Source organism: Oncorhynchus tshawytscha, linkage group LG01, assembly GCF_018296145.1.
Source record: "Oncorhynchus tshawytscha isolate Ot180627B linkage group LG01, Otsh_v2.0, whole genome shotgun sequence".
In the NCBI taxonomy this organism is placed as follows: Eukaryota; Metazoa; Chordata; class Actinopteri; order Salmoniformes; family Salmonidae; genus Oncorhynchus; species Oncorhynchus tshawytscha.
This window is the reverse complement of record NC_056429.1, coordinates 9,073,780-9,215,567: the sequence shown is the minus strand read 5'-3', so window position 1 is coordinate 9,215,567 and position 141,788 is coordinate 9,073,780. Positions and strand designations below refer to the sequence as shown.

At 43.1% G+C, this 141,788-nt stretch overlaps 6 protein-coding genes and 1 long non-coding RNA gene across 11 annotated transcripts in view; 6 read left to right on the top strand and 1 right to left on the bottom strand.

Moving 5' to 3' along the window:
• Window positions 1–23,955: 23,955 nt before the first annotated feature.
• LOC112222193 (protein disulfide-isomerase A3) lies at window positions 23,956–31,796 on the top strand. Its single transcript, XM_042326773.1, has 13 exons — window positions 23,956–24,275; window positions 25,699–25,777; window positions 25,960–26,077; window positions 26,183–26,290; window positions 26,421–26,550; window positions 28,326–28,442; window positions 28,738–28,863; window positions 29,152–29,334; window positions 29,817–29,925; window positions 30,171–30,299; window positions 30,382–30,461; window positions 30,577–30,634; window positions 31,312–31,796. Exons 1-13 carry the CDS (start codon window positions 24,142–24,144, stop codon window positions 31,420–31,422), a joined length of 1,482 nt encoding a protein of 493 aa, XP_042182707.1. The 5' UTR covers window positions 23,956–24,141; the 3' UTR covers window positions 31,423–31,796.
• Window positions 31,797–43,213: 11,417 nt separating this feature from the next.
• On the top strand, window positions 43,214–46,648 carry isg20 (interferon stimulated exonuclease gene). 5 transcript variants are annotated; one of them, XM_024372946.2, is made up of 5 exons: window positions 43,317–43,526; window positions 43,609–43,678; window positions 43,857–44,582; window positions 45,288–45,488; window positions 45,672–46,648. In XM_024372946.2, exons 3-5 carry the CDS (start codon window positions 43,992–43,994, stop codon window positions 45,870–45,872), a joined length of 993 nt encoding a protein of 330 aa, XP_024228714.1. In that variant the 5' UTR covers window positions 43,317–43,526; window positions 43,609–43,678; window positions 43,857–43,991; the 3' UTR covers window positions 45,873–46,648. The 5 variants fall into 5 exon arrangements, with proteins under 5 accessions (XP_024228866.1, XP_024228714.1, XP_042182653.1 ...); XM_042326719.1 differs by having other exon boundaries at window positions 43,837–44,582; XM_024373098.2 differs by lacking the exons at window positions 43,317–43,526; window positions 43,609–43,678 and adding an exon at window positions 43,214–43,310.
• A 6,897-nt stretch (window positions 46,649–53,545) lies between these two features.
• LOC112221457 (retinaldehyde-binding protein 1-like) lies at window positions 53,546–65,833 on the top strand. Its single transcript, XM_024383599.2, has 8 exons — window positions 53,546–53,690; window positions 55,429–55,472; window positions 56,217–56,345; window positions 60,779–60,983; window positions 61,567–61,745; window positions 62,607–62,765; window positions 63,170–63,280; window positions 63,666–65,833. Exons 2-8 carry the CDS (start codon window positions 55,461–55,463, stop codon window positions 63,792–63,794), a joined length of 924 nt encoding a protein of 307 aa, XP_024239367.1. The 5' UTR covers window positions 53,546–53,690; window positions 55,429–55,460; the 3' UTR covers window positions 63,795–65,833.
• A 5,276-nt stretch (window positions 65,834–71,109) lies between these two features.
• On the top strand, window positions 71,110–85,149 carry LOC121847142. Its single transcript, XR_006084040.1, has 3 exons — window positions 71,110–71,325; window positions 84,384–84,506; window positions 85,114–85,149. It is a non-coding gene; the product is annotated as an uncharacterized LOC121847142 (long non-coding RNA).
• Window positions 85,150–85,151: 2 nt separating this feature from the next.
• Window positions 85,152–109,117, top strand: LOC112247891 (EGF-like repeat and discoidin I-like domain-containing protein 3). Its single transcript, XM_042327703.1, has 9 exons — window positions 85,152–85,167; window positions 85,200–85,274; window positions 95,104–95,217; window positions 95,703–95,884; window positions 98,937–99,092; window positions 99,571–99,715; window positions 102,052–102,254; window positions 104,291–104,446; window positions 105,251–109,117. The coding sequence occupies exons 1-9, from the start codon at window positions 85,152–85,154 to the stop codon at window positions 105,392–105,394; spliced, it is 1,191 nt and encodes a 396-aa protein (XP_042183637.1). The 3' UTR covers window positions 105,395–109,117.
• Window positions 109,118–112,692: 3,575 nt separating this feature from the next.
• On the top strand, window positions 112,693–123,745 carry LOC112222190 (hyaluronan and proteoglycan link protein 3). Its single transcript, XM_024384877.2, has 5 exons — window positions 112,693–112,839; window positions 113,771–113,940; window positions 116,342–116,722; window positions 116,950–117,252; window positions 121,422–123,745. Exons 2-5 carry the CDS (start codon window positions 113,814–113,816, stop codon window positions 121,697–121,699), a joined length of 1,089 nt encoding a protein of 362 aa, XP_024240645.1. The 5' UTR covers window positions 112,693–112,839; window positions 113,771–113,813; the 3' UTR covers window positions 121,700–123,745.
• An 11,292-nt stretch (window positions 123,746–135,037) lies between these two features.
• Window positions 135,038–141,788, bottom strand: part of LOC112247919 (aggrecan core protein-like) — a 22,266-nt gene continuing 15,515 nt past the window's right edge. The window contains exons 10-18 of the mRNA XM_042326501.1: window positions 141,447–141,740; window positions 141,042–141,143; window positions 140,314–140,588; window positions 138,750–139,626; window positions 137,498–137,656; window positions 136,798–136,880; window positions 136,446–136,590; window positions 135,686–135,868; window positions 135,038–135,389 (exon numbers count right to left, since the gene is read on the bottom strand). Coding sequence (XP_042182435.1) covers window positions 135,298–135,389; window positions 135,686–135,868; window positions 136,446–136,590; window positions 136,798–136,880; window positions 137,498–137,656; window positions 138,750–139,626; window positions 140,314–140,588; window positions 141,042–141,143; window positions 141,447–141,740 — 2,210 coding nt within the window. The 3' untranslated portion in view covers window positions 135,038–135,297. The remainder of the gene's footprint in view (window positions 135,390–135,685; window positions 135,869–136,445; window positions 136,591–136,797; window positions 136,881–137,497; window positions 137,657–138,749; window positions 139,627–140,313; window positions 140,589–141,041; window positions 141,144–141,446; window positions 141,741–141,788) is intronic.

Below are 141,788 nucleotides of genomic sequence, written 5' to 3'. Positions count from 1 at the left end.
GAGCACTGCCCCTCAGATCTGCCAGCCAGGCTAACATTGGACCAGGCTAACATTGGACCAGGCTAACATTGTAACACAATCAGGCGGTGGAATTGTTTGAAAAGCATTGGAGAAGCATGTTGTTACTGAAATCTGGGTTGTTGTTTTTTTTTTTTAGAGGACAGCGTAGCAAATCGAAAATAAGCTGTTCTTATTGGACCAAGTATTTCCTTGACATTTTAACCTGGTGCCAACGTGTGTCCTGATCTTGTCCACATTCTGATTGTGCCCACATTTTTAGACTGGTGTATACGATTAAATAAGTGATTGTCATGATCTTACTCCAGATGTAGTCGGGGATGTGTTGTACCTGGGTCATCCGGGCCAGAGCACCAACATCACATTAATTAAAATGTAACCAGGGCTATAAATAGACCTTTACTAAAAAAAAAATTGTGCTGGGTAGGGTTGAAAATCAAAAGCTACAATGGGTTTAGAACGGTCAACCTTTGGTGTCGTAACCTGTGTTTAACGCCCTCCAACCTACCTCCTTTACCCTCCAACCACCTCCTGAACCTTCATCCACTTCAAACACCTCCCTAACCCTCGATCCAGCTCCTGGACCCTCGATCCAGCTCCAACCAGCTCCCTGACCCTCCAACCACCTCCCTGACCCTCCAACCACCTCCCTGACCCTCCAACCAGCTCCCTGACCCTCCAACCACCTCCCTGACCCTCCAACCACCTCCCTGACCCTCCAACCACCTCCCTGACCCTCCAACCACCTCCCTGACCCTCCTACCACCTCCCTGACCCTCCAACCACCTCCCTGACCCTCCAACCACCTCCCTGACCCTCCAACCACCTCCCTGACCCTCCAACCACCTCCCTGACCCTCCAACCACCTCCCTGACCCTCGATCCACCTCCCTGACCCTCGATCCACCTCCCTGACCCTCCTAACCACTTCCACCTCCCTGACCCTCTAACCACTTCCACCTCCCTGACCCTCCAACCACTTCCTCCTCCCTGACCCTCTAACCACTTCCTCCTCCCTGACCCTCTAACCACTTCCTCCTCCCTGACCCTCTAACCACTTCCTCCTCCCTGACCCTCTAACCACTTCCACCTCCCTCACCCTCCAACCACTTCCACCTCCCTGAACCTCCAACCACTTCCAGCTCCCTGAACCTCCAACCACTTCCAGCTCCCTGAACCTCCAACCACTTCCAGCTCCCTGAACCTCCAACCACCTCCAGCTCCCGGACCCTCCGATCCAGCTCCCGGACCCTGCAACCATCTCCAATTTACCTTCCTGACCCTCCATCCTCCCTGACCCGCCAACCTACTCTCTACCTTAGTATTCATCCAACCTATCAATCTGTCCCAGACTACCTCCGGAGACAGTCAAATAGGTCTGATCACAATCAGTTATTTTAATATTTGTATGAACATAAGATTAAACAACTGAGACATAAACTGAACAAGTTCCACAGACATGTGACTAACAGAAATGGAATAATGTGTCCCTGAACAAATGGGGGGGGTCAAAATCAAAAGTAACAGTCAGTATCTGGTGTGGCCACCAGCTGCATTAAGTACTGCAGAGTATTTCCTCTTCATGGACTGCACCAGATTTGCCAGTTCTTGCCGTGAGATGTTACCCCACTCTTCTGCCAAGGCACCTGCAAGTTCCCGGATATTTCTGTGAGAAATGGCCCTAGCCTTCACCCTCCAGTTCAACAGGTCCCAGACGTGCTCGAGATCCGGGCTCTTCAGCTGGTGATGGCAGAACTCTGACATTCCTTTCTTTCAGGAAATCACACACAGAAGGAGCAGTATGGCTTGTGGCATTGTCATGCTGGAGGGTCATGTCAGGATGAGCCTGTAGGAAGGATACCACATGAGGGAGGAGGACTTCTTCCCTGTAACGCACAGCGTTGAGATTGCCTGCAATGACAACAAGCTCAGTCCGATGATGCTGTGACACATCGCCCCAGACCATGACGGACCCTCCACCTCCAAATCGATCCGGCTCCAGAGTACAGGCCTCGGTGTAACGCTCATTCCTTCGATGACGAATGCGAGTCCGACCATCATACCTGGTGAGACAAAACTGCGACTCGTCAGTGAAGAGGCATTTTTGCCAGTCTTGTCTGGTCCAGCAACGGTGGGTTGGTGCCCATAGGCAACGTTATTTCTGGTGAGGACCTGCCTTACAACAGGCCTACAAGCCCTCAGTCCTCATGCCTCCTTGCAGCATGCCTAAGGCATGTTCACACAGATGAGCAGGGACCCTGGGCATCTTTCTTTTGGTGTTTTTCAGAGTCAGTAGAAAGGCCTCTTTAGTGTCCTAAGTTTTCATAACTGTTACCTTAATTGCCTACCGTCTGTAAGCTTTTAGTGTCTTAACGACCGTTCCACAGGTGCATGTTCATTCATTGTTTATGGTTCATTGAACAAGCATGGGAAACGGTGTTTAAACCCTTTACAATGCAGATCTGTGAAGTTATTTGGATTTTTACGAATTATCTTTCAAAGACAGTCCTAAAAAAGGGACGTTTGTTTTTTTGCTGAGTTTATAATAAAACATGCCATATACACTTTGGCCAATTTATTAGGTACACCCATCTAGTACTGGGTCAGTCCCCCCTTTGTCTCCAGAACAGCCTGAATTCTTCTGAGCATGGAAACATTGCTCAATTGGTATTAAGAGACCTAACGTGTGCCAGGAAAACATTCCCCACACCATCACACCACTGCCACAAGCCTGTACTGTTGACACCAGGCAGGAAGGGGCCATGGACTCATGCTGTTCACTCCAAAACCTGACTCAGCATGACGCAACAGGAACCGGGATTCGTCAGAGCAGGCAATGTTTTCCACTCCTCAATTATCCAGTGTTGGTGATCGCGTGTCCACTGGAGCCACTTGCTCTTGTTTTTCTCTGATAGGAGTGGGACCCGGTGTGGTCGTCTGTTGCCCAAAACAGTGCCTTCGGAAAGTATTCAGACCTCTTGACCTTTTCCACATTTTGTTACGTTACTGCCTTATTCTAAAATGGATTAAAACTCTAGCCCAGTGTTTAATGTAACTGTAGCCCAGTGTTTAATGTAACTGTAGCCCAGTGTTTAATGTAACTGTAGCCCAGTGTTTAATGTAACTGTAGCCCAGTGTTTAATGTAACTGTAGCCCAGTGTTTAATGTAACTGTAACTGTAGCCCAGTGTTTAATGTAACTGTAGCCCAGTGTTTAATGTAACTGTAGCCCAGTGTTTAATGTAACTGTAGCCCAGTGTTTAATGTAACTGTAGCCCAGTGTTTAGCCCAGTGTTTAATGTAACTGTAGCCCAGTGTTTAATGTAACTGTAGCCCAGTGTTTAATGTAACTGTAGCCCAGTGTTTAATGTAACTGTAGCCCAGTGTTTAATGTAACTGTAGCCCAGTGTTTAATGTAACTGTAGCCCAGTGTTTAATGTAACTGTAGCCCAGTGTTTAATGTAACTGTAGCCCAGTGTTTAATGTAACTGTAGCCCAGTGTTTAATGTAACTGTAGCCCAGTGTTTAATGTAACTGTAGCCCAGTGTTTAATGTAACTGTAGCCCAGTGTTTAATGTAACTGTAACTGTAGCCCAGTGTTTAATGTAACTGTAGCCCAGTGTTTAATGTAACTGTAGCCCAGTGTTTAATGTAACTGTAGCCCAGTGTTTAATGTAACTGTAGCCCAGTGTTTAATGTAACTGTATTCCAGTGTTTAATGTAACTGTAGCCCAGTGTTTAATGTAACTGTAGCCCAGTGTTTAATGTAACTGTAGCCCAGTGTTTAATGTAACTGTAGCCCAGTGTTTAATGTAACTGTAGCCCAGTGTTTAATGTAACTGTAGCCCAGTGTTTTAATGTAACTGTAGCCCAGTGTTTTAATGTAACTGTAGCCCAGTGTTTTAATGTCTAAAAATGGTGGTAGATGTAATCTTTCTTTAGAAACAACCTTTTTATGATAGCAAATTATAAGGACAGGTTGTTTTTTTTACCCATGAGGTTTTTGAAATACTAAGACAACCAGTACCATATTATCCTGTGGCACAAAACCACCGCAGTGCACTACTACAGATGTAAACGGCTGCCAGTACACAGTATTACAGCACTGGAGACAGTCCCACATGAGGATGTAACTCCTACAGACAGGTCTGCAGTGGTCTTTATTATTCTGCAGTAATCTGATTACAATTACAGAGGGTCTGTTTATCTAGCTGCATTAAATGGATTAACAATTTTAAAACGTCTTGCAATGCAAAATGAAAACAAGTGTTTCTTATTGGACAAGGCCAGATAGTGCCCCACTGCTTCAGTCCATTTTCTTCCATTTTGTTCCGAATGAACACGACTCAGAGCTGAAAGAGACGCCTGAACACTACAAGGTAGCCACAGAGTCAGATGGCACTGTATAAGTAGGTCAAGAAGTTATTCCTGTAATGTGCCCTTGTGTGAGGACGTGATTTGATTAAATAAAAGGAACAGTGAACAGTGATGTGATATTCAGGTTGGTTTGACATTGTGTACATTTTAAAGACTACGGCAATCTTACAAAATTCATCAGTCTTTTGACATCAGTGTGACTACACTGGGGAAGAAAAAAAATGTAAGCATAAAATATGACAGCTGCCATCAATGTTATTGCTACAGTACTCCGTAAAGGATTGTCCAGCTGGAGTGGAGTTTTTTCGACATTCAAACGTTCTTCTAAAGCTGATTGTACTTCTGGTCAGGTACTGATTGGTGAGTTGTCCTGCAACCAGACGATGTTATCAACGAAGTCTGACCTGCCGGCATGTGACTGATGTCATTGTTGTGGGTCCTGCTTGCCTGAAGGCCCTCTGGATGGCCCTTGGCTGTTTTGCATCAAACTTCTGTGTGTACAAGACTGATGTTCATCTTTGCAGGGCAGTTTGTATTCTTGGTGACCCCTTGGTTTGGCGTTACACTGAACAAAACTATAAACACAACATGCAACAATTTCTAAGATTCTACTGAGTTCCTGTTCATACAAGGCTCTAATGTATGGATTTCCCATGACTGGGAATACAGATATGCATCTGTTGGTCATCGAATCTCCGAACTGACAAGGTACAACTCTGTCATTCTGCCCCCGATTGTCAATAAGAATTTGTTCTTAACTGACTTGCCTAGTTAAATAAATGATCAATGGAAGCAGGAGGCACCTGAGCTCAATTTCAAGTCTCATAGCATAGAGAATATTTACATCAAAAATAAGGTATTCCTGTTTTTTAATTGTAATACATTTGCATAAAATGTATAAAAACCTGTTTTTGCTTTGTCATTATGGGGTATTATGTGTAGATTGAGGACATTTTTTTTATTTTATCTATTTTAGAATAAAGCTGTAACGTAACAAAATGTGTGTAAAGTCAAGAGGTCTGAATACTTTCTGAATGCACTGTAAATGTGGACATGATAAAACGTGAAAAATATCAGGCATATTAACTTCCCACTATTGGCCAAATTTATAGCATTTGGAGACAATGGCCAGGTAAACAAAACCACAGCATATATTGCTGTCGTACCTTATCCATAGACTAATTACAGGGTAAGGAAACCAATGTAATTCTACCAGACGTTATTTAGGAAATAACAGTGTTCTACCAGGCTGTATTCAGGAAATAATAGAGCCCTACCAGACGGTATTCAGGAAATACTAGAGCCCTACCAGACGGTATTCAGGAAATAATAGAGCCCTACCAGACGGTATTCAGGAAATAATAGAGCCCTACCAGACGGAATTCAGGAAATATTCAGACGAAAAATAATAGAGCCCTACCAGACGGTATTCAGGAAATAATAGAGCCCTACCAGACGGTATTCAGGAAATAATAGAGCCCTACCAGACGGTATTCAGGAAATAATAGAGCCCTACCAGACGGAATTCAGGTATTCAGATGGTAAATAATAGAGCCCTACCAGACGGAATTCAGGAAATAATAGAGCCCTACCAGATGGAATTCAGGAAATAATAGAGCCCTACCAGATGGAAATAATCAGAGCCCTAAATGGAATTCAGAAATAATAGCCCTACCAGACGGAATTCAGGAAATAATAGAGCCCTACCAGACGGTATTCAGGAAATAATAGAGCCCTACCAGACGGAATTCAGGAAATAATAGAGCCCTACCAGACGGAATTCAGGAAATAATAGAGCCCTACCAGATGGAATTCAGGAAATAATAGAGCCCTACCAGACGGAATTCAGGAAATAATAGAGCCCTACCAGATGGAATTCAGGAAATAATAGAGCCCTACCAGACGGAATTCAGGAAATAATAGAAGTTCTACCAGATGGTTGAAAAGCCAAAAGAAGGTCGACACCAGCAATGCTATATTATAATTTCAACAAAATTACAAAAATAACTTTGTCTGCGTCAGTGGCTTTTATATGTAGGTGAAGCATTGTTAAATAAGGACTGATGTCAAATTATGGTAATTTTGTATGTCCAAATATGAATATTCAATTGCTTTTATTTTATTACTATTATAAGCATTATTTTATAGGAGGCCAAATATTGATTATTAATTGACCCCATGGATCATAAAATGTGGTTTAACCAGTGTATGTTGTCTAATATAGTGTGTTGTCAACAGTTAAATCATTTTCACCAAAATAATTGTACTTTTTTAAATTATGTACCCTACACTTAGTCCACCATACTTTGTAATGACATATCAAACCCTAGTTGAGCACATTTTTACAAAATGATTGCTTTTTAGCCTTTTTTGCATGTTAACTATTTATTTTAATATTCCTACTCTTCAAGTTCTCTACTAACAGGAAGGGTACGATACTAATCCCTCACCAAAGGAATTCCTGCCTTTTTATCCTATATCTTTGGTGGCTGATCTTGAGAGTTCTTACATCCCTCTGAGTGGGGCACAAGTGCCACAACACTGAACTGCAGCAACCCAAAAGGATACAAATGTAAATGTAAGTTGATGCAGGAGGACTGAGGGAGTTGTCCAATCAAGTTCAAGAGAAGATTCTTTTGATCCACTTCTAAATCCATTGTCAAAACACCCATTCCCAGCCTGTTAAATGTATTTGGGAACATCTTTCCATTCTAAATGAACTCAAATGGAATCTTAAGAACTCTTTGAATGTTTGTAACCGTTATGATAACATTGTGCCCCCAGTAGGCGTAGTAACACCAATGATGGTAACGCCAATGAAACATTTTAGGTCATTGAGGATTTTCTTAAATGGAGGACGCAGATGCTCAAATCTAAAGTAATCAACCCTGTCTAAAGTGATATGTGATCTGATTAGCTAATTATTTCCTTAAGTGATATGTTACAGTGCCTTGCGAAAGTATTCGGCCCCCTTGAACTTTGCAACCTTTTGCCACATTTCAGGCTTCAAACATAAAGATATAAAACTGTATTTTTTGTGAAGAATCAACAACAAGAGGGACACAATCATGAAGTGGAACGACATTTATTGGATATTTCAATTTTTTTTAACAAATCAAAAACTGAAAAATTGGGCGTGCAAAATTATTCAGCCCCTTTACTTTCAGTGCAGCAAACTCTCTCCAGAAGTTCAGTGAGGATCTCTGAATGATCCAATGTTGACCTAAATGACTAATGATGATAAATACAATCCACCTTTGTGTAATCAAGTTTCTGTATAAACGCACCTGCACTGTGATAGTCTCAGAGGTCCGTTAAAAGCGCAGAGAGCATCATGAAGAACAAGGAACACACCAGGCAGGTCCGAGATACTGTTGTGAAGAAGTTTAAAGCCGGATTTGGATACAAAAAGATTTCCCAAGCTTTAAACATCCCAAGGAGCACTGTGCAAGCGATAATATTGAAATGGAAGGAGTATCAGACCACTGCAAATCTACCAAGACCTGGCCGTCCCTCTAAACTTTCAGCTCATACAAGGAGAAGACTGATCAGAGATGCAGCCAAGAGGCCCATGATCACTCTGGATGAACTGCAGAGATCTACAGCTGAGGTGGGAGACTCTGTCCATAGGACAACAATCAGTCGTATATTGCACAAATCTGGCCTTTATGGAAGAGTGGCAAGAAGAAAGCCATTTCTTAAAGATATCCATAAAAAATGTTGTTTAAAGTTTGCCACAAGCCACCTGGGAGACACACCAAACATGTGGAAGAAGGTGCTCTGGTCAGATGAAACCAAAATTGAACTTTTTGGCAACAATGCAAAACGTTATGTTTGGCGTAAAAGCAACACAGCTCATCACCCTGAACACACCATCCCCACTGTCAAACATGGTGGTGGCAGCATCATGGTTTGGGCCTGCTTTTCTTGAGCAGGGACAGGGAAGATGGTTAAAATTGATGGGAAGATGGATGGAGCCAAATACAGGACCATTCTGGACCTGATGGAGTCTGCAAAAGACCTGAGACTGGGACGGAGATTTGTCTTCCAACAAGACAATGATCCAAAACATAAAGCAAAATCTACAATGGAATGGTTAAAAAATAAACATATCCAGGTGTTAGAATGGCCAAGTCAAAGTCCAGACCTGAATCCAATTGAGAATCTGTGGAAAGAACTGAAAACTGCTGTTCACAAATGCTCTCCATCCAACCTCACTGAGCTCGAGCTGTTTTGCAAGGAGGAATGGGAAAAAATGTCAGTCTCTCGATGTGCAAAACTGATAGAGACATACCCCAAGCGACTTACAGCTGTAAATCGCAGCAAAAGGTGGCGCTACAAAGTATTAATAAGGGGGCTGAATAATTTTGCACGCCCAATTTTTCAGTTTTTGATTTGTTAAAAAAGTTTGAAATATCCAATAAATGTCGTTCCACTTCATGATTGTGTCCCACTTGTTGTTGATTCTTCACAAAAAAAATACAGTTTTATATCTTTATGTTTGAAGCCTGAAATGTGGCAAAAGGTCGCAAAGTTCAAGGGGGCCGAATACTTTTGCAAGGCACTGTATATAACATAAAAGGGTCTGATTAGCTAATCATTTTCTTTAATATAAACCCCTCTGATAAGTTTGCCACTGGAGGGAATGCTCAATGTCGTAGTATATCTTTGTAATGACAGATTGTCAAGACGGTAACAATGACATATAATTTAGGGACATATATTATATTTGTTAAAAAATATATTTTAATATCCTTTTGTTATTATTGATATTTACAATATATGAAATATTTTTGTTTACTTTCTAGCTTTCAAAATAATAGATATCTTTAAATCCCCAAAACATGACACACTACACTACAACTCTACTCATCTCTACAGGGAAAAAACAATTTACCAGCACTTTAAACAATGCATAAACGTTTTGCAATATGAAGGACTTGCATTTTGTTTTTTATCATTGATAAATATTTAAATATGTATGATGTGTAACTATTTGTCAAGTGTTTTTCATGGTTGCAAAGGGATGCAAATGCCAACCCATTGCAAGAATGACCTGGACATTAAATATCCCCGTTCCTACATTTTATGGGCAGAAACTGGGTAATCTTTGGAAACCGTTCAATGAGAAAGTAAAAACATGATTCACCCTGACAACAAATGTTGTCTTTACCAGATGGGCATATCTAAACCCCGTAATATGAGGATTTGATTCCAGGGAATAATCCCAAGGAGAACTGGTGGATATTGTTCATGGCCTACCAGGGGGCTCACTGAAAACTGTGTAAGAGTGCCCCCTATTGAAAATCATGTGGAAGTGTGAGGCCATTCAAGTTTACTATCAATAGGAAGAAATATATTTGACCTCATTGGCCCATCTCATCTCTTTCATTATCACTGATCTGTGCAGATGAAGGAAAGGAGACAAGGAAACAAATGAAGCGACTTATGACTATTGAGATGCAGCCCTAACCTGACCCCAGTCTCTTCCCTGTCTAAATCCGTTCTGGTAGGGGACTACTACTATACATGTGATTCCTTACCTGCCACGTTCTGCAGCCTCTTCCTCTCCTCGTCCAGGATGTTCTGCAGCCTCTTCCTCTCCTCGTCCAGGATGTTCTTCATCCTCTTCCTCTCCTCGTCCAGTCTGTTCTGCAGCCTCTTCCTCTCCTCGTCCAGGATGTTCTTCATCCTCTTCCTCTCCTCGTCCAGTCTGTTCTGCAGCCTCTTCCTCTCCTCGTCCAGGATGTTCTTCATCCTCTTCCTCTCCTCGTCCAGTCTGTTCTGCAGCCTCTTCCTCTCCTCGTCCAGGGTGTTCTGCAGCCTCTTCCTCTCCTCGTCCAGGATGTTCTTCATCCTCTTCCTCTCCTCGTCCAGGATGTTCTGCAGCTTCTTCCTCTCCTCGTCCAGGATGTTCTTCATCCTCTTCCTCTCCTCGTCCAGTCTGTTCTGCAGCCTCTTCCTCTCCTCGTCCAGGATGTTCTTCATCCTCTTCCTCTCCTCGTCCAGGATGTTCTTCATCCTCTTCCTCTCCTCGTCCAGTCTGTTCTGCAGCCTCTTCCTCTCCTCGTCCAGGATGTTCTTCATCCTCTTCCTCTCCTCGTCCAGGATGTTCTTCATCCTCTTCCTCTCCTCGTCCAGTCTGTTCTGCAGCCTCTTCCTCTCCTCGTCCAGGGTGTTCTGCAGCTCAAAGTACCTGAAGAGAGAGTCCCGGGCCAGGGGACTTTCTCGTCCTCCTCTTGCTCCTGCATCACCATCAGGTTGTCCTCCACATACACCTCCCAGTCTAACAGAGGAAACCAGGGGCCCGTTCATTAGGGCATAAAATAGAAAAGGGTTTAAAATGGTTTGCAATGGAAGTCTAGTCTGTTTTATGTTTGCAGCCAGAATATGATGTACAGGCCACAGGTGTCTTGGTCCAGTTCTGGAACTTTGCGGGTGTTGGCGATCAGAGCATATTAGTGATCCGCTATGATGAGAATGATGAAGGAGTTGCAGATATCTCTGGAGACAAGTTGAAAGCTTGTGAAAATGTGTCAAAAACCTTTTGAACTTGTAACATGAATTTGTCAAAACTGCAAGTTTTGTTCCTTAACAGAAATTGATTCTGACTGGTGGGACTCCAACTTTATGTAATATCACACTGGTTGAATCAACATTGTTTCTACATCAATCCAATGATTTTGAACCAACGTTTATTGAACGCTGAATTGACATCTGTGCCCAGTGGGAAGAGATTGCATTTGTTATTTATTTTACCTTTATTTAACTAGGCAAGTCAGTTAAGACGGTGGGTTAACTGCCTGTTCAGGGGCAGAACGACAGATTTGTACCTTGTCAGCTCGGGGGTTTGAACTTGCAACCTTCCGGTTACTAGTCCAACGCTCTAACCACTAGGCTACCCTGCCGCCCCATGCTACTCTTTAAGGCCTTTCAAACTGTAGGAGATTTATGAAATATGTAATTTAGCACGATAAGCTCAATATCAACTGTTTATGACACATTTAAATCCTATTATTTTATCATAACTGAGAATGAGAGAAATACTACTGTTCAATACATCCCCCAAAAATATTTCATAGTAAGAGCAAATATCACACACTTAAAGTTCATATTATAAACCGGACCCTCGACGTTGGAGCGAGTGTAACTCTGGATGACTCTGACCACAGCAAAGATATCAGCAAACACCAGCAGCAGCAACAATATGAAGGTCATGGCTCATAAACACATCCTTAAAGGAAAACTATGTGTTTCATTAGTCCATTGTTGATATAGTCCCAAAATGTTTTTGCATGTCAGCAAAAATATAAACGCAACATGCAACAATTTCAAAGATTTCACTGAGTTACAGTTCATATAAGGAAACAGTCAATTGAAATAAATGCATTAGGCCCTAATCTTTGAATTGGACACTACTGGTAATATAGCGATGCATCTGTTGGTCACAGATACCTTCAAGAAAAGGGCGTGGATCAGTAAACCAGTCAGTACCTGGTGTGACTGCCATGTGCCTCATGCAGCTTATGCCTGCCCATACCATAACCCCACCGCCACCATGGGGCAGTCTGTTCAATTAGTTGACATCAGCAAACAGCTCGCCAATCGCACGCTTCCTCAAAACTTGAGACATCTGTGGCATTGTGTTGTGTGACCAAACTGAACATTTTAGAGTGGCCTTTTATTGTCCTCAGCACAAGGTACACCTGTGTAATGATCATGCTGTTTAATCAGCTTCTTGATATGCCACACCTGTCATGTGGATGGATTATCTTGGCAAAGGATAAATGCTCAATAACAGGGATGTAAACTAATTTGTGCACAACATCTAAGAGAAATAAGCTTTTTGTGCATATGGCAAATTCAGCTCATGAAACATGGGACCAACACTTTAAATGTTGCCTTTATATTTTTGTTCAGTGTGTCATGGCGTTGCCCTCTTTGGGTACAGAGAGCACCCCTCCCTCTGCACCGGCCTTTTCTATGCACCATCCCCCTACCCCCTGTCTCCTACACCCAGGCTGCTGTGGTCAGAGAGAGGTTGTAAATTCCTGGAGGAGATTATCTCCTCATGGCCACAGTATAGAGACAGAGTACATTTTCATAGAGAACAAAGGAATTTCTTCCACCTCACAGAACTTGAGGTCCGAACAACATTTATGTTCTGGAGAAGGTATAAAAGATCGGTGAAGAATCCAGCTACGAACTGGTCCGTTTGGTACACTTTTGGGAAACTCATGGGAGACAATACGGCCACAGTACCATAACGCTGTTTATATAATAGCCTCAGATATGAGGTTTACATCTAATTGCTGTATAAGATGAATGAGTGAGGATGATACGGTTTGTGAAATTGTATAATGTGATTTTGGACTGTTTAATGAAGGAAACTCCAATTCCCTTTGGAGTTTAACTAAATCAGAGGGCCGCCCATGAGCACAGTTGTGGTCGGTCGGGCATCCTGGGACAGGCCCTTTTCTGCAATTCCGAATAAAAACCCCACCTTGAGAATTTCTCAACAGACCATGTTGCTCTCAATTACAAGAGGACAAAGGTTGCAGACCAGCTTACCTCGATAACGAGAGGGCCAAGGTTTGAGACCAGACTGCTGAATCTTTTAACCATCCCATGTGGTTAAACTCTTAGACTATCGATACCGACAGAATAAGAACAAGTCTTTGATATTAATTACTAGTCTGCAGCTAGGAATTCGGTATCATTGAACGCGATGACCGACAACCGCCGAAACATCTACCCATAACAACATGAATGAATGTCACTCTGAACTATCCATTCTAACCACGACAGAGAGGACGGACAAACTCTCCAACAGAAACTAACTTTCAAATCAAATCAAATCAAATGTTATTTGTCACATACACATGGTTAGCAGATCTTAATGCGAGTGTAGTGAAATGCTTGTGCTTCTAGTTCCGACAATGCAGTAATAACCAACAAGTAATCTAACTAACAATTCCAAAACTACTGTCTTATACACAGTGTAAGGGGATAAAGAATATGTACATAAGGATATATGAATGAGTGATGGTACAGAGCAGCATAGGCAAGATACAGTAGATGGTATCGAGTACAGTATATACATATGAGATGAGTATGTAAACAAAGTGGCATAGTTAAAGTGGCTAGTGATACATGTATTACATAAGGATGCAGTCGATGATATAGAGTACAGTATGTACGTATGCATATGAGATGAATAATGTAGGGTAAGTAACATTATATAAGGTAGCATTGTTTAAAGTGGCTAGTGATATATTTACATCATTTCCCATCAATTCCCATTATTAAAGTGGCTGGAGTTGAGTCAGTGTCAGTGTGTTGGCAGCAGCCACTCAATGTTAGTGGTGGCTGTTTAACAGTCTGATGGCCTTGAGATAGAAGCTGTTTTTCAGTCTCTCGGTCCCAGCTTTGATGCACCTGTACTGACCTCGCCTTCTGGATGATAGCGGGGTGAACAGGCAGTGGCTCGGGTGGTTGATGTCCTTGATGATCTTTATTGCCTTCCTGTAACATCGGGTGGTGTAGGTGTCCTGGAGGGCAGGTAGTTTGCCCCCGGTGATGCGTTGTGCAGACCTCACTACCCTCTGGAGAGCCTTACGGTTGTGGGCGGAGCAGTTGCCGTACCAGGCGGTGATACAGCCCGCCAGGATGCTCTCGATTGTGCATCTGTAGAAGTTTGTGAGTGCTTTTGGTGACAAGCCAAATTTCTTCAGCCTCCTGAGGTTGAAGAGGCGCTGCTGCGCCTTCTTCACGATGCTGTCTGTGTGAGTGGACCAATTCAGTTTGTCTGTGATGTGTATGCCGAGGGACTTAAAATTTGCTACCCTCTCCACTACTGTTCCATCGATGTGGATAGGGGGTGTTCCCTCTGCTGTTTCCTGAAGTCCACAATCATCTCCTTAGTTTTGTTGACGTTGAGTGTGAGGTTATTTTCCTGACACCACACTCCGAGGGCCCTCACCTCCTCCCTGTAGGCCGTCTCGTCGTTGTTGGTAATCAAGCCTACCACTGTTGTGTTGTCCGCAAACTTGATGATTGAGTTGGAGGCGTGCATGGCCACGCAGTCGTGGGTGAACAGGGAGTACAGGAGAGGGCTCAGAACGCACCCTTGTGGGGCCCCAGTGTTTCAGCAGAGATCCCGACAACACACTGAGCGTAAATATATATATTGATTGCAATTGTTCCGAATGAGTGAGCGTTCATGTGCAAAGGATTAGCATTTCAATTGTTATAATTATCAACTGTGTGTTGTCTTATCTCAGTCGACCCCCACTTCCCTTTTGGACACCAAGTCGTGATGCCGGTTTATCCCACTACGGAAACTCCGTTATCATTTCCTTGCAACTATCTACTGTTGTTTATGCATTTCTGTGAGTTACTTAGTTAGTAAATAAATTATTTTAAGACAATTGATGTACGGATGACTCATAGTGAAGACAGGGTTCGTGCAGATAACCAACAATTTACGGAGCTTGGAATGAGACTAACGTGAAGTCAAATAAATAAATAATTTATTAAGAAGACTAATTGATCAGATATTAAAATATCCGAAAAGTTGTATTAGGAAAATTATAACTTTGTAATCTGAATATTTTCCTTGGTGCCCCGACTTCCTAGTTAATTACATTTGCCTGATTAGTTAATCACGATATGCTAATTACAGAGAATCTTTGAGAAAAACTAAAAGTCTTGAGTTAATGATTGTAAAGAAACGACAAGTGTATATAACTTTCAAAATACAGAAATACAAAATACAGAAATACAACCCATTTCATTTTTCTAGTCCCAAAATGTTTTGCATTTCAGTGTAACAGTATAGACTTTGCGTCCGTCCCCTCGCCCCGACCTGGGCACGAACCAGGGACGCTCTGCACACGTCAACAGTCACCCTCGAAGCATCGTTACCCATCGCTCCACAAAAACCGCGGCCCTTGCAGAGCAAGGGGAACCACTACTTCAAGGTCTCAGAGCGAGTGACGTCACCGATTGAAACACTATCAGCGCGCACCACCGCTAACTAGCTAGCCATTTCGCATCGGCTACACTAACTAGCTAGCCATTTCGCATCGGCTACACTAGCAATCAAGTTTTCAATACCGGCAGTATTTCTGTATTTTGAAAGTTATATATCTTGAAAATTTGATTGCTGACATGAAAAACATTGAGACTAGAAAAAATAATGGACTAATGAAACAAATACCAAAATATACTTTTTGGGTGGAATTTTCCTTTAAGATCTAGGCCTGCTAATCTGTATTGGCCAATACCTATCGTCTCTGGGTGTTTCAACATTTCTATAATTTCTACCAACTATTTTGTGTCTATCTGTACAGGGGGCTCTCGAGTGGTGTAGCGGTCTAAGGCACTGCATCTCAGAGCTAGAGGCATCACTACAGACCCTGGTTCCATTCCAGGCTGTATCACAACCAGCTATGATAGGAAGTCCCATAGAGCTGTGCACAACTGGCCCAGCGTCGTCCGGGTTAGGATTTGGCCAGGGTAGGCCATCATTGTAAATAAGAATTTGTTCTTAACTGACAATTGAGACATGGATTGTGTATGTGTGTCATTCAGAGGGTGAATGGGCAAGACAAAATATTTAAGGGCCTTTGAACGGGGTATAGTAGTAGGTGCCAGGCACACCGGTTTGTGTCAAGAACTGCAACACTGTTTTTCATGCTCAACAGTTTCCCGTGTGTATCAAGAATGGTCCACCACCCAAAGGAAATCCAGCCAACATGACACAACTGTGGGAAGCATTGAAGTCAACATGGGCCAGCATCCCTGTGGAATGCTTTTGACACCTTGTAGGGTCCATGCCCCGATGAATTGAGACTGTTCTGAGGGAAAAAGCCAGTGCAACTCAATATTAGTGAGGTGTTCCTAATGTTTGGTATACTTACTGTATACAGTGCCTTGCGAAAGTATTCGGCCCCCTTGAACTTTGCGACCTTTTGCCACATTTCAGGCTTCAAACATAAAGATATAAAACTGTATTTTTTTGTGAAGAATCAACAACAAGTGGGACACAATCATGAAGTGGAACGACATTTATTGGATATTTCAAACTTTTTTAACAAATCAAAAACTGAAAAATTGGGCGTGCAATATTATTCAGCCCCTTTACTTTCAGTGCAGCAAACTCTCTCCAGAAGTTCAGTGAGGATCTCTGAATGATCCAATGTTGACCTAAATGACTAATGATGATAAATACAATCCACCTGTGTGTAATCAAGTCTCCGTATAAATGCACCTGCACTGTGATAGTCTCAGAGGTCCGTTAAAAGCGCAGAGAGCATCATGAAGAACAAGGAACACACCAGGCAGGTCCGAGATACTGTTGTGAAGAGGTTTAAAGCCGGATTTGGATACAAAAAGATTTCCCAAGCTTTAAACATCCCAAGGAGCACTGTGCAAGCGATAATATTGAAATGGATGGAGTAACAGACCACTGCAAATCTACCAAGACCTGGCCGTCCCTCTAAACTTTCAGCTCATTCAAGGAGAAGACTGATCAGAGATGCAGCCAAGAGGCCCATGATCACTCTGGATGAACTACAGAGATCTACAGCTGAGGTGGGAGACTCTGTCCATAGGACAACAATCAGTCGTATATTTCACAAATCTGGCCTTTATGGAAGTGTGGCAAGAAGAAAGCCATTTCTTAAAGATATCCATAAAAAGTGTTGTTTAAAGTTTGCCACAAGCCACCTGGGAGACACACCAAACATGTGGAAGAAGGTGCTCTGGTCAGATGAAACCAAAATTGAACTTTTTGGCAACAATGCAAAACGTTATGTTTGGCGTAAAAGCAACACAGCTCATCACCCTGAACACACCATCCACACTGTCAAACATGGTGGTGGCAGCAACATGGTTTGGGCCTGCTTTTCTTCAGCAGGGACAGGGAAGATGGTTAAAATTGATGGGAAGATGGATGGAGCCAAATACAGGACCATTCTGGAAGAAAACCTGATGGAGTCTGCAAAAGACCTGAGACTGGGACGGAGATTTGTCTTCCAACAAGACAATGATCCAAAACATAAAGCAAAATCTACAATGGAATGGTTCAAAAATAAACATATCCAGGTGTTAGAATGGCCAAGTCAAAGTCCAGACCTGAATCCAATCGAGAATCTGTGGAAAGAACTGAAAACTGCTGTTCACAAATGCTCTCCATCCAACCTCACTGAGCTCGAGCTGTTTTGCAAGGAGGAATGGGAAAAAATGTCAGTCTCTCGATGTGCAAAACTGATAGAGACATACCCCAAGCGACTTACAGCTGTAAATCGCAGCAAAAGGTGGCGCTACAAAGTATTAATAAGGGGGCTGAATAATTTTGCACGCCCAATTTTTCAGTTTTTGATTTGTTAAAAAAGTTTGAAATATCCAATAAATGTCGTTCCACTTCATGATTGTGTCCCACTTGTTGTTGATTCTTCACAAAAAATACAGTTTTATATCTTTATGTTTGAAGCCTGAAATGTGGCAAAAGGTCGCAAAGTTCAAGGGGGCCGAATACTTTCGCAAGGCACTGTATCTGTATATATAATAGGCATAATATCTAAACTCAGCAAAAAAATAAATGTTCTCTCACTGTCAACTGCATTTTTTTTCAGCAAACTTAACATGTGTAAATATGTGTATGAACATAACAAGATTCAACAACTGAGACATAAACTGTACAAGTTCCACAGACATGTGGCAAACAGAAATGGAATAATGTGTCCCTGAACAAAGGGGGGGGGGCAATATCAACAGTAACAGTCAGTATCTGTTGTGGCCACCAGCTGCATTAAGTACTGCAGTGCCTGAGGCGGGGCTTTACCTAGCAAAGACTTATAGATGACCTCAATGGGATTGAGATTCGGGCTCTTCGCTGGCCATGGCAGAACACTGACATTCCTGTCTTGCAGGAAATCACGCACAGAACGAGCAGTATGGCTGGTGGCATTGTCATGCTGGAGGGTCATGTCAGGATGAGCCTGCAGGAAGGGTACCACATGAGGGAGGAGGATGTCTTCCCTGAAACACATAGTGTTGAGATTGCCTGCAATGACAACAACCTCAGTCCGATGATGCTGTGACACACCTCAGGCCTCGGTGTAACGCTCATTCCTTCGAAGATAAACGCGAATCCGACCATCACCCCTGGTGAGACAAAACCGCGACTCATCAGTGTCTGGTCCAGCGACGGTGGGTTTGTGCCCATAGGCGACGTTGTTGCAGGTGAAGTCTGGTGAGGACCTGTCTTACAACAGGCCTACAAGCCCTCAGTCCAGCCTCTCTCAGGCTACTGCGGACAGTCAGCACTGACAGAGGGATTGTGCTTTCCTGGTGTAACTCAGGCAGTTGTTGTTGCCATCCTGTACCTGTCCCGCAGATGTGATGTTGGGATGTACCGATCCTGTGCAGGTGTTGTTACACGTGGTCTGCCACTGCGAGGACGATCAGCTGTCCGTCCTGTCTCCCTGTAGTGCTGTCTTAGGCGTCTCACAGTACGGACATTGCAATTTATTGCCCTGGCCACATCTGCAGTCCTCATGCCTCCTTGCAGCATGCATAAGGCACGTTCACGCAGATGAGCAGGGACCATGGGCATCTTTCTTTTGGTGTTTTTCAGAGTCAGTAGAAAGGCCTCTTTAGTGTCCTAAGTTTTCATAACAGTTACCTCAATTGCCTACCATCTGTAAGCTGTAAGTGTCTTATTGACCGTTCCACAGGTGCATGTTCATTAATTGTTTATGGTTCATTGAACAAGCATGGGAAACAGTGTTTAAACCCTTTACAATGCAGATCTGTGAAGTTATTCAGACTTTTACGAATTATCTTTGAATGAAAGGGACGTTTCTTTTTTTGCTGAGTTTATGTGGTTTGTATGTATTTTATTTATGTGTATTCAGTGGTGTAAAGTACTTAAGTACTAAGTCGTTTTTGGGGTATCTTTACTTTACTATTTATATATTTTACAACCTTTACTTCACTATAGTCCTAAAGAAAATAATGTAGTTTTTACTCCATCAATTTTCCGTGACACCCAAAAGTACTCGTTACATTTTGAATGCTTAGGACAGGAATATTGTCCAATTCATAAAACTATTCAAAAGAGAAAATCCCTGGTCATTACTACTGCCTCTGATCTGGTGGACTCATTAAACACACATGCTTCGTTTATAATGGTGGAGGAGTGTGCCCCTGGCTATCCATAAATTTAAAAAAATTATTATTATTATGGCTTAATATAAGGAATTTGAAATGATTTATACATTTACTTTTGATACTTAAGTATATTTAAAACCAAATACTTTGACTTACTAACTTTACTTTAACTCAAGTATGACAATTGGGTACTTTTTCCACCACTGTGTGTATCTACTGTATCTATTTACCTCACATGCAGTTTACAGTACATTCACAGAGAACTCGTTATTTAATTATTTCTTGGTTTGACTCTCAGCAAAAAATCTATAATATTCCAGGTGCTTTTCCAGAAGTATCAGATGTTGTCTACCCATTTCAGGAAGATCTCTACTAAGAAGAGTGCCAGGATGATCCGGTCCAACATGTCCAGAACCAGCTTCTGGATCTCCAGCTTGGGGTCCATGTTGTCAAACACCTCTGGGGCAGAAAGAATAGTCAGGTTGCCAGATCTACTTCTAGTCCAGAGAGCAGAAACCAAGCTAAAGTGAAGACAGATCATCTGCAGACCTGGCAAACAGGCTACTGAAAGTTGTGACAAAATATGTTGTAAAAATGAAACTAATTAAGAGAGTGCGATAAATACAGTAAGAATTTTGAAACGGAGTAGGCATTCAAGCTAGGTTCCATGTAGCTCCGTTGGTATGACATTTGCATCACCAGGGCTGTGGGTTCGATTCCTACAGGGTACCAGCACCATGCGCTCACTACTGTAAGTCGCTCTGGACAAGTGTGTCTACTAAATGTAGTGCAAAAATCTTATGTCATTGAAAATTCCATTTAATGTTCATCTGTTTGTTTTTACAAGAGCTGCAGGTAGACTCGACTGTGGTAATATGCATTACATATTAGTTGAGGGAGACTTTAATATGTTTCACCTGCTTGTTTCTCCAATACAATGGTATTCGGAATGATGACAATGATATTCGTAAATATTTTACCTGAATAATCATTTCAAGGTGCGCGTGCTTGCGTGCACGTTGGCACGTTTCCTGTAATTCTATTGGCTACCATAGTATATGGGTATTTAATATAGTGGGCATGCACCCGGTGATTGTCAGTTAGTAAATTGATCTCTTGATGGCTTAATGACACAGGACTGGGGGCACTGCTCGTTTTGTGCCAAAGCTGAAGCGTCCTTACTAACTCATACTAACTAGCTGCTAGGTACTTGATCACACTGTGCTGTGAGTTATATGTTACTTATGTAATAAACCACATCAACAAGTATTCTTTGTTGTGGCATTAATCATGGTGAACCCACGCATCAGACAGAAGATTAGCCCCACAATAATATTATACAATATACAGTAAACAATACAATAGAAAGGAATATGTGCAAAGCTGAACTACATCTGAAATATTGCTTTAAATTATTTTGAAAAAAAAACACTGATCAACAAACAACAACAAAAAACATTTAATATGAGTCTCAAGTACATCGCCATAGTAAAATCCCCCCGCCATGATATTTCCAGGCACAACTAAAACCCAAGGTTTTAGTTTTCCATTCAAGACTCTGTGGAGAGTTAGTCTCTAGAATCCAGTCGTCCCTGGCGATGGCGGTCCATGGTGATGGTGCTGCCCTACTGGGGGAGATGGGGAGATCTCAAAGCACACCAGCTGGTGTGTGTCTTTCCCCATTAGACTAGTGTACTTCTCCTCGTCTGTCTCTCTCTCTCACACACACACACATACACCCTTGTTTAGCATGCAGTTTATAACAAAAGGTATGAGCTGTTGAGCCTATCAGGTGTAGTGTTTAATCACCTCAAGTATAATAAAAAGCATTGAGCTGGCACACACCTAGAGAAAGTTATTTAGTCTAGAGGTGCTGACTAACAGCGAATAAATTGTAAGCTATGAAAATAAATAAATAAATAAAGAGAGTTGCGCACTCTAGTAAAACACCAACGTTTCGGCATTGCACCCTGAAGAAGGCACAGTGACGCTGAAACATTGGTGTTTTACCCAATAAATTACTGGGATTTTATACATAGAGTGTGCGACTCTCTTTAATCACATCAAGTTAAAATGGCGCCGAAGAGGATGGCTGACGTTTTTGCATTGTTTGTAACTTATATTTTAACTTATTTTGCACATAATGTTGCTGCTACCATCTTTTATGACCGAAAATAACTTCTGGACATCAGAACTGGGATTACTCACCACAAACTGAAAGAAGCTTTTTCCTTTAACAAGTCCGACGAGAAAGATATACTGCTCTCCCGGGAACAGGCCCAGATCCACGTCATTTGCGTGAAGAAAAGACAGAGCAAAAGAGGACGCAGATCGGGATGCCTTTTGAGAATCCGTAGGCAAGCGAGTAAACTCTCACTGCCATCAATTCTACTTGCTAACATGCAGTCATTGGAAAATAAAATTGATGACCTACAATTATCCTACCAACGGGACATTAAGAACTGTAATATCTTATGTTTCACTGAGCCGTGGCTGAACGACTACAAGGATAATATAGAGCTGGAGGGATTTTCAATGCACCGGCAGAACAGAGGACTTTAATGCAGGCTAACTTAAATCAATTTTATCAAATATTTACCAGCATGTCACATGTGCAAGCAGAGGGGAAAAAAACTCTAGACCACCTTTTCTTCACACACAGAGATGCATACAAAGCTCTCCCTCGCCCTCCATTTGGCAGTATACCACCTCAGACATTGGCTTCATCAATAAGTGCATCGACGTCCCCACAGTGATCGTACGTACATATTCCAACCAGAAGCCATGGATTACAGGCAACATCCACATCGAGCTAAAGGCTAGAGCTGCCACTTTCAAGGAGAAGGACACAAAATCCGGACAACTATAAGAAATCCCGCTATGCCCTCAGACGAACCATCAAACAAGCAAAGCGTCAATACAGGATTAAGATTGAATCCTACTACACCAGCTCTGACGCTCATGGATGTGGCAGGGCTTGAAAACTATTACGGACTACAAAGGGAAACCCAGACGCAAGCTGCCGAGTGACGGAAGCCTACCAGACGGTACCCACGTCAATAGCTATATAGCACTCACGTCGATAGCTATGAAGTGCTTTGAAAGGCTGGTCTTTGCTCACATCAACAGCATCCTCCCGGACACCCTAGACCCACTCCAATTCGCATACCGCCCGAACAGATCCACAGATGACACAATCTCAATCGAACTCCACACTGCCCTTTCCCACCTGGACAAAAATAATACCTATGTGAAAATGCTGTTCATTGACTACAGCTCAGCGTTCAACACCACAGTGCCCACGAAACTCATCACTAAGCTAAGGACTCTGGGACTAAACACCTGCAACTGGATCCTGGACTTTCTGACGGGCCGCCCCCGCAGTTGGTAAGGGTAGGCAACAACACGTCTGCCACGTTGATCCTAAACACACTGGGGCCCCTCAGGGGTGTGTTTTTAGTCCCTTCCTGTACTCCCTGTTCACCCACGACTGCATGGCCAAGCATGACTCCAACACCATCATTAAGTTTGCTGACGACACAACAGTGTAAGGCCTGATCACAGACAACGATGAGACAGCCTGTAGGGAGGAGGTCAGAGAACTGGCCGTGTGGTGACAGGACAACAACCTCTCCCTCAACGTGAGTAAGACAATGAAGCTGATCGTGGTCTACAGGAAAAGGCAGTCCGAACAGGCCCCCATTAACATCAACGGGGCTGTAGTAGAGCGGGTCGAGAGTTTCAAATTTCTTGGTGTCCACATCACCAACAATCTATCATGGTCCAAACACACCAAGACAGTTGTGAAGAGGGCACGACAAAACCTTTTCCCCTCAGGAGACTGAAAAGACTTGGCATGGGTCCCCAGATCCTCAAAAAGTTCTACATCGAGAGCATCCTAACCGGTTGCATCACCGCCTGGTATGGCAACTGCTCGGCATCTGACTGATAGGCGCTACAGAGGGTAGTGTGCATATGGCCCAGTACATCACTGGGGCCAAGCTTCCTGCAATCCAGGAAATCACATAAAATTGTCAGAGACTCCAGTCACCCAAGTCATAGACTGTTATGAACAGATATGAATAGGCAATGAACATAAAAATAAAGACTATTTTAATATCTGTGATTGTATGTTATTTTTCAAACAAATAACGTTTGTTTTACTGTATTTTAATTAATTGAGCTAAGGGATCAATATCAGTATGATTTCTTTTCAATACAATTATTCACGATATAGCCAAGGAGATGAATGGAGATTGGTCGTGAACAAGGAAATAACGTGTGCCGGACTCTTATTGGCTGATTAAGACAGTATGACGCTGTTTATACTCCAATGGTAAGACGCCACACTTGGGTTCCTTTGAGAAGCCCCGGTAATACACATCCTCACCACTAACCCTTTCTCTCTTTCGAACAGTGCCACCAACATTGGGCCTAGCGAGAAAGCCTTGTACATTAGGAGGTTTTTTCCCCCCATTTAAAAACAAGCTTTACATTTCAAATTGCGCCTCTTTTTTTTAAAAATTTATAATTATTGCAGGATTTGGAAGACGTTGGCGCGTTTTACAATGTTGAAATTGTTTTTCATTGTTGTTCTCGCCCGGGTTGCTCTGGCGAGTGATGTGATTGAATTCACGGATGACGATTTTGACAGTAAAATTGGAGACCACGGGATGATTCTCGTGGAATTCTTTGCGCCATGGTAAGATATACTAGCTGTGCGTTTCTGTATGTCTTATACTGTTCAGTTACTCACGCAAGAGGAATAACATTGGCTTGTCCAAAAGGTTAATGGGCCTTTTTAGAATTGATATAAACGTGTGTTAACGTTAGCAAAATTTGTGTCCCCCAACTGCATCTAGCTAGCTAGGTACTGTTACCTAGCTGATAATGGTTAGCTCATAGCCATGCACTTCCTAACTTATCTAATTTGCCACAGCCTAGTCTTGTGACTCTCTTTTCTGCTCCCATTTGTTAAATGCACTTTGCTACGCGTTATTAGATGTGTTCGCTAACTAGTTAAGTTAAGGTGTCTGGTTTGTTGGCTAACTAGTTGAGCCTGGCTATCCAGAACGTTTCATGTTTTAATAATAAATGGCCTAATTCGTAGTTTGTTTGATCATTAGTTTACTAAGTTATCTTGTCTACCTCTCAGACTTTAACCTTAAGGCTAAATTATTGGCAATTACTATTGGAAATGACCTTACAATGAAGTTAACAATAACGACGTCGGGGGCTTGGCCTGCCACTGTTGTAACCCTCTTTTGGGTTGTCACTAGTTAACGCAGCCACAAAGTAAAACATTGACCATCTTAAAAATGGATGAAAACAAAACCTGTAGGGTTAGGTTTATAATCAGATTTTAAAAAGATAAATTATAGAAATGGGCGGGGCTTAGACATAATTATGCCGAGTGACGCTCCACTCTTAGCAGAGTTGCCAAAATTCCGATGCATCCGGATTTCAAGGATGCAACTAAACTGAATGTGGCTTCTTCTCAGGGGTTTATTTTTTTACGCCTGCTACGTGGTCATTGCTAGAAGGATCCAGCGTTTGTCAAAAAAAATTTGTGTGCATTTTATTTAAAGCTAGTCCTAACCTTATCCTAATTCTCCTAACCCGCTGCATAAATTTTCCTAACCTGTCAAATCTGTTAATTTGACATGCTGGATCTCTTCTGGCTATGACCCTGCTAGGTTCTATACCTCAGTGACAATATTAGTTTAGTTGTAACCTTATGATTGGCCAGTGAAGCTTGGGTGGCTACTCCCGATTGGTCCCCAAAACTTTTACATAGTTCAACAATGCTGTCAAACTTGAGCAGGGCTTCCTCAGATGATAGCAATCTATCCTTTTCAAGATGGGTGATAAGATTTGATAACTTCATACAGGTTTGTATTTTCCAAGCAATATGTGGATTTCCTTTTTTCTCTCAAACCATTGCTGCTGCATTTATTTCAACGTCCATTTACATGTCAATTTGATCTGTCACCGTGGTATCAAATTCCCCCTGCTTTTAACTTACCACTAAGGCCTGAACGGTTCACTGCCTGGGAAGGCAACATAAAGGCCAAGATTTTATTGTTTTACAGATTATCAGTTTACCTCGCTTGTTTGTCCTGTAGGTGTGGCCATTGTAAAAAACTAGCTCCGGAGTATGAGGTGGCAGCCACACGTCTGAAAGGCATCGTCGGATTGGCCAAGGTACTTCAGCCACTTAATGCACCTTACATTTTTGACCTTTTGGTCTTAAAAGGTTGTGTGTGTGTAATACCCCACACTCATGTAAAGACAGCCATGTCCATAAGGTTTCTATAAACTGAGCTAGTTGCACAGTTTGTGCTCTAGGTCACACTAAGTGATGGTCACCTGACATCTTGCTTTAGGTCGACTGCACGGTCCACAACAACGTGTGCCAGAAATACGGAGTCAGCGGTTACCCAACACTGAAGATCTTCAGAGATGGAGAGGACGCTGGTGCCTACGATGGACCCAGAAATGCAGGTATTTAGCCTTAACATTCAATATCGTCTTGTCCTGATGGGCTGAGTCACTGCCTGTTATCCAACTAATTACATGTTTTTGTATTTCAATTGTTTCTCTTGTCAGATGGAATTGTCAGCCATCTTAAAAAGCAGGCCGGCCCAGCTTCTGTGGAGCTCAAGACCGAGGCAGATTTCACAAAGTATGTCGGAGACCGTGACGCAAGTGTTGTGGGTAGGTTTTGCCTTAACGTTGAGTTCTGCATGACTAAACAAAACCAAAGGACTGAGTAAAATGTCTACTTTTTGCCTTTGTCGTCTGATATTTGACTGTATGCTGTGTTTCCTGTGTCTGTCTTGTCCAGGTTTCTTTGCCGACGCTGGAAGCCCAGCCAAAGCAGAGTTCCTGAAGTCGGCCAGTGCCCTCCGAGAGTCCTTCCGCTTTGCACACACCAACTCAGAGGATCTTCTCCAGAAACATGGCGTAGAGGGAGAGTGAGTGTTCTCGGATCATTGGCTTGTTCATCCCTGTAAAGGGATGGTTCACTCAAAATACAAACATGTTTTCTTCACTGTAGGCGTAAGGTAAGTGGAAAATCATGTTAACTTGTATTTTAAGTGAACTGTCACTTTTTAATCAGGGACACAAACTAGTCACCTTTTGGTGAAATTTGCTGTTTTGAATCCAAAATGGGTGACGTACGTGAATCGTAAATCGAATGAGATGTTTACGGGGGGGTACTGGCTGTAAGCGAATGAGTGATGCGCATTTGGAGCAATACTGGCTGTATCCAAGGCTCAGCCAATCGTTCACATAACAGAATGCAGCACGCGACTGAAGAGGGGAGACACAACCAATGTTCTACTTACAGCATCAGTGAGCGCTCTGGAAATACAGCAGTAGGGTGCAAAGGCAGTATGCCAGTTAATTTACAGCAGCGCGTCCCCTGAACGATAACGAAGAGGTAGGTGAGAAGCCTGACCACGGAGTGAAGGTGATGAAGCATACTTCATGAGCTGTAACTGGAAGAAAACTGGCATTTGGAAAGTTTGAGATGAGGGAGAAAGTGTGGTGGAACAAGTGTTAGCATTGATAAGTGTCTTGTTAGCTGGATCGAATTCTCCTTCGTAAGCTAGCCAGAGAAATGTTGAGCAACATTAGCTAACTTAGCTGATCAAATAATTTAGTCTATTGTTTGAAAATTAGCTGGCTAATAAAGTCAGACAGCTAGCTAATGTTAGTAACCTAACCAATTCGCTGTAGTGTTAACTGGTATACAACTCCTTGCCATTCCTCAAGTTATAACGAGTTAGTTGCTTACTGGACCCTGGCAATCTGTGTGAAATGTTAACTAGCTAACGAACTAACTACTATCTGTGATCAAATGTTTTCGCTCTACAGTATGTGGTTTATTTTCGTAATGAGAGAATTAAGTGAAAATTAGGAGTTTGTTAAACAAGTGGATTCAAGGATCAAGTGTAGCTGGAGCTGGAGCCTGTCTTAAAACTGGAAGCCACTGTAGAGTTGAAAGGAACACCACACACTTTCCCTCTTTCAATACAGTGGATAAAAAGAGGTATGCCAGGTGTACTCTCTGCCTGAAATAGATTATGCCAACATAGGGTATCATGATCTGCTGGCACATTGTAGAACAGATGTCCACAGGCAGACAGTGAACAATGTAGTAATGTGCAGTGTAGCACACAGATATTACTTCTGTGTGAGTGAGGGGGTGGTTATTTAATTTTTTTTTACTCCGTGAACTTTATTTTTGCACACATGTAGCCTTGTGCACTTTATAGATGTCTACTATAGTGGCCACTATAATAGAGCAATTCTATTTCTACTTTAAGATGTGAAAACAATCAACTGCGATATTTAGATGTGTGTGTGTGTGTGAGATCACAAGTGTTCTATTATAAAGGCTGTCATGGCTAACTGCAATATTAGTGTGTTTTTTTTTTCTTCTCAAGACTTGTCATTTGCAGTAAATTCTAGTCAAATATTAACATTGTATTTTTTTTTGTTGCTGCAAGTTAGGTTCACACAAACCACTATTTTACACACAGACTGTTCTTGTAGATCATATTCTTTGTTGTTTAATTAGTTAGTTTTTTCTTTTTTCTCCTGTTTCAGTGCAAAAATGAAGTGTCACCTTTTTGGACCCTCACCAGTTTGCGTCCCTGTTTTAATAATGCTCACTGTGTTTGTTTTCTTGTTTGATGTGTAATCTGATGCCAGTATCGTCTCGTGTTCTGTTTTATTGCAGGGGAATCATTCTGTTCCGTCCATCACGCCTCAACAACAAATTTGAAGAGGGCAGTGTGAAGTTCAGCGAGGACACGTTTACCAACGCCAAGATCAAGCAGTTCATCCAGGACAACATGTGAGTTTTACCACAATATTTTCTCCCTTTTGTGTTGCTGGCACTGGTGAACCTTTTTAGTCAGTTTTCAAGGGATTCTTCTTGAATGAATTCTTGGGAGACGCATGGACCAGTTAAGACCAGTTTCTGTCAAGAGCAGCCTTTAAAACATTTTTTTGTTCAATCCCATGGTCTAGAATGAGGGGATTGTTTGTTTTCTTGCCAAGTTGTACCTCTAGTCTACTGCGTCTTGCATGCTGACATTTTATGAAACAAGTTGTACCTCTTACACTCCATGTTTCTCTTTCTCCGTCAGCTTTGGAATGTGCCCCCACATGACTGACGACAACAAGGACCAAATGAAGGACAAGGACCTGCTGGTGGCCTACTACGATGTGGACTATGAGAAGAACCCCAAAGGCTCCAACTACTGGAGGAACCGGTAGGGTCCCTAATAAATAACACTTAATCCCAGGAGGGAACCTTCCTTTTGTCTCGTGTGTTATGTTTTGTTAACGTGTAATCTCTCCAGCTGTCAGTCCCTAAGACTCAACTTGTACCTCATGTTGTGTACTCTGAAGGCTGGTTTCCTGGACATGGATGGTAAAGCATGTTCAATGGAGATTTGCAACAGATTTGCATTTCAGTGGCCTATTTGGGATGCATGACAAATGTTCCAAGGCGTTGTTATATGCAATGAACCCAACTTCCTCTCTCTCACTGTCTATAGGGTAATGAAGGTGGCTAAGGGTTTCCTGGACCAGGGGAACAAGCTGAACTTTGCCGTGGCCAGCAAGAACGGCTTTAGCCAAGACATCGCTGAGATGGGCCTGGACGCCAGCTCCGGGGAGCTTCCCGTGGTCGGTATCCGCACCGCCAAGGGAGACAAATACGTCATGACCGAGGAGTTCTCGTAAGTGTCACTTATCACCACACAACTCCAAATGGCACTTCGGACATGGTATCCCTTAGGATAGGGTGATGAACATTGGTGGAGAATTTACTGGTTAAGAGTTTATTGATCAGACAAGTGCTACCTGTTATTTAACTAAGGAATTCACATACTGTTTGTGAGTGTGCTCTCACTCAGTCTAATCTGCCATAGAAAAGGAAGATTTTCAAGCATCCCTTGAAAAATGTTAAAGGTTTTGGGGCTTTGTTGCCAAGTTTGACATTTGAAACTCTCTGCAGCAAAGGATATCAGCCAGAACTGCAGTTTAAAAGCAGACAAAGATTTATACACGTATTGTCTTACTACCAGCAAGTTAAATGTACACTTTCTACTGAAATATAGCAGCTTTAATGGGTCACGGTGCCCTCCTACAGGTAGAAACTTCCTGTGTCTGGGTTTTATTTCTCTACTGGTTCAGTACAATGCCTTGGGTTTTTCCACAGACGTGACGGCAAGGCCCTGGAGCGTTTTCTGCAGGACTACTTTGACGGCAAGCTGAAGCGTTACCTCAAGTCTGAGCCAATCCCTGAGAACAACGACGGCCCCGTCAAGGTGAGTCGGCGCCTGAGACTGACATTGCAAGTGGTTGGGCGCGCTCAAATCGGACAAAATGTGTAATCGAAGCAGCAACTTCGATGGTTTCCAATTGGAGCGGTGTGTTTGGGGCCGGATCTGTTTGTTGCACTGTCTGACAGATGTCCCTGTTTTACTCCACGAAGAGGCCTGGCTTTTCTAGGTTTGTCTGTGTAAACCATTCTCACCAAGGCCAACCCTTTCCATCCTTTGTCGTCCTCCAGACTGTGGTAGCTGAGAACTTTGACGCCATTGTGAACGAGGAGGACAAGGACGTGCTGATTGAGTTCTACGCCCCCTGGTGTGGTCACTGCAAGAGCCTGGAGCCCAAGTGGAAAGAGCTGGGAGAGAAGGTAAGGGCTACTGATTTGAAATGATGTGATTATGGCCATTCATCATTGGCATGTGATACTAACCCCCCTTTCTACCTCGCAGCTGTCCAGTGATCCCAACATTGTCATCGCAAAGATGGATGCCACAGCCAATGACGTGCCATCCCAATACGAAGTCAGAGGGTGAGTGATACATTTCCAACAGTCATAACTATTTAGCAAGTGTTTGACATGCAGGCGGTGTACATGTCATGGCTGTTGCTCCTTAATCATCATGCTTTTAAATTCCATGTTTCAGATTCCCCACCATCTTCTTCTCTCCAGCTGGACAGAAAATGAGCCCGAAGAAATACGAGGTTTGTTCCGAGTATACACACAACCCCAGATAGAACAATGACACAGATATTTCACCAGATGTATAAATGTGAAGCATCCTCTTGGCATTTCCACTCACTACCAAATATGGTGATGAGGAAGCTCATTGGTTACCAGTGGGAGAAGATGGAAGGAGATGGATTTTGGTTGACATTCTGGTAATTTTCTCATCGGTGAAACAACCTTTGATCTCAATACTGTTTTTCTGTTCCCAAAACTAGAATCTGCTATGAACAGAGTGGACTAAGTTTATTTTCTATATTACTTTTTTTTTTGTCGACTTCATTCTTTGTTTAAAAAATTATTTAAAAATTGTATTGTTTAGAAGTGAAAAGGCAAATTGAGATATTGCACACACGCTCTTCAGAGTAGGCGTTCCCTAACAAAATATCCAAATGTAGACTAGAATACCCATAGGTTCTCGCTAGCTGCTACTTGTTCTGCCCACTACAACTAATTTGTTCCCATTTGAAACAATTGCTTTGGTCTAGCTTGGTTTAGTTGTAAAAAAATAAAATAAAATCTTTGCTATAAATGCATGTGTTATAATTTCTGGCTCATAGAAGATTCCAAGGATACTCTCACTCACATGTAGGACTTATTGTGTCACATTGATGCTGCAGCTAACCTGGCTTGTCGATGTTTTTCTTTCTTTCAGGGAGGTCGCGAGGTCAGTGACTTCATGTCCTACCTGAAGGAGGAGGCTACCAACCCCCTGGTGGCTCAGGAAGAGGAGACGTCCAAGAAGAAGAAGAAGATCGAGCTCTAGAAGCTCAACTGGAGCCAACATTCCAAGGAGGGGAAAACACCGACAACTAAATTATATTCCAATCTTTAGTGAACTACAGAATGCTCTGAGCCCAGTTGAGATGAGGGTCCTGCCGCTCTGCGAACACTGTGGAAAGTGGAGGTGGTGTCCAGGGCCTGCCTGAATATTTTTTTTTTTTTTTGCCTCAATGAAATTGAGTATTTCCCCTGGTCTGTCTGTACCTCTGATGCACTTTGGTACAATAACAATTTCCAGTCATCTATTAGTTTATTATTTCTGGAAGAGGAGTTATGGTGAATTCCTTTTATTTTGTACCACGTCTTTGTTTTTGTACATTTGAAAGGATTGTGAAATAAAAAGGCCCACAAAACCAATATGTTTTGTTTGAATTTATGAGATGCAACTTGTTTCTGAATTCCTTGAGGGGGGTTGTGATCTAAAGAAAAAAATCTGGTATTTCTAAACTATATTCTTCCTGATTGGTGCAGCGGTCTAAGGCACTGCGTCTCTGCTAGGGGAGTCACTAAAGACCCTGGTTTCGATTCCAGGCTGTATCACAACCGGCCGTGATTGGGAGTCACAGGGCGGGCGGCACACAATTGTCCCAGTGTCTTCCAGGTTAAGGTTTGGCCGGGGTAGGCTGTCATTCTAAATAAGACTCTTAACTGATTTGCCTAATTAAAGGGTAAATTAAATCACACGGGACCCATTCAATAAATGTAGTGTTGCACTTCTAACGGGCCTGTTTCCTGGATGCAGCCTAGGCTAACTCCTGGACTGAAATGCTCAACCGAGCTACTGAAAGGTTGTTTTGGACCTGGTATAGGCTTGTTTCCAGGAAACTGGCCTTGATTGTAAGACTTCCAGACACCTGTCTTTGTACTAAAGTAACGTGTCTCGGTTTATTTTCATCTACTGAAACCTTGCTTCTCAACGAAAGTGAATAGTTCACACTTTGTAGCTGTTGCTGTGTAATTTCATTGATCCCAGAGCAGAGGTGTGAAAATCTGCTTTGACCACTGACAATTCCTATTGAAGTGACTGGTGGGGCAGGGCAGAGATACTGGCAAGACAAAACACCCTTCTTAAATTTGACAACTGATTTTTTTTGGAAGTCAAAATGGAATTGAGCCAGCCATGATTACCTGACCCTGGGTTTTCCACCTAGGAAAAAGTTGTTGAAAAGCTGACTATACACATCTACATTTGGTTCTGATTAAAAGGTGAAATGACTTTAATGTAATTTCAACATTTTATTGAACCTTTATTTAACTAGGCAAGTCATTTAAGAAAAAAATCTTATTTACCATGATGGCCTACACCAGCCAAACCCTAACCTGGACGACGTGCGCCGCCCTATGAGACTGGAATCGATACAACCTGGAATCGAACCAGGGTCTGTAGTGACACCTTAAGCACTGAGATGCAGTGCCTTAGACCGCTGTGATACAGCCTGGAATGGAACCAGGGTCTGTAGTGACTCCCCTAGCACTGAGATGCAGTGCCTTAGACTGATGCACCACTTGGGAGCCCAAACATGCTTGCATACTCAAGGACACAGTATCAAAAATTGGTCTGTGAACAATTTTATTAACCATCATACATCACTCCAGTATTTACACACACCATTTTTTTTTTTTTACAACATTCAAGAGCTAATTTTATTTATTTCACTACTGAAGAAGCCTGACTCAAATCACCTACTGATATTTCAAACATCCAAAATGCATTTATTATTCCATGCCTCGTTAAGTGAATTAATGCCAATAGTTATTAACAAAGGGGTTTTCATTCGGTTTTGCTATTTTATATTTACATTTCATGTAACATTTAATCATTATTTATGCAAATCAACAATTATACTGTTTACGAACAATGGAGTAAAACAAGTTTATATTTTTACCCTTAATGGCATCAACATATTGATAAACCAATGAACACATACGTGAAAAACAGTATAAATTCAGTAGATATCTTCCACCTTGTCAAAATTGTGCATGATATACACTTAGTGTACAAGACATTATAGACACCTGTTTCCATGATAAACTGACCTGGTGAAAGCTATGATCCCTTATTGATGTCACTTGTTAAATCCACTTCAATCAGTATAGATGAAGGGGAGGAGACAGGTTAAAGAAGGATTTATAAGCCTTGAGACATGGATCGTGTGTGTGTGTGTGTGTGTGTGTGTGTGTGTGTGTGTGTGTGTGTGTGTGTGTGTGTGTGTGTGTGTGTGTGTGTGTGTGTGTGTGTGTGTGTGTGTGTGTGTGTGTGTGTGTGTGTGTGTGTGTGTGTGTGTGTGTGTGTGTGTGTGCGTAATTCAGAGGGTGAATGGGCAAGACAAAAATATTTCAGTGCCTATGAACGGGGTAGTAGGTGCACTCAATATTAGGAAGGTGTTCTTAATATTTTGTACACTCAGTAAATTTAATATCACTTTTCAACCAATCCAGTGCATTTTTGTTAAATTTAAAATGGAGAAATCAACAATACGTCAAAGGATTTAACTAAACAACATAACCTTCACTCCAAATCAAAACTCCAAACCTACAACCTGATTTTGGACGATATTACCTGGAATGCTTCTTTACACCAAAGGGTTATTCCCAAACTATACAGCAAATGTTCTGGGAAACAGACAGAAACCTGAAAACACCATCCAACCTGGAACCGAGTGAGTAATGCTTAGTCTGAAGCTATTTTTAACTTTCAATAGCCAAGAAAGAAAATACATTACAATGATATTTGACTTTATAAAGGACTGAAAGCTACCAATCTTGCTAGGGCAAAGAGATACAACTTCAATTAGCACTGACTTGTGAAGCGAGAGGTGTCGAAGCCTTTGAGCCCAACAAATGGCAGGCTACCCCACCCAGGCTACCCCACCCAAACCCAGAGGCCTTGAAGCCCCCTCCTGCTGTTCAGAGACTGGCATTTTCTACAAGAAATCTGCCTCCAGAAATAAAAGCTTCTCCCCAGTGGGTGTGACACCTACTTCCGTTGCCTGCTGCACTGCTGCACTGCTGCTTGGATTCCACCTGGCGATCTGTTCACCGTTTGCCCCCCCACACACACACACACCACCACTGTTGGGGCGAGTGACTCTGAATTTACAATGGCTACCCCCTCGTTATATATAAAATATTTTATTGTGCATTATGCTATTTGCATCACGACTCCTGCATGCTTTTTGACTACGAACATTCTTTACCCAATCGTGGGACAGACTATGTTTGTTCCCACACTCGAGACTCTCTATTGGTTACAGAGACTTTTGGCCTCCCATCCTATTCTAACCACCTCTCGCAGGCTTTGTATTCATGTTACCTGATGGAATTACGGAACAATATGATCTTGTTGCCATCTGATGCACATTCTGATGTCATAAATCAGCACTGCAGAGCTCTCGCTGTCCTCTGCCATTTCCTGATTGTATTACTGTTGATGATATCTGGAAATGTGCATGTACACCCTGGCCCATCTACAGTTGCTAGTACCAATTCTGACTTGTGCTCTGATATCTGCTTCACTGATTTCTGCTCTCGTAAAAGCCTGGGTTTTCTGCACGTTAACACTAGAAGCTTATTACCTAAAATGGATCAACTGAAAGTGTGGGTTCACAGCTCCAATCCAGATGTGTTGGTCATTACTGAGACGTGGTTAAGGAAGAGTGTTTTGAATACTGATGTTAACCTTTCTGGTTATAACCTTTTTAGGCAAGACAGATCTTCCAAAGTTGGTGGAGTGGCAATCTTTACCAAGGAACACCTTCAGTGCTCAGTTGTCTCCACCAAGTCTGTCTCCAGACAATTTGATTTACTGGTTTTAAGTATTAAACTCTCAAATAGCTCTTTGTTGCTGGGTGCTATCGTTCTCCATCAGCACCGGCCTATACCCTACCTGCCCTAAGCTCTCTCCTGGCCCCTTACACTAAGTCTGAATTTGTCCTGCTAGGTGACCTAAACTGGGGCATGCTTAAGCCACCAGACCAAGTCCAAAAGCAACGGGACTCCATAAATCTTTCTCAGATTATTTCCAGTCCCACAAGGTATGACTCCAAACACCCAGAAAAGACTACTCTTCTTGATGTTATCCTCACAAATAATCCTGATAGGTATCAGTCTGGTGTTTTCTGTAATGACCTTAGCGATCACTGTTTAGCAGTCTGTGTTCGTAATGGCTGCTCAGTGAAACGACCTGTCCTGATTTGTCATAGACGCTTGCTAAAAAACTGGCCTCTGTAAAACGGTATAGAATCAGCTTGATCGCCTCTGTCGAAGACGCTTGGACCTTCTTAAAAACAGAATTAAAAACAGGTTCAGTTCCTGGTTTGACCGTGATCTTGCAGAGGTACTCCACCTCAAGAATTGCATTTGGCGAAAGGCTCAGCACACGCACACTCAGGCTGACTGGCTCTCGTTCAGGCAAATGAGAAATAAGTCCATTCAGGCTATCCGGAAGGCCAAAGTTAGTTACTTTAAGGAGCAGTTCTCTCTCTGTGGGTCTAACCCCAAAAAGTTCTGGAAAACGGTTGAAGATCTGGAGAATAAACCCTCCTCCTCACAGCTTCCCATGTCCCTTAATGTTGATGATGTGGTTGTTACTGACAAGAAGAACATGGCTGAGCTGTTTAATCACCACTTCATTAAGTCAGGATTCCTATTTGACTCAGCCATGCCTCCTTGCCGTCCAACATTTCCTCATCTCCCACCCCTTCTAATGTGACTATCCCCGATGCTTCTACCTCTTTCACTGCCACGAAACAAAGTTTCTCCCTGCAGGCAGTAACTGAGTCCGAGGTGCTAAAGGAGCTGGAATTTGACTACCAAAAAACATCTGGGTCAGATGGTTTAGACCCTTTCATCTTTAAAGTTGCTGCCCCTATCATCGCCAAGCCTATTGCCGACCTTTTTAACCTGTCTCTCTTTTCAGGGGAGGTTCCCATTGCTTGGAAGGCAGCCACGGTTCGTCCATTATTTAAAGGGGGTGATCAAGCTGATCCTAGCTGTTATAGGCCTATTTCTATTTTGCCCTGTTTATCAAAAGTGTTGGAAAAACTTGTCAATAATCAACTGACTGGTTTTTTGATGTCTAGTATTCTCTCTGGTATGCAATCTGGTTTCCGCTCAGGTTATGGATGTGTCACTGCAACCTTAAAGGTACTCAATGATGTCACCATTGCCCTTGATTCTAAGCAATGTTGTGCTGCTATGTTTATTGACTTGGCCAAAGCTTTTGATACGGTAGACCATTCCATTCTTGTGGGCCGGCTAAGGAGTATTGGTGTCTCTGAGGGGTCTTTGGCCTGGTTTGCTAACAACCTCTCAAAGAGTAGAGTGTATAAAGTCAGAAAATCTGCTGTCTCAGCCATTGCCTGTCACCAAGGGAGTACCCCAAGGCTCAATCCTAGGCCCCACGCTCTTCTCAATTTACATCAACAACATAGCTCAGGCAGTAGAAAGCTCTCTCATCCATTCATATGCAGATGATAGTCTTATACTCAGCTGGCCCCTCCCCGTTTTTTTGTGTTAAATGCTCTACAACAAAGCTTTCTTAGTCTCCAACAAGCTTTCTCTGCCCTTAACCTTGTTCTGAACACCTCCAAAACAAAGGTCATGCGGTTGGGTAAGAAGAATGCCCCTCTCCCCACAGGTGTGATTACTACCTCTGAGGGTAGTCATCTCATACAAGTACTTGGGAGTATGGCTAGACGGTACACTGTCTTTCTCTCAGCACATATCAAAGCTGCAGGATAAAGTTAAATCGAGGCTTGGTTTCCTTTATCGTAATCGCTCCTTTTTCACCCCAGCTGCCAAACTAACCCTGATTCAGATGACCATCCTACCCATGCTAGATTATGGAGACATCATTTATAGATCGGCAGGTAAGGTTGCTCTCGATCGGCTAGATGTTCTTTACCACAGCCTGTAGAGTTCTGTCTTATTATCCAGGTCTGTGCCCAAACAATTTGAGCTTCTACTTTAAAAATCCACCTTTCCAGAAACAAGTCTCTCACCATTCCCGCTTGCTGTAGACCACCTTCTGCCCCCAGCTGTGCCCTGGACACTATATGTGAATTGATTTCCCCCCATCTATCTTCAGCGCTTGTGCTGTTAGGTGACCTAAACTGGGACACGTTTAATACCCCGGCCATCCTACAATCTAAGCTTGATACCCTCAATCTCACACAAATCATCAATGAACCTACCAGGTACAACCCCAAATCTGTAAACACAGGCACCGTCACATATCATCCTAACCAACCTGCCCTCCAAATACACCTCTGATGTCCTCAACCAGGATCTCAGTGTTCACTGCCTCATTGCTTATGTCCGTAATGGGTCTGCGGTCAAACGACCACCCCTCATCACTGTCAAACACTCCCTAAAACACTTCAGCGAGCAGGCCTTTGTAATCGACCTGGCCCGGGTATCCTGGAAGAATATTGACCTCATTCCGTCAGTAGAAGGTGCCTGGTTATTCTGTAAAAGTGCTTTCCTCACAATCTTAAATAAGCATGCCCCGTTAAAAAAATGTAGAACCAGGAACAGATATAGCCCGTGGTTCATTCCAGACCTGACTGCCCTTGACCAGCACAAAAACATCCTGAGGTGTACGGCATTAAAATCGAATAGCCCCTGTGATATGCAACTTTTCAGGGAAGTTAGGAACCAATATACATAGGCAGTTAGGAAAGCAAAGGCTAGCGTTTTCAAGCAGAAATTTGCATCCTGCAACACAAACTCTTAAAAGTTCTGTGACACTGTAAAGTCCATGGAGAATAAAAGCACCTCCTCCCAGCTGCCCACTGCACTGAGGCTAGGAAACACTGTCACCACTGATAAATCCACGATAATTGAGAATTTCAATAAGCATTTTTCTACGGCTGGCCATGCTTTCCACCTGGCCACCCCTACCCTGGTCAACAGCCCTGCACCCCCCCACAGCTATTTCAGCTTATGTGCTGAAAGAGCTGCAAAATCTGGACCCCTACAAATCAGCAGGACTATACAATTTGGACCTTCTCTTTCTAAACTGATCCACAGAAATTGATGCAACCCCTATTACTAGCCTGTTCAAGCTCTTTTGTATCGTCTGAGATCCCCAAAGATTGGAAAGCTGCCGCGGTCATCCCCCTCTTTAAAGTGGGAGACACTCTAGACCCAAACTGCTACAGACCTATATCTATTCTACCCTGTCTTTCTAAGGTCTTCGAAAACCAAGTCAACAAACAGATTACCGACCACTTCGAATCCCACCGTACATTCTACACTATGCAATCTGGTTTCCGAGCTGGTCATTGGTGCCCCTTAGCCACGCTCAAGGTCCTAAACGTTATCATAACCTCCATCGATTTAAGAGACAACTACTTCTCAGATTTCAGTGTGTCAAATCGGAGGGTCTGTTGTCCGGACCTCTGGCAGTCTCTATGAGGGTGCCACAGGGTTCAATTCACGGGCCGTATACAACAATGATGTCGCTCTTGCTGCTGGGGATTCTCTGATCCACCTCTACGCAGACAACACCATTCTGTATTCTTCTGGCCCTTCATTGGACACTGTTAACTAACCTCCAGACGAGCTTCAATGCCATACAACTCTCCTTCCGTGGCCTCCAACTGCTCTTAAATGCATGTAAAACTAAATGTGTGCTCTTCAACCGATCGCTACCAGCGCCTGTCCAGCATCACTACTCTGGACGGTTCAGACTTAGAATATGTGGACATCTACAAATACCTAGGTGTCTGAGACTGTAAACTCTCCTTCCAGACTCACATTAAGCATCTCCAATCCAAAATTGAATCTAGAATCGGCTTCCTATTTCGCAACAAAGCATTGTTCACTCATGCTGCCAAACATACCCTCGTAAAACTGACTATCCTACCGATCCTTGACTTCAGCGATGTCATTTACAAAATAGCCTCCAACACTCTACTCAGAAAATTGGATGCAGTCTATCATAGTGCCATCCTTTTTAACACCAAAGCCCCATATACTACCCACCACTGCGACCTGTATGCTCTCGTTGACTGGCCCTTGCTTCATATTCATCACCAAACCCACTGGCTCCAGGTCATCTATAAGTCTCTGCTAGGTTAAGCCCCGCCTTATCTCAGCTCACTGGTCACCATAGCAGCACCCACCCGTAGCACGCGCTCCAGCAGGTATATTTCACTGGTCACCCCCAAAGCCAATTCCTCCTTTGGCTGCCTTTCCTTCCAGTTCTCTGCTGCCAATGACTGGAACGAATTGCAAAAATCACTGAAGCTGGAGACTCATATATCCCTCACTAACTTTAAGCACCAGCTGTCAGAGCAGCTCACAGATCACTGCACCTGTACATAGCCCATATTTAAACAGCACATCCAACTACCTCATTCCCATACTGTTTTTTTTTATTTTCTCCTTTGCATCCCAGTATCTCTACTTGCACATCTATCACTCCAGTGTTTAATTGCTAAATTATAATTATTTCGCCACTATGATCTATTCATTGCCTTACCTCCCTTATCCTACCTCATTTGCACACACTGTAAGTATTATTTTCTATTGTGTTATTGACTGTATGTTTGTTTATTCCATGTGTAACTATGTTGTTTGTGTCACACTGCTTTGCTTTATCTTGGCCAGGTCGCAGTTGTAAATGACAACTTGTTCTCAACTAGCCTACCTGGTTAAATAAATAAATAAACATTCAGACATCAGATTTGCCACCAATAGGGCACATCACTGCACTCTATACTCCTCCGTAAACTGGTCATCTCTTTATACTCATTGCAAGACTCACTAGTTGATGCATATTTATAAAACTCTCTTAGGCCTCACACCCCCCTATCTGATATATCTACAGCAGCCCTCATCCTCCACATACAACACCCGTTCTGCCAGTCACATTCTGTTAAAGGTCCCGAAAGCACACACATCGCTGGGTCACTCCTCTTTTCAGTTCGCTGCAGCTAGCAACTGGAACGCGCTGCAACAAACACTCAAACTGGACAGTTTCTCAATCTCTTCATTCAAAGACTCAATCATGGACACTTACTGACAGTTGTGACTGCTTTGCGTGATGTATTGTTCTCTACCTTCTTGCCCTTTGTGCTGTTGTCTGTGCCCAATAATGTTTGTACCATGTTGTGTTGCTACCATGTTGTTGTTGTGTTGCTGTTGTGTTGCTGCCTTGCTGTGTTGTTGTCTTTTATGTAGTGTTGTGTTGTCGTGATGTGTGTATATTATCCCAGCCCCCGTCCCTGCAGGAGGCCTTATGCCTTCTGGTAGGCCGTCATTGTAAATAAGATTATTTTTCTTAACTGACTTGCCTAGTTAAATAAAGGTTCAATAAAATAAATAGTGAAAACAGAAACAAACAGATCAACCCCACTGTTCAAGCCTGCTGAAGGTGTGGTAACCATCACTCCCAGCTTTACCAGGGGCACGCTTGAGGTGCTCTCCCACAGCTCTGCGTACAACATGTCATGTTCTGTGGCTTTGCCATTGCATTTCTTGACTGGCCCTGCAACACAGAAAGAAACACTTAGTTATAGTATATAAAACACTCAAAGTAATGGATATGTGGCATCTATGGCCTCGGTTATACCCGGGCACGTAAATGCAACTTCTGTCATCCGATCACTCCAAGCTGCATTAGGTCTGGATATGCGAAAGTCACATTGTGTTCGCAATAGGTCATTATCTGCCAGGACAGGCATTGCGCTCGGAATTTAGTCTAGATGCAATCAGGCCACTGAATATGCACAGGCAATGAACAGAGATGTGGAGAAAAGCACATTATATACAAATGACCTTCATAATAACAAAGAACACGTCTGTGTCTGATGGGAAATAAACTTTTATTCAACCCAAAGGGGCGAGAAATTACATGAATATCGGTGGACAACTTGCATTAGTGTAAATAAACATAGATGATGGAACATATTCCCTTTTTCTTATGAGATGAATCGCTATGGTGACAAATATTTACCATTTAAACCATGTGTGACCTCTCACCTCACTGGCTGTAGAAGTGTTCTGCCTAGCCAGTCCCTCAACAGTTATCAGAATGAGCTCCACCCTCACTGGGTCCTCAGAAGAGAGGAAGGCTGGGGAGAGATGGATGGATGGAAGGATCAATTCATCCATCATTCAACAAGTCAGTAAAATAATGAGAATGTTGATAAGCTTAAATATCCATCTCCCATCCATGGAGAGACCTATATGCTGTATCTTACCCTCCAGACAGTGGCGCAGCGGTCTTAGGAACTGCATCTCAGTACTAGAGATGTCACTACAGACCCTGGTTAAATTCCAGGCTGTATCACAACCGTCCGTGATTGGGAGTCCCATAGGGCAACGCACAATTGGCCCAGTGTGGTTTTGGTTTGGCCAGGGTAGGCCGTCATTGTAAATAAGAATTTGTTCTTAACTGACCTGGTCAGTGAGGGGTGAGCGAATCATCCCTGGTTCATTCAAACACAGGCCAGGGGCAAAAATGTTCTTTTTGTTTTACCAGCCACTGTGGCAGGCCACTCAGATTACATTCCCCCAAAAAACAAAAAACAGATGCCCATTCATTAATGTTTCTAAAACAAGAAATGACCAGTGTTTTATGACCAGTGTCTTTTAACCAAAATATTAGATGAGAGAAAATGTTCAGCTGCCCCTTTAAGGGCTGGAGGTTACCGTGGCCACTTGGGTCGTGTCACGAGTGTCTGTGAGATTTGGGATCTGACTGCTAGGACATCTCTCTTCACTGTCAGTTGAAGCAGCAGACTCAAACAAACGTTGAAAAACAATCAAGCTTGTGAACAAAACAATGTAAAGAGCCAAGAAACACGCGGACAAAGTCTCACATTGTACACTTTAGAGTAAATAAGACCAACTTTTGTGTCTGTGGACAGCGCCTCCAAAAATGAATCTATCAGCACTTCACTCAGAGCACAAAACTCTCCTGCCAGGCAGTGTTGCCACAGAACAATGCGAGGTGTTGCTGCCTGAGGTGGGATATAGGATTCGTATTTATTTGTGCAATTAGCAGCAATGAAGCAACACAGCAGAAATGCTTTGAAAACAGCTACTGCAGAATTTTTCTACAGTAAATCGTAGGATGGTACAGCCTGACATGATAGTGCCTGACATGGTACAGCCTGGAATGGTACTGCCTAGGATGGTACAGCCTGACATGATACAGCCTGACATGATACTGCCTGACATGGTACAGCCTGACATGATACTGCCTGGAATGGTACAGCCTGACATGATACTGCCTGGAATGGTACTGCCTTAGATGGTGCCTGAGATGTTACTGCCTAGGATGGTACTGTAGCTGTGGTAGAAAGTTGATTAGCAATGTTCTGCATTTATCAGAGTGCCATCAGGTAGCCGGATTTCAGATGTGTCCATTTTTAAACAGGATTATTAAGGAAATATGTTTAATTTTTATTTGTATTTAACATTTATTTAAGGTTAAGGTAATTGCAACGCATGTAAACGTTTTAACCGAAGTATTATATTAATTTGACTATTCACAATATTCGCATTATTGTGTGCATGTAACACCGTACTCAGTGTTTCAATCGGTTTGAACCAGATTTGAACGGTGGAGGATTATTGATAAAGTAACTAACTGTTCTTTCTATCCAGTAGAGGGCAACATTGTTGCTGTTTGTCAATACATTTTGTTGAGGTGGATGTTCTTCCGTAAAATGACTGACAGCGGCTCAGGAGTTGGTATTCTTCTTTGATTGGTAGAAATGCATGAAAGGTATATTATATAATCCAATCAGAGTTGAATGCGCACCCCAAAGGCGGGATTTACCAGCGTACAAGCCAATCAGTGCCAAGTTATTAACAATTGTAGAGTGTTCCGGACGGGCGCACATGCCAGTAGAGGTATGGTATGCTACCAATGTTTTAGGATATTATTTGTTTGCAAAGCGTTTTGGTTAGTCAATGTCTCTATCAAGCTAGCTAAGCATGTATCGTATGGTTGTGGTTTGACGGCATTTTGATTGTTCATGTGATTTTGCCACGTTGGTAACACGTCAGAGCACGCGCGTTAGCTTAGCCAATGATGACAGATACAATGTTGCTAGTGTTTGCGTCATGGTAAGACATACATGTATATTTGGCATGTCTACTTTTAAAGGAAAATACCACTCAAACGATCTTTTAATATTTGTTTCATTAGTTCACGGATACAGTCCCATGTTTTGCCGATCAGCGGTCAAGTTTTCAAGATGTAGAACTTTCCAAATACAGTAAGCGTCACAATGAGGTGCAAACATTTTGGGGTTGTATCATCAGTGGACTAATGTATTTTCCCTTTATGTAACGATGTGAGGTCAAAGTTGCAGATTCTCTACTTGCGTATCTATTTAGCGTTTAAAAATAAAATAATTAATTAATGAGCTGGCAGCATTTTTTTGTTTGTTGCAGATATACTACAAGAACAAGAACAATGTTTGAAGCAGGGACTTCAATTAGAAGTAAAACCCATCGCAATTATTGGGGACTGATCTACAAGTATAGATATTTATAGATATTTATCCCGGAACGCAATGCTCCTTCATAATGTTGAGAATGCCAGAACACGGAAGAAGCATCAACAAAAATGATAAAATCAGCAATCCAAGGAAAGGGACAGAGGAAAACATTGAAATGCTGGACAAATTACCTGAGAGACACACCTGTCTAGAAGTTGGTAGCACCCTAAAACCCACAGACTCATGGACTAATTTGGTTAAATGTGGAGTAACCCCTATTGTACAGGGTTCGCTGATAGCTGCTTTTGGGGACAACAGGGTAGCCAACTGGCAGACTTCAGTAGGCAAAAAGCTGGTTGCGGCTGCTTTAAGTGAACGATGGGAGGTGGACAGTGGGTTCTTTTCTGAGGCCAGCCCACCAGCTAGTGGACACCGTTCTTCCTGCCACAACATGTGCCCGACCAATGTGGTGGCTATAGACTGTGAGATGGTTGGCACTGGGCTAGGTGGGCACACTAGTGAATTGGCACGCTGTAGCTTGGTGGATTACCATGGCAACGTCCTGTACGATAAGTACATCCGTCCGTGCCAGCCTGTGACCGACTACAGGACCCGTTGGAGTGGCATCCAGAGGCACCATTTACAGAACGCTCTGCCCTTCCCAGAGGCTAGGACCGAGGTGAGGAATGAGACCATAACCACCTGGCTTTGGCATTAACTCTTCTTTTGAGTTCTTTACTTTGTGGGAAAAGAGCAGTCTGTATGCTAGAAAGCCCAACTGGACATAAATTTCAACTGTTGGTCTCTAAGGAAAGGATGTATGCAAAGGCAGCCATTTATAATTTGGTTTATTTTGTGTGCATACTCTCATTGGTAATTATTTAATAAATTGAACCTTTATTAAAATAGGCAAGTCAGTTAAGAACAAATTCTTATTTACAATGACTGCCTAGGTACAGTGGGTTTAACTGCCTTGTTCAGGGGCAGAATTACAGATTTCTACCTTGTCAGCTCGGGGATTCGATCTAGCAACCTTTCAGTTACTGTCCCAACGCTCTAACCACCAGGCTACGTGCCACCTCTACACTCTAACCACCAGGCTACCTGCCACCTCTACACTCTAACCACCAGGCTACGTGCCACCTCTACACTCTAACAACCAGGCTACGTGCCACCTCTACACTCTAACCACCAGGCTACCTGCCACCTCTACACTCTAACCACCAGGCTACGTGCCACCTCTACACTCTAACAACCAGGCTACGTGCCACCTCTACACTCTAACCACCAGGCTACCTGCCACCTCTACACTCTAACCACCAGGCTACGTGCCGCCCCAATGGTAATGGACACCAATACTAACCAGTCTGCTTTCCTTGTCCAGATACTACAAATACTGGAGGGGAAAGTAGTGATTGGCCACGCTCTGTATAACGACTTCCAGGCCTTAGACTTGACACACCCAGGTCACATGATCAGGGACACCAGTGGCACGCGTCTGCTCAGACAACTGGCTGGCTTCTCCACAAAGCGCTGCGTCTCACTCAAGATCCTGACAAACGGCCTCCTAAACAGGAAAATACAGGTGAGTGCTCCCTGCCGTCTAGGTGTTTTTTGGTGACCATTTTTTAAAAAAGCATCTTGAGGTTAGAGATCTGAATAGAACGACAGATCATAACAGCCTTGACAGTGTTCGGGTTGGTCAGGGGGTGTCAAACTTTGTCATATTGACTCTATGATGACCAATGATCTTTCTCTTCCCTAACAGGTTGGAAGAAAGGGCCACAGTTCAGTGGAGGATGCTCTGGCTTCTTTGGACCTGTATAAACTAGTGGAGAGGGAGTGGGAACAGGACATGCGAGACAGAATGAGGGACTGGGACATAGGCATTCTCCCAGACCCCGCTACCTCAAACCACTACATGCAGGACCAATACTGGCCAGAGGACTTGACTGAGGACAGTCGGTGAGGATAGTACTAGGCCAAGGGTAATAAGTCAAATGATTAAAGTTGCCAAGCCTGGCAGTATGGTTTAGTAAGTAACAAGTGTTTTTCTGACTGGTTATTATGACTGGTTATTAACTCAACCATCCAAGCTAGGAGGGGTTGTCTCTTCAGCCATTTGGTATAGCCTACAGCGTTCAGCCCGTCAGCCGCTGGGGACAACAGGTGTGTGTGTACGTACCCTTTAGCAGACGCTTTTATCCGAAGCGACTTACACAAAAATGTAAGCACTTGACTATGAGTGGCCCTGGGAATCGAACCCACAACCCTGGCATTGCAAGCACCATGCTGTACCAAACCATACAGGACCAGTGGGTCATCGCAACAAAGGTCTGGGGTACAGTCAAGTGGTTCAACGTCAAAAAATGGGTATGTTTTCATTGAATTTCAAAATGAGTGGTCTAACAATGCTCTACCTACGTAACTCCAGTCACAGCTGAATTAATTTTGCCGTGCGAATTAAAATGGACGCGCACGCGTCAACTTTTATGCCCACAAAGGCACAACTTCTCCCAGTTTGAATGTGGGCAACGGACAAGCAGGTGGTTGCACACCTTTTACCTTTCTGAATTTAGCATTCTAAATGTTCCACATCAGAACACATACTTTGTCCCCAGTCTCGAAAGCCTTTTGTTTCCTATCATGGAAACAGTTTTTCCCCCCAGTCTTTAATACTGATTTCCTGACTCCCACTTGTTTTTTTACCCTCAAACTATGTGGGACTGCAAGCCTTAACAAATAAATGGTTTCAATCTTTTTGTTTCAAAACCTTTGGTGACATGTCAAATGTATGTCCTCTTGTCTTCCATAGAATTAGCTTTCCTCTAGAGACCCAATAAGTTGTTCAGGTGAAAGGCACGACTGCAGATGCTGTTACTATGGGAAATCAAATGTCCACTGATGTGAAACTGACGAGCAGACTGGTCTTGGGCAGGTGCTGCAGTGCCTGTTCTGGCTGTATGCTGCAGCGTGATTCGTCAGACCAACTGTACTTGTCAAAAGTTTGGACGCCTCCAAGGGTTTTTCTGAAATTTGTACTATTTTCTACCTTGTAGAATAATAGTGTAGATGTCAAAACTATGAAATGACACATGGAATCATGGAACCAGAAAAGTGTTAAACAAATCAAAATATATATTTGAGATTCTTCAAGTAGCCACCCTTTGCCTTGACAGCTTGGCACACTTGGCATTTCCTCAAACAGCTTAATGAGGAGTGCTTTTCTAACAGTCATGAAATTCCCACATATACTGAGCACTTGTTTGCTGCTTTTCCTTCACTCTGCTGTCCAACTCATCCCAAACCATCTCAATTGGGTTGAGGTTGGGTGATTGTGGAGGCCAGGTCATCTGATGCAGCACTCTATCACTCTCCTTGGTCAAATTGCCCGTACACAGCCTGGAGGTGTGTTTTGGTTCGTTGTCCTGTTGAAAAACGAATCACAAACCAGATGGGATGGTGTATTTCTGTCGAATGCTGTGGTAGCCATGCTGGTTAAGTGCCTTGAATTTTAAATAAATCACTGATAGTGTCAACCGCAAAGTACCATCACACCTCCTCCATGCTTCACAGTGGGAACTACACATGCCGAGATCATCCGTTCACCTACTTTGCGTCTCATAAAGACACGGCTGTTGGAACCCATAATCTCAAATTTGGACTCATCAGACCAAAGGACAGATTTCCAAAAGTCTAATGTCCATTGCTTGTGTTTCTTTGCCCAAACGAGTCTATTCTTCTTATTGGTGTCATTTAGTAGTGTTTTTTTTTTTTTTTTTTTACAGCAATTTGACCATGAATCCCTGATTCACGCAGTCTTTACATTATATAGGTGTTTTATATACAGTAGGTGTATTATATAGGTTCATTATATACAGTAGGTGTGTATTATATAGGTGCATTATATACAGTAGGTGTATTATTATATAGGTGCATTATATACAGTGGGTGCATTATATACAGTAGTTGTATACAGTAGATTATATACAGGTGCATTATATACATTAGGTGTATAGGTGCATTATATACAGTAGGTGTATTATATAGGTGCATTATATACAGTAGGTGTATTATATAGGTGCATTATATACAGTAGGTGTATTATATAGGTGCATTTATATACAGTAGGTGTATTATATAGGTACATTATATACAGTAGGTGTATTATATAGGTGCATTATATACAGTGGTGTGTATTATATACAGTAGGTGCATTATATAGTAGGTGTATTATATAGGTGCAGTGGGTGTATTATATAGGTGCATTATATACAGTAGGTTTATTATATAGTATTATATGGGTGTAGGTGTATTATATAGGTGTATTATATACAGTAGGTGTATTATATAGGTGCATTATATACAGTAGGTGTATTATATAGGTGCATTATATACAGTAGGTGTATTATATAGGTGCATTATATAGAGTAGGTGTATTATATTGGTGCAGGTGTATTATATACAGTAGGTGTATTAAATAGGTATTATATACAGTAGGTGTATTATATAGGTGCATTATAAACAGTAGGTGTATTATATAGGTGCATTATATACAGTATATATACAGTAGGTGCATTATTATATAGGGGTGTATTATATACAGTAGGTGTATTATATAGGTGCATTATGTACAGTAGGTGTATTATATATTATGGTATATTATAGGTGTATTATATAGGTGCATTATATACAGTAGGTGTATTATATAGGTGCATTATATACAGTAGGTGTATTATATAGGTGCATTATATACAGTGGGTGTATTATATACAGTAGGTGTATTATATAGGTGCATTATATACAGTAGGTGTATTATATAGGTGCATTATATACAGTAGGTGTATTATATAGGTGCATTATATACAGTAGGTGTATTATATAGGTGCATTATATACAGTAGGTGTATTATATAGGTGCATTATATACAGTAGGTGTATTATATAGGTGCATTATATACAGTAGGTGTATTATATAGGTGCATTATATACAGTAGGTGTATTATATAGGTGCATTATATACAGTAGGTGTATTAAACAGGTGCATTATATACAGTAGGTGTATTATATACAGTAGGTGTATTATATTGGTGCATTATATACAGTAGGTGTATTAAATAGGTGTTTTATATACAGTAGGTGTATTAAATAGGTGTATTATATACAGTAGGTGTATTATATAGGTGCATTATATACAGTAGGTGTATTATATTAGGTGTATTATTATATAGGTGTATTATATACAGTAGGTGTACATTATATACAGTAGGTGTATTATATAGGTGTATTATATACAGTAGGTGTATTAAACAGGTGCATTATATACAGTAGGTGTATTAAACAGGTGCATTATATACAGTAGGTGTATTATATACAGTAGGTGTATTATATTGGTGCATTATATACAGTAGGTGTATTAAATAGGTGTTTTATATACAGTAGGTGTATTATATAGGTGTATTATATACAGTAGGTGTATTATATAGGTGCATTATATACAGTAGGTGTATTATATAGGTGCATTATATACAGTAGGTGTATTATATAGGTGCATTATATACAGTAGGTGTATTATATAGGTGCATTATATACAGTGGGTGCATTATATACAGTAGGTGTATTAGATAGGTGCATTATATACAGTAGGTGTATTATATAGGTACATTATATACAGTAGGTGTATTATATATATACAGTAGGTGTATTATATATTATATAGGTGCATTATATACAGTAGGTTTTATTATATAGGTGCATTATATACAGTAGGTGTGTATTATATAGGTGCATTATATACAGTAGGTGTATTATATAGGTGTATTATATACAGTAGGTGTATTATATAGGTGCATTATATACAGTAGGTGTATTATATAGGTGCATTATATACAGTAGGTGTATTATATACAGTAGGTGTATTATATAGGTGCATTATATAGAGTAGGTGTATTATATAGGTGCATTATATACAGTAGGGATATTATATACAGTAGGTGTATTATATAGGTGCATTATATACAGTAGGTGTATTATATAGGTGCATTATATACAGTAGGTGTATTATATACAGTAGGTGTATTATATAGGTGTATTATATACAGTGGGTGTATTATATAGGTGCATTATATACAGTAGGTGTATTATATAGGTGCATTATATACAGTAGGTGTATTATATAGGTGCATTATATACAGTAGGTGTATTATATAGGTGTATTATATACAGTAGGTGTATTATATAGGTGCATTATATACAGTAGGTGTATTATATAGGTGCATTATATACAGTAGGTGTATTATATAGGTGCATTATATACAGTAGGTGTATTATATAGGTGCATTATATACAGTAGGTGTATTATATAGGTGCATTATATACAGTAGGTGTATTATATAGGTGTATTATATACAGTAGGTGTATTATATAGGTAGGTGTATTATATACAGTAGGTGTATTATATACAGTAGGTGTATTATATAGGTGTATTATATACAGTAGGTGTATTATATAGGTGTATTATATACAGTAGGTGTATTATATTCTCCGCATTTGTCCAGTCGTGATGCTGGATGTCTTTCTTCGATCGTTTACTCATTTTACTGTATAAAATACTTTAAGACCTTTGATTATATATGGTGCCACTATCTGTGGTGCTGCCGGTTTGCGCACACACACACACACACACACACACACACACACACACACACACACACACACACACACACACACACACACACACACACACACACACACACACACACCAGTCCCGAGCATGGGAATATGGAGCCAGGCATTGTGCTGCCATTCGGGTTGATTTCGTCACACAGACTCCCCCATTGAGCGGATCAGACCTGGTTTAAGAGATTACTCCTGCTCCACCATTGCATTAGTGACATTTTGGGGTTGAAGGGGCTCACTACCAAATATCCTTCATCATCTTTATACTGTAACACACATGCTTCGACCTGTAGCTCTCTCCTTCACTTCCTAAGTAATTTATTTCCCCACCCACTGACTCACTCACTAATTGCATTGTTCCTCAATGTTTCCCATGCTAAGAACCAAAGACCACAACTAATACCTAGATTTGCATTTAACTCTGGAATGCTGAATCACTCAGTTCATTTCACTTCAATCACCCTTTCACGTTTTCTAACCCTCGTTCTTATCATGGTTAAAATAGGGGACTATGTAACAAACTCTACGTTATATAAACACAGCACTATTCTACAGGCTTTGCATTGTGTCACCATAGAGCATGTGTGTAACATTTTGATCCTATAGAACATAAGAAGTTTATATTCCCTATGGAAAAACCACATGATTTCACATGTGAAATCATGTGTTTTAGGAACACTTCACATGTTGATTTTTCACATGTCGATTTCCACATGTGATCGCAATACCTTACACATGCGAATTCACATTTTCACATGAGATTTCACAGGTGATGCCCCCTCTATCATACACACAGTCCTTCTAACATACCGTTTCCTAATTTACATATTTTACCCACTTTGACATATATGACTACACTGTGTGTATATTTTATAGAGTAATTATTATTACAACATGTCCTTATCTGGGATTTGAACTCACAACCTCTTGGGTCACTGCATTCCAATCTTCCTACTACACCACCATGTCTGTGTCAATAGCTACATTATATTACACAATATTCCTACACTTTGGACCTCAAAGCGAATATTAGCATTAGAAAACAATTTATATTTATCATGGTGATTCAGGAGTAATATTAAAACAGAATAATTTAACACAACATTAGACAACTATACAGAAAACACAAACATTTCTGAAATAATTCAGTTAAATCAATGATGAGAGTATAGACAGAATAACTGATAACTAAAATAGCAGTAAAGATGGCACTCTTGCTAAATACTAAAAGAGTACATGTAATTAATATGATTGGGAACACTACAGACTTTATGGCACAGCAAAAAGGTCAGTGTACTTCAAATAAAAAAGGTGTGAGTTTAAATCCCAGGTTGGGTCATATTTGAACTAAACGTGATCACGTGAAGTGTTCCAAAAAACACATTTTTACACGATTTTCCATGTGAAATGTCACATTTTAAGTATAAAAAAAACACGGTTTTACAGTGATCATATATGCATTTCCCACTAGTAATTACCAGTTGGAGGGCTGTTCAAGTGAATTGTTTTCCAGTTGTATGTGATAAATTCCCACATCCCACTTGGCTACAAACGCAGGATTGATTACAATCATTACTGCACTTTGAAAGGTAGTTAGGGGCATTGCTAACAATTTAATAATGCTACAGAACTGACAGTATACAAGCTTAATGTTTATGAACAGAATACAACATGGCACATTAACTGGGATAACATTCCCTCTCATGGGAGACTAAAAAAGCCACGCCTCAAATAAGCCACTCTTGCAATCTTCTGATAGGCTGACGCTGCTACAGTAGTTTCCACTTTTAAAAAATGACAAATTCACAGCAACTTCTGACAATAAGTTCAATTAAGGTTCTGGAAAATGTGCAATATCCTCTTTACAGCGCAGCTCATTACTGACTTATTTTCTTGCAAAATTTGCAGAACAGGGTCAAAGGAGTTGCTCAACTTGCATTGGCATAAACATCAAACATTTAAACTGTTCCAACACTTCCACTGATGGTTGGCACAAAAACACATATGGTTAAACACACCCCCAAATATGCTAATAAGCCCTAACCAGCACATTGCCCCAGCTGTATTCTAAAGCACAGTGTTGATTGTGCCTTATATTCTAGAAAAAATCTTCCATACCTACAAGGTACTGAACTGTACCCTGTGACTTTATATTTGTAGCTGTGAAGTGTATCTTTGACCTTTGAAAAACAGGTTTTGTCTATACATGAAGACACTTCCTTCTAGGCTTGCGACTTTAGCAAGACCTCTCACTGCAAGTTCCCTTTCATTGTCAATGATATAATATTGCCAACTCAAACTGGTTGAGAACGATTGATTTCTAATGCTCTACTATGAAGTTGTTTAATTCAAATAATTAATGAGAACTGAAAATATGCTGTTGCTTTATATCAGGGTTCCCCAACTAGCAGGCTGCAGGCTGAATATGGCCCGCGAGTGGTTTTATTTGGCCCACCAAGTTTTCTATCCCCTACCTTCATCCACATGTCACTATAGTCCACCCTATCCCCTACCTTCATCCACATGTCACTATAGTCCACCCTAACCCCTAACTTCATCCACATGTCACTATAGTCCACCCTATCCCCTACCTTCATCCACATGTCACTACAGTCCACCCTAACCCCTACCTTCACCCACATCACTACAGTCCACCCTAACCCCTACCTTCACCCACATCACTATAGTCCACCCTAACCCCTACCTTCACCCACATCACTATAGTCCACCCTAACCCCTACCTCTACTATTGGCTCATCGTCATTGCCCTAACCCCTCCTTCACCTCTTCTATTGGCCCATCGTCATTGCCCTAACCCCTCCTTCACCTCTTCTATTGGCTCATCGTCATTGCCCTAACCCCTCCTTCACCTCTTCTATTGGCCCATCGTCATTGCCCTAACCCCTCCTTCACCTCTTCTATTGGTCCACTGTCATTGCCCTCCTTTCTTGTCCCTCCTTCCACTTTATGCTGATTATCAGAGAAATCTGATGGGCGTAATCCAGTGTGACGACACTAATCCCCAAGTTAACAATCACAGGGCCCCGCCGTCCTGCTCCACACACTGACTCCTGTGACTTTCAGCAGCGCCCGGCCTCTTCCATCCCCAGGTAAGGCTCTACCTCTTCCCCGACCAGGGAGCCGCCGATGTGGGGTACCAACTGTGACCCGTCTCCCTGACACCTAGGGGTGGTGCATTCCAAACCCTGCTGGGGGTTTGGCAGTTCTGATGGACCCAGTGGAGTGTTGCCACCCAGTGGAGCCCAGATGAGGAAGTTTCTTTGCTCAGAGGAAGAAGTAAAAATTGATTGGTGTTGCATTAAATCTTGCTCTCATATTTTACAAGGCAGAACAGAACAGTGCCTTGTCTGCAGGTTCGATTGTTGAAAGCTGACGGTTAAATCTGATAAACAGTAGAGCTTTGAATACTTTGTGGTTGATCGTGCATATCTCAACATGGACAGGTGGGAATGTTTTAGCTTCCTTGTTGTGCCTGATTGAGGACCTGGGAATCCACAGCCTGTTGCTCTGACTAACGATGCATCTGAGTCCAGTGCTTTCAGAGCTTTGGAAGCGGAGCCCTCTAGTTGACTCAAATCCAGGGAAGCTTTGGCTGCATGTGAAGCTCAGTCACAAATCCAGGGAAGCTTTCGCTGCATGTGAAGCTCAGTCACAAATCCAGGGAAGCTTTGGCTGCATGTGAAGCTCAGTCACAAATCCAGGGAAGCTTTGGCTGCATGTGAAGCTCAGTCACAAATCCAGGGAAGCTTTGACTGCATGTGAAGCTCAGTCACAAATCCAGGGAAGCTTTGACTGCATGTGAAGCTCTGGATGATTTTAATGCTAGCTTTGTCTATCTGAATGCACTAGATCAATTGCACACTTTGACTGGTTTTCAGACTTTTTTGCCTGACACTGTTCATACAACAACTGTGCTACAGAGTCAGTGATATCATGATCGAGTCTGGTGTTATATTAGATACAGCCTGCTATATAAAGAGTCTAGTGTTGTATTAGATACAGCCTTCTAGCTATATAAAGAGTATGGTGTTGTATTAGATACAGTCTGCTATATAAAGAGTCTTGTGTTGTATTAGATACAGCCTGCTAGCTATATAAAGAGTCTGGTGTTATATTAGATACAGCCTGCTATATAAAGAGTCTGGTGTTGTATTAGATACAGCCTGCTATATAAAGAGTCTGGTGTTATATTAGATACAGCCTGCTATATAAAGAGTCTGGTGTTATATTAGATACAGCCTGCTATATAAAGAGTCTGGTGTTGTATTAGATACAGCCTGCTATATAAAGAGTCTGGTGTTGTATTAGATACAACCTGCTATATATAGAGTCTGGTGTTGTATTAGATACAGCCTGCTAGCTATATAAAGAATACACATAATTGTAAACAATGTAGTAAAACAGATAATGGACTGTATGATTGTCATCACTGTTTCAAACATGCCTGAGTCTCAAATTGCATCCAATTCACTACGTAGTGAGCTATTTCTGACCAAGTCCCATAAGGCTCTGGTCAAAAGTAGTGCACTATATAGGGAATATGGTGCCATTTGGGAGACATAGAATTCGAAAACGTAGATACGTTTTGTTGGCAGCTGGATCAAAACATGTACTTCAGGGGAATAATCTTGAAATGGAGGTAACCTAAAAATAGAAGGAGAATGAGATGAGAAAAAAAGGTGTAGGAGCTGAAGTGTAACAAATGCTGAGGGGGTTGAGATGGAGCATAAGCCTGGGGCACAATAAATTCATTGTTTTATTTTTTCAAGCTGTCCTGGAATCCAATGTTCTCCAACCGTGAATAATCAAATCCATCTTATTTTCCAGTGAGTACGTAGCGGCTCTAAACAACTGAATAAATGGCAGTCGTGGTAAGTACATCGAAGCTCCTCTCTTGGTGTGCAACAGGCTTACATGCCCCACTGCAATAATTCAAACACATTCACTGGTGTTTGTATTGCAGATCAATGTCACAAGTATAAAGTCTGATTAATGTAGATACATGTTGAGCTTAAGAGTCAGTTCTGACATGTTCTGTTCAGGTGGTTATTTTTCATCCATTGCAGAGCAGAAACAATCTACCATCAAGGTCCTTAGGAGGATGCAATCCACAATAGATACTCTTACTACGTCATTATGTTCTTCCTTCGCGTTCCACATCATGCTTGGTCAAACAGCAGAAACAGAATGACCCTCAAAATGGCCGCCAGAAAAGCCCGGCCGTCAGGGAACGTTGACTTGAACGGGGATATCTGTTCTATAGATTGTGTTTCTAGGACTCCAACACCACATAACGTCCTGTGCCAATGGACAATGGTAGTTCCACATTTCTCAGGCACATTAGCACTGGGTGCTGTCAATCGCTAGCATTAACCCCTAATCACAGATCTCAGTCACAGGTTTACCAGGCTTTGCTGCGCTCATGTGAGGGAGATTAGCCAATGCTAACACTGAAGCCCATTGATACAGGCCTCCTTTTGGATCGAGTTTTTGGGCGTACGCCCTGGATTAAACTAGGTTTAAACCTCATTTTTGTGAGGTAGCCTTGTGAGCAAATGGTGTTTTTGTTGGCAAGTCATGATTGTCATTACCCCCCCCCCCCTCTCTCTACCCAGAGTGGAACGTTCCGTATGGTGTCAGAGGAGGAGCAGGCTCTCAGGGCCAAGCTGGAGCGCCTCACGGTCAAGGACCACGGTCCCGTGTTCGGACTCTGCGCCAAGTTGCCTGACCATACAGTGCAGAAGGTCTGTGGTGACTGTCTCACACAAGCCTCACGCTGTAGATTCACTTCACATCTTAAGCCCTACCACAAACTCAAGTGCAACCACAAATCATATCACATACAACTAGTGTAGACATTACAGTGAAATAATTTACACAAGGAATAAAATTAAATACCAAAGAATGGAAATATATATACAGGGAGTAGCAGTACCAGGTACTTGAGGTAGATATGTTCATGAAGGTAAAGTGACCAGGCATCAGGATAGATAATAATAAGGTATTTGAGGTAGATATGTTCATGAAGGTAAAGTGACCAGGCATCAGGATAGATAATAATAAGGTATTTGAGGTAGATATGTACATGAAGGCAGGGTAAAGTGACCAGGCATCAGGATAGATAATAATAAGGTATTTGAGGTAGATATGTACATGAAGGCAGGGTAAAGTGACCAGGCATCAGGATAGATAATAATAAGGTATTTGAGGTAGATATGTACATGAAGGCAGGGTAAAGTGACCAGGCATCAGGATAGATAATAATAAGGTATTTGAGGTAGATATGTACATGAAGGCAGGGTAAAGTGACCAGGCATCAGGTTAGATAATAATAAGGTATTTGAGGTAGATATATACATGAAGGCAGGGTAAAGTGACCAGGCATCAGGTTAGATAATAATAAGGTATTTGAGGTAGATATGTACATGAAGGCAGGGTAAAGTGAATAGACAGGATAGATAATAATAAGAGTATAAAGAACAGAGTAGCAGCAGCAAATGATGTGTGTGTGTGTAATGTGTGTGTGTGTGTGTAATGTGTATGTATGTGTGTTTGTGTTGTGTCAGTGTGTGTTATGTGTGTGCGTATGTAGTGTATGTGAACATGTTTGGGTTTTGTGTGGGAGTGTCAATGTAGTGTGTGTGTGAATGTGTATATGGTTTGTATACAGTGCATTCGGCAAGTATTCAGACCCCTTGACTTTTTCCACATTTTGTTGCGTTACAGCCTAATTCTAAAATTGATTAAATAGCTTTTCCCCCCTCATTAATCTACACACACTTCTGCGTTGTCTTGGCTGTGTGCTTGGGTTTGTTGTCCTGTTGGAAGGTGAACCTTCGCCCCAGTCTGAGGTCCTGAGCGCTCTGGAGCAGATTCATCAAGTATCTCTCTGCATTTTGCTCCGTTCATCTTTCCCTCAATCCTGACTAGTCTCCCAGTCCCTGCCGCTGAAAAACATCCCACAGCTGCCACCACCATGCTTCACTGTAGGGATGGTGCCCAGTATCCTCCAGACGTGACACTTGGCATTCAGGCCAAACAGTTCAATCTTGGTTTCATCAGACCAGAGAATCTTGTTTCACATGGTCTGAGAGTCCTTTAGGTGCCTTTTGGCAAATTCCAAGTGGGCTGTCATGTGCCTTTTACTGAGGATTGGCTTCCGTCTGGCCACTCTACCATAAAGGCCTGATTGGTGGAGTGCTGCAGAGATGGTTGTCCTTCTGGAAGGTTCTCCCATCTCCACAGAGGCACTCTGGGGCTCTGTCAGAGTGACCATCAGGTTCTTGGTCACCTCCCTGACCAAGGCCCTTCTCCCCCGATTGCTCAGTTTCGCCAGGCGGCCAACTCTAGGAAGATTCTTGGTTCCAAACTTCTTCCACATACAAATGATGAAGCCACTGTGTTCTTGGGGACCTTCAATGCTGCAGAAATGTTTTGTTAAGCTTCCACCAGATCTGTGCCTCGTCACAATCCTGTCTCGGAGCTCTATGGACAATTCCTTCAACCTCATGGCTTTGTTTTTACTCTGACATGCACTGTCAACTGTGGGACCTTATTTAGACAGGTTTGTGCATTTCCAAATCATGTCCAATCAATTTCATTTACCCCAGGTGGACTCCAATCAAGTTGTAGAAACATCTCAAGGATGATCAAGCCTGTTTTCGCGTTGTCATTATGTGGTATTGTGTGTAGATTGCTGAGGAAATAATTGTATTTAATTCATTTGAATAAGGCTGTAACGTAACAAAATGTGGAAAATGTCAAGTTGTCTGAATACTTTTTCGATACACTGTTTAAAGTCTAGTGAGTGTGCATAGGCTCAGTGCAGATAGTACCATTGATTGACTAGTTAGCAGTCTGGATATTTAACCGTCTTATTGCTTGGTTGGCTCGAGTCTTTGGCAATTTTTCGGGCGTTCCTCTGACAACACCTGATATATTGGCTGGCAGGGACCTCGGCCCCAATGATGTACTGGGCTGTCCGCACCACGCTCTGTAGCGCATTGCGGTAAATGGAGATGTATTTGCCATACCAAGCGGTGATGCAGCCAGTCACAATGCTCTCGATGGTGCAGCTGTACAACTTTTTGTGGATCCAGGGGCACCAAGGAACTTGAAGCTCACGACTCGCGCCACAACAGCCCTGTTGATGTTTATGGGGCCGTGCTCTGACCTCTTTCTCCTATAATCCACGATCAGCTCCTTTGTCTGACTGACCAAAGATAGGTTGTTGTCCTGGCACCACACTGCTAAGACTCTGACCTCCTCCCTGTAGGCTGACTCATCGCCGTCGGTCATCAGGCTTAACACCGTCGTGTCGTAATGTTCAACTGGAGTCCAGACAACCTGTACAAACTCCCTCTCTGGTCTCCAAAAGAACAACACTTAATTGTGACAGAATTTTTCCCAAAAGGGCCATTTCTTTGCAAAGGGCAATGACAAAAACAGTCATGACAGCGTACTGACAAAAACAGTCATGACAGCGTACTGACAAGAACAGTCATGACAGCATACTGACAAGAACAGTCATGACAGCATACTGATAAGAACAGTCATGACAGCATACTGATAAGAACAGTCATGACAGCGTACAGACAAGAACAGTCATGACAGCGTCCTGATAAGAACAGTCATGACAGCGTACTGATAAAAACAGTCATGACAGCGTACAGATAAGAACAGTGATGACAGCGTACTGATAAGAACAGTGATGACAGCGTACTGACAAGAACAGTCATGACAGCGTACTGACAAGAACAGTCATGACAGCGTACTGACAAGAACAGTGATGACAGCGTACTGACAAGAACAGTCATGACAGCGTACTGACAAGAACAGTCATGACAGCGTACTGACAAGAACAGTCATGACAGCATACTGATAAGAACAGTCATGACAGCGTACTGATAAGAACAGTCATGACAGCGTACAGACAAGAACAGTCATGACAGCGTACTGATAAGAACAGTCATGACAGCGTACTGATAAGAACAGTCATGACAGCGTACTGACAAGAACAGTCATGACAGCGTACAGACAAGAACAGTCATGACAGCGTACTGATAAGAACAGTCATGACAGAGTACAGACAAGAACAGTCATGACAGCGTACAGACAAGAACAGTCATGACAGCGTACAGACAAGAACAGTCATGACAGCGTACAGACAAGAACAGTCATGACAGCGTACAGACAAGAACAGTCATGACAGCGTACAGACAAGAACAGTCATGACAGCGTACAGACAAGAACAGTCATGACAGCGTACTGATAAGAACAGTCATGACAGCGTACTGATAAGAACAGTCATGACAGCGTACTGACAAGAACAGTCATGACAGCGTACTGACAAGAACAGTCATGACAGCGTACTGACAAGAACAGTCATGACAGCGTACTGACAAGAACAGTCATGACAGCGTACTGACAAGAACAGTCATGACAGCGTACTGGCAAGAACAGTCATGACAGCGTACTGACAAGAACAGTCATGGCAGCGTACTGATAAGAACAGTCATGACAGCGTACAGACAAGAACAGTCATGACAGCGTACTGATAAGAACAGTCATGACAGCGTACTGATAAAAACAGTCATGACAGCGTACAGACAAGAACAGTCATGACAGCGTACTGATAAGAACAGTCATGACAGCGTACTGATAAAAACAGTCATGACAGCGTACAGACAAGAACAGTCATGACAGCGTACTGACAAGAACAGTCATGACAGCGTACTGACAAGAACAGTCATGACAGCGTACTGACAAGAACAGTCATGACAGTATAATATGTAGATGCCACATGAACATCTAACACTATCCTCTGCACACAGTAAAATGAATGTCCTAAAAATGGATGCTCTGGAAGCTGGAACCTCTCCAGTTCTGAGGTTTTAGACCTCATCCGGTTCTGGGGTTGTAGACCTCATCCGGTTCTGGGGTTGTAGAACTCATCCGGTACTGAGGTTGTAGACCTCATCCGGTTCTGGGGTTGTAGACCTCATCCGGTTCTGGGGTTGTAGACCTCATCCGGTTCTGGGGTTGTAGACCTCATCCGGTTCTGGGGTTGTAGACCTCATCCTGTTCTGAGGTTGTAGAAGACCTCATCCTGTTCTGAGGTTGTAGACCTCATCCTGTTCTGAGGTTGACTGACTGATGCGTTGTTGGTTCCCTACAGGCCAAGGATGAGTTGAATGAGACAGACGAGAAGCGGGCGTTGGCGGTCAAGGAGCTGAGGGGAATTATCAAGGAGACGGCGGATGCTGGGGACGACCTGGCCAAGGGGGTGCTGGAAACCTTCGGAGAGAAGCCTGACGGCATGCTGGTCCGCTTCATCCGTGCCAGGAAATACGACGTGCCCCGAGCCTTTGACCTCATGAAGGGTGGGTCCCCACCAACTACTGTACTGTATGTAGTGCAGCTCAGTGGTAAAGTTTTCTGTCTATTTCATTAAAGCTGAGGTGATGTGTTAAAATTGTTTTATCTTCCAATGACAGGCTATTTACAATAGCCTGGTCCCAAAGATATACATATTTTTTTACCTTTATTTAACTAGGCAAGTCAGTTAAGAACAAATTCTTATTTACAATGACAGCCTAGGAACAGTGGGTTAACTGCCTTGTTCAGGGACAGAATGACATATTTTTACATTGCCAGCTCAGGGATTCGATCTAGCAACCTTTGGGTTACTAGCCCAATGCTCTAACCACTAGGCTACCTGCCACCCTAATATGTTGCTGTATAGCCAAGTACTGTTGGAGTTGCCAAGGGAGCACAAAAATATTTGGTACCCGGCTTAAGTTAGCTATGCACATGATCATTTTGAACCTTGCCATTGGAAGGAAATGTACAGTTTGATTAAACCCAACCAAGCAGCATATGTGTGTGCTGAAGTTCCTGTCTGCTTAAGTCATCCTGACTTGGCCAGAGTCTATCTGATGTTGATGACCCTGTGTCCGTGTTCAGGTTATGTGCGCTTCAGGAGAGACTATCCTGAGCTGTTCGAGAACCTGACCCCCGAGGCTGTCCGCAGCACCATCGAGGCCGGCTACCCAGGCATCCTGTCCAGCAGAGACAAGTACGGACGCATCGTGCTGCTCTTCAACATCGAGAACTGGGACTACGAAGAGATCACCTTCGACGAGGTGTCTAGCGGGGACCTGGGTCCCCACAGGCACCCATTTGAGATATATTGGTGGTCCCCACAAGGCACCCATTTGAGATATATTGGTGGTCCCCACAAGGCACCCATTTGAGATATATTGGTGGTCTCCACAAGGCACCCATTTGAGATATATTGGTGGTCTCCACAAGGCATCCATCTGAGATACATTGGTGGTCTCCACAAGGCACCCATTTGAGATATATTGGTGGTCCCCACAAGGCACCCATTTGAGATATATTGGTGGTCCCCACAAGGCACCCATTTGAGATATATTGGTGGTCCCCACAAGGCACTAAAACATGACAGGAGCAATGTTTTCATAGACCTACAGCAGCAATGGGAGTTATTGATAATTGTAATCAGGTGGACAAGCCCTTGATAATAATAACTTGAATTCAAATGTAAATATCTGTGGTTATCAAAAGGCCGTGCTCACGTTCAGTGAAGGAGGGAGAATGTGCTCAAAATATATATTTTTTTACAACTCTAAATGCATTTGTGTAGACAAGTAAAAAGGGTGCTTGGAACCAAAAATAGATCACATAAAAATGTAAAATAAATAAAAAAGGCCAGCAATCACTTGATTATGATTATCAATAATAGAAGCTTTGTTTTAATTGTCTTTCTGGCCTGAAACGTATGCCCCAGTGTGTGGTCTATTAAGTCATGTTGCTATGAAAGACAATTAAAACAAGCTTCTATTATTGATAATCATAATCAAGAGAGTGGTTTGGTTTTTCTAAATTCTTCTGAAATGTTGACAACTGTGTGTATGTGTGTGACTGTGTGTGTGTTGTCACTATGTGTGTGTTGTGTGACTGTGTGTGTGTGTGTTCACCAGATCCTCCGTGCCTACTGTGTAATCCTGGAGAAGTTGCTAGAGAACGAGGAGACTCAGATCAACGGATTCTGCATCATTGAGAACTTCAAGGGCTTCACCATGCAGCAGGCCTCCGGCATCAAACCCACTGAGCTCAAGAAGATGGTGGACATGTTGCAGGTCACTTTCACAAACCCATTCTGAGGGAATACTGAGCAGAACATTACCTTATTAGGATACAAAAAATGGATTTTTAATCCATTTAATCATTTTTAAACCAATGGATTGTCTTCCCAATGATGGCCTGAATTCTATTTTTATGGGCCTGAAAACTTTACCTGCACCATTGGTGGTAGAGGTAGGATCTGATTCTACTCACGCAGCACATTAATTGACTCTCTGGTAAAAGTGGTCATTGCTGTTTTTAGAAATATCAGACTATCTGATTGACCTATATGCGCTGAACTCTTTATGGCAAAGTTCAACTTTCCCTTTCGGTTACTCGCGTGATAAGGATGCTTATGGCCATAGTGGTGGTGAGATCTGTAACTCTTCTGACCCTCTCTTCCACTTGTGTGTTTCAGGACTCCTTCCCTGCCCGTTTCAAAGCAGTCCATTTCATCCACCAGCCCTGGTACTTCACCACCACCTACAACGTGGTCAAGCCACTCATGAAGGGCAAGCTGCTGGAGAGAGTGAGTGAAACAGGCCCTGAGAGAGAACATGAAAGAATGAATGAATCCTTTTTATATATATATATAGAGAGAGAGAGAGAGGCAAGTCAGTTAAGAACAAAGTCTTATTTACATTGACGGCCCTAGGAACAGTGCGTTTAACTGGGGGGGTAGAACGACAGACTTTTACCTTGTCAGCGCGGGGATTCGATCTGGCAACCTTTCGGTTACTGGTCCAACGCCCTAACCACTAGGTTACCTGCCTTATGTAACTAAATAACAAGGTGAATGGGTTCTTAATCAACCGGTAATATACAGGTAACGGTAAATACATGAATACAAATAACAAATCATGTTTGTTGAGAACGTTTTAGTTCATAGGTCCAACATTCTGTCTGCCAATCAGGTGTTTGTCCACGGAGACGAGCTGGACAACTACTACAAGGAGTTTGACGCCGACATCCTGCCTTCCGAGTTCAACGGCAAGAACTCCAAGTACGACGGCAAAGCCATAGCAGCCAAGCTGTTCGACTGAACACGCCCTCCTCACCCTCCGCCAAGCTGTTCGACTGAACACGCCCTCCTCACCCTCCGCCAAGCTGTTCGACTGAACACGCCCTCCTCACCCTCCGCCACTCTGTTCGACTGAACACGCCCTCCTCACCCTCCGCCACTCTGTTCGACTGAACACGCCCTCCTCACCCTCCGCCACTCTGTTCGACTGAACACGCCCTCCTCACCCTCCGCCACTCTGTTCGACTGAACACGCCCTCCTCACCCTCCGCCACTCTGTTCGACTGAACACGCCCTCCTCACCCTCCGCCAAGCTGTTTGACTGAACACGCCCTCCTCACCCTCCGCCAAGCTGTTTGACTGAACACGCCCTCCTCACCCTCCGCCAGTCTGTTCGACTGAACACGCCCTCCTCACCCTCCGCCACTCTGTTTGACTGAACACGCCCTCCTCACCCTCCGCCACTCTGTTCGACTGAACACGCCCTCCTCACCATCCGCCACTCTGTTCGACTGAACACGCCCTCCTCACCCTCCGCCACTCTGTTCGACTGAACACGCCCTCCTCACCATCCGCCACTCTGTTCGACTGAACACGCCCTCCTCACCATCCCCCACTCTGTTCGACTGAACACGCCCTCCTCACCATCCGCCACTCTGTTCGACTGAACACGCCCTCCTCACCATCCGCCACTCTGTTCGACTGAACACGCCCTCCTCACCATCCGCCACTCTGTTCGACTGAACACGCCCTCCTCACCCTCCGCCACTCTGTTCGACTGAACACGCCCTCCTCACCCTCCGGCACTCTGTTCGACTGAACACGCCCTCCTCACCATCCGCCACTCTGTTCGGCTGAACACGCCCTCCTCACCATCCGCCACTCTGTTCGACTGAACACGCCCTCCTCACCATCCGCCACTCTGTTCGACTGAACACGCCCTCCTCACCATCCGCCACTCTGTTCGACTGAACACGCCCTCCTCACCATCCGCCACTCTGTTCGACTGAACACACCCTCCTCACCATCCGCCACTCTGTTCGACTGAACACGCCCTCCTCACCATCCGCCACTCCTCCAACCCGACTGGGACCTCCACACAAACACAGACAGAAACTGTGGAAACATAGGAGTGTGGATTTATTAGAAAATTAATGTAAAAGATGAGTGTGGTATTGTACTGTTGTTGTTTTCCAAGAGTTATTAAGTATTAAACACCCAACAAAGCACTCCCAACAGCACAGAGAGGACTATATAGCCTTGGCTCGGGCCTTACCTGAGATACTTAACAGCCCTAACCATGGAGCTGTTCTCTGTGTAACCCATCTCTGCAACCTGGACTCAGGGGTAGAGGTAACATATAGGAAATGTAAAAACGCGACACTCTAATTCGTATGGTATGTATTCATTTGTGGATGTCCATCATACATTTCGTGTGATATGTTACAAATTCCAATTTGTTGTGGCTATCGTTAGCTAGGTGGCGAACGTTAGCTAGGCTTGGGGTTAGTGTTAGGAGTTAGGTTAAAGGGTTAAGGTCAGGGTTAGGGGAAGGGTTAGCTAATATGCTGAGTAGTTGCAAAGTTGCTAAAAAGGGGTAAGTAGCTGCAAACATGCTAATTAGCTAACATGCTAAAGTTGTCCGTGATGAGATTGAAACACACAACCTTTGGGTTGCTAGACGTTCACGTCATACGCCACCCATCCACTCTGAACAATCACCCTACAGTAACCGTCTGTCTTATCTAACCATACCAAACTTAACATATCATACCAATTTGAGCATCTCGGATTTACATTTACTATGTTACATCTAATCTATGAGACCAGGCTGATCTTTGACACATACAGCTAGCACTAGTTAAACCTGATAGGACCCAGTTCTCTATCCACCTCCCTTTTCTCCTCAGGGTGATACAAGGCCATGAGTCAAACAAGTTCCTGTCTCTGTTTATTTTTGACCGTGCTAAGAGATGAATATCAGCAGTTTTATCCTCTGTGGATCAATGCAGAGGCATGAGCATGTCACCACATTGTGGACAATAAACTGTATGAAAAGAATGATGACCATTTCTGTTCACCTTGGTTTGCAGGATATTTGCACACAAACACAGGTTAGCAAGGAATACACAATAAAATCCCCCCCCACCCATAGCTGTATTGTGTTGTGCTCACCCTAATTGAACCCTAACCAAAAAACACACGTGATGACTTATTACATCATGCCAAGTTGGGATTCTACATTCTAAGGACATCATTGTACATCTATAAGGGTTGTAAACAAAACAAAGGAAAAAGACAAACAAAGGAATAATTCCATAGGGAAAGATGAGGGGGCGGGGCTAGTTATGTAATGACCTTAGTTCTCTCATCAAGGCTCTCAGGCCCGCAACTCATCTCCCATCAACCCAATAAACACACAGCTACTTGTGGTCCATTTTCTACCATCGAATAGAATACAAACAAACAAAATATTTTTATTTTTTATTTATTTAACCTTTATTTAACTAGGTGTGTTAGTAACAAATTCTAATTTACAATGACGGCCTACCCCGGCCAAACCCTAACCCGGACGACACTGGGCCAATTGTGTGCCGCCCTATGGGACTCCCAATCATGGCCAGCTGTGATACAGCCTGGAATCGAACCAGGGTCTGTAGTGACAATATAAAAGAAGACAGAGGCCGGAATTCAATCAAAGGCGCATTGACGACAAAACGCACCGCACTGGTCGGCAGTACGCCTTTTTAAATGCAATAACCCTGACAAGTGTGGAGATCACATTCATGTTAAACGCTGCTGATATCTGCTCCAGAGCAAAATACCTTTAAAAGTAAAGTGCAGTGCTTTTGTTTACAATGCGCCTTTCATTGAATAGCGCATTTGGGCTGAAGCGTCGAGGAATGAGATGACTTTCTAATCAATACAATTTGACCACTGGGGGGCAACATTTACTAAAGTAGGATATTCACTCAATGTGAGAATTCATCCGTTATGAGAACAAGGGCACCCAACATCTGCTGCAGCAAATAAACAGTCAGAAATACTGTAACCATGATAAATATTTTAACCTGAAAGGGAAATTTCACCCTGGCTCTGCCATGGCATAAAATCATTATTATTATTATTATTGAGAAAATATGTCTTAATATATCTTAATTGATAAATATTTGATAAATAAATACAAGTTTGTGAAAATATTGCTAAACAAATCATTTTTTTCTCTGCACATCAGGGCTCTGGAAAAATACTTTAAAAGTTTTACACAGATAGGAAATACTATGATATAATACTATTTACATGAACTATTGCCATTTACATCCAGACACAAGATTATTAACTCAAACATTACAATAAAACTTCACTTCTCATTAACTTAAACCCACCAAGATTAGACTGGACCAAGGAATCAGGAATTATCATAGATATTCGTTTAGTGAACCAATTAACCCCAGGGATAAACTGGGACCCAAAATATGCCAGATTAATTCTTACACACCGCCCCAAGATTAAAATAGAATAATGTAAACGATAACTAATGTCAAATATACTGTGTCTGTAAAATGTATATTGTATGTATAAACTGGAAGTAGAAGTCCAAATATTGTTGTCCATTAGCTTACTCCAATTAAGGGAGGGTTAGGGGAAAAATTAGAAAAGATAATATATTAAAATAAAGTTTAAAAAACAAATAGAATAGAGTTGAATACAATGACAGTAGGGAACTTCAGTATAATGATAAACACAGTAGGATATGGTGACAGATATAACAAGGGTTAATCATTTGAAAACCTCTTCACAGCTCAGTTAGAAACAGTAGTCATTACAGATGACTCATGCAGTTAACATACTGACCCTCTCCCTCACCTGCTGCGTAGTGTACGCTAATGAGGAGCATATGGAGCTTAGATATCATAGGCCTACTATTGGAGAGATCAGGAAATATGTGTTTGAAGTTCTTAGAAGGGGTCATCAAAGAGCTTTACTGGAGAGCTCCCTACTGGAAGATCCCTTCTGGAGAGCTCCCTACTGGAGAGCTCCCTACTGGAAGATCCCTTCTGGAGAGCTCCTTACGAGAAGATCCCTTCTCGAGAGCTCCCTACTGGAAGATCCCTTCTGGAGAGCTCCTTACTAGAAGATCCCTTCTACAGAGAGCTCCCTACTGGAAGATCCCTTCTGGAGAGCTCCGTAGTAGAAGATCCCTTCTGGAGAGCTCCCTACTGGAAGATCCCTTCTGGAGAGCTCCCTTCTCGAGAGCTCCTTACTAGAAGATCCCTTCTGGAGAGCTCCCTACTGGAAGATCCCTTCTGGAGAGCTCCCTACTGGAGAGCTCCCTACTGGAAGATCCCTTCTCGAGAGCTCCCTACTGGAGAGCTCCCTACTAGAAGATCCCTTCTGGAGAGCTCCCTACTGGAGAGCTCCCTACTGGAAGATCCCTTCTGGAGAGCTCCCTACTAGAAGATCCCTTCTGGAGAGCTCCCTACTGGAAGATCCCTTCTGAAGAGCTCCTTACTAGAAGATCCCTTCTGGAGAGCTCCTTACTAGAAGATCCCTTCTGGAGAGCTCCTTACTAGAAGATCCCTTCTGGAGAGCTCCCTAGTAGAAGATCCCTTCTGGAAAGCTCCCTACCGGAAGATCCCTTCTCGAGAGCTCCTTACTAGAAGATCCCTTCTGGAGAGCTCCTTACTAGAAGATCCCTTCTACAGAGAGCTCCCTACTAGAAGATCCCTTCTGGAGAGCTCCTTACTAGAAGATCCCTTCTACAGAGAGCTCCCTACCAGAAGATCCCTTCTGGAGAGCTCCTTACTAGAAGATCCCTTCTACAGAGAGCTCCCTACTAGAAGATCCCTTCTGGAGAGCTCCTTACTAGAAGATCCCTTCTGGAGAGCTCCCTACTGGAGAGCTCCCTACTGAAAGATCCCTTCTGGAGAGCTCCTTACTGGAAGATCCCTTCTGGAGAGCTCCTTACTGGAACATCTCTTCTGGAGAGCTCCCTACTGGAAAATGCACTGTATCCCAGAGATCCATTTGTAGATCCGAACTCCACTCCACCAGTTACTAAGTTACAGTAAATGGTGATGTCCTTCGATGTGACGTCGGTAAATGTGGTGACAGTGAATATAATGTATGTGCCCGTCAATCAAAAGGACAATTTAATTAATGGCTACAGTGGATTATTGCTTATTGCTTATAACCACCTAGCCTCACCAACATTGTTTTTAGAATGAGTTTATCTGTGAGTCCTAAAGCTGGTATCGTATCTCATGTACAGTACCAGTCAGAAGTTTGGACACACCTACTCATTCAAGGGTTTTTCTTAATTTTTTACTATTTTCTACATTGTAGTATAATAGTGAAGACATCAAAACTATGAAATAACACATGAAATCCTGTAGCAACCAAGAAAAGTGTTAAACAAATCATAATATATGTTATATTTGACATTCTTCAATAGTAGCCACCCTTGGCCTTGATGACTGCTTTCCACACTCCTGGCATTCTCTCAACCAGCTTCATTAGGTAGTCACTTGGAATGCCCCTAAAGCTGGCATGGGGACTATCATGTATCTCAAAGTGAGCAGAACACGGGGCGGCAGGGTAGCCTAGTGGTTAGAGTGTTGGACTAGTAACTGGAAAGTTGCAAGTTCAAACCCCCGAGCTGACAAGGTACAAATCTGTCGTTCTGCCCCTGAACAGGCAGTTAACCCACTGTTCCATCATTGAAAATAAGAATTTGTTCTTAACTGATCTTGCCTAGTTAAATAAAGGTAAAATAAAAAAACACAGCCTTTAAGTTGACCTAAAACATTTTTTTTAAAGAGAGATCATAGTGATTTCTGTTTACTTACAACCCACTCACTCTATCAACACAAATCACCTCTGACACCACGGATAGATCTCAGCCCGTACAACACCCATACTCAGTCTTATAGCGAGAGAGAGAGAGACACAGAGAGAGAGACACAGAGAGAGAGACACAGAGAGAGAGACACACAGAGAGAGACAGAGAGAGACACAGAGAGAGACAGAGAGAGACAGAGAGAGAGAGACACAGAAAGAGAGACAGAGAGAGACACAGAGAGACACAGAGAGACACAGAGAGAGAGACACAGAGAGAGAGACACAGAGAGAGACAGAGAGAGACACAGAGAGAGACAGAGAGAGAGACAGAGAGAGAGATACACAGAGAGAGACAGAGAGAGACAGAGAGAGAGACACAGAAAGAGAGACAGAGAGAGAGATACACAGAGAGAGAGAGAGAGAGAGAGAGAGACAGAGAGAGAGAGACAGAGAGAGACAGAGAGAGAGAGACAGAGAGAGACACAGAGAGAGAGAGAGAGAGAGAGAGAGAGACACAGAGAGAGACAGAGAGAGAGAGACACACAGAGAGAGAGAGAGAGAGACACAGAGAGAGACACACAGGGAGAGAGACAGAGAGTGAGACACACAGGGAGAGAGAGAGAGAGAGAGAGAGAGAGAGAGAGAGAGAGAGAGAGAGAGACAGAGAGAGAGAGAGAGAGAGAGAGAGAGACAGAGAGAGACAGAGAGAGAGAGTACAGTAGTTAGTTATCCAGTTTATTCGGTGGCAATGTTAAACCACATTCCTGGCTTATCAGGTACAAAACACATTCAAAAAGCTTTGCATAAACAATAGTTTAAACATTTTTTAAATTTTTTTAATGAAAATATGATCACTTTTCCATTAGCTTTTTCCGTTCTAACCAGGTGGACAGTAAAGTATCTAAGTATCTTATTTTATTCTGTTCCATCCATTCCATGCTATTATATTATCTCCTATTCTAACGTGTTTAGTGAAATATCATTCCACCAAATCTCCGGCAGGTAAACCTCCCTTACTATAGACAGATGTTTTTATTTAACCTTTATTTATTTAGTCAGTTAAGAACAAAGTATTATTTTACAATGACAGCCCACACCAATTGTGCACCGCCATATGGGAGATCACGGCCGGTTGTAATACAGCCCGGGATCGAACCAGGGTCTGTAAGTGAAACCTCTAGCACTGACATGCAGTGCCTTAGACCGCTGTGCAATAGTATACCTAATTATGCATCAACAGTACATTTACAATCAATTTACCATTCTCACTCTGACAGTTGCTGCCCACGCCTTTTCACAGTGCTATATTTACATTCAACCGTTTTTTAAATCACACCCCCGGAGAGCGCTTACAAGTATAAAACATAATGTAATTGGATGGAAGCAGAGATGCACGTGCTCACTCTGACGCCTGCTAGCGCTCATTGGGCAATTTCGTTTAGCATGGCCCGGTGCCCCGGATGAGCGGTCCAGGGCCCTTAAATAAATGACCACCTACCCGGAGCACCGGGCCATGAAAAAAGGAACTCGCTCAATCTCAACACAAGCAACACTACACCGAGCAGCTGTGTTTTTGTCAGAGCTGAGGAGTCGTCCAAACGTCCGCAAGAGTTAAAAGAAAGAGTCCACAATGAAGACCCAAACTTGTTTCGCCTTCTCCATACAACAATTTGCTCTTTGTTTTCTGGTTGGTGCCATTTACATAGTGAATGGTAAGTATTTTTGTTTGTTTATAGTTAACCTTTATAATAATGCGTTTAGCATGCCGTGTGTCGGTTGACATCAGTCGATGGTGTCATGAGTGTTTTTCTTCGGAAAGTGGTGCAATTTATATATTTCGACAGTGTGTGGGTAAGAGGTAGACATTCCAAGCCTGGCATAAGTGGCAATGCCAATTCAGTTATTTTCCCAAAGTAACAAAGGCGCATTCCTGTGTTGGGAATTGGAGAGGTATTTGAGTGAGTCATTGGAACACATTGCCGCATCGAATCGAGCACGTTTTGCTTTGAATATGTAAAAAATATATATATATATTGCTTTATTTGCTCTAACAATATGCAATGGACAGTTTTGAACACACTTGTTATCAACAGTAGTGGTTGGTTAAGTCTGACGTGGCTAATCTAATTTGTATCACTCCCGCGGTAGCAATTGTGCTTAAACTACTATCAACCAACTACTATTCTATGTAGGTTTAAAGATAACATAAGCCTTTCTTGGTTACAGTGCCTCACAAACCAGGAAACCTATTCTGGATAGCTATTCAAAAAATCTTAAGGCATGAGTAGTTAAGTATAAAAACATCCCTTATGAAAGAACTCACACACCTAAGGGCATTCTGTTCAAAGTGCTGCTCACAGTAGTGTTCATTATGTTTGTCCAACTCTCATCCGCATGTCGTTGGTACTGCTTTGTTTGCGACTAGAAAGGACATACAAGACTGTTGCCTTCATCCTCAACTGTCGTCAGAAAAGTGGACATTTTGTGACCTGCGCTATCCTACTTTTCAGTTTGATATGCCTAAGCAATCGAGTCTCCGATTTCAAAGTTTATCTCACCATACAACTCTAGGCACAAGGACACATTTTAACAATTTACACTGAACATTTTACAAAAACACATTTACTGGAAGAACTGAAAATGGAAAGTTTTCTTGAATTTGTCCTTCTCCCAAAAACTCTTAAATATCTGTTCTTATTTAAGATTTAAGATGTCTGCAGAAAGAATGGGGTGTCAGCGACGACATGACACCCTGACTTTGAAAAAATATATATTTTGGTTATTGAACTACAGTAAGTGAAGTGGCTTTACACCCGATAACTGAATTTCATTATGGGTCCCTGATCTGTACTACACAGAAATGCATAATTATGGAAATTAATGTAATTCTCTTCATGGTGATGTATTCTAAATAGGTTCTAACAGGTATAAATATGCAATATCCTCTTTTGCTTATTTGGGTCTTATTCTACACACTGACTAGGCTAGGTGGTATACTGTATCCTGGGGTATTTGGTAAAAGCCAAGGGATTTTTTTTTTTTTTTAATGCTGTCAACTACAAAAAATTAAACGTTTTTCAATAAATTTGAATATCTGTAGGTACTTTTAAAGTTAATACCTGCAGTTAACTTGTGCAATACGTTAAGAGATAAAGCAGATTGAGTTCTTCATTACACATTATTTTACATTCTTATGCTTACGGTAGTCCTCCAGAACAGTTGAGCCAGTCACGTGTTTGCTTGTAAATAGCACAACCGGAGAACGTGGGAGCTGGTGAGTCCATAGCGTTCTGTATATATCAGCTAGTTTCTTTTTTTCTGTGTGGCCCATGGGAGGTGATGAAGTTACACACGTATACAATATATTACTAAATGTTTGCCATCAGATATCCTATAATGGCTTTAATGCCAGAAGTCAAAGAGCTCTGGTTGAGTTCTGTACAGTTGCCATTTTTTCCCTGTGCATCCTACTAGCGTTTTTTCCCCCCCCTCGTCCGTTGTTCTCCCATCTGCTGCTGTTTCTTTAGGAAAAACACAGCTACTGAACTTTGCACAATTTCCCTTGTTCGCTCGTAAATGTCCACACTCATCGAAAATGACATTCGGTAGCTACGCTTGTATTACTGTATGAGCTGGATTTGCCTGTCTTTGCAATTAGTTTGTTAGTTTTTGCTCGTTAGCATTTAGCTAACAGCGTCTGTGATTTCATTGTTTGTGCTAATTTTGTTAGCATTCTGGTAAGAGGCCAAATGGACTTGTCTTGTGTTTTAGTGCCCCCTTGTGTGCTATGTTGGTAATACCGTAAATCCCAGGATGAGAAAAGGACGGTATAACAAAATTAAAATCTGGATACCGCCCAAGCCTAACACTGACTATTCTTTTAAGGACCTCTGCCCCCAAGTAAGACCAAATTTGGTTGGTCCAGACCGGATCAAATCTGAACAAATCATAGATGTAACTTGCATGAAAATGACTTTCTGACAATTAGAAATGTACAATATCTGAAAATGGAATTAGACTCTTGGATGAACATGGATGAACGCTTCACGGTAGCGTGTCTTTTCCGTTTGGTTTGTAGGTTACTGCAGCTTGTTTGGCCCGTTGTTGTGTCAAGTCACACCGGTTCAGTAACCTTGTGCAGAAAAGTAGTCCCTTCACAACTATTTTCCCACTGATCTTTGTCGATAGCACCTGCTAAATTCTGTGCAGCAATGTTGAGAGCAGTAGCAACACTTTTGCATATCTCCATGGCTAACGTTATCTTTCAAAAAAGCAGCGGTAGCAAGGATTATCTACACATACTGAGCAGCTCATGTTATAAACAGAAGCGTGCTACATGGCAGACCAATCCGAACTCATCTCTCAGCATGTCCAGCCCATTCATTATCTCAGCTAATCATGGCTAGCGGGAAGGTTCCTGTCTTTTGTGGCTAAACCAATTATGCTTGTAGTTAAATAATGATTTTATTTGTATTTACAGATGGCACACATGTTTGTTATTAAGCCACATTTAAAGTTCACATGTTCCAGAACGCATTTAAATGTCTCCTGTGAAGTAGTGATGTGCGACATTCACCAAGCCTCTTGAAACGGGTCACACATTGGGTTTGCTGGTTTAATGCTACACACGTTTGTATAGACTGTATAATTTTGTGAAATCTGCAAAACAATGGCCGCCCCCCAGGCGCATTTTGTTTTTGTTTTGAGGAAATGAGCATCCAGCATCTTTGTAAAAAATAAAATGATCATAGTACTCTGCTGTGTTATTGTGCATGCAATGATGATCAATGATGGGGAAAAAACGGTTAGTTGTGTGAAGTAATGTCTTTGTAATATCGCAAATGGACGTGGCAGTTTCACCGCTACGGATTGCAGCTTTAAAGGAGAAAGTCCCTGCCCTAAAATACAGTCACTCAATTCTCTTCCCAAGGGCATTAGACTAGCCACGGTAAATAGGTGTGGCGGCTGCAGCAACCCAAACATTGAGTCACTTCTCTGGATGTTGCCGGCAGATGCAGACTTCAGAGTTCAGCCAAAAATCTGTGAACTTCCTGCCACAAATGACCACTCCAAGCCATGCAGAAAGTATTCATCATACCCTTTGGCCTATTCCACATTTTATTGTGTTACAGCCTGAATTCAAAATCAATTCCATTATTGCACATTTATTGAAAATGAAATGCAGAAATGTAATTTACATAAGTGCAGCAGTGAGTGTTTTTGGATAAGTCTTTAAGAGCTTTCCACACCTGGATTGTGCAACATTTTCCCATTTATTGTTTTCTAAGTTCTTCCAGCTCTGGTTGTTGATCATTGCTAGACTACCATTTTCAGGTCTTGCCATAGTTTTGACATCAATCTACTTGAAAATCTAACTCGGCCAATCTGGAACATTCAATGTATTCTTAGTAATCAACTCCAGTGTAGATTTGGCCTTGTTTTAGGTTATTGTCCTGCTGAAAGGTGAATTCATCTTGCCTGGTGGAAAGCTTACTGAACCAGCTTTTGCTCCTGGATTTTGCCAGTGCTTAGCTTTTTTTTTTTTTTTTTTCATCCTGGATAAACTCCCCAGTCCTTAACGATTACAAGCATACCCATAACATGATGCATCCACCATTATGCTTTAAAACATGGAGAGTGGTACTCAGTTGTATGTTTGGGGCAAATCCAATACTTTGTATTCAGGACAAGAAGTGAATTGCTTTGTCACATTTTTTGAAGTATTACTTCAGTGGCTTCTGGCAAACAGGATACATGTTTTGGAATATTTGCATTCTGTACAGGCTTCCTTCTTTTCACTTTCATTTAGGTTGGTATTGTGGAGTAACTACAATGTTGTTGATCCATCCTCAGTTCTCCTATCACAGCCATTAAACTAACTGTTTTAAAGTCACCATTGGCTTCATGGTGAAATCCCTGAGCTGTTTCCTTCCTCTCCGGCAACTGAATTAGGAAGGATGCCTGTATTGTTGTAGTGACGGGGGGTATTCATACACCATCCAAAGCGTAGTTAATAACTTCACCATGCTCAAAGGCTTCTTCAGTGTTGTATATGTTTATCTTTACCCATCCACCGATAGGTGCCCTTTGCGAGGCATTGGAAAACCTCTCTGGTCTTTGTAGTTGAATCGGTGTTTTGAAATTCACTGCTTGACTGAGAGGCCTTACAGACACTTGTATGTGTGGGGTACAGAGATGAGGTAGACACTATTATTGCACACAGTGAGTCCATGCAACTTGTTAAGAGAATTTTTACTCCTGAACTTATTTATGCTTGACATAATAAAGGGGTTGAATACTTATTGACTTATTTCAGCTTTTAATTTAATTAAATTGTAAACATTTCTAAAAACATAATTCTACCTCGACATTATGGGGTATTGTGAGGGTAGGCCAGTAAAAAAAAGTCAGCCTGTAACAATATGTGGAAAAAGTCGAGCAGTGTGAATTATTTCTGAAGGTACTATACCTGTCCCTACACTTTCCTTACTGAACCCTTTCCATGTTACTGAACCACCAGCAGCCCTGCTGCACCAGGGAGCCAAGGAAAGGCCACTGTTTTGGTCTTCATCCTGCCCCAGCAGTGTCATATAAAATGTCTTCAAGACCAGGGAAGAACTGAAGGGTCTGAGAATGAAGGCATGGAGTTTGTTATAGGTAGCTTTGACTGGGAAGGCTCAGTGTAAGATTCAGTGCCTGATATGACAGGAGCTGAGCTTTACTGGGCTGGCCTGGTTATGCATCTACAATAGTAGCTGCAAAGGACAATATCAGAGCCAGTATAGTTTGGGTTGGTTCCATGGTAGGAATCGGGGTCACTGGTCCCCTGTCTTCGGACTTGTGGGGAGGGAAGTGCAAAGCCATGTTATGTGTCATGCTGAGGCGTAGTTCTTCTCACAACAAGACCACTCCAGTCAGCTGAGAGAGACGAGGCTAAATATAGCTGGACTGCAGGGCCAATTGCTCGATTTCTAGTGTGTGTTTGTCCTATGAACCATTCAAAAGGCTGCTGCCTGCCATAGCCCTTGCCATCTGCAGTGCCAGTATGGTCCAGCCTTTGGGGACCTGTCTCATTTTGTTCTGACGACTTTACTTTTAATGTCAACCGATTGGGTCTCATATTAATTTTGAATAACGACCCGGCTAATGAATCTTTCATCGCAGTATGGAACATTCTAATTCGGGCTTCAATCATTGTCGCTCGTCCCACATTCCAATCTGCTGTGTTAAATATTTTAAACGCCATCCCATGATGTAGCCAAACTCCATTCAAACTTCGCAGTGTTATTTTGTGGCCACCAATGAGGCTCACTTGATTAAAACCTTCCACAGTTGAGATGTTTTTGCAAGATAAGTTTCTGCTGGTTATACACCACCTGAAGTGTAACACAGAAAAATGGTCATGCAGAGACCGACAGGTTGTTAATTGAATCTCCGAGCTGACAAGGTAAATCTGTTCAGCCAAAGAAGGCAGTTAACCCACTGATCCCCGGTACGCCATCATTGTAAGTAAGAATGTGTACTTAACGGACTTGCCTAGTTAAAATGATAATATACTAGTGTATTGCATGAAACTCATGGAAGCTACTGTAGCCTAAGTTCAGGTATATTCCCTTAGTTTCAGTGTGCTTTCTTCTTTGGTGCTTAATGAATATCGACCCTGAAGGGTGATGTAATTCTCCCCCCCCCCGGTTCCCATTTGGCGCCTATGGCACTAAGTCATTAGACTTTGGCTGGTGCTCTACATGTGACAAATATCCTACAAATCACATTGGCTATGATGGCCTGTCTGTAAACTATCAACTGTGTCCAGTAGAAGCTCCCGCTAGAAAACTTTCAACATTCTATAAAATATTCTGGGCACACAGTTACTTGCTCCAGTGAACTCGGGACAGACACACCTGTAGGTTACTTGCTCCAGTGAACTCGGGACAGACACAGCTGTAGGTTACCTGTGCAAGCGATAAGAAGTAGGGGTGACGGGTAGCTTAGCGGTTAAGAGCTTTAGGCCAGTTACTAAAAGGTCACTGGTTCGAATCCCCAAGCTGACAAGGTGAAAAAAATCTCTGTGCCCTTGAGCAAAGCACTTAACCCTAATTGCTCCTGTTAATTAAGTCACTCTGGATAAGAACTTCTGCTAAATTAATCAAATGTAAATGCGAAAACGTAATCGGTTATTTATGACTCATTACAAATATTTGTCCAATACATTAAGGAAATATTATCCTTCTAACAACAGACTTTGTTACTTGCTGTTTGAGGTGAAGAAAAATGACTTTGAGAAGCTTCACAGCTCATTTAGTGGTGGACAATCAGAAATACTATCAGACATCCCGAAATGGGCACATTTATAGACCTACATTTGTGCGTAGGCCAGGTAGCCTAGGCCTACTTCTAGATGTGTAATTAGGTGTGCACCCTTACTCAACATTCACCCTTGTCGGTGCCTGTTGGTCACCCTTGTTGTGGTCACCCTTGTCGGTGCGTGCCTGTTGGGTGACTCATTTCCTGGAACTCTTAAACCCAAAACCTCAGATGGTCTCCATACAGGGAAATGTATTTCCTCCGACTATAACACAGGAGGCGTTTACTTACATGGTCGACTCATGTCTTAACTCAAATCCAATCTCTCTGTCTATAGACCTCCTGATTTTAGATGGTGAGTCATGTGGCAGAAGCCTTTCTGTGGTATTTGGACCCGCAGGGACATGGGGAAAGGCAAGTTTTCTTTTTGGATCAAGAAGGGGCTTAGATGGTGGCAGGGTGCATGGTAATGACCCCGGTCAGTTTGTTGGCACGGCAACATTTTAGAGAGTTTGAGGCCCCGATCTTGGTGGTAGAGAACTGTTTGTATTTTTAAGCCAATTTAATGCGATCCTACATATTCTGCAGTTTTAACTTTGCAGTTTTAAAGGTTGTTTCCTGCGAATTTATGCATTTTGACATGTTATTCTGCTCAAACATAAGAACAAAATGAATGCGGCTAGATTAATTGTTTTTGGATATTTCAATTCTCCCAGACTGTCTATTTTATTTTGGTGATTGTTAAAGTTCTCAAAGATTATATTATTTATAATTATAAACTGAGTGGTTCGAGCCCTGAAAGCTGATTCGCTGACAGCCATGGAATATCAGACCGTATACCACGGGTATGACAAAATATTTATTTTTGCTGCTCGAATTACGTTGGTAACTAGTTTATAATAGCAACAAGAAACCCTCTGTTTTTTGTGGGTTTTTTTTTTGTATATGGCCAATATACCACGGCTAAGGGTTGTATATCCAGGCACTCCGTGTTGCGTCGGGCTTAAGAACTTAGCTGTGTTATATTGGCCGTATACCACAAGCCCCCTCGGGCCTTATTGCTTCAATATATTATCGGTCCATTATCTTTTCCGTTTTTAAGTTTACACTCCAAACCAAATTTTTTAAATGTAATTTTTTTTTTACACTGTTTGGACTTAGGCAACCCGAAAATACACTTAGGCGGCCCACCCAAGAATTACAATGGCATAAAAATACCTGAAAGACTCGGGCTGTTACTCAATAGAGTTTTACAATCACAGTAACAAACTGCCATGTGGGCCTGTCAACCCTGGCTGCCACACTGAGCTGATTGACTGACGTATAATGAGGGGACATGCCTTCTCATACACCAGTATACTAAACATTAGGAACACCTTCGCAATGTTGAGTTGCACCCTGCCTTTTGCCCTCGGAACAGCTTCAATTCATCGGAGCATGGACTCTACAAGGTGTCGAAAGCGTTCCACAGGGATGCTGGCCCATGTTGACTCCCACAGTTGGATGTCCTTTGGTTGGTGGACCATTTCTTGATACACACAGGAAACTCTTGTGTGTGTAAACCCAGCAGCATTGCAGTTCTTGAAACAAAGCTTGGAGCTTACTAACATACCCTGTTCAATGTTTTGTCTTGGCCATTCACCCTCTGAATGGCACACATACACAATCCATGTCTCAATTATCTCAATGCTTAAAAATCATTCTTTAACCTGTCTCCTCCTCCTTCATCTACACTGATTGAAGTGGATTTAACAGGTGACATCAAAAAGAGATCATAGCTTTCACTTGAATTCACCTGGTCAGACATTCTTAATGTTTTGTCCACTCAGAGTATATCAAGTACACACTAGTTACATTTAGTGGCAGTAGTGGGGTCCTGGTGTGGTGGGATCCTGTTGTTAATGTGAGCAGAGGTCAACACTTAAAACCGCCACTGTAGACACTTATCAGGGCATGTTTATTCAACTGCTGTTAACTCTTAATCATTGACCTCCTTTTTATATTCTCTCACAGAGACTGAATATTAATCAGTGAGGGTGATACAAGTGTCCCTAGCCTACAGTCTCCTCAGACTTAACACTTGACTCAAATTTCAAGCTGTTGGGAGAGAGAGGGAGACTAATCAACCAGATCAGCTGATCAAACATGTCGATACCCCCATTGCTGCCAATGAGTCAGAAAAGTCTTTCTAACCTCCACCCTATGCTCGGTCTCCATTCCCATTTAATACTGAGGATAGAAAGATGATGAATGAAAGATGATCGACTCCCCATGAGTTGGGGCCAATTTCATTTCTTGTCCATTCAGGAAGTATATGGAAATTCCAATTCCATGACCAACTGCCGATGAGTCAGAAAATCCCTTATAAACTCCACCCTGTCTAAATTCCTTCTCCATTCCTATTCATTACGGAGGATAGAAAGATGATGAATTGCTGTGGCTGGACTCCCCATGCCTAAATAAAGGTTATATACAAATATCTTGAATACTTTTTCAACTTTTTAAATGAGTCCACCACTTAGTTTTGTTTTATCAACAGATGCCATCAGGATTATTATTATTATTATTATTATTTTAAAGGCAGGAACTATTTGTGGAAGCGAAATGATTTCTCAATAAATGAAAGTGAAACTTTGGCTATAAGGAAAGCCACAGGTTATCACTGAAATGTGTTGACAACATAGAAGTTAATAAACCACTTCCCTATGATCACTTGATGTTGGTTAGGTAGCTTCTGCAGAACAGCAATACTGAATGAGCTGTTTTTTATTTGGAGAAGAAAATTAGTTAAGTAGCTATTTTATGTCCCAGTGTGTTTGTTTATTTAGGCCATTTCTAGGGAGTTGTGGTGGTTAGACCACCGTTTTAAAGCTGCAACCAACTTGACAAATTTGTCTCTAATTGAATTTACTCACAGAAACCCAGTAAGTAGCACCTGATCCACATTTCAGTTTCGAAGACCAGGGCTGTGTTCAGTAAGGCATGAAATGGAAGAGAACTCGGATACTCCATTTTGTTTTCATTGCAAAACATTTTGCTTCAGTGTACCCTAATGAGTTAGGTCATTGTTCTGACGGTCATTCTTTCAACATGGGCTACATTTTGCTTGGCACTCAATGTTTTTCGAAAGAAGCTGTCTGCTGCGTAGTAGGAAGTGGGGCTGGGAATTGCCACGGACCTCACGCTACAGTAATACCACAATACTTAGGTGCCGGGTTTTAATATTTTATGTGTATTGCGTTTTGATGGTCCAAACATATTGCTCACCATATGGCTGCTGCAGAGGGACAAGAGAGCCACGATTTAAAACAAGTTTTGATCAGTCATGGAAATAAAAGGGCTGAAAACGTATTGGCTTCCTGTTTTGAAAACATTACTAACAAGCTATGAAGGAAACAATTTTGGTACGAGTACAGCCAATCAGTGCAAAAATATTTTTATGTTTTATCAAAACTAATATCCTTATATATATATCACTAGTAAGAAGAGGGGGGTTTCATTCCTTCCTAAAGATAAACAAACAGAAATATTGAGACAGACGCCGCTCTCAACAAGGCCATGACACCACTAAAACACTTGCTACCCCTGGGAAAGACATGTTGATGACTCGGTTTTGGGATACATCGCATAACAGGATGTTGGTGAAATGGATCATGCACAGGTGCACATCTATTCTGTATCTATTTCTATTAGCAGGTTATTGCCAAATATTGTAAGGCTACGTTGTGAAAAAGATGATGTCCTGTGTAAATTCCCTCTTAAAAATGAAGATCTGACAAGGAAGACTAAAAGGTCTTGAATGATGGCCCCAATTATGTTTTTTATTTTACCTTTTATTTAACTAGGCAAGTCAGTTAAGAACAAATTCTTATTTTCAATGACGGCCTAGGAACAGTGGGTTAACTGCCTGTTCCGGGGCAGAAAGACAGATATGTACCTTGTCAGCTCGGGGGTTTGAACTTGCAACCTCCCGGTTACTAGTCCAACGCTCTAACCACTAGGCTACCCTGCCGCCCCTGTACAATGACTTCAGAAAGTTTTCAGACCCCTAGACTTTTTACACTTTGTTACAGCCTTATTATAAAATGGATTTAAAAAAATATATATATATAAACAATTCTCAGCAATGTACACACAATAGCCTATATTGACAAAGTGAAAACAGGTTTTTAGAAATATTTGCTAATTTATTGAATGTGTAAATAATGCCTTTTTATAAGGATTCAGACCTTTTGCTATGAGACTTGAAATTGAGCTCAGGTGCATCCTGTTTCCATTGATCATCCTTGAAATGTTTCTGAAACTTGAATGGAGTCCACCTGTGGTAATTTTAAATTGATTGGACATGATTTGGAAATGCACACACCTGTCTATATAAGGTCCCACAGTTGACAGTGCATGTCAGAGCGAAGACAAAGCCATGGGGTCAAAGGAATTGTCCATAGAGCTCAGAGACAGGATTGTGTCAAGGCACAGATTTGGGGAAGGGCACCAAAACATTTCTGCAGCTTTGAAGATTCCCAAAAACACAGTGGCCTCCATCATTTGGAAATGGAAGATGTTTGGAACCACCAAGACTCTTCCTAGAGCTGGCCAAACTGAGCAATCGGGGGAGAAGGGCCTTGGTTAGGGAGGTGACCAAGAACCCGATGGTCACTGACAGAGCCCCAGAGTTCCTCTGTGGAGATGGCTGCCCTTCTGGAAGGTTCTCCCATCTCTGCAGCACTCCACCAACCGGGCCTTTATGGTAGAGTGGCCAGACGGAAGCCACTCCTCAGTTAAAGGCACATGACCGCCTACTTGGGAGTTTGTCAAAAGGCACCTAAAGGACTCTCAGACCATGAGAAAGAAGATTTTTCTCCAGAGTGTTCAGGATTCTCTCCAACCTGCTCCAGAGTGTTCAGGATTCTCTCCAACCTGCTCCAGAGTGTTCAGGATTCTCTCCAACCTGCTCCAGAGTGTTCAGGACCTCAAACCGTGGTGAAAATTCAACTTCCAATAGGACAACAACCCTAAGCACACAATCAAGCCAACGCCGGAGTGGCTTCGGGACAAGTCTCTGAATGTACTTGAGTGGCTCAGCCAGAGGCCAGACTTGAACCTGATCAAACATCTCTGGAGAGACCTGAAAATAGCTGTGCTGCCACACTCCCCATCCAACCTGACAGCTTGAGAGGATCTGCAGAGAAGAATTTGAGAAACTCCCCAAATACATATATATATAGTAATCAAAGGCCATCCAATGATATATGTGTGTGTGTGTATATATATAGATAGATATATATATCTATCTATCTCATTGGATGGCCTTTGATTACATTGAAAAGGCATCCTTCCTTCCTTGAAGAATTACGATCTAAATTGATTGGTTTGGGGAAGGCAATTAGGTGGCAGGTTTTCTTTATCCGATCGAAATCAAACACTTCTAATCTGTGATTGGCTCGAGGGAACTGTACTGAAACCACCTTTTTTATATATAGTCTGTTCCCAAAACAGGATATGAAGACGCAAGCTCCACTGGCACAGGTTAGAGCCATGTTCACCCTGGATAAACTTGCCCAGAGGTTGTGGTGTGTTTGGATGCCAGAGTAGGAGAAGGAGGGGAAACACTGAGACGGAACGCTTTGAGTCTCACCAACGTGCCATCATTTTTCACCATGGTCTTGTGGGGTCCGCAGACCCCCTAATTCAAAGCAATCGGTTCACATAGTCCACAGCGATCAGTTGGCAGTTCACAGCTATTATTCCCCACTTCCTTCACAAATAACTCTTCCACTTGTCAGTTCGTTCTAAATTTAGACTTTCTCCAGTCTAATCCAACATCAGCATTAAGTACAAATTCCCCCACATAGCTTCCTTTTCCCCTCGTGGCATTGTTTTTCCTCTTGTAAGAAATATAGGCTATAGGGAGTTTCCACCATGTCTACACCAATCCAATGGTTTCTGTGGGGGGAGGAGTGCACAAGTGCACACTTCAGGAGAAAGTAGAGATTATTGGGAGGCACGGTCTGAATTCCCCCGTGAGCCTCATGCCAAAATCTTGAAACACTGTGGACTGACCAGGCTGGAGCCAGACGCATTAGTGACTGGAAACCTCCAGTATCTGTGTGTCTTGAAACGCTGTGTCAGCAGACTAGCGCAATCAGACAAGCCACTCATGACAGTCAGTGCTGTGTCATCTCTTGACCTGTCCAAATCAAGTCCACTGGCCTAATTGGAGTAGACAGTGTGGTAGGTGTCAGTGTGTTGTTAACTCTATTACTGAGCCACCAGGAAATGCCAGGCCTCTTTGTAGGAATTACAAGGCAACAAAACATTGTGTCAATGCTGATCTGTGTGCCACTACGGAGTAAACGATTGAATACATTGTTGAATAACCAATTTCCTTTTTAACCTTTGTTTTGGAAAGAGGGTCTTCTGACTTAGGCTTCCTGGTTAAATATTGGTCACTGTTCCTCTCTCCCAGGTGACTACTGTGAGATAAATGTCTGCACTAATGGGGGGAGCTGTGTGACTGGCCCCAGATCCTCCTTCATCTGTATCTGCCCCGATGGCTATACTGGGGACACGTGCAATGACACCGAGACTGGTAAGGACAACGGAGCAATATATCTGCACAAAAGCATCATTTTAAAAATGTATTTTTAAAAATTTAACTAGGCAAGTCAGTTAACAACATTCATATTTACAATGATTGCCTACCGGGGAACAGTGGGTTAATTGCCTTGTTCAGGGGCAGAATGACAGATTTTTACCTTGTCTGCTCGGGGATTCGATCCAGCAACCTTTCGGTTACTTGCCCAATGCTCTAAGCACTAGGCTGCCTGCCGTCCCATTATAGCTAGGTATTTTAATTAGTATCATGTATAGTTATTAAATTGTAAAGTTATTTGTAGGCCAGTTATAAGGAGTCCCAAGCTGTTTATGAAGGCCTATAGCAAGTCTTTCTAAAGCACTATGGGTGTGTTGAGGGTTCATTTTAAGTTGTTACTCTGACAGATGGTATATGGGCAGTGTTAGAGGAAGCTTCTGAGAGGCTGTCTCTGTACTACAAGGTATTGCCCTAATGCTATTCTTCCCTATTCTCCTCCCTTGCCTCTCTTTGACCCAAGTCGTTGCTGTAGAAAGAGAACGTGATCGCGGTCCCACCTACCTGGTACAATGAGAGTTAATAATAAGTTCTATTTGCTTCCCAGGGCCCTGCAACCCAAACCCCTGCAAGAGGATGGCTTTGATGCCACTGCCAGAACGTGAGTCCTCTGCCAGGGCAAACCTCTGCCAGGGGGAGTCCTTGCCAGGGCAGTAAGAGTCATCTGCAAGTGCCAGGATGGCTTTGATGGAGTCCACTGCCAGAACAGTAAGAGTCCTCTGCCAGGGCAGTAAGAGTCCTCTGCCAGAACAGTAAGAGTCCTCTGCCAGGGCAGTAAGAGTCCTCTGCCAGGGCAGTAAGAGTCCTCTGCCAGGGCAGTAAGAGTCCTCTGCCAGGGCAGTAAGAGTCCTCTGCCAGGGCAGTAAGAGTCCTCTGCCAGGGCAGTAAGAGTCCTCTGCCAGGGCAGTAAGAGTCGCTCAATGTTTACATTCAAATAGAATCTATTGGCCAAGCTGTTGAGTATGGCTGCCAATGGTTGAATTGATTCACTTTGCATGAGGATGCAATGTTGGCATGTTATCTATTCTAGGCAGAATGGTGGGTTATCCATATTGATATACAATCCAATTTGAAACATATCAAACTTTGATTTAAAAAGTGGATTTAAAACTGACACGTCAACACACTCAAACTTGGTGCACTCACAAGAACTAGTGGATCTCATTGGCAGACCGGGCCAGTCACTTTTCAGTGCATTTTTTTTTTGCGTTTCAGGTCAATATTTACCTGCTCTGTCGCGGTCTACCATTGAAGAATACACGCGGAAAAGTCATGCTACTTGTATTTGAGCAATATGATTGGCCGTTCAAACACCACCACGCTCCTGCATGTCATAACTTCTGCAGCAGTAGCCAACATGAGTTGATGCCTTCACACAGCACACGCGAGCTGTCCAAAGCAAAAATAAGTGCCCATCAATCTACTATTTTCTTTTTCAGGAAAGTGATATACAAAATTGAACCTTCAATAGTGAAAATGAAAATACTAGCAATATCCTGGCTACTGTTGATAGTCTGCTAAAAGATGGCTACAAAAAGACACCTAGCATTTGTCTTCCCTAGCCTACTGTAGCCATGACGGTCTGTCTTTTGGAACATTTTTCTTAAAGGGGCAACGTCCTATTTTTGAGAAATCCTATCCTTTTAATACATATCATAATTACCAAATGTAGCCTATTAACAGCTGAATATAGAGAGAAAGAATGGCAACCCATAGGGCCTATGTCCACTGGGCCAGATGGATTACCAGGACGTGTACTCAAAGCATTCGTGGACCAACTGGCAAGTGTCTTCACTGACATTTCCAACCTCTCCCTGACCGACTCTGTAATACCAACATGTTTCAAGCAGACCACCATCGTCCCTGTGCCCAAGGAAGCGAAGGTAACCTGCCTAAATGACTACTGCCCCAAAGCACTCACGTCGGGAGCCATGAAGTGCTTTGAAAGGCTGGTCATGGCTCACATCAACAGCATCCTCCCGGACACCCTAGACCCACTCCAATTCGCATACCGCCCCAACAGATCCACAGATGACACAATCGCACTCCACACTGCCCTTTCCCACCTGGACGAAAAGAACACCCATGTGAGAATGCTATTCATTGACTACAGCTCAGTGTTCAACACCACAGTGCACACGAAGCTCATCACTAAGCTAAGGACTCTGGGACTAAACACCTCCCTCTGCAACTGGATCCTGGACATCCTGATGGGCCGCCCCCAGGTGGTAAGAGTAGGCAACTACACGTTTGCCACGCTGATTGTGGACTACAGGAAAAGGTGGACCGAACAGGCCCACATTAACATCAACGGGGCTGTAGTGGAGCGGTTCGAGAGTTTCAAGTGTCTTGGTGTCCACATCACCAAAGAACTAACATGGTCCAAACACACTAAGACAGTCGTGAAGAGGGCACGAAAAACCTTTTCCCCCCTCAGGAGACTGAAAAGATTTGGCATGGGTCCCCTGGTCCTCAAAAGGTTCTACAGCTGCACCATCGAGCAACCTGACCTAGTATGGCAACTGCTCAGCAACAGACCTTAAAGAGCTACAGAGGGTAGTGCCAACGGCCCAGTACATCACTGGGGCCAAGCTTCCTGCCATCCAGGACCTATATAAGTGGTGTCAGACTCCAGTCACCCAAGTTATAGACTGTGTTTTTTCCCCAGCTACCGCACGGCAAGCGGTACCCGAGCGCCCAAGTCTAGGACCAAAAGGCTCCTCAACAGCTTCTACCCCCAAGCCAGAAGACTGCTGAACAATTTAATAAAATCGCCACCGGACAATTTACACCCCCCTTTGTACACTGCTGCTACTCAATGTTTATCTATGTATAGTCACTTCACCCCCACTTACATGTACAAATGACCTCAACTAACCTGTACCCCCGCACACTGACACGGTACCGGTGCCCCCTGTATATAGCCTCGTTATTCTTATTGTTACTTTTTATTAACTTTTAATTTGTCTACTTGGTAAATATATTCTTAACCAACAGTGCAGTTCAAGAAGAGTTAAGGGCTTGTAAGTAAACATTTCACGGTAAAGTCTACACTTGTTGTATTCGGCGCATGTGATAAAGTTTGATTTGAAGAAAACCAGTTCTTCTGACATGGTGTTGATACAGAAAAAACTGTTATTCTGGCATGGTGTTGATGCCCAGGCGGCGGTAGGGGGCCCAGGCGGCGGTAGGGGGCCCAGGCGGCGGTAGGGGGCCCAGGCGGCGGTAAGTTGGTTTTTCAACCCAAGCAGCTGTTGTCCTTACGGGAGCGTCTCTCCGGATATGGCAAGGTTCAACTTCCAGCTGGCAGCATACGCTTGGCCCCCGAGCAGCCTAAAGCACTGCACATAAGAGACAGGTGGTGACTGTGTGCTGCTATGTAACAGAAAAAGGGAGCAACCCAAAAAATATGGGAAAAGTTAATTTAGTTTGGAAGGAATCGTATACATGTACTTCCCCAAATGTATGGCTTAAAAAAACAAGGTAAAATGCTTTAAATTATGCATGGTGAACGTTATTAGGTCTACAGATTAAAAAGTGGTTGATTATGACAAACACAATGATGCAATGTGTTGAGCTATCCATGGTTTGTCAGTAATTAGGGGTTTGTGTGAGAGAATATGTGTGAGTGGCAGGCAGATTTCTGGTTGTTTTTAGGAGGTGCCTCAACCACACAGGATATGGCTAGTCTGAAGTGGACAGGTTAAGCTCTGCACCCCTGTTTCTGTGACTCAAATGCTCTATTTACAGTAATTTCTGCTAGCATTCTGTGTACAGTAGTTTCTGGTAGCCACACTTGCTCTGTTTACAGTAGTTTCTGCTAGCATTCTGTGTACAGTAGATTCTGGTAGCCACACTGCTCTGTTTACAGTAGTTTCTGCTAGCATTCTGTGTACAGTAGTTTCTGCTAGCCACACTTGCTCTGTTTACAGTAGTTTCTGGTAGCCACACTTGCTCTGTTTACAGTAGTTTCTGCTAGCCACACTTGCTCTGTTTACAGTAGTTTCTGGTAGCTATGCATCATTGCCATTGTTATTTACATTTACTTAATTTAGCAGATGCTCTTATCCAGAGCGACTTACAGTAGTGAGGAGATGCATTTGAATTGTAATACTTATTTTGTACTGGTCCCCTCTGGGAATCGAACCCACAACCCTGGCGCTGCATGTGCTATGCTCTATCAACTGAGCTGCACGGGACCTTATGAATGTTCTACAGGCGCCGCAGCCATCCATATTTGGGCCCAAAAGTTTGCCATCAAAATCATGTCGTCAAATTTACTTTCGACAGACGGCAATGTTGTCATTAGCCAGCACAGTTGGCTAACGTTATAGTATGGTCTCCCCTCAAATCTTATTTAACTAGTTAACGTTAGACTGCATATCTAGTCAACCTGGTGACATCAAAATAATGGCAAAAGGTTTTCCTGCTTATTATTTATCTCCATTTTATAAATGTCCTTTTATTTCCAAGCCACTGTAATGCACTTTTTAAGGAATCTTCGTCAGCGCACATTTGACAAAGCATTGAGTGGAATGTTCCATGGGCATTGTGACAAAACGTGCAACCCATGAAATGGTCCCCTTCAGGCAGGGAATGTACTTTTTCCCTCTTGTTCTCAGTTTGGATCCAGGCATTTTGCTCCTACGTGTTCGGTCCTTCTGCTAGCTGATGCTGCCCGTGGGGCAGAGGGACACGCACAGAGGACTGCAGTTGTCGGCACTATTTATCCCTTTTATCTCAGTCGTCCACAGCAGCGTGTCACAGAAACTAGAAACAGTCCCATGTCAACAACACTTATCAGTTTTCCCCCTCCCTCCTCACACCAAAGTGAATCTTCTGTGTTACTGCCTACTGGGCAACATGCAGTTCAATCTGTCAGTTCTGATTTCTTCTTCGTTTTTCAGCCAGGGACAACATTCTATTCATACTCCTAAATGTTCATGCCCCTAAATGTTCATACTCCTAAATGTTCATGCCCCTAAATGTTCATGCCCCTAAATGTTCATGCCCCTAAATGTTCATGCCCCTAAATGTTCATGCCCCTATAAATAATTTAAAAGTTCACAGCAATGTTTATCTATGTGCACCACAAAAGACTACTTAACCAAGCTCTGACTCCTTAGTACATTACCCACCTCCCAGAAAAGACAAGCTAAAGCGCCAGCTAGCTTTTTACGCTAATTAAATCATGTTTTTGTGAGGACTGTAAAGATCATTCATTTGGCTGCAGATGTATGTGAGGTTCCTTGGGCTTGTCTTTCTCTGCCCCCAAACTTCTCATTTTGAACTCCTGATGCCTGTTTTTTATTTATTTACATTTTTGTATTGCTCAGTAATTAGTGTGTGTATTGGGGAAGGTGTTTTGTGTGTGTGCTAGAAAGAGTGTGTGTGGGCAGTGAGTGAGTCGCATCCTCGGCAGCTCCTACAGGCTGGGGTCCGAGTGTGTGGTGGGAACAAGGCGACCGAGGCTCTGTGAAGGTAAGGCTCTTCGAAAGCAGCCAACCCGGATGCGTACAGCAGTAGCAAACTCTTCCCTGCTGTTTAAACAGGTTGACATCCTCACACTCATATACACACACACACACACACACACTTGCATTCTAAAACACACTGGCATACACAAACATGGCAAACTCCACAGTACACGCAAACCGGACTCTCTCATGCTCATCCAGCCAATGGAAAGTGGTCTCGAACGCAGCACTCCCAAGACGTCAGTTGCCCTGTTGCCGGGGTAAAGAGGGAAGTGGAGGCAGAAAAGTGAATGAAGTCTGCCATGACAATGTCACAGCCTCCGCTCAGGTCTGACGCCAAGCACTTCTACCGGCCGTGTGAAATTGGCCTGAAAGCTTCAATGGGGAGGCAGTGACCAATACTGAAAGCCGTGTCTGACGCTGTTTACTCACTTTAGTATCGCCACCTAAATCAGATTAGACGACTGAAGCTGAGACTGAAGTGGTCTCAAGAGCTTAGACGTTAAACTGGTGATCGCCTCTGATTTATTCTGTGTTGGTTATTTTGAGATGTTTGTCAACAGATTATTGTGTGTGTCGGTAATTAGGGGTTTGGATTTGTGTGTGTGTGAGAGAGTGGGAATATATGCCTGCCACTCACTCATTTCTGGTTGTTTTTAGGAGGTGCCTCAACCACACACACAGTATGTGGCTAGTCTAAAGTGGACAGATTAAGCTCTGCACTCCCTGAAGAGGTCTGTGGGTGTTTGCATTTTTTGTGATTCGAATACTTTGTTTAGTAGTTTCTGCAAGTCACATTGTTCTGTTTACAGTTGTTTCTGGTAGCCTTTCAGCAGGGGAGGCCATTTTCCTAAATTGGTCATGGAAAGGAATTTGCTAACACCAGGTCAGTTCAGGTCAGTTGCACTAAGCATCAACACAAGTACTTTTCAGTTGCTATGTTTTTGTAATGCTCTGTCACACAGTGTTGTCTATGGTCGGACCACCCACAATATTACGGTCATATAATTACTTATAGAACCCTGTAACCCTGAATTATAGGATCTCTGTGACCTACAATATACTGTCAAATCTCAATGTTTTAGTTTTAGGACATTTTTTAAAACCCTCAGTCATAACGCAAAACACATGGCCTCACACCACGGTCGGGCAAAGTCTGGAGCCAGGGCTATTCTAGGACTTTCTTTTTGGTCCTCTGAGGTCTTTTGTCAGTACCCAAAAGGCTTTCACAAAGCAAATTACAACTTCATATACTTTAATTTGGCGGTTGTGTGGCTAGACTTGGCTGTGCATACTACCAGTGGGACACCCCCTAGCTGTGCCCCCATGCCAGGAACTTGTCAGACCTGGAACTGTTGGGATTGGATAAAGCACTGTCCCTGTCATTTTGTTTTGGTCAACAGCTGAGGGATGGTGTTGGAGAATTGAGCACACTCTGTTGATCTAATAAGCTCATGAGGAATTTATAAGTTTGATTCTTGAAGAATATATGGCTTTATATCATGAATTTTACAAGTCACAAAATGAATGTACAAATCCCAGATTTCCCCGTTTTAAATACAGATGGCCAGTTTAACCTGTTATCAGCGAGCATAGGATCACATAAGCAAGCCATGACTCAGGGACCTCCATAACACTAAAGGAATAGACCTCCGTAACACTAAAGGAATAGACCTCCGTAACACTAAAGGAATAGACCTCCGTAACACTAAAGGAATAGACCTGTGCTCCTCTATCATTTTCAAATCAAACAATACATTTGACTTTGGTAAAAACAATCTCACTACATAACAACAACAAAATTAGAAAAAACTGGGTCAATTTAAGTCCTTTAGTCTTAAAACTCAACGTTACACTGCAAGTCAGATGGCTCGTTGATGGAAAGATAGTGCATGTTCAAAATTATAACAAGCTAACGTTAGGAGCTAAAATATCCAACGTAGCTAGCTATCTGATATCTTAGCACCGTGTTTATCGGGTGTCTTCTGTATACCAGGGAGCTATTTTCTTGTGACTATTGTCTGGGAGCTTGCTTCAGGGCTAACAACAACAAAATTAGTAAAAACCAGGGAGCTATTTTCTTTGACTATTGTCTGGGAGCTTGCTTCAGGGCTCGTTGATGGAAAGATGTCTTTCTGTATACCAGGGAGCTATTTTCTTGTGACTATTGTCTGGGAGCTTGCTTCAGGGCTCAGGTATTTTCTGTATACCAGGGAGCTATTTTCTTGTGACTATTGTCTGGGAGCTTGCTTCAGGGCTCGGGTGTCTTCTGTATACCAGGGAGCGATTTTCTTGTTACATTTTTGTTGTTTTTAACGTTTTTATGCAACATGAACTGATTTTTGTACTCCTTGGGTAGGTGGAGGGAGTCCGAAAGGACATCTAGGAGTCTTTCTATTGTCAGAATTTATAGCGCACCTTTTGAATCCTTGGTTTGGGTGTGCGCAAATTATTTGTTTGCAAACGTACTGAGATGGTGGTCCGATCGTGCAGGATTCTGAGGTAAATTATTTCGATCTACAATATCTATTCTGTGGGACAAAACTAGAGCCAGGGTATGATTGTGGCAATTAGTAAGTCCAGAGACATGTTGGACTAATCACAGAGTCAATGATGACTCAAACACTTTTGGAGTGTCTGTGGACTTCTATTGAAATTAGCTGTGAAATGTTAGCAACACCTCTGCCTTTGCGGGATGAGCGAGGGGATATGGTCACTAGTGTAACCAGGAGGAGAGGCCTTATTAAACACAGTAAATTCATCAGGCTTGAACTATGACTGCCTTGGAAGTGAGGTATCTAACATTAAGTAGTCCTATTTAGAGATGTGCGGTATTATTACGATCTTTTTCAATAATGACTGTAATTCAGTAGGTCTTTAAAAGGCGAACACCACCATGTTTTACTCCACTACATTCCTCCCATACATTTTCCCTGACACCCAAACACTGACACTGGCGAGTCGCGGTTTTGTCTCGCCAGAGGTGATGTTTGGATTCACGTTTATCGTCAAAGGAATGACTGTTACACCGAGGCCTGTACTCTGGAGCGGGATCGAGTTGGAGGGTCTGGGGTGGTGTGTCACAGCATCATCGGAGTGAGCTGGTTGTCATTGCAGGCAATCTCAATGCTGTGCGTTACAGGGAAGACATCCTCCTCCCTCATGTGGTACACTTCCTGCAGGCTCATCCTGACATGACCCTCCTGCATGACAATGCCACCAGCCATACTGCTCGTTCTGTGCGTGATTTCCTGCAAGACAGGAATGTCCGTGTTCTGCCATGGCCAGCGAAGAGCCCGGATCTCAATCCCATTGCGCATGTCTGGGACCTGGATTGGAGGGTGAGGGCTAGGGCCATTCCCCCCCCAGAAATGTCCAGGAACTTGCATGTGCCTTGGAAGACTGGGGTAACATCTCACAGCAAGAACCAAAAAATCTGGTGCAGTTCATGAGGATATGCACTGCAGAACTTAATGCAGTTGGTGGCCACATCAGATACTGACTGTTACCTTTTGATTTTGCCCCCCCCATTTGTTCAGGGACACATTATTCAATTTCTGTTAGTCACATGTCTGTGGAACTTGTTCAGTTTATGTCTCAGTTGCTGAATCATATGTTCATACAGATATTTACATGTGTTAAGTTGAGAGTGAGGATGTTTCTTTTTTTTGTTGGGTTTATAAGCAAACCAAGCATGACAATTGCGTACTTTTTCCACGACTGTACTTAAATACGTATTAAACCAGACACTTTTCGACGTTTACTCAAGTAGTATTTTACTGGGTGACTTTCACTTTTACTTGAGTCATTTTCTATTCAGATATCTATACTTTTACTCCGGTATGGCAACTTTTTTCACCACTGGTTATGAGTAACAGTGTGTATTTATTATGGATCCCCATTATGGCAGCAGCTACACTTCCTGGGGTCCGGCAAAATTGAGGCTGTGTGTGACCCTCTGTGTGTGCCTCACTCACTCGTGGGTGCCTGCCTGGCACAGAATCACACTCTTCACTGATGGCTACTAGGGAGATTTGGGTCATATTCTACACAGATATGGTAAACATGTTGTCTGAAACGGCTCCATATGTAGTGCACTACTGTTGACCAGAGCCCTATGGGAAATAGGGTGCTAATGTAGTGCACTACTGTTGACCAGAGCCCTATGGGGAATAGGGTGCTATGTAGTGCACTACTGTTGACCAGAGCCCTATGGGGAATAGGGTGCTATGTAGTGCACTACTGTTGACCAGAGCCCTATGGGGAATAGGGTGCTATGTAGTGCACTACTGTTGACCAGAGCTCTATGGGGAATAGGGTGCTATGTAGTGCACTACTTTTGACCAGAGCCCATGGGGAATATGCTACCATATCGGGGGGACACACACACTGTCAATCTAGAGCTGTGTTCAAAGGAAGTTTAATCAAATCTTGCGGGCGAGAGATTAAAAAGTGTGTGTTCTCATTCCATTTTTCTGAATACATGCTGTCCTCCTAGGGTGCAGCCGGTTGCCAAGCGCCCTCTCTAAAACATACACTTCCGGTTGTATACTGTTGGAAAGCGTGCCATCTAGGGGTATTTCAGGGAGTTACAGAGATTTGGACCACACTACTGCTCATCTGAGCCAATTTGGCTGTTGTTCAGATAGGTCTTTGCTTTTATTAATACATTTATCATGTTTAGAACATTTTTTTTTTTTTTTTCTCCATCTAACGACTGCATCTCAGTGCTTGAAACGTCACAACAGACCCTGGTTCGATTCCAGGCTGTATCAAAACCGGCCATGATTGGGAGTCCCATAGGGCGGCGCACAATTGTCCCAGCATCGTTAGGGTTTGGTAGGCCGTCAATGTAAATAAGAATGTGTTCTCAACTGACTTGCCTAGTTAAATAAAGGTTAAATAACTAAAAAAATATATATACATTTTAGATTCAGGAAAAGCGTATGTTGGAATAGGAGTACTTATTCTGTCCTTTTCTTACTCATACTTTATTCTGTTCTGTTGATTGTACATATGGAATTCCAGTGCCTGATAGTGATCATGATGTCTCTCTCCAGATGTGAATGACTGTGCCAACCAGCCGTGCCAAAACGGTGGCTCCTGTAGGGACCTGAATGGAGACTTCAACTGCCGCTGTCCGTCCCCCTACGTGGGCAAGCACTGCCAACTGCGTGAGTACCATTCTCTATCTCACACGCGCACACACTGGTTCTCTATTAGCTGCAATCTGCCATGTTATTTCTAAGTGCAATAAAATGCATTAGCCTGAATGTGATTAAGAAATACATTCATGTAAGGTAGTTAATGTAATTTGGGGGACCGTCCAAAACTGGCCTAGGTTTTCATTTTAATTTTAAGTTAAATTGACATTCTTAAGGAAAAGAGTTGGGATGCTTTAGATGGTCAATATTTTTGTCTGTCAGCCTGAATTATGGCTGTGTGGGACAGCGGTAGGAGCTACTGTAGTTCAGTCAGTGGACTACGCATGGGCTGGAAGCAGTCTGCCTGATTTTGTGGGGCGTGTATGTGTCCATACTGTATAAAATAATAAACCAGACTATCTTAAGTATATGTTACCTGTAGTTTCTCTTTCTATTGCATCTGAGTGTGTCTGTCTGTGTCTGTGTCTGTCTGTCTGTGTCTGTCCGTCACTCAGGTTGTATCTCTCTGTTGGGAATGGAGGGCGGAGGCATTGCTGAGTCTCAGATCTCGGCCTCGTCGGTGCACTACGGATTCCTGGGCCTGCAGCGCTGGGGGTCTGAGCTGGCACGCCTCAACAACAAGGGCCTGGTTAACGCCTGGACCTCAGCCTCCTATGACAGGAACCCCTGGATCGAGGTCAGTACAGTACAACAGTCAGGTTCCAATACCACTGTCTGGCTCGTGTTCTTTAAGCATAAAAACAGAAAACTGACTAAAGCCAAGAGACTACCTGGTGTTGTATAATGAGAAAGGCTTTTTCTCTGATTTGCAAATTGTGATAATAATCTGGTGCAGTTCCTAATGAACATGATCCTGATCTAGTCTAGCAGGATATCTCCATAGTAAAGTATCTCTCCCTTATCTACTGTTCTAGTCTAGCAGGGTATCTCTCCCTTATCTACTGATCTAGTCTAGCAGGGTATCTCTCCCTTATCTACTGATCTAGTCTAGCAGGGCAAGGAAGAGACACTATGGAGGATAGGTCAAAGCAATATATTGTGGCTGCCTACAAGGCAATAACTTCCACCGGTCTGTTTGTTTCCATATCAGTGCAGATAAGACTTGGACATACTTTTTAATTCTGACAAATGTAAAAGGTTTTTTATTCTCTGAGACTCATTGCATTGATGAATGTGGTTGACCTTGTCACATTTCTTGCCCTTTTTTACATAGATTGAATGATGTCATTCCCCACTGTGTGCAGTGAAAGTTTCATGACTCTCTAGGATCAGTCATTCGAAACATTATCTTCATTAATGTTGACTAGTATATGGTAGCACATCTGACTGTAAACCATGTTGACTAGTACAGCCAAATACATTTAAACTCAGTTTTTCATCATTCCTGACATTTTAATCCTAGTAAAAATTCCCTGTCTAATGTCAGTTAGATCACCACTTTATTTTAAGAATGTGAAATGTCAGAATAATAGTAGAGAGAATAATTTATTTCAGCTTTTATTTATTTCTTCACATTCCCAGTGGGGTCAGAAGTGTACATACACTCAATTAGTATTTGGTAGCATTACCTTTTAAATTGTTTAACTTGGTTCAAACGTTTCGGGTAGCCTTTCACAATCTTCCCACAATAATTTGGGTGAATTTTGGCCCATTCCTCCTGACAGAGCTGGTGTAACTGAGTCAGGTTATTTATAGGCCTCCTTGCTCGCACATGCTTTTTCAGTTCTGCCCACACATTTTCTATAGGATTGAGGTCAGGGCTTTGATGCCACACCAATACCTTGACTTTGTCCTTAAGCCATTTTGCCACAACTTTGGAAGTATGCCTGGGGTCATTGTCCATTTGGAAGACCCATTTGCGACCAAGCTTTAACTTCCTGACTGATGTCTTGAGATGTTGCTTCAATATATCCAAACAATTTTCCTGCCTCATGATGCCTTCTATTTTGTGAAGTGCACCAGTCCCTCCTGCAGCAAAGCACCCCCACAACGTGATGCTGCCACCCCCATGCTTCACGGTTGGGATGCTGTTCGTCGGCTTGCAAGCCTCCCCCTTTTTCTCCAAACATAACGATGGTCATTATGGCCAAACAGTTCCATTTTTGTTTCATCAGACCAGAGGACATTTCTCCAAAAAGTAGGGTCTTTGTCCCCATGTGCAGTTGCAAACTGTAGTCTGGCTTTTTCATGGTGTTTTTGGAGCAGTGGCTTCTTCCTTACTGAGCTGCCTTTCAGGTTATGTCGACATAGGACACGTTTTACTGTCGATATAGATACTTTTGTACCTGTTTTCTCCAGCATCTTCACAAGGTCCTTTGCTGCTGTTCTGGGATTGATTTGCACTTTTCGCACAAAAGTACATTCATCTCTAGTAGACAGAATGCGTCTCCTTCCTGGGCGGTATGATGGCTGTGTGGTCCCATGGTGTTTATACTTGCGTACTATTGTTTGTACAGATGAACGTGGTACCTTCAGGTGTTTGGATATTCCTCCCAAGGATGAACCAGACTTGTGGAGGTCTACAATATATATTTTTTTGAGGTCTTGGCTGATTTCTTTTGATTTTTCCAAGCAAAGAGGCACTGGGTTTGAAGGTAGGCCTTGACCTTTGAGTCAATACCTCCAATTGACATGATTTATCAGAAGCTTCTAAAGCCATGACATCATTTTCTGGAATTTTCCAAGCTGTTTAAAGGCACAGTCAACTTAGTGTATGTAAACTTCTGACCCACTGGAATTGTGATAGAGTGAAATAATCTGTAAACAATTGTTAGAAAAACTACTTGTGTCAGGCGCGAAAACTATAGTTTGTTAACAAGAAATTTGTGGAGTGGTTGAAAAACGAGTTTTTATGACTCCAACCTAAGTGTATGTAAACTTCCGACTTCAACTGTGTATATAGTGATCTGACAGTAAACCATGTTCACTAGTATATAGTGATAGATCTGACAGTTAACCATGTTCACTAGTATATAGTGATAGATCTGACAGTAAACCATGTTGACTAGTATATAGTGATGACTAGTATATAATGTTGACTAGTATATAGTGATAGATCTGATAGTTAACCATGTTGACTAGTATATAGTGTTGACTAGTATATAGTGTTGACTAGTATATAGTGTTGACTAGTATATAGTGTTGACTAGTATATAGTGTTGACTAGTATATAGTGTTGACTAGTATATAGTGATGACTAGTATATAATATTGACTAGTATATAGTGATAGATCTGACTGTAAACCATGTTGACTAGTATATAGTGATGACTAGTATATAATGTTGACTAGTATATAGTGATAGATCTGACAGTAAACCATGTTGACTAGTATATAGTGATGACTAGTATATAATGTTGACTAGTATATAGTGATAGATCTGACAGTAAACCATGTTGACTAGTATATAGTGATGACTAGTATATAGTGATAGATCTGACAGTAAACCATGTTGACTAGTATATAGTGATGACTAGTATATAATGTTGACTAGTATATAGTGATAGATCTGACTGTAAACCATGATGACTAGTATATAATGTTGACTAGTATATAGTGATAGATCTGACTGTAAACCATGTTGACTAGTATATAGTGATGACTAGTATATAATGTTGACTAGTATATAGTGATAGATCTGATAGTTAACCATGTTGACTAGTATATAATGTTGACTAGTGTATAGTGATAGATCTGACAGTTAACCCTGTGTGTTTGTCCTTTGTGCAGATTAACATGCAGAGGAAGATGCGTTTCACGGGCATCGTGACGCAGGGCGCCAGCCGCATGGGGTCAGCAGAGTTCATCAAGGCTTTTAAGGTGGCGTCCAGTCTAGACGGAAGGACCTACACTATGTACCGCCTGGACAGACAGACGAAGGACACTGTCAGTGAAAACACTCTCATCCTCTGAGTACACACACACTATGGCAGATTTCTGCATTTGCACCATCTTCTACATATAGTGCATGTATTGAGTGTTCTATTTAGGGTCTAGGGCAGGGGTCTTGAACTCTGACCCTACGAGGTCCGGAGCCTGCTGGGTTTCTGTTCTACCTGATTATTAATTGCACCCACCTGGTATCCCAGGTCTAAGTCAGTCCCTGATTAGAGGGGGAACAATGAAATAATGCAATGGAACTGGCTTCGAGGTCCAGAGTATAGTTTAAGGGGAATAGTTTATACATTCTATTCAGGGAATGGGGTGCCATTTCCCTGGATATGAAAAAGGCATAGATTTGTTTGGGTTGGTGAACTCTGCCTTCTACAGTATCACGCCGGGGCCACCCGTATGAAAAATGAATGCATGCATGACTAAGTCACTTGATCAAGTATAATATTGTTCATTTCTTCTACTTCTCCAGGTGTTTGTGGGGAACGTGGACAACGACAGCACCAAGACCAACCTGTTTGACCCTCCAATTATCAGCCAGTACTTCCGCATCATCCCCGTGGTCTGTCGCAAGGCCTGCACCCTGCGCTTTGAGCTGGTGGGCTGTGAGCTCAATGGTAAACACACAGATGTGCATGCTTACTTTACACACACGCGCGCTCTCACACACACACTCAGACGTGCGCGCGCTCGCGGACACTCCGATAACAATGTTAACAAACTCAAACAGAATTGGGTTTGGTTTCAATGTGTCAGATGGTTCTATGGTACAGAGGGTTTTGCATTTTACCAGAAGGTTTTTGGTTGAGGTCTGACTTGAAATGATACTGTGGGAAATCAGTCTGATCCAGTCTGACTCAGTACCTACCCAGATACTCATACATACTGCCCACTTTGCATCAGTCCTGTCTGGTTGAAAAAGTGATTTATCAACAACATATGGACATTTTTGCGGGGGAAACATTGGCAACGACATCTATCGTGTAAACACCTTTTTTGGGGGGGTGGATTGTAACCAAGTCATATTGATCATCACAACCTTGTATCCACGCTAGTAGAGCTAGCGAGATTTTGGACTGCCTTTGTCCTCTGCAGCATTTATCATGATGCCATGGGTTATCTGGCTTGGTTGTATCCTGATGCCATGGGTTATCTGGCTTGGTTGTATCCTGATGCCATGGGTTATCTGGCTTGGTTGTATCCTGATGCCATGGGTTATCTGGCTTGGTTGTATCCTGATGCCATGGGTTATCTGGCTTGGTTGTATCCTGATGCCATGGGTTGTCTGGCTTGGTTGTATCCTGATGCCATGGGTTGTCTGGCTTGGTTGTATCCTGATGCCATGGGTTGTCTGGCTTGGTTGTATCCTGATGCCATGGGTTGTCTGGCTTGGTTGTATCCTGATGCCATGGGTTATCTGGCTTGGTTGTATCCTGATGCCATGGGTTGTCTGGCTTGGTTGTATCCTGATGCCATGGGTTGTCTGGCTTGGTTGTATCCTGATGCCATGGGTTGTCTGGCTTGGTTGTATCCTGATGCCATGGGTTGTCTGGCTTGGTTGTATCCTGATGCCATGGGTTGTCTGGCTTGGTTGTATCCTGATGCCATGGGTTGTCTGGCTTGGTTGTATCCTGATGCCATGGGTTGTCTGGCTTGGTTTAATTTACTGGGGGGGAAAATGTGTGTTTTAAAAGTGGTCAGAAATGTCCATCTTTGACTCTGTCAACGCATGCTATGCAGTTTTGTTATTGGTTATGATGATTCCACGTGTACCTCGTACTACACTCACCACACATGCACCTTACAAACGTCCTGTAACACACTGACGAAGTGAAGTGTACGACTCACTGCGTCTCAGTCCAACAAACCTACACGGTACTGATACTGCTGTAGATGTGGATGTACGACTCAGTCCATCTAACCTACACGGTACTGATACTGCTGTAAATGTACGACTCACTGCGTCACAGTCCAACTAACCTACACGGTACTGATACTGCTGTAGATGTGGATGTACGACTCAGTCCATCTAACCTACACGGTACTGATACTGCTGTAGATGTACAACTCAGTGTCTCAGTCCAACTAACCTACACGGTACTGATACTGCTGTAGATGTACGACTCACTGCGTCACAGTCCAACTAACCTACACGGTACTGATACTGCTGTGGATGTACGACTCGCTGCGTCTCAGTCCAACTAACCTACACGGTACTGATACTGCTGTAGATGTGGATGTACGGCTCACTGCGTCTCAGTCCAACTAACCTACACAGTACTGATACTGCTGTAGATGTATGTCTCAGTCCAACTAACCTACATGCTCCACTAGTTGGCTGCCATATGTTGTCCATCTCTCTGTCTCTCTCCACTCCAGCATTTTCCAAACTCTGTCCTGGGGATTCCAAGGGGTGAACATTTCCTTTTCCCCCCCAGCACTACACAGCTAAATCAGCACTACACAGCTAAATCAGCACTACACAGCGAAATCAGCACTACACAGCGAAATCAGCACTACACAGCGGAATCAAATTACCAACTTGTCATCAAGCTTTGATTATTTGAGTCGGCTGTGTATTTCTAGGACAAAAACCAGGACCGAGTTCAGGAAACCCTTCAAAGTCATAACGTGGGCTGTACAAAGTTCGGCCAACTCGGTTTGAAAATGTAGCATTTTAAATGACCGCCAAAAAGCTCCCAAGAACAATTGCATTCTATCATCAGAGAGCCAGCGTGGAAGAACTCTGTATTCCTTATGTCCGTATGTCTGTACCGTACGGCTATGTGTTCTCACTACTCCGTCCACCTCTGGTCATTACTGGCTGTCGTCATCCATGTGCTTTCAGTGTGCTGTTCACCGGCTGGCTTGGGCCTTTCCTGTCCGTCTCTTGTCTATCATACTTCTCTCTCTCTCTCTTTTCCCTCCCGCTGCTTGTGGTCTCACTTCACAGTGTATTCAAACACGGCAGGTTGCTCCGAACCCCTGGGCATGAAGTCGCGCCTGCTCTCCGACCGCCAGATCTCGGCCTCCAGCGTCTACCGCACCTGGGGCATTGAGGCGTTCACCTGGCAACCACACTACGCTCGGCTGGACAAGCAGGGCAAGACCAACGCCTGGACGGCGGACACCACCAAACGCACTGAGTGGCTGCAGGTAACTGCAGGGGGTTCAGAGGGGATTTTGGGAAGTGGTGTGGGTGGTGGGGTCACTTAGTGGGCAGCAGATATCCTGGAGGTTATAGCATTGGGCCAGTAACCAAAAGTTTGCTGGTTCGATTACCCGAGCCAACAATGTGAAACATCTGTCGTTGAGCCCCTTGAGCAAGGCACTTAACCCCTATTTACTCCAGAGGTGTCATACTACTGTGTGTGACCCTGTAAAACAACACATTTCACTGCACCGATCTGGTGTGTGACAATAAAACATCTATTTCTATTTTGGGGGGGCTATAGTTGAGGGTGATTTGTGTTGGTGAGAGAGAATCTTCCAGAACTTTCCCTGTTTACTTTACCAACAAATTACTGACCATTTTTGAATTTGATGTATCTAAGGCAGCCCTTCGCAAAGATTCTCTCTCACTGTTTACCAACAAATTACTGACAATTAGTTTTGAACTTGATTTATCTAGGTTAGCCCAAGATGCTTAATTTTCGTGATGGGGAGATGTAGTGGGGGATACAGACAAGCCACCGCTGCTGCCACGGGGATGTGTAGTTCGAGATCTGCAGCGTTGCCACTAGAGAAACCCTGTTTCTGTAACAGGTGGACCTGGAGTCCTGCTTGTTCTCCTTCTGTAACAGGTGGACCTGGAGTCCTGCTTGTTCTCCTTCTGTAACAGGTGGACCTGGAGTCCTGCTTGTTCTCCTTCTGTAACAGGTGGACCTGGAGTCCTGCTTGTTCTGACGCGTTCTCCTTCTGTAACAGGTGGACCTGGAGTCCTGCTTGTTCTCCTTCTGTAACAGGTGGACCTGGAGTTGTGGTAGAAAATTGGTTCAAATATGACACAATCAAGAACTTTGTGAAAATCAATAGGCTTTTAATAAAAAGGTATCGCAAGCTGGAGTGGTCCGCGGAACACACACCTTTTCCAGAGCCCTGGCTCCAGTATTTATCCACATATTGCATATGAGCCCATCCCACATGCAAATGAAGTTACATTCCAATCCGTGCATCCTGCTTGTTCAGCTCAATAACGCCCATACCTGCTTTCCGTCAGATTATAATGATGACAAGACCCTTGCTTTGTTCCTGCACTTAGCTAAATGCATTCTTTTGTTTGTGTATTATCTAGGATCAGCAGACTGTGTCTCCTCAGTTTCTAGCGTGTCCAGCTATACTAAAAATACTATACATTCCTCTATTTTACAGCCCTATGCTTTGGCTCTGCACTTAGCTCAATATGTTCCTGTTGCTCTGAGATAAAGATACACATACAATGTGCCTCCTTTGTCATTCCTTCTGCATCTCTACGTCCTAAAAATATGCGAACTATGTCTATTGGTCATCAGTTAGTCATTTGACTGACCCCCTCCTTTGTATATCCCTCTGGCCTTGGTATGTCCAGCTATCCTGGCACCTATGTGTCACCTTCCCTTCATGTAGTCTGTTTTTAGTGTTCAGCTATTCTATACATCTTATGCATTTGTCTATGTGTTATATTTGCTCCCACAGAGTCTTGCTTGTTCTGACGCGTTCTCCTTCTGTAACAGGTGGACCTGGAGTCTTGCTTGTTCTGACGCATTCTCCTTCTGTAACAGGTGGACCTGGAGTCTTGCTTGTTCTGACGCATTCTCCTTCTGTAACAGGTGGACCTGGAGTCTTGCTTGTTCTGACGCGTTCTCCTTCTGTAACAGGTGGACCTGGAGTCTTGCTTGTTCTGACGCATTCTCCTTCTGTAACAGGTGGACCTGGAGTCTTGCTTGTTCTGACGCATTCTCCTTCTGTAACAGGTGGACCTGGAGTCTTGCTTGTTCTGACGCATTCTCCTTCTGTAACAGGTGGACCTGGAGTCTTGCTTGTTCTGACGTGTTCTCCTTCTGTAACAGGTGGACCTGGAGTCTTGCTTGTTCTGACGCGTTCTCCTTCTGTAACAGGTGGACCTGGTGTCTTGCTTGTTCTGACGCGTTCTCCTTCTGTATCAGGTAGACCTGGACTCCTGCTTGTTCTGACGCGTTCTCCTTCTGTAACAGGTGGACCTGGAGTCTCCTAAGAAAATCACAGGTATCATCACCCAGGGGGCCAAGGACTTTGGCGCGGTCCAGTTTGTCTCTGCCTTCAAGGTGTCCTACAGTGACGATGGGCAATTCTGGAGCATAGTCAAGGACGATGTCACCAGCACAGACAAGGTCTGTTTTTTTGCATCTTGATATCCAAAGAAGTGAGCCCAACAAATCAAATCAAATCAAATTTATTTATATAGCCCTTCGTACATCAGCTGATATCTCAAAGTGCTGTACAGAAACCCAGCCTAAAACCCCAAACAGCAAGCAATGCAGGTGTAGAAGCACGGTGGCTAGGAAAAACTCCCTAGAAAGGCCAAAACCTAGGAAGAAACCTAGAGAGGAACCAGGCTATGTGGGGTGGCCAGTCCTCTTCTGGCTGTGCCGGGTGGAGATTATAACAGAACATGGCCAAGATGTTCAAATGTTCATAAATGACCAGCATGGTCGAATAATAATAAGGCAGAACAGTTGAAACTGGAGCAGCAGCACAGTCAGGTGGAAGTTGAAACTGGAGCAGCAGCATGGCCAGGTGGACTGGGGACAGCAAGGAGTCATCATGTCAGGTAGTCCTGGGGCATGGTCCTAGGGCTCAGGTCAGTTGAAACTGGAACAGCAGCATGAATGTACCCAATGTGTGGCTGTGTAGGAATATGGACCAAGCAAAGTACTTCTTGGCTATTAAATTAAGAGTTTCTTTTCTTTTCTTTTTTCTTCCCCCAGTTATAATTGACTCCTTTTTTATTTTCACACAATAAACAGTTGCCATGAGATACAGACACTTCAACATATGTCATAGATTTCATGATGTTCTATAGATTCTGTGATGGGTGTTCAGTAGCTAGCTAACTAAGTAGCTAGCTAACTAACTAAGTAGCTAATTAACTCTCATCTGTCTCTGTGCGTGTGATTCGACTCTCCAACCTCCAGATCTTCTCTGGCAACAGCGACAACAATGTCCACAAGAAGAACCTGTTCGAGCCTCCGTTCTACGCCCGATTCGTCCGCATCCTGCCATGGGCTTGGCACGGGCGCATCACCTTGCGAATGGAGCTGCTGGGCTGTGACGAGTAGCCCCGCCCAGGTCTCCTCTTTCCCCACCACCCTCTTCCTTTCTTTCCAAAACCTCCTGAGCCACACCTGCACTGCCTTGATCAGATCTGTAGAGGGCAGCAAAACACCACGCCACCACCACAACCCTGCCCCGACTGAGGAGGTACAAAACCACCTAATGGTTACTGCTAGAATTGGGTAGGGGTAATCTGATCCTAGATCTGTGCTTAAGGTAAACTTGTACCTCGAGCACACAGACTACTGCTGTGAACTGCATGGACTCTGAAACTGTCCTTCCTAGATCAAGGCCTCTGTGTTCAGAGTTTCAGAGTAGGAGTGTTGATCTTATTCATTATTATGATTATTTTATTTTTTTTTGCACGAAAGGCAAAACTGATCCTAGATCAACACTGCTACTGTATACGGGCTGAACCTGAAACCCAGTGATGATGTACAATAGTAGCTCATTTAGCTGAGATGTTTTTTCCCAATAGAGGGTTTTCACCTGACCGTCCTGAAGTGAGTAATATTGTTATTGAACACACGTGTGTATTGTTAGCTTCCAAGCTGTGACTCTGCAGTGCTTTGGTAGATGTTTTGAACAACTTTGTTTGTGTTTGCTTAATGAAGACTCCTCGTGTGACCATGGACTTTATACGAATTTTTTTAATATTTTTTTTTAAAGAAATGTATACCAAATGTATTTCGCTTTGTTTCTATGTGTATGGTCTTAGTTAACTAGTCATAAATGCATTATGATTCATTATTATTAGCATTTTTACAAAATTAACGTTTTCTTTTAAGTGTATTGAACAGAAATATAAACGCAACATGCAACGATTTTAATGAGGAAATCAATTGCCCTAACCCTATGGATTTCATATGATTGGCAGTACAGATATGGTATCTGTTGGTCACAGATTCCTTAAACAAAAAATGGGCCTCCTAATGGGCCTTAGGATCTCGTCACGGTATTTTTTTGTGCATTCAAATTGGCATCGATAAAATGCAATTGTGTTCGTTGTCGGTAGCTTATGCCTGCCCATACCATAACCCCACCTCCACCATGTGGCACAATGTTGACATCAGCAAACCACGCGCCCACATGACGCCATACACATGGTCTGCAGTTGTGAGGCCGGTTGGATGTACTGGCAAACTCTATAAAACGATGTTGGAGGCGGCTTATGGTAGATAATTTAAATTGTTAAATTATCTGGCAACACGTCTGGTGGGCATTCAGCTTGCCAATTGCACGCTCGCTCAGAACTTGAGACATCCGTGGCATTGTGTTGTGTGACACAGCTGCATATTTTAGTGGCCTTTTATTGTCCCCAGCACAAGGTCCACGGATCATGCTGTTTAATCAGCTTCTTGATAGGTGATCGAGTATCATTAATGGGGATGTGAAGACATTTGTGCTCAAAATTTTTAAGAAATAATATTTTTAAGCATATGGATAATTTTTGGGATCTGTTATTTCAGTTCATGGGACCAACACTTTACATGTTGCCGTTTATATGTTTGTTCAGCGTAGTAGCAGACTTAACATTTAGAAAGCATAGAGACTCTTATTCTGTAGTCTTGTGACATTCCAAAATCCCAAAGTAGTTGAATTCTATTTGAGTTGATAATTTTTTGCCAAAGAGAAACTAAAAGTGCAGAAATACTACCTTACAGTATGTGGTGTTATAACATGTGTTATAACTAAAGTACGTGGTGTATTATAACTCGATGTACTCTGTCCAATAAGAATGGTTTTATCACAACTCAATGTAATGCATTTATTACTAATTGACAAATATTATAAAGTAGAAAATATCGAGTTAGCATGTTGACGATGCTGCCGAGTGTCTTTCTCAGGTCTAGGCAGATCCATTCTAGCCTGATCCCAGATCTGTTTGTGCTGTCTTGCTAAACACAAACATACGAGTTGTCAAGACAGCACAACTGATCTGGGACAAGGTAGATCTATTCATTTTGTATGTGCTACTGATGTTGTTAACACTCCATGATACTACACAGCTCAACTCAATATCACTCAGCCATGTTTTCATTTTTTATATTATATATATTTTTTTCATTTTTCATTTTTTTTGTGTTATATATTTTTTTAAGGCACTTTCAGAGTCATTTTGATTATTCTTTGCTGAGGTAAATATGTGAAATTGTGAATCCCAAAGTTTTCTACATTGAGGAAATACAGTATACATATTGACCATATGTAGATTGAGTGTTGGAAAACAAAGATGTGTAATACTAGGCATCTGTCTTTTCACTGCATAGGAGAACGGTATATATGGCTGCCATAAGTTATCAGGAAGCAATTTAGATTTCTCTGTAGATTTCTGACTGGCAATAGCAGCCAAAACCACATTTCCATCAGTTTTATTTCTGAGCTGGTTATCCTTCCTAGTGTAAATACTTGTTGTTATAAATTGTTCCTAGAAGATGGAATGTTTTGCAGCAGACTAATCAAATGCCATCCATTTCTCACAAGAGGGCCAAAATTATGCGTAGAATTCGAAGGCTGTGTCCACACTGATAAGAGAGAAAATGAAAAAAATGTAATTAAAAAAAGATTTATACGGTTGCACTGAACGCATCACATGACCGGCTATCTCCATATTGCTCCTAGGTCATAGCTAACATTGTAAAGATCCCTCTTGAATTATGGGCTCGTGCAATAACTTATTAGTTTTGATATGAATGAATCTGAATCAAACACGAACAGCTGGACACGTGGGCGATAGATGTACACGCAGACAACGACGCAGTTAAGGCTATGGATGGATGGATGCTAGTGTCAAACACTGTCCAAATATTTATGATCTTTTGCAGACTGTTTCAAAACAGTTATCTGATGTCTGCATGCATTGTATTGTCTATGATTTCTCAGTTCCAACAGAGAAGTTTTCATTTATATTGTTTTTTTCTGTACACTTAAAAAAAAAACATTGTTCATCAGACTAGTTATTTCCGGTTCTTCCATTCCACAATGTCCTGGTTTTATGAGTCATGAAAAAATATACAATTGATGTGTTTTTATGCAATATTATTAGTTACACATACTTTTACATCTTACAGTATTCTGACTGGATCTGATTACTTTTGTTCATGTTTCTGTTCAGAGAATTCCCTTGTTTGGCCTTTTGTAACTCTCAAGACATAGATAATAAAGGACTTAAATGCAGATAGTTTGTTTATCATACAGTAAATAAACTGGTTTAAATGTCAGACGTTCTCCATTTCACCTGTATTGGGTTAAAGCTGCAATCTGAGATGTTTGCTGCAATTTTTGGTCAATCCTCAATGGGCAGAAAGACAAATCCCACATTGTAGATTTAACCCTACAGTAACCTGAATCCATTTCAGATGTTTTCATTTCAAAAGGAGAAGATTAAAAGGGCTGAAATCTTTGGGCCAATCTGCCTGTTTAGCATTTTTTTTATGCCCTGAAGGCTAATCTCTCCCTCCTATATGACGGCGTTATCTAAATCATTACCCACAGCACCTTTCAAAAACCCTCCAATGTTGTCCTCTGTAGAATCCTTTTGTCTGGATGGACACACATTGACTATAATACAGTGAGATTCACACCACAATCCCCATCCAGGATAGTTTCATGGCAATTTCACAGCAGTAATTCCATAAACACCTCTTATTCCAAGATGCTCAAATTGTAGCATTTATTGTCCTGTTTAACCTTTTAATGAAAAAATAAATGACTTATTTTATAAGGGATATTTTTGTTTGGTTGCTTTAAAAAATTTACCACAATTGGTAACTACACGGTACCAAATAGTTTGTAATGGCGCTTGTTTAAATGAACCCCAAAGAAATTAGTAATTATTAGGTAATTAACATGTAATTACCATTCACCCAACTAACTGGAGTGAATACAGGGTAAATAAAAGACTGGTGGTTGTGGAGTCAGTTTTCAGCTGTGTTGAGAGAAGGTCTAATGACTTGTCTCTTGGCCTCCAGCCCTCCACCACACCTTTTCTAAACTTGTCATTCCACGTCTTCCTCGCCTTAATTGTGCCTATGGCTGTCTCTCTGTTTACAGCCTGGACTACAAAGTGATATCACATGGATGGAGCCACCAGATAAAGGAAGACTGTGTGGGTGTGGTGTTTTGATCTTGTCTAAAAGTGTGCCCGTCAACACTGCCTGCACTATTTGGGGTAAAGGTTGTCAGGTTGTTGTCTTTGGGTACTCATAAGCTCAGTTTCCATTTGCCTTTAAAAGATAGAACTGATAGAACTGACCAGGTGAGAGCCAGTCTAATGATTAAGCTTCCGCCCTACGGGTTTCACCTGTCAAGTCTCCAATCAAAACAGATGAAGGGGAGGAGAGGGCGGAGTTTCTTAAAACGATGGAGACCGATCCCTAATAAAGCATCACCAGGGGTCTCTTCAGGATGATGTTGTTAGAATATTCAGAAATCTATTGTGTAGAACAGATCTGAATGTCTGTCAGATGGGAAATCCACGTCTGCTATATTCATTCTATTTGCAACATTCAGAATGTCTCACATCAATGACTACACCCCTGGGTCGAGAGGCTCTTACCTTCCCTCCCCCCGGACCCAGAAGTTTGCCAGGTCCTAATTTGGTAAATACAGCCCCTCCACCAAGAGGTTTTACTGTCACTGGTGCCCCAGCCCTCCACCAAGAGGTTTTACTGGTGCCCCAGCCCTCCACCAAGAGGTTTTACCCTTAACCTGGTGCCCAAGTGGGAGGCTGGAGAGAGAGTGAAGAATGCAGGGCTGAAGAATAGCAGGAAGAATGAAGGGCCTGTGGGGTGCAATGGGGGGGGCTCTTCAGGAAGGAATCTCTCCTGGAAAAACAGCTATTTCTGACCAGTTCTGCCACCCAAGCACATTTTTTTTCTCTCTCGAAGAAGAATGATCCTGGAGTCATTTTTGGCAGTTCTAAACAGTCATTTTTTCCCAGTAGAGGGTTTTAATTTAAAAAAAATCTTTTTAACACTGCTGATTGAGTGGATATTTTTTGTACTGTCTGATTATCATATTTGTGATATTAAACTGATTTATTCTACTGAAGGATATGGCTATATAGCATTGGATGCTGCTGAGGGGAGGACGGCTCATAACAATGGATTGAACGGCCAAACGGAATGCCATCCAACACATGGAAACCGTGTGTTTGATGTATTTGATACCATTCCACTGATTCCGCTCCAGCCACTACCACGAGATCATCCTCCCTAATTAAAATACCACCAACCTCCTGTGTAGTTGCGTGTATAACTTCATGTTGTAGTCATCCATAACCATGTATAACAGTGCAAGTCACCCTCAAATATGTGAGTAAAGCAAGGAAAGTAGGTCAACAAGTGAGGATTTCAGTTCTGAGGAGCTGAAGGTGTATCCGATTTATGTGGTGTTAATGCGAAAGACTTTACCCTTGATAGTAATAACTCATTCTATTCTCTATAGTTTAGGTCGACCTGGTAGAAATCCAGCTCATTCGTCTTTATCGTCACGTCTGTTATGCGTTTGAATATGGGCTTTCTCACCGTTACCGTCCCATGTCATTATCAGCCTTCAAACTCAAACCCTCTAACTCAACACTCACATCCCCTTTTGTGACCAACCCTGCCGTCTGAGTGTCTCCTCTTAGTTTCAACAAATGTGACAGCAGAGCTACTTATGTCATTGTCAAACCACACATTTGGGCTGTGTGTGTGTGTGCGTACGTCTTTGTGACTGCCTGTGTATGTGTATGTGTCATCTCATCCAACACAAACTGGCTTTGCTGTTGACGGTATAGATTATACCCCTGGATCCAGTCCCCCCCTGCAGTTCACAGGGACCTGGTATTCAGAGCCCCAGGCATAGGCTTTCATCTGGGCTTTGAGAATAGCAGCGACTAGGGCTCTTCAAACGCAGCAGTAATGGCTGTGTCAGTGAGATGGTGAAAGGTGAAAGGGTGTCTCCCAGGCAAGCACAGAGGGGGATGGCTGTGGGTTATAAGCAGAGTGATTTTGGCGGGGAGGGCAGTCTAGGATGGGTTGTTTGTGCGTACACGTCTCTGTGTGTGTGTGTGTGTGTGTGTGTGCGCGCATGTCTCTGTGTGAGTGTGTGTGTGTGTGTGTGTGCGCGCATGTCTCTGTGTGAGTGTGTGTGTGTGTGCGCGCATGTCTCTGTGTGAGTGTGTGTGTGTGTGTGTGTGTGTGCGCGCATGTCTCTGTGTGAGTGTGTGTGGTGAGGGTCTAGAATGTAGATGGTCAGGGGTTTGTCTATAGGGATGGGGGTGGTGGTAGTCTGACATCCTGTTGGTTTCAAAGGGCTCAGAGCAGCTTTTTCCTCCTGTATAGAGTTTCAGGCACCAGGAACTCTGAAATAACAGCTGAACGTAGACAGGGTTTTCTCCAGAGGGTGGCGTGTGTAGGGTATTGCTCTTGACTTAGTGCGTGTGTGTGTGTACACATTCATACCTGCGTGCGTGCATTTGTGTGTTATATGTTGAGGATGGTTTGTAGGGCATACCCTCTAATTCCCTTTGGGGCTTAGCATGTGAATCAAGTAGGGGGATAAAACGTCCCACATCTTCAGTGATACATAGACTTCACTCAACTATTTACAGAATCAACAAGTTCCAGAGGTCTCTGAGAACTGGAATTATCTTTGTTTTCCACGGCTGCTGCTGTTATTGAATTGCCTTTCACTGAAATGAGTCCACACGATATGTTTGTTAGTGTTATTCAAGGTGGAGGAAAAATGTGAATCAAGGAATACGCTTCATACCCAAAATACAGGACCGCTAACCACTTCAACGTCAGGGAATACCCATGAACCAAAGCCTCATTGAGAGAACACGTGAATACAGATACTGTAGCTAATTTTATATTTGCCTAGGTCTAATATGTACTCTAATCTGGAAGTTGAGTTAATTCATTAAGGAAATAATTTTTGATATGCATTGGCATATAGTGTTTCAAAGTAATGAAACAAGGTTGGTTCATTTCACGAGATAAAATACTTAATATGAATATTCATGTGCAGGCTCAGTCACCAGGAACATATCCTCATTGATGTTGCCCTGATGTTAATACATATGGGAAACAGCCATAAGGAAATATGGGAAATGAAAGCAAGAATCAAAATTGCATGACAATGCAGTTTTAAATGCAGCTGTAATGTAAGTTAGTAAAGGAAATATAAAGATTATTAAGCACTTTAATTGTTGTCGGTTTGTATCCGTATGACTGCAAACGCAATAGTAGGCTTAACGTCTTGCAGCTTTGATGGTCTTATGGGCGTTTTTATTTGATTTTTTACGATGAGGTCACTTTCGTTCATTTCAAGAGGATTGCTCTGGATGACGTCGGATCTCTTATTCTCCCTAAAAATGGCAATGGGAAGAATTGGGACCAGGCGTGTAGCTATCTCACAAAGACACATCAGGGGGAACATGAACTGACACGACGTTACATCTGTAAGTAGTCTTATTTTTACGACTTTGGGATATTGGAATGTGTCCTGTGAATGGTTTGAGATAAACGAAACTTAACTGTGATGCCAAATAGTGATGCCAAATAGATAATTGAATAAAAATAACTTTGACACCTACTTGAAAGTGATAAAACAATGAAAGTAGCTGGACGATTAGAGAAGATTTGTTAGAGAGAATTAGACAACCATAGGCTGCACGGTCTAGTCTAATATTTACAAAAAACTTGTAACAAAAAACATATTCTGACTGAACAATAGCCAGTATTTTGGTTCCTTTTAATTATAAGACCGTTTTAAAAATTCATAGCACTTGATTTGTCCTTTGGTTAAACTGCAAAATTATATTTTATGAAATCAAATACTTCAAAATAAAAGGACAAATTATTTCGTGGTTTCGTGACTTTTTTTGTTGTCATGTGCTGTACTTATTGTTTTACCGCATCAATTTATTGTTTTGACATTTATTTGACTCTTGTGGGTGAAACCTTTTAATAGTAATTCCTTTTAATTTATACATTTTATTTTGTAAATATTATACTTTATGATGTTCTATGAGGTATGAATGTCATAAACCTCCAAGCACAGATTAAAGTATATTTGACAAAGAGACCAAGAGTGCGTCTGCGACTCAATTTCACATAATTAATTTATAATATAAGGTTTCAACGACCTCTACTGATGATTATATACATTATTTGAACACAGTTGTTAAACTAATAACAGGTCAAATCTAGTTTAATCAAATTAAAATTGAGATTAATTTACAACCGCATATGTCTGAAATATAATCAGATCTGCATTAAATCCCCTATGAATTAAGGAAATGTATACCAAATGTACAAATGTGATTTAATAGGGAACAATTGAGTGGAATAACCAATCATAAATGGTGTTTTTGATGCCTGTATGACAAGAATCCCTCACAGAATAAATCAGATCCAGTGTTCCGTGGTGAGGATGTTGAACCTACTACGCCCCCTACTGGTCGTCTGGATGTACCACCTCGTCTCCAGCCACGCCGCCCCAAGATACAACAACGGCTTTTTCTATCACGACATCATGAACGGCGATGGCAACGGAGAGAGTAGGTCATACAGCCATAAATAAAGAGAGAACGTTGTTATACATTTTTCTCACTATTGAGCCAAGCCGTGCAGCGCTGTGCGCGGCTGGCCTGAATACGCATCCACCAAAGTTGCTGAAACCCGAACAGAGAATGTGAAAAAAAATGTTTTATTAGAGCACAGTATGGTTTGGATTGGCGCTGTAGTGTGAACACTATACTGTTCTTGAGAGGGAGGGGGGGGGCATCCACATGATATCAAATACCATTCCATTGTCTACCTCAGAAGAATGCGGGCAGTTTGACCATGCTACAAGATGTACCAGGCAGCACAGTCTGGAGTGGTATGAACTTCTACAATATCGGCTGTATAGTTTGTTGCAGTGACATCTTTGGAGGCACATCTTTTGACTTTTTACACATTTTGTTGTGTCACAGACATTAAAATGGATTCGATTGAGGTTTTGTTTCACTGGCCTACACAAAATACCCTATAATGTCAAAGTCGAGTTATGTTTTTAAACATTTTTTACAAATGTAATTAAAAATATAAAGCGGATATGTCTTGAGTCAATAAGTATTCAACTCCTTTGTTATCGTAAGCCTAAATAAGTTTAGCTTAATACGTTGCATGGACCCGGTGTGCAGTAATAGTGTTTAAGATTATTTTTTGAATGACAACCTCATCTCTGTACCCCACACATACAATTATCTATAATGGTCCCTCAGTCTTGTAGTATATTTCAAACACAGATTCAACCACAAAGACCAGGGGGGTTTTCCGATGCTTCGCAAAGAAGGGCACCTATTGGTATATGGGTAAAAAAAAAGAAAAAAAGATAAAAGCAGACATTGAATGACCCTTTGAGCATGGTGAAGTTATTAATTACACGTTGGATGGTGTATTTAAACACCCAGTCACTACAAAGATACAGGCGTCCTTTCCAGCTCAGTTGCCGGAGAGGAAGGAAACCACTTCACTATGAGGTCAATGGTGACTTTAAAACGGTTACAGAGTTTGATGGCTGTGATAGAAGAAAACAGAGTGAAAAGAAGGAAGTCTGTACAAAATACAAACATTCCAAAACATGCATCTTGTTTGCAACAAGAGGCACTAAAGTAAAACTGCAAAAAATGTGGCAAAGCAATTTACTTTATGTCCTGAAAACAAAGTGATATGCAAATCCAACACATCACTGGGTATCACTCTTCATATTTTCAATCATGATGGTGGCTGCATCATGCTATGGGTATGCTTGTCATCAGCAAGGACTAGGGAGTTTTTAAAGATAAAAACAAATCAAATAGAGCTAAGCACAAGCATAATCCTAGAGGAAAACCTGGTTCAGTCTGCTTTCCAACAGACACTGGGAGATGAATACACCTTTCAGCAGGACAATAACCTAAAACACAAGGACAAATATACATTGGAGTTGTTACCAAGAAGACAGTGAATGTTCCTGAGTGGCCAAGTTACAGTTTTGACTTAAATCAGCTTGAAAATCTATCGCAAGACCAGAAAATGGCTGTGTAGCAACAATCAACAACCAACTTGACAGAGTTGGTTATAAAAATATAATAATATGCAAATCTTGTACAATCCAGGTGTACAAATCTCCTAGAGACTTACCCAGAAAGACTCACAGCTGTAATCACTGCCAAAGATGATTCTAGCATGTATTGACTAAGGGGTGTGAGTACTTATGTAAAATTAGATTACCCCCCCCAATGTAATCCATTTTTAATTCTGACTGTAATGTAGCAAAATGTGGAATAAGTCAAGGGGTATGAATACTTACTGAAAGCACTGTATGTACATAAACCTGCACAGCATTCACAAGGGCTCCATATGGGGTCTGGTAACCTGGTAAAACCCAAATACTCTGGAGGCAGACCCAGGTGTATTTGGGGCTCTGGTCTAATCACATGGTCAGGAAAAATACTTGGTCCCCTATACACTACTATACACCACTATACATCTACTGTATGATATAACTCTTATCTTGTTTCTACTGTATAACTCTTATCCTGTTTCTACTGTATAACTCTTATCCTGTTTCTACTGTATAACTCTTATCCTGTTTCTACTGTATAACTCTTGTCTTGTTTCTACTGTATAACTCTTATCCTGTTTCTACTGTATAACTCTTATCCGGTTTCTACTGTATAACTCTTATCCTGTTTCTACTGTATAACTGTTATCTATCCTGTTTCTACTGTATAACTCTTATCCTGTTTCTACTGTATAACTCTTATCCTGTTTCTACTGTATAACTCTTATCCTGTTTCTACTGTATAACTCTTATCCTGTTTCTACTGTATAACTGTTATCTATCCTGTTTCTACTGTATAACTCTTATCCTGTTTCTAGTGTATAACTCAGGTCTATCCTGTGTCCTTGTCTCTACTGTGTCTTCTCCAGTCTATTTCAACGGGGTGCGTCTCCATGTGGAGTCCCCCCAGGCCTCGGTGTCGGCGGCCAGGGGTAGTAATGTTACCCTGCCCTGTCACTACCGCTACGAACCCGAGATCAACGGCCCCCGTCGGACCCGGGTCAAATGGTCTTGGCTGCCCACCAACGGCGCCGGCAAGACCACCCGTGAGACCGACGTGATGGTCGCCATGGGCAACCGTCACCGTAGCTACGGCAGCTTCCAGGGGAGGGTGCGCCTGCGTCGGGCTGCTCCAGGGGACATGTCGCTGGTGATCAAGGAGCTGCACCTGAACGACACAGGCCGCTACCGCTGTGAGGTCATCGACGGACTGGAGGACGAAAGCGTGACGGTGGAGCTGGAGCTGCGAGGTGTGTGTTGTGTGCCTGTGTTTGTGTGTGTGTATGTGTCTAGACAGCCCCCTCAGCTCTGAACAGAACACAGTCCACTCTGTTCAATCTGTTTTTGAAATGACCTTGAACATATTGTCCTTACAAGTGTCTATACTGGCATTTGTCACTGCAAGGACAGTTGGTGAATTTATCCCCTATAGCAATTTAACCCCTATAGAACATTAAAAACGTTTTCCCCATTATAGGAGTGGTATTTCCCTACCACTCCCAGAAGGGCCGATACCATTTCAACTTCCTGGGGGCCCAGCGTGCGTGTGAGGAGCAGGATTCGACCCTGGCCACCTTTGACCAGCTCTTTGTCGCCTGGGAGGAGGGGCTCGACTGGTGCAACGCCGGATGGTTGGCTGATGGGACGGCTCAGTACCCAATCACCACACCGCGGGAGCCCTGTGGGGGCGTGGACTTAGCCCCTGGTCTCCGTAGTTATGGACAACGCCACCGCCACCTCCACCGTTTTGATGCCTTCTGTTTCTCAGCCGCCCCCAAGGGTCAGTGTGTGTGTGTGTGTGTGTGTGTGTGTGTGTGTGTGTGTGTGTGTGTGCATGTCAATATTAGTCTCCAAAAACACAGACTAAACACTTCAGCAAAATAAAAGTGTAACAAGACAATTGAGAAATGTGAATGAATGGAAATGAATGCAGTTGACCAACATGTTTAAGCGGTCCCCTCCTTACGTGTTTTAAATGGTCCCCTCCTTACACGTGTTTTAAGCGGTCTCCTCCTCACGTGTTTTAAGCGGTCCTCTCCTTAAACGTGTTTTAAGCGGTCCTCTCCTTACACGTGTTTTAAGCGGTCCTCTCCTTACACGTGTTTTAAGCGGTCCTCTCCTTAAACGTGTTTTAAGCGGTCCTCTCCTTACACGTATTTTAAGCGCTCCCCTCCTTAAACGTGTTTTAAGCGGTCCCCTCCTTAAACGTGTTTTAAGCGCTCCCCTCCTTAAACGTGTTTTAAGCGGTCCTCTCCTTAAACGTGTTTTAAGCGGTCTTCTACTTACACGTGTTTTAAGCGGTCCTCTCCTTACACGTGTTTTAAGCGGTCCTCTACTTAAACGTGTTTTAAGCGGTTCCCCTCCTTACACATGTTTTAAGCGGTCCTCTACTTACACGTGTTTTAAGTGGTCCTCTCCTTACATGTGTTTTAAGCGGTCCTCTACTTACACGTGTTTTAAGCGGTCCTCTCCTTACACGTGTTTTAAGCAGTCCCCTCCTTACACGTGTTTTAAGCGGTCCTCTACTTAAACGTGTTTTAAGTGGTCCTCTCCTTAAACGTGTTTTAAGCGGTCCTCTCCTTACACGTATTTTAAGCGCTCCCCTCCTTAAACGTGTTTTAAGCGGTCCCCTCCTTAAACGTGTTTTAAGCGCTCCCCTCCTTAAACGTGTTTTAAGCGGTCCTCTCCTTAAACGTGTTTTAAGCGGTCTTCTACTTACACGTGTTTTAAGCGGTCCTCTCCTTACACGTGTTTTAAGCGGTCCTCTACTTAAACGTGTTTTAAGCGGTTCCCCTCCTTACACATGTTTTAAGCGGTCCTCTACTTACACGTGTTTTAAGTGGTCCTCTCCTTACATGTCTTTTAAGCGGTCCTCTACTTACACGTGTTTTAAGCGGTCCTCTCCTTACACTTGTTTTAAGCAATCCCCTCCTTACACGTGTTTTAAGCGGTCCTCTACTTAAACGTGTTTTAAGTGGTCCTTTCCTTAAACGTGTTTTAAGCAGTCCTCTACTTAAACGTGTTTTAAGTGGTCCTCTCCTTACACGTGTTTTAAGCGGTCCTCTACTTACACGTGTTTTAAGCAGTCCCCTCCTTAAACGTGTTTTAAGCGGTCCTCTCCTTACACGTGTTTTAAGCGGTCCCCTCCTTACACATGTTTTAAGCGGTCCTCTACTTACACGTGTTTTAAGCGGTCCTCTCCTTACATGTGTTTTAAGCGGTCCTCTACTTACACGTGTTTTAAGCGGTCCTCTCCTTACACGTGTTTTAAGCAGTCCCCTCCTTACACGTGTTTTTAGCGGTCCTCTACTTAAACGTGTTTTAAGTGGTCCTCTCCTTAAACGTGTTTTAAGCAGTCCTCTACTTAAACGTGTTTTAAGTGGTCCTCTCCTTACACGTGTTTTAAGCGGTCCTCTACTTACACGTGTTTTAAGCAGTCCCCTCCTTAAACGTGTTTTAAGCGGTCCTCTCCTTACACGTGTTTTAAGCGGTCCCCTCCTTAAACGTATTTTAAGCGGTACTCTCCTTACACGTGTTTTAAGCAGTCCCCTCCTTACACGTGTTTTAAGCGGTCTTCTACTTACACGTGTTTTAAGCAGTCCTCTACTTAAACGTGTTTTAAGCGGTCCTCTACTTACACGTGTTTTAAGCGGTCCCCTCCTTAAACGTGTTTTAAGCGGTCCTCTCCTTAAACGTGTTTTAAGTGGTCCTCTCCTTAAACGTGTTTTAAGCGGTCCCCTCCTTACACGTGTTTTAAGCGGTCCTCTCCTTACACGTGTTTTAAGCGGTCCCCTCCTTAAACGTATTTTAAGCGGTACTCTCCTTACACGTGTTTTAAGCAGTCCCCTCCTTACACGTGTTTTAAGCGGTCTTCTACTTACACGTGTTTTAAGCAGTCCTCTACTTAAACGTGTTTTAAGCGGTCCTCTACTTACACGTGTTTTAAGCGGTCCCCTCCTTAAACGTGTTTTAAGCGGTCCTCTACTTAAACGTGTTTTAAGTGGTCCTCTCCTTACACGTGTTTTAAGCGGTCCTCTCCTTACACGTGTTTTAAGCGGTCCTCTCCTTACATGTGTTTTAAGCGGTCCTCTATTTAAACATGTTTTAAGTGGTCCTCTCCTTACACGTATTTTAAGCGCTCCCCTCCTTAAACGTGTTTTAAGCGGTCCCCTCCTTAAACGTGTTTTAAGCGCTCCCCTCCTTAAACGTGTTTTAAGCGGTCCTCTCCTTAAACGTGTTTTAAGCGGTCTTCTACTTACACGTGTTTTAAGCGGTCCTCTCCTTACACGTGTTTTAAGCGGTCCTCTACTTAAACGTGTTTTAAGCGGTTCCCCTCCTTACACATGTTTTAAGCGGTCCTCTACTTACACGTGTTTTAAGTGGTCCTCTCCTTACATGTGTTTTAAGCGGTCCTCTACTTACACGTGTTTTAAGCGGTCCTCTCCTTACACGTGTTTTAAGCAGTCCCCTCCTTACACGTGTTTTAAGCGGTCCTCTACTTAAACGTGTTTTAAGTGGTCCTCTCCTTAAACGTGTTTTAAGCGGTCCTCTCCTTACACGTATTTTAAGCGCTCCCCTCCTTAAACGTGTTTTAAGCGGTCCCCTCCTTAAACGTGTTTTAAGCGCTCCCCTCCTTAAACGTGTTTTAAGCGGTCCTCTCCTTAAACGTGTTTTAAGCGGTCTTCTACTTACACGTGTTTTAAGCGGTCCTCTCCTTACACGTGTTTTAAGCGGTCCTCTACTTAAACGTGTTTTAAGCGGTTCCCCTCCTTACACATGTTTTAAGCGGTCCTCTACTTACACGTGTTTTAAGTGGTCCTCTCCTTACATGTGTTTTAAGCGGTCCTCTACTTACACGTGTTTTAAGCGGTCCTCTCCTTAAACGTGTTTTAAGCGGTCCTCTCCTTACATGTGTTTTAAGCGGTCCTCTACTTAAACGTGTTTTAAGTGGTCCTCTCCTTAAACGTGTTTTAAGCGGTCCTCTCCTTAAACGTGTTTTAAGTGGTCCTCTCCTTAAACGTGTTTTAAGCGGTCCTCTACTTAAACGTGTTTTAAGTGGTCCTCTCCTTACACGTGTTTTAAGCGGTCCCCTCCTTACACTTGTTTTAAGCGGTCCCCTCCTTAATCGTGTTTTAAGCGGTCCTCTCCTTACACGTGTTTTAAGCGGTCCTCTCCTTAAACGTGTTTTAAGCGGTCCTCTACTTACACGTGTTTTAAGCGGTCCTCTCCTTACACGTGTTTTAAGCGGTCCTCTCCTTAAACGTGTCTTAAGCGGTCCTCTACTTAAACGTGTTTTAAGCTGTCTTCTACTTACACGTGTTTTAAGCAGTCCTCTACTTAAACGTGTTTTAAGCGGCCCTCTACTTACACGTGTTTTAAGCGGTCCCCTCCTTAAACGTGTTTTAAGCGGTCCTCTCCTTAAACGTGTTTTAAGTGGTCCTCTCCTTAAACGTGTTTTAAGCGGTCCTCTCCTTACACGTGTTTTAAGCGGTCCTCTCCTTACACGTGTTTTAAGCGGTCCCCTCCTTACACGTGTTTTAAGCGGTCCCCTCCTTACACATGTTTTAAGCGGTCCTCTATTTAAACGTGTTTTAAGTGGTCCTCTCCTTAAACGTGTTTTAAGCGGTCCTCTCCTTACACGTGTTTTAAGCGGTCCCCTCCTTACACGTGTTTTAAGCGGTCCCCTCCTTAAACGTGTTTTAAGCGCTCCCCTCCTTAAACGTGTTTTAAGTGGTCCTCTACTTAAACGTGTTTTAAGTGGTCCTCTCCTTACACGTGTTTTAAGCGGTCCTCTACTTACACGTGTTTTAAGCGGTCCCCTCCTTACACGAGTTTTAAGCGGTTCCCCTCTTAAACGTGTTTTAAGCGGTCCTCTCCTTACACGTGTTTTAAGTGGTCCTCTCCTTACACGTGTTCAGTATTACTAATCCTCTGTCTCTTCTGTCACAGGGACAGTATACTTCCTGAAACAACCCCAGAAGTTCAACTTCACAGAGGCGGTGGCAGCGTGCGTTGACGACGGCGGTCAGATCGCTAAGGTGGGCCAACTCTACGCCGCCTGGAGGTTCATGGGATTAGACCTCTGCGTCGCAGGCTGGTTGGCCGATGGGAGCGTCCGTTACCCCATCGCCAAGGTCCACCCTAACTGCGGCCCCTCAGAGCCAGGGGTGCGTCATTTCGGATTCCCCCCTCAGCAGCAGAAATACATTGTCTACTGCTATCGGTAAACCCCCTCAACGAAAACCACAATATATCAGTATGAAGCAGTACTACAGTATGACAGATAGCCTCTACTAGTTAACTTCTCTATTCACCACAGACACCACACTAGCCTGCATGCTACTTAGCATTAGCTACATCTGCTCTTACAGCGTCCGCTGTATAGTCATAGTGAACTGTCTTAATCTCCTCATATTGAACATACTATCAGTCATACTCCCCGCTGAGACTCCAACCAGTACTGATACACATACTGTATACTGGCTATTTAGGGTAGTGTTGTCAGGTTTGGCTCACAGTAAACTCAGGGAAGGTGTTCAACCCACAGCATTGCCCTCGTGATGCTTCGCCAGTGATTTTTCTTTTATCCAACCAAGGTCTTTCCCTTGGTGTTTTGTTGAACTGTGTTTTGCTATGTCTCACTGTTCCTGATGTTATTTCAGTTCAATGTATGTCATTCATAGTCTTAGGCACATTTCTGGATGATCCTCTTTGTGTTAGAATGTCTTTTCATGTCTTGTTTTTATAAGGGTTGGAATGGAATGATGAAATTAATGACTATGAGTACTTTTTCTTTTTATACATTTACAAAAAAAAATGCCCAAAAAACGTTTTTTTTGCTTTTGTCGTTAAGAGGTTTTGTGTGTAGTTTGATGAGGGGAACAATAAGGAATATGATTAACGTTGTAACGTAAAACAAAATGTGGAAAAAGTCCAGGGTTCTGAATACTTTCCGAATGCACTGTAGACTGTCATGTTGGAAGGGGATTTGACAGTATTTTGTGACCTTGTAGAGGAGCTCAGTGTTAAAAGGCTTCCATGTGTATCGTTCTACTTTAAATCAGGTTGTCTGACTTTAATTAAATCATGCTGCTTTAAATCAGGTTGTATGACTTTAATTAAATCATGCTACTTTAAATCAGGTTGTCTGACTTTAATTAAATCATTCGACTTTAATTAAATCATGCTACTTTAAATCAGGTTGTCTGACTTGAATTCAATTGTGCTACTTTAAATCAGGTTGTCTGACTTGAATTCAATCGTTCTACTTTAAATCAGGTTGTCTGACTAATTAAATCATGCTACTTTAAAGCAGGTTGTCTGACTTGAATTAAATCATGCTACTGTAAATCAGGTTGTCTGACTTGAATTCAATCGTTCTACTTTAAATCAGGTTGTCTGACTTGAATTCAATCGTGCTACTTTAAACCAGGTTGTCTGACTAATTAAATCATGCTACTTTAAATCAGGTTGTCTGACTTGAATAAAATCATGCTACTGTAAATCAGGTTGTCTGACTTGAATTCAATCATGCTACTTTAAACCAGGTTGTCTGACTAATTAAATCATGCTACTTTAAATCAGGTTGTCTGACTTTAATTAAATCATTCGACTTTAATTAAATCATGCTACTTTAAATCAGGTTGTCTGACTTGAATTCAATTGTGCTACTTTAAATCAGGTTGTCTGACTTGAATTCAATCGTTCTACTTTAAATCAGGTTGTCTGACTAATTAAATCATGCTACTTTAAAGCAGGTTGTCTGACTTGAATTAAATCATGCTACTGTAAATCAGGTTGTCTGACTTGAATTCAATCGTTCTACTTTAAATCAGGTTGTCTGACTTGAATTCAATCGTGCTACTTTAAACCAGGTTGTCTGACTAATTAAATCATGCTACTTTAAATCAGGTTGTCTGACTTGAATAAAATCATGCTACTGTAAATCAGGTTGTCTGACTTGAATTCAATCATGCTACTTTAAACCAGGTTGTCTGACTAATTAAATCATGCTACTTTAAATCAGGTGGTCTGACTTGAATTCAATCATTCTACTTTAAATCAGGTTGTCTGACTTGAATTCAATTGTGCTACTTTAAACCAGGTTGTCTGACTAATTAAATCATGCTACTTTAAATCAGGTTGTCTGACTTGAATAAAATCATGCTACTTTAAATCAGGTGGTCTGACTTGAATTCAATCATTCTACTTTAAATCAGGTTGTATGACTAAGTGTTCTACCAAATTAATAAAATAATGTCAATGGTCAAGTCTTTACTGAAGTTTTTTTTAGTAGTCCATTACTGACACAAACCTGCTTTCAACATTTAAATAATGTTGTAATCGCTGAAGTTGACCCAGACGCCATATATAGAAACATTAAAAACTTCTGTGTGCTTGCTTTTAACATTTTATTTAACTAGGTCAATTATGCGCCGCTGTGATACTGCCTGGAATCGAACCAGGGTCTGTAGTGACACCCCTAGCACTGAGATGCAGTGTCGTAGACCGCTTTGCCACTCGGGAGCTAGGTCCCGTTCATTAGGTCACACAATGAAAACATTTTTTTTTTTTTTTTTTAACGCTTTGCAACGGGAAAATAATAATGTGTGTTTATTGTCCGGGTAATATCTCCCTGTTTCAGTTCCCTTTCTCTTCCGTATTGTGCCTTGAACACAACCCTGCTGTCAGAGTCGTGTGTTTAGGTGGCAGGGAAGTCAGGCGCTGGAGAGTCAAACGGAGTGTAAATGGAGTCTTTTAATATAAGTCCACTTAACATGCTCCAAACACTAAATACGTACATACATAAACGAACATGGGTACGAGGACCCGTCGCGCACCTATACAACATAAAACAACACTTGACATAAAACAATCTCTGACAAAGACATGAGGGGAAACAGAGGGTTAAATACACAATAGGTAATGAATGGGATTGAAAAACAGGTGTGTGGGAAGACAAGACAAAACCAATGGAAAATGAAAAATGGATCAATGATGGCTAGAAGGCCGGTGACGTCGACCGCCGAGCACCGTCCGAACAAGGAGAGGCAACGACTTCGGCAGAAGTCGTGACAGTATCCCCCCCTGACGCGCGGCTCCAGCGGCGCGTCGGCACCGGCCTCGGGGACGACCCGGAGGGCGAGGTGCAGGGCGATCCAGATGGAGACGGTGGAATTCTTTTAATATGGAAGGATCTAACACGTCCTCCACCGGAACCCAGCACCTCTCCTCCGGCCCGTACCCCTCCCAGTCCACGAGGTACTGAAGGCCCCTCGCTCGACGTCTCAAATCCAAAATGGATCGAACAGAGTACGCCGGGACCTCCTTGATGCCTAGAGGAGGCGGAGGAACATCACGTACTTCAGCCTCCAGGAGCGGGCCAGCCACCACCGGCCTGAGGAGAGACGCATGGAATGAGGGGTTAATACGGTAATTAGTGGGCAGTTGTAATCTATAACATACCTCGTTCACTCTCCTCAGGACTTTAAACGGTCCCACAAACCGCTGACCCAGCTTCCGGCAGAGCAGGCGGAGGGGCAGGTTTCGGGTCGAGAGCCAGACCCTGTCCCCTGGTGCGAACACCGGGGCCTCACTGCGGCGACGGTCTGCGGCAATTTTCTGGCGCCTTGTGGCGCACTGAAGGTGGACGTGGGCTGCCTCCCAGGTTTCCTCAGCGCGCCGAAACCAATTGTCCACCGCAGGAGCCTCGGTCTGACTCTGATGCCAAGGAGCCAGAACCGGCTGATACTCCTTTTCAATGTGTATTAGGGTAAGGTTAGTGGAGGAGTGACGTAGCGAGTTCTGGGCCATCTTTGCCCAGGGCACGAACTTCGCCCACTCCCCCGGCTGGTCCTGGCAATAAGACCGCAGAAACCTACCCACATCCTGGTTAACTCTCTCCACACCCGCCCAGAACTCTCGGGGTGAAAACCTGAGGTAAGACTAACCGAGATCCCCAGACGTTCCATGAACGCCTTCCAGACCCTTGATGTGAACTGGGGACCCCGAGCAGACACTATATCCTCAGGCACCCCATAGTGCCGGAAAACGTGTGTAAACAGGGTCTCTGCAGTTTGTAAGGCCGTAGGAAGACCGGGCAAAGGGAGGAGATGACAGGACTTTGAAAACCGATCCACAATGACCAGGATCGTGGTGTAACCCTGTGAAGGTGGAAGATCAGTCAAAAAAATCCACCGACAGGTGCGACCACGGCTGTTGAGGAACAGGTAAAGGTTGTAGCTTACCTCTGGGCAGGTGTCGAGGAGCCTTGCACTGGGCGCACACCGAGCAGGAGGAAATATAAATCCTCACGTCCTTAGCTAAAGTGGGCCACCAGTACCTCCCATCAAGACAGCGCATCGTCCGACCTGTCCCAGGATGACCAGAGGAGGGTGACGTGTGAGCCCAATAGATCAATCAGTCGCGGACAGCAGACGGAACGTACAGACGACCAGCTGGATACTCAGGAGGAGAGGGCTCTGCATGTGACGCCCGCTCAAAGTCCGCGTCCAGCTCCCACACTACTGGCACCACCAAACACGAAGCTGGGAGTATGGGAGAGGGATCCATGGACCGCTCCTCTGTGTCATACAGCCGAGACGATGCATCTGCCTTAACGTTCTGGGAGCCTGGTCTGTAAGAAAGAGTAAACACAAAACGAGTGAAAAACATGGCCCACCTTGCCTGACGAGGATTCAGTCTCCTCGCCTGCCGGATGTACACCAGATTGCGGTGGTCAATCCAGATGAGAAAAGGGTGTTTAGCCCCCTCAAGCCAATGCCTCACGACAGCTAACAGCTCCCAGTCCCCCATATCATAGTTTCGCTCCACCGTGCTGAGCTTCTTCGAAAAGAAATAAAACACAGGGGCGAAGCTTCAGTGGCGTACCCGAACGCTGAGAGAGCACTGCTCCTATCCCAGCTTCGGATGCGTCCACCTCCACTATGAATGGCAAAGAGGGATCCGGATGAGCCAACACAGGCACCGAGGTAAACAGAGTCTTCAGGTGTCCAAAAGCCCTGTTCGCCTCAGCCGACCACTGCAAGCGCACCGGGCCCCCCTTTAGCAGTGAGGTAATGGGAGCAGCAACCTGACCAAAACCCCGGATAAACCTCCGGTAGTATTTGGAAAACCCTAAAAAACGCTGCACTTCCTTTACCGTGGTTGGAGTCGGCCAATTACACACAGCTGCAATGCGGTCGCTCTCCATTTCCACTCCTGAAGTGGAAATCCGATGCCCTTGGAAGGAGATTGATTGTTGGAAGAACAAGCATTTCTCAGCCTTGACATATAGATCATGCTCCAACAGGCAACCAAGCACCCTGCGCACCAGGGACACATGCTTGGTGCGTGTAGCGGAGTATAGAATGTCATCGATATACACCACTACACCCTGCCCAACACTACACCCTGCCCGTGCAGGTCCCTGAAGATCTCATCTACCAATGATTGGAAGACTGATGGAACATTCATCAACCCATATAGTATGACAAGGTACTCATAATGACCTGAGGTGGTGCTAAATGCTATCTTCCACTCATCACCCTTCCGAATACGCACCAGATTGTACTCACTCCTGAGATCCAATTTTGTGAAGAAGCGTGCCCCGTGCATTGACTCAATAACCGTATTCATCAGAGGTAGCGGGTAACTATATTTCACTGTGATTTTATTCAGACCTCGATAATCAATGCACGGGCGTAAACCGCCATCCTTTTTTTTCACAAAAAAGAAACTCAAAGAGACGGGTGAAATGGATGGCTGAATGAACCCCTGATGCAGGGATGCAGAGACATATGTCTCCATAGCCTCCGTCTCCGCTTGCGACAGGGGATACACGTGACTCCTGGGATATGCAGCGTCTACCAGGAGATCTATCGCACAATCCCCCCGTCGATGGGGTGGTAATTGAGTCGCCTTCTTTTTACAGAAGGCGAGAGCCAAATCGGCATATTCTGGGGGGGGATGCGCATGGTGGAGACCTGGTCAGGACTTTCCACCGTAGTAGCACCAACGGAAACCCTAAAAACCTACCTGAGCACTCTCGCGACCACCCCGTGAGAGCCCTCTGTGGCCAAGAAACAGTGGGGTTATGACAAGCTAACCAGGGTAGGCCTAGCACCACAGAATACGCCGGAGAATCAATAAGGAAAAGACTAATCTTCTCCTTGTGACCCTCCTGCGTTATCATACACAAAGGTGCGGTTACCTCCCTGATAAACCCTGACACTAATGGTCGACTATCTAAGGCATGAATAGGGAAAGGCATATCCACAGAAACAATAGGGATCCCTAAACTATGAGCTACATTTTTATTAATGAAATTCCCAGCAGCGCCTGAATCTACTAGCGCCTGATACTGGGAATGCAGGGAAAAATCCAGAAAAGTGACAGAGACAAACATTAGTGCAACAGAGGGCTCTGGATGAGAATGGTGCCTACTCACCTGTGGTGATGCCAGAGTGGCCTGCCTGCCTTCTCTATTCCCAGAGGAACCAACCCGGCACCGACCAGCAGTGTGCTCTCTGCGACCATAGATGGTGCTCGAGCGGGAACCCCCTCAGGTCTCCCTGCGCACCATCCCTCCCTCCCATAGGTTCGGGAGAGAGGGTGCGGGAGGATGGAACAACCAGACCACAATCTAGACGTCCACGAGTAGCCAGCATGTTGTCCAGCCTGATGAACATGTCCACCAGCTGGTCAAAGGTGAGGGTGGTGTCTCTACAGGCCAACTCCCGACGGACGTCCTCGCGTAGACTACAGCGGTAATGGTCGATCAGGGCCCTGTCGCTCCATCCAGCTCCGGCAGCCAAGGTCCTAACTCCAGAGCAAACTCCTGTGCACTCCTCGTCTCCTGCCTCAGATGATAGAGGCGCTCACCCGCTGCTTTGCCTTCGGGTGGATGGTCGAATACTATCCGGAATTGGCGGGTGAACTCCTCAAAATGGTCCAACGCCGCATCCTCCCTTCTACACACAGTGCTGGCCCATTCCAGGGCTTTCCCGGTGAGGCATGAGACGAGAGCGCAACTCTTCTCACGGTGTGATGGTACTGAGGAGACCGTGGCCAGATATAAGTTCAGTTTAAGAAGAAAACCCTGGCAGCCGGCAGTATCTCCGTTGTATCCCGTGGGTAGGGATAAATGGATCTTGTTAGGTGCAGGAGGGGGAAAAACGTTCAAGGGAGATTCCGGTTGTGGTGGTGGTGGCGCTGGAGAAACTCCCTGTCTCTCCCAGCGATCCATATTCTGGACAATACGATCCATGGCGGCGCTCAGACAGTCAATCTCCTCTGCTTGTTCCCGGACACGTTCCTCCATCTCCATGAGCAAAGTGTCCTCTCCTGCTGACTTCATATTTTTGGTCAGAGATTCTGTCAGAGTTGTGTGTATAGGTGGCAGGGAAGTCAGGCGCAGGAGAGTCAAACGGAGTGTAAATGGAGTCTCCAAACACTAAATACGTACATAAACTAACATGGGTACGAGGACCCGTCGCGCACCTATACAACATAAAACAACACTTGACATAAAACAATCTCTGACAAAGACATGAGGGGAAACAGAGGGTTAAATACACAACAGGTAATGAATGGGATTGAAAACAGGTGTGTGGGAAGACAAGACAAAACCAATGGAAAATGAAAAATGGATCAATGATGGCTAGAAGGCCGGTGACGTCGACCACCGAGTTGAACCATAGCGTTTTGAATGGAGGGGGAGAGAGTTGAACTATAGCATTTTGAATGGAAGGGGAGAGTTGAACAGAGTGAAAGGCAGTAGGAAGTACTACACCAGTAACCTCCCTCCCTCTCTTGAGTAGCAAACAGAGGTCCCTGTAATTGTTTGATTGCTAGGGCCTCAAATGCATGTTTAATTTACACCAGCTGCCAAAATATGAGTGAAACACACACACACACACACACACACACAGGCCATGCTTGTTTGGCGAGCCTGCAGGCGATGAAGGTATGCACTGTAGAGACCTAAGAGAGAGATTGACTTGCTTCTTTATCCACCTTGCTATTCCAGGAGGGGTCACAAATATACTGAATAGCGAGTTTCCACACACACTGTCAATGTTGCTAGGTGTTGGATTAAGGTTGTTGATACCTGAACCCCTCGTCAATGTTGCTAGGTGTTGGATTAAGGTTGTTGATACCTGAACCCCTCGTCAATGTTGCTAGGTGTTGGATTAAGGTTGTTGATATCTGAACCCCTCGTCAATGTTGCTAGGTGTTGGATTAAGGTTGTTGATACCTGAACCCCTCGTCAATGTTGCTAGGTGTTGGATTAAGGTTGTTGATACCTGAACCCCTCGTCAATGTTGCTAGGTGTTGGATTAAGGTTGTTGATACCTGAACCCCTCGTCAATGTTGCTAGGTGTTGGATTAAGGTTGTTGATACCTGAACCCCTCGTCAATGTTGCTAGGTGTTGGATTAAGGTTGTTGATACCTGAACCCCTCGTCAATGTTGCTAGGTGTTGGATTAAGGTTGTTGATATCTGAACCCCTCGTCAATGTTGCTAGGTGTTGGATTAAGGTTGTTGATACCTGAACCCCTCGTCAATGTTGCTAGGTGTTGGATTAAGGTTGTTGATACCTGAACCCCTCGTCAATGTTGCTAGGTGTTGGATTAAGGTTGTTGATATCTGAACCCCTCGTCAATGTTGCTAGGTGTTGGATTAAGGTTGTTGATACCTGAACCCCTCGTCAATGTTGCTAGGTGTTGGATTAAGGTTTTTGCAATATTGCCATATGATATACCTGGTATAATACTGTGTAAAATGTAATAAATTGAAATACAATACCTAAATCAAAGATAGCTTGGATTCATTCAATCACAATTGCAGGACATATACTTTCTTAATCTCTAATATAACTACTGAACAGACAAAGAGGCATTCAGATTTGATATTTGTTGACATCAGAATCCGTCATCAGAACATTGTCACACACTGCGTGAAACTTTATCACATGTACAGTAGTTGTTGTTTGTGCTCAAACATTCATCAAACACGCAAAGTTTATACTCATGTGCATGGACATTATGTCTCATACACAAACACACACACACCCTTCTCACACAATTATTTGATATTTGTGTCAGTCTTGTTTATTTTAAAGGTGTCGTAGTGGTGTTGGTGTACTGTAAGTGTGTGTGTGTGTGTGTGTGTGTGTGAGAGACTTCCATAAACCAGTCAACCATTCACCAGACGTTGACATCTCTGTTGCAATGTGGGAGCGTTGTGTTGTTCTGTGAGAGCGTTGTGTTGTTCTGTGAGTATGTTCTGTTGTTCTGTGAGTATGTTCTGTTGTTCTGTGAGTATGTTCTGTTGTTCTGTGAGAGCGTTGTGTTGTTCTGTGAGAGCGTTGTGTTGTTCTGTGGGAGCGTTGTGTTGTTCTGTGAGAGCGTTGTGTTGTTCTGTGGGAGCGTTGTGTTGTTCTGTGAGAGCGTTGTGTTGTTCTGTGAGAGCGTTGTGTTGTTCTGTGAGAGCGTTGTGTTGTTCTGTGAGAGCGTTGTGTTGTTCTGTGAGAGCGTTGTGTTGTTCTGTGAGAGCGTTGTGTTGTTCTGTGAGAGCGTTGTGTTGTTCTGTGAGAGCGTTGTGTTGTTCTGTGAGAGCGTTGTGTTGTTCTGTGAGAGCGTTGTGTTGTTCTGTGGGAGCGTTGTGTTGTTCTGTGAGAGCGTTGTGTTGTTCTGTGAGAGCGTTGTGTTGTTCTGTGAGAGCGTTGTGTTGTTCTGTGGGAGCGTTGTGTTGTTCTGTGAGAGCGTTGTGTTGTTCTGTGAGAGCGTTGTGTTGTTCTGTGAGAGCGTTGTGTTGTTCTGTGAGAGCGTTGTGTTGTTCTGTGAGAGCGTTGTGTTGTTCTGTGAGAGCGTTGTGTTGTTCTGTGAGAGCGTTGTGTTGTTCTGTGAGAGCGTTGTGTTGTTCTGTGAGAGCGTTGTGTTGTTCTGTGGGAGCGTTGTGTTGTTCTGTGAGAGCGTTGTGTTGTTCTGTGGGAGCGTTGTGTTGTTCTGTGAGAGCGTTGTGTTGTTCTGTGAGAGCGTTGTGTTGTTCTGTGGGAGCGTTGTGTTGTTCTGTGAGAGCGTTGTGTTGTTCTGTGGGAGCGTTGTGTTGTTCTGTGAGAGCGTTGTGTTGTTCTGTGAGAGCGTTGTGTTGTTCTGTGAGAGCGTTGTGTTGTTCTGTGAGAGCGTTGTGTTGTTCTGTGAGAGCGTTGTGTTGTTCTGTGGGAGCGTTGTGTTGTTCTGTGAGAGCGTTGTGTTGTTCTGTGAGTATGTTCTGTTGAATGAGTCGGGTAGGAGGGGAGCTTGAGTGTAGGACCCTGCTCCCCAAACGGTGAACATGTCTCTGCCCAAAAGGATCCTCGTCAACCTATCACATTGTCTTACTCCTACTTCTCTTTTAGCCTTCACAGCTTGTTATGCTACTGGTGTCAATTCATTTTCAAATGCTCCAGTACCCATTCAACCCCTCATAATTCCCTTCCTGAACACAAAGGGACTTCGGGTTATGAATAAGATAATTCCCTTCCTACACACAAAGGGACTTGGGGTTGTGAATAAGATAATTCCCTTCCTGAACAAGATAATTCCCTTCCTGAACACAAAGGGACTTAGGGTTGTGAATAAAATAAATGGATGTTTATTTTTAATCTGATAGGACTCAGAAGCGTAGTTTGAGAGAATTCACAGTGAGAAATAGACAAACACAAACCCAGAATCTATCGGCGAATCAATTCACTAAGAGTAGCACTCAAGGATTGGCCCCAAAGTGACTGGTCATCTGTGTACTTTTGGATGTATTGTAAGGTCACATGGTTTATAGGACATTAGCCTGTTCCCACACTGCATGTGCTGTCATCAACTCTTCTACCGATGTCATTCCATACATAAATCCTCAGCTTTTGTCTTACACCAGATAATGCTATTTTGTATAGAAATGGCGCCACCTGTGGGAATAAAATGCAGCTACAATTGTGTCCATGGAATTCTCACCTCTAGATTGTTCTGAAGCAGAGAGATGGAAAGAGAGAACACCTCCTATCTTAGCCACTGATCGCTTCTGTGACAGCATGGGCATCAATGTTGAGAAATATTTCCTCTTCGTCATGCTAAAAAAGGCTTAGTTGGTGGTGTAAAGTACTTAAGTAAAAATACTTTAAAGTACTACTTAAGTAGTTTTTTGGTGTATCTGTACTTTATATATTTTTTTATAACTTCTACTTTTACTTCACTACAATCCTAAAGAAAAGTATGTATGCGTTACTCCATAAATTGTCTCTGACATCCATTTTCCTTAAATTATTTATGCTTAGCAGGATAGGAAAATGGTCAAATTCACACACTAATCAAGAGAACATCCCTGGTCATCCCTACTGCCTCTTATCTGGGGGGCTCACGAAACATGAATGCTTAATTTGTAAATTATGTCTGAGTGTTGGAGCATGCCCCTGGCTATCCGCAAAATAAAATAAAAAAACACAAATTGTGCCATCTGGTTTGCATAATATAAGGAATTTGAAAGGATTTATACCTTTTACGTTTGTTACTTAAGTATATTTTAGCAATTGCATTTATTTTGATATTTAAGTATATTTAAAACCAAATATTTTTAGACTTTTACTCAACTATTATTTTACTGGGTGACTCACTTTTACTTGAGTCATTTTTTATGACGGTATCTTTACTTTTACTCAAGTAGGACAATTGAGCTTAGTGAGCCCTCTATCTATCTCCATGTTCTGAATTCTTTGGGGGGAAATATCCATGATGACAGCACAATACTGTGCCATTATGGTATAGAGCTGGAGAAACTCTGTTGGACATTCAGAAACAGACAAACATTGCTCTTCTTTACATACAGGAGTTGTTCCCTATTTGGTCATAAGATCCAACACTAGGGGAAAAAAAGTTAATTAACAAACATTAAAAACAACAGAAAAAATACCCTAATTATCATAAAAACGATATTTAACAATGTGCTTGACTTCAGAGTATCCAGCTGCAATCCCAAACACTTTTTTGCTCTGCCCAATGTCTCCCCTCAATTAGACCTGCACAAGTCTTCCCAAGGCACAGAGTGACACTCAGAGATCAACATTGTCAGTCGGACTAAAAAAATCATGTCGAATGCGCTTTGGTGTTTATATATACACTACCGGTCAAAAGTTTTAGAACACCTACTCATTTAAGGGTTTTTCTTTATTTTGACTATATTCTACATTGTAGAATAATAGTGAAGACATCAAAACTATGAAATAACATATGGAATCATGTAGTTACAAAAAAGTGTTAAACAAATCAAAATATATTTTATATCTGAGATTCTTCAAATAGCCACCCTTTGCCTTGATGACAGCTTTGCACACTCTTGGCATTGTCTCAACCAGCTTCATGAGGTAGTCACCTGGAATGCATTTCAATTAACAGGTGTGCCTTGTTAAAAGTTAATTTGTGGAATTTCTTTCCTTAATGGGTTTGAGCCAATCAGTTGTGTTGTGACAAGGTAGGGGGGTATACAGAAGACAGCCCTATTTGGTAAAAGACCAAGTCCATATTATGGCAAGAACAGCTCAAATAAGCAAAGAGAAACGATAGTCCATCATTACTTTAAGACATGAAGGTCAGTCAATACAGAACATTTCAAGAACTTTGAAAGTTTCTTCAAGTGCAGTCGCAAAAATCATCAAGCGCTATAATGAAACTGGCTCTCATGAGGACCGCCACAGGAAAGGAAGACCCAGAGTTACCTCTGCTGCAGAGGATAAGTTCATTAGAGTTACCAGCCTCAGAAATTGCAGCCCAAATAAATGCTTCACAGAGTTCAAGTAACAGACACATCTCAACATCAACTGTTCAGAGGAGACGTGGGAATCAGGCCTTCATGGTTGAATTGCTGCATAGAAACCAAAGGAAACATGATGGACATTAGACCGGTGGAAATCTGTCCTTTGGTCTGAGTCCAAATTTGCGATTTTTGGTTGGAATCGCCATGTCTTTGTGAGACTCAGAGTTGGTGAACGGATGATCTCCGCAGGTGTGATGGTGTGAGGGTGCTTTGCTGGTGACACTGTCAGTGATTTATTTAGAATTCAAAGCACACTTAACCAGCATGGCTACCACAGCATTCTGCAGAGATACGCCATCCCATCTGGTTTGCGCTTAGTGGGACTACTATTTGTTTTTCAACAGGACAGTGACCCAAAACACACCTCCAGGCGGTGTAAGGGCTATTTGACCAAGGAGAGTGATGGAGTGCTGCATCAGATGATTTGGCCTCCCCAATCACCCGAGTTCAACCCAGTTGAGATGGTTTGGGATGAGTTGGACCACAGAGTGAAGGAAAAACAGCCAACAGGTGCTCAGCATATGAACTCCTTCAAGACTGTTGGAAAAGCATTCCTCATGAAGCTGGTTAAGAGTGTGCACAGATGTCATCAAGGCAAAGGGTGGCTAATTGAAGTGTCTAAAATATATTTTCATTTGTTTGACATTTTTTGGTTACTTCATGATTCCTTGTGCTTTGATGTCTTCACTATTATTCTACAATGTAGAAAATAGTACAAATAAAGAAAACCCTTGAATGAGTAGGTGTGTCCAAACTTTTGACTGGTACTGTATATATATATACACACATATGGCGGGAATCAGGGGTGGAAATTGGAGAATGAAATCATTTTGACATGTAAAAAAAAAAGCTTTAGGTGATTTCAAGGATTTTTGGGGTAACTTGTTTTCCATTTCCATCCCTGGTGGGAATGTTGAGTATCAACGTTTATATGCAAGAGTGCTCCATTTGGTTCTCTTTTAGTGTGTCCCTTCAGTCCTGCTTAGAGAAGCTTCCTCCATGACCGACTGTTGGCTGCTTTAGACCGTCTCCTGATGGACCTCTTGTGTAGCTTGTTGCTGGGTGTGGCACCGGCTGAGGGAGAGAGAGGTGCATTTTGATGACATCATGAAAATATTGCTGAATAACCATAAAATAAAATGAATAAGGAAATTCCATAGTGCGTGAGGTATTGATAGTTTCTCACAACTCGCCATCTTTACTGTAATGTTATTGACTTGTTTCCCTAGAGATGTTTATTTCTCATGATGTCTATATTTGTCACGCGTGTTGATGTTGTGTCTCCTGTGTTGTTACTCCGTATGTGTGATGTCATCTGCATGGTTATGAACGAGACACTGGTGACTTAACAAGGAGCAGGTCAGACTCACGTTCTGTACAGTCCACCTGGGGCTCCTCCCACCGCCCGTCGGGACGGCAGCGTACAACAGGCGGGTGGCGCTGTGTGAAGCCTGCGTCACACTGGTAGCGGACTATAGAGTTGACAGGGTAACGGTCTCTTCTGCTGCCCATCGGCCTGGCGTTGGCCACCTCTGGGGGCGAGTGGCACATGACTGGGAAGAAAAGGGGAAACCAGAATAATTTGCCAAGATCATCATCATGTGTTTCCTACAAAGAGTGAGTGGGCCAACAATAAGGTTCTTGGGGGGTACCAATTAGGTTTAACACACAGTTTTAACACGTTGAAAGGTGCAATATGCAGAAATTGCTCCACCATTTCCTGGTTGCAATTTTTTACAGTTGATATGACAAAACAAGCAATGTATAGTGTAGAGAATCTATTGTATTTCCAACAGTTTGAAGCTGGTTTACAAAACCAAAAGAAAAATAACGAGACGCATAGAAATATAGCACATAGAACAGATCTACCGCTTATTAGACTTGCTTTCAACGAGAATGACAGATCTATAACTCACATTTCTATGTGAATTTGGTTGTATTGCAGCTATAACACTTCATTTAACACTTGATTAACCCTGATTGGTGCATAGTGATGACGAGCACCTCCGGACATCCCTATATTTCAAAAAGCATAGTGCTATTTCTCTGTCCTGTTGGCTCAGTGACTGACAGCTGACTCAAAGAATGTGCTGTGCCCTCTGAACCTCAACCCCAAATCCCTACTCCTACCAGGTCCACTCTTGCAGGTGAAGGGCAGGTGGTAGTTGCAGGGCACGTAGTTCCACTGGCCGTTCTCGTGCCAGATCATCACCACACAGTCCTCCCAAGAGTTAAAGTAGATATCCGGCTGGTTGGGCCTCCAGTTCTCAAATTCCTGCATGTGAACACATCAAAATAGGACTGTTTGATTAGAAAGTAGGATCAAATGGAATGAACAAGTCAAATGGTAATTAAAATGCTTCTTCTTCTTCTTCTATTTCATTTGCAGAGAGCATTTCCCATTGCAATGCACACAAAATCAAAGTAAAGTAGGAGATAAGAGTAGGGAGATACCTGAACTGGATAAAAAAAAAAAACTTACCAATGGACTGCCATCTGTCCAGCGGAACTCATTCTTCACGTCCTTGTCATCGAGTCCAATCCACTGATAGTCCTGAGTGTTAGCTAGATGGAGAAGAGAGCAGTGAACTGTCATGTATGTATCAGATATGTTAATGTCTGTGCCTAAAATAACTGAAACACACACACACACACACACACACACAGGACCAGCCCTAGCCTTTTGGGGGCCCTAAGCGAGCAAAACATTTTAGTAGCCCCTCTCGATGGCGGAGAGTTTTGACGTTGTTACATAAATTTCTGGCAATTCTACACATTTTGCCATGACTTTCTGCAATTCTACACATTTTGCCATGACTTATGCCATGTTAGTATGATATCTGAGTGAGAGTGACTAACAAAATCAATGGGGGCCCCCTGGAGGTCAGGGCTCCTGGAGGTCAGGGCTCCTTGGAGGTCAGGGCTCCTTGGAGGTCAGGGCTCCTGGAGGTCAGGGCTCCTGGTCAGGGCCTCTTGGCTTGTGCCTTGCATGCCCGGTCAGTAGACTTTTCTAGACTAACTTACTAATGTTAAAATGTTAGCCGACATGGCTAATTGAGTGACTGGCATAGGAGGGAAATCTGCTGATGCCTAAACACATTTTGACATTGTTGTATTCTACTATTCTAACTCTCAACAGTAATCCCCCCTTCCCCCCACACACATCCTATCTCTTTACTCACAGTTGACAAACTCCTGCTCCTGTTGGGAGGTGATGCTGACCAGGTGGGCGTTAAGCTCTTGGCAGCGCTGCTCAGCGTCAGGCCAGGTGTCTCTCTCAGCAAAGTGCAGGTAGCAGCTCCCCATGAATTCCACCCAGCCCTCGGCGCAGCCCTGCACCGCTGCACACACAGACAGATAGATCGACACATTAACAAGTTTACTTTAGAAACTTAGATGTGTCTCAGCAGCCAGCCACTCTCCCTGCCTTCTATTTAAAGGAGTTTACTGAGACGGAGTGGAGCCTACTGGGAGAATCAAATCAAAGTTGATTTGTCACATACACAGGATACAGCAGGTATAAATAGTACAGTGAAATGCCTACCTGCAAGCTCTCCTCAACAGTGCAGAATATATCGCAATAATAATGAAATGTCAAATCAAAAATAGAACAAGTAACGAAAAAAGTAGTATCACAGTAATAACTTGTGGTAGAATATGTAGACTACATGACCTATTATATACATTAGGACTGTGCTATTTCAGGTATCCTGAACAAAAATATAAACACAACATGTATGATGTACTGACATTTTGTGCAGAAATGTGTTTATATCCCTGTTAGTGAGCATTTCTCCTTTGCCATGATAATCCATCCACCTGACAGGTGTGGCATATCAAGACGCTGATTAAACAGCATGATCATTACACAGGTGCACCTTGTGTTGGGGACAATAAAAGGCCACTCTAAAATGTGCAGTGTTGTCACACAACACAATGTCACAAGATTTGAGGAAGCATGCAGTTGGCATGCTGACTGCAGGAATGTCGACCAGAGCTATTGCCAGATGATTTAATGTTCATTTCCCTACCATAAACTGCCTCCAACATTGTTTTAGAGAATTTGGCAGTATGTGCAACCGGCCTCACAACTGCAGACCATGTGTCACCACTCCAGCTCAGGTCCTCCACATCCGGCTTCTGATTGGCTTGGCCTGGCTCCCAAGTAGGTGGGCCTATGCCCTCCCAGGCCCAGCTATGGCTGCACCCCTGCCCAGTCATGTGAAATCCATAGATTAGGGCCTAATTAATTTATTTCAGTTGACTTCTTTCCTTATATGAACTGTAACTCAGTAAAGACTTTGTAATTGTTGCATGTCGCGTTTATATTTTTGTTTAGTATACATGCTGTAACTACTGACCTATAGAACACTTCTAAAGTAAGATATGACCAAGTGATAAAATATTGCTGTACTATCCCTTTAAGCAACATACCGTACACTACAGCAGGCTCCTCCACCACAGCAGGGGTCACCATCGAGACGGCGGATGCTGTCGTCATGCTAGGGAAGACTGCCGATGGTGCCGTGACATAGATTGTCTCCGTGGAACCTCCCTGCCCTTTCTGCTCTTGGCCTTCCTCCAAAACATCCAGCTCATCCCCTCTGTCTATGTTGCCAAGACTGCCAATATTCTCTGGGTAACTCATGGTTGAACCAGGCAGCAGCACCACAGACAGGCCCTCTGCAAATGGTGACTCCCCCAGGGAGAGCCCACTGGCCGAGGTGCTCCCTTCATGTTGGCTACTGCTGTCTCCACTGACCTCTACGTAACCCCGTCCCTGCTCCGGACGCTGCTCCCCTTGACGTGCCGTCACCTCCATCATCACGTCATCTGTCAGGAAGATGACCTCGTGGCCTGAATGGGATTTGTCCCTGCTGGATGGGAATCCAGAGCCACTGTGAAAACCGGAGGGGAAACCGCTTGGAAACCCAGAAGAGAAGGTCTGGTAGCCGGAGACTTCCTGCTCTCCCGAGGGCTGACCGGTCAGGTCGATGAGACCTGAATGCGTGAAAGATATGTGAGGACTTCCGGAACCAGAGGTGCTGGTAACATCCCCGCTGAAGAGGCTATACGATCCAGACATTCCTCCGGAGCCACTGATGTCCACACCTCCTTTTCCAAACTCCTGTCCGGTAGGCTGCCGTTTGGAGATGTCCACCATCTCTCCGTCCACAATGATGATGACAGAGTCCCCGCTACCACTCAGGTCCCCAGATACTCCGCTGCCACTACCCGAGTGGGGAAGGACACTGGACGGTATCCCACCACTGAACTCTCCCACCCCCACCCCAGATCCACTATCCCCAGACTCGTTGAACTCTCCCATTACAGACCCACTATCCCCAGACCCGCTGAACTCTCCCACTCCAGACCCACTATCCCCAGACCCGCTGAACTCTCCCACCCCGGATCCATTATCCCCAGACCCGCTGAACTCTCCCAACCCGGATCCACTATCCCCAGACCCGCTGAACTCTCCCACCCCGGATCCACTATCCCCAGACTCACTGAACTCTCCCACCCCGGATCCACTATCCCCAGACCCACTGAACTCTCCCACCTCCACCCCGGATCCATTATCCCCAGACCCGCTGAACTCTCCCACCCCGGATCCACTATCCCCAGACCCGCTGAACTCTCCCACCCCGGATCCACTATCCCCAGACTCGCTGAACTCTCCCACCCCGGATCCACTATCCCCAGACCCGCTGAACTCTCCCACTCCAGATCCACTATCCCCAGACTCACTGAACTCTCCCACCCCAGATCCACTATCCCCAGACCCGCTGAACTCTCCCACACCGGATCCACTATCCCCAGACTCACTGAACTCTCCCACCCCGGATCCACTATCCCCAGACCCGCTGAACTCTCCCACCCCGGACCCACTATCCCCAGACCCGCTGAACTCTCCCATCCCGGACCCACTATCCCCAGACCCGCTGAACTCTCCCATCCCGGACCCACTATCCCCAGACCCGCTGAACTCTCCCACCCCGGACCCACTATCCCCAGACCCGACTTTCGGGAGGTAGGTGACAGTGATACTCCCCTCTCCCGCCTCCTGAGGATCTCCAGAGCCAGAGCCGGACAAGACAGGTCCACTGCCCACGAAGGTGACTTGGAAGCCAGACCCTGAGCCCTCGCCGCTTGCCCTACCAGATGTGTATCCACTATGGCCAGGCGTTCCACTGCCACTACCACTGGCAGAATGATCAGCTGAGGCTGAACCAGACACATCCACAGAGACAGGTGGCTTGACGGGGCTCACTGAGAAACCACAGAGGAAGAAGAACATGTAATAGTAACACACTGACTACAATACAGCTTGTGCATTCTGATTGAAATAGAGGCAAAAGGAAACTGAGAGGAGGGATACCTAGTTAGTTGTACAACGGAATGGCCTTCAACTGAAATGTGTCGTCCGCATTTAACCCAACCGCACCTCTGATTCAGAGAGGTGCGGGGGGCTACCTTAATCGACGTCCACGTCTTCGGCGCCCGAGGAACAGTGGGTTAACTGCCTTGCTCAGGGGCAGAACGACAGATTTTTTTACCTTGTCAGGTCGGGGAATCGAATCGGGGAGTCGTTGGGCCAGTAACCTTTTGGCTGGCTAGGCTACCAAAACTGTTACATTTAGTGTAGTCGGCAGGATACATGTACAGGAAATACTAGTGGGGATATAGAAATACTGTAGAGCTCGTAATAAAAATATATATTACCAGGCATCAGGCTGTCTATTCTGGTTGTCATGTTGATCATTTCCTCCTTGACAACTAGAGTAACGTTGAGTCTGGTTTCAGTGTGAATAATCACACGTTCCGCTACAAAACAAAGAAAACCAACACAATATAATTTTCACACTTTTAACAGTGGCTGTATTTGTCATTATTAAAGCTTATGGCTCAATGGTTGTCTATATTATTTCTCAATTTATTAACACAGAGCCTTATATAAATGTATGCTTAATCAGTTGAGATTTAACAGGAATCATTTTGGTAACAAGAGTTCTAAGTAAATTACACAATCTGGTAAGAATTCCTCTAATTGTCACAGATTGTAATTATCACAACCTTTGGTGGGTTTCGCAACTCTCTCCATGACTCTGAACAGATCCAAACTCATACCTCTGAAGCAGTATGCATCGTATCTGGAGTGCTCGTCTGGGTTTTCTGTCTGGTTGGGGAAGGCGTAGATGGTGTGTACCCCGGCCTTGCCGCCTCCACAGTGGGGCCTTGGGACATGGATGGGGTAGCGGACGCTGCGATCCTGCAGCCAGCCTGGACGGCACTTGTCGAAGCCCTGTCTCCAGGCGGCATAGAGCTGCCCTGTGGTGGCTAGCGTGGTGTTGAGCTTCTGGCAGTGGGCTACGGCCTCCTCATAGGAGAAGCTGTCATAGTCACTGGAATAGAACAGCTCCCCTGGAAAGTGAGGGAGAAGAGAGAGCAGGTTGTTTTACTCAGGAGTGA

Excerpts from the sequence above, each read along its gene's own strand:
- LOC112222193 (XM_042326773.1), top strand. The coding sequence starts at position 24,142 with ATGTTGAAATTGTTTTTCATTGTTGTTCTCGCCCGGGTTGCTCTGGCG. Across the intron at positions 25,778-25,959 it reads GCATCGTCGGATTGGCCAAG|GTCGACTGCACGGTCCACAA; the intron begins GTACTTCAGCCA and ends ATCTTGCTTTAG. Across the intron at positions 26,291-26,420 it reads CCGTGACGCAAGTGTTGTGG|GTTTCTTTGCCGACGCTGGA; the intron begins GTAGGTTTTGCC and ends TGTCTTGTCCAG.
- isg20 (XM_024373098.2), top strand. The coding sequence starts at position 43,992 with ATGTTGAGAATGCCAGAACACGGAAGAAGCATCAACAAAAATGATAAA. Across the intron at positions 44,583-45,287 it reads TCCCAGAGGCTAGGACCGAG|ATACTACAAATACTGGAGGG; the intron begins GTGAGGAATGAG and ends TTCCTTGTCCAG. Across the intron at positions 45,489-45,671 it reads TCCTAAACAGGAAAATACAG|GTTGGAAGAAAGGGCCACAG; the intron begins GTGAGTGCTCCC and ends CTTCCCTAACAG.
- LOC112221457 (XM_024383599.2), top strand. Across the intron at positions 56,346-60,778 it reads CTGACCATACAGTGCAGAAG|GCCAAGGATGAGTTGAATGA; the intron begins GTCTGTGGTGAC and ends GGTTCCCTACAG. Across the intron at positions 63,281-63,665 it reads AGGGCAAGCTGCTGGAGAGA|GTGTTTGTCCACGGAGACGA; the intron begins GTGAGTGAAACA and ends TCTGCCAATCAG.
- LOC112247891 (XM_042327703.1), top strand. Across the intron at positions 99,093-99,570 it reads ACAGACAGACGAAGGACACT|GTGTTTGTGGGGAACGTGGA; the intron begins GTCAGTGAAAAC and ends CTACTTCTCCAG. Across the intron at positions 104,447-105,250 it reads ATGTCACCAGCACAGACAAG|ATCTTCTCTGGCAACAGCGA; the intron begins GTCTGTTTTTTT and ends TCCAACCTCCAG.
- LOC112222190 (XM_024384877.2), top strand. The coding sequence starts at position 113,814 with ATGTTGAACCTACTACGCCCCCTACTGGTCGTCTGGATGTACCACCTC. Across the intron at positions 113,941-116,341 it reads CGGCGATGGCAACGGAGAGA|TCTATTTCAACGGGGTGCGT; the intron begins GTAGGTCATACA and ends TGTCTTCTCCAG. Across the intron at positions 117,253-121,421 it reads TTTCTCAGCCGCCCCCAAGG|GGACAGTATACTTCCTGAAA; the intron begins GTCAGTGTGTGT and ends CTTCTGTCACAG.